The sequence below is a fragment of the Balaenoptera borealis genome, assembly GCF_965194805.1.
Source record: "Balaenoptera borealis genome assembly, chromosome: 8".
Taxonomy (NCBI): Eukaryota; Metazoa; Chordata; class Mammalia; order Artiodactyla; family Balaenopteridae; genus Balaenoptera; species Balaenoptera borealis.
This window is the reverse complement of record NC_138865.1, coordinates 6,859,856-7,004,034: the sequence shown is the minus strand read 5'-3', so window position 1 is coordinate 7,004,034 and position 144,179 is coordinate 6,859,856. Positions and strand designations below refer to the sequence as shown.

General features: G+C 38.3%; 1 protein-coding gene, 1 long non-coding RNA gene and 1 pseudogene across 4 annotated transcripts; 2 read left to right on the top strand and 1 right to left on the bottom strand.

The window, feature by feature from the left end:
* Window positions 1-49,910: 49,910 nt before the first annotated feature.
* HPGD (15-hydroxyprostaglandin dehydrogenase) lies at window positions 49,911-82,829 on the top strand. 2 transcript variants are annotated; one of them, XM_082403602.1, is made up of 7 exons: window positions 49,911-53,606; window positions 53,905-54,028; window positions 57,174-57,280; window positions 64,752-64,848; window positions 76,802-76,878; window positions 79,489-79,652; window positions 80,647-82,829. In XM_082403602.1, exons 1-7 carry the CDS (start codon window positions 53,514-53,516, stop codon window positions 80,783-80,785), a joined length of 801 nt encoding a protein of 266 aa, XP_082259728.1. In that variant the 5' UTR covers window positions 49,911-53,513; the 3' UTR covers window positions 80,786-82,829. The 2 variants fall into 2 exon arrangements, with proteins under 2 accessions (XP_082259728.1, XP_082259729.1); XM_082403603.1 differs by lacking the exons at window positions 76,802-76,878; window positions 79,489-79,652; window positions 80,647-82,829 and adding an exon at window positions 74,090-74,303 and having other exon boundaries at window positions 53,447-53,606.
* LOC309634069 lies at window positions 74,775-111,215 on the bottom strand. Its single transcript, XR_014247831.1, has 5 exons — window positions 104,251-111,215; window positions 89,041-89,151; window positions 87,533-88,466; window positions 83,291-83,877; window positions 74,775-76,395 (listed from the first exon to the last, which is right to left on the bottom strand). It is a non-coding gene; the product is annotated as an uncharacterized lncRNA (long non-coding RNA).
* Window positions 111,216-134,902: 23,687 nt separating this feature from the next.
* LOC309634055 (peptidyl-prolyl cis-trans isomerase FKBP4 pseudogene) lies at window positions 134,903-137,041 on the top strand (annotated as a pseudogene). The gene has a single exon. The product of its transcript is annotated as a peptidyl-prolyl cis-trans isomerase FKBP4 pseudogene (transcript).
* Window positions 137,042-144,179: the final 7,138 nt, after the last annotated feature.

Here is a 144,179-nt window from a genome sequence, read left to right as displayed (position 1 = left end):
ATTTTAATGCCTTCTACTTTAGAGGCACTAAAGTGAAGAAAAATACCTTAAATAACACAGTTTGTCTCATGAAAATCTGAACAACCAACCATAAAATACAACGCTGCTTAATATAAATGAGGAAATAATATAAAGGGCTAGACTTAGTAAGGAGGCAATATGATGTCAGCTGCAAACAGATGCTCAACATTTTGTAACTAAGAAAAAAGACCGACAATGCCACATGTCTGCTTGTCTCAAACTGCCCATGTTTTAGTACTCTGGAGAGTACCTCCCTTCTTTTTAATCCACACAGATGCTGAGCTTTGATTGGAAACTCATTCTGAAATCTCTTGGGACTCTCAAGCACTCTAATTTTGACTTTTGCAGGATGGAAAATTCTAGCAACAGAATGACCATCAGCTAATGACTCACCCAGCACAGCTTTGTGTCTCTAGTCATGTGCTGAAAATAAAAACTAGAAGCTGACCTGGTGGTAGGTGGTAGCTATAGTCCCTGGTCCAGGTTTATCCTAGAGAAACAGGCCCCTGGATTAGACCCCCAAACTGGGCAGGAAAGCCACTGTGTGCCAGGATTCCTTAAATAACTTACAATAAGATAACTGATTACTAGAAAAAAAAAAGTACTGCTCATTCTGATTCATTCGTAATACATGAACATGACAAATCCAAAAAATTGGAATAATAAAAAATATATTAATAATAAGCTTATCATCTTATCATTCTACTGGTAAGATTCCTTTGCATCCAGCTTTCAGCTAGGACTCTGTGTGTTCCTTCTCACTTCAATATATTAAGCTATGAAAGGACTTAATTACTGTGGAGTTCGAGGTATTAAAACAAGACTAAAGACATAAATGTCCTCTCTCCAACTTTAAGATCTAACCCAGATGCTTTTCTTTAATTTGATAACAAGAGAAGCTTTTTTTTTTCCCATTTAAATTACTGTGTGTGTTTCAACTCTTCCCCTCTATTTTCCTGTACATCTCTTCTCTAATTTCTTAATTCTACATAATTATGGATTAAATTGCAACAAAGTGCTTAATTTCTCTGTATCACAATTTCTTTTTGAAGCAAGGATAATCACAAAACTATGAACTGCTGTGCACCAACCACTGTAAATATTAATGAAGAAACAGCTAAATTCTTGAAAACAAATCCCAAAGTTCCTCACCGAAGATAAGATACCATTATTATTCTTATGAAAGTACACCAAAATGGCACTGGCTATATACCCTCTTATAACAGCTATGATGCTTTTTGGTTGCAAATAATAAAAACAAAAATCAATCCAGGTAGTTTATTAATTTATGAACCTGAGAGCCCAGGAGGACAAACTTTAGGCATGACTTGATCAAGGTTCACACTCTATTTCCTTGTGATTGATTCTCTAGGCTCTGTACTTCCTGGTGTGCCGGCTTCATCATGGAAGAATATGGCACTGCTGGGTATATTCTACCTCGTTTCCATCTCTTCTTTTCTTGCAGTCATCAAAAAAGTTCCAAGTTTGATTCTAATCAATTCCTTCTTCATGAGATGCTAACTTCCGAACCAAACCCTGGAGTCTGGAGCCATGTGTGGATTGGTTTCTGTCTGGATCACTCAGCCATCCAAGAAAGGATCACTATGGCAAAATAAACATAGGATTGCTCTGATTGCCTTGGAACAATCAGGGCTCACCCCTAGAGGTGGAGAGAGGATGACAAAACTCAAATTACATTGCAGCTACACAATAAAGAAAGGACAGGATGGGTGCTGGGGTGGCCAACACCATCTCCTCTATAACTCGGTTATAGCCATCGTTTCACGTAAGTCAGCTGAGTAAAAGGAGTACTTAAATATGGAAGCTGCTGTAACTGTAAGGTACCCTACTAATACTAACAGATGAGAGATTAAACAATAACGTCACCCACATTCTTGATCTACTGTCCTGTTAAGAAAAAAAATCAGTCAAGTTTCATTAACTGAAAGATACCCAACATATTTTCTATCATTCTTTTCATGCTATCTGTCAAATATTCAAAAATTTAGATCTCCTGTATCATAATAAACGGCTTGGATAAATTTCAACAAACTCTAAAATACTTGCTTTTCGGTAAGAAAACTCTCACTAATTTGCGAGAGGCTTGTTGAGAGCTTTAGTCCCTCCACGTGCTCCAACAGCCTTCCCAAAGCCACTGAAAGCAAACATAAAATGTCAGTAAAAGCCATATACTTTCTAGGCAAACACAGATCCAAGATAAATCCTCTAGTCCCTGCCTTCAAAAAGATTACTGCATGGACTCTTCTTACAAAAAAGTCTGGAATTGTGTAAAGCTGAGGGTCAGGGATTACACGAAATGCTTTCACATACATTATCACAAACGTAAGTTTTAAAAAAGAAGGCTGAGGAATTGGCCCAGATCAAGGGAAGACCACAGTCCCAGAGAATGAATGATAAGGATGGACGAATAGGAGTAGCCATGGACACTTAGCTAGGAAATTTGGCGAAGGGTGGGGAGGGAGGAGAGAGTCACCCAAAGAGGATAAATATCTTCTCAATTGGCTGGGAGTATTTGCAATTTTCTCATCTACAAAGGAAAGAAAGGAGATGGAGGGACTCAGTCTCCTACAAGATACAGACTTTAGATAAATATTATTTCTAAAGATAAAGATTATTTCTTTCTCTAGGGAGACAAATTTTATCTACCGTAGGATTTCTTATTGTGCTTAGGTATTCACTTACTTCGAGGCCCCCCAAAAAATCTCTGCTAATTTGTATTATGAAAGAGTACCTAATAACTCAAATGTCTTTAGACTACACAAGCATTTAGATACAAATGAAGCACAGAAACATTAATATGGAAATTTGATGAAGTGTTTGCAGTCATTTGCTATGAGATTTCAGTGTCATTCTTCCCCAGATTTGATGAGGATTTCACATATGCTCTCCTCCTTCCTAGATCACACTGGTATCTGTTACTGCAAAGCCACATAAGGATGGCGGCCAGCGTCCTCGTGGAAAATATCACAGGACATCCCAGAGCTTTTAAAGTGGCAAGGTCCACACGGGCCAAAGTGCACTGCGTTACACTCCGCCTCCCTTGAGCCAGATCTATATTGTGGAAAAGTTTGGTACAATTTTTTTAAAGTATAAGCTCTGGACCCAAACAGTCTGGGGTTTAAATCCTAACTTTGCCACTTGTTAGCTGTGTAAGAGTTGGCAAATTGCATCATCTCCTGAGCCTCCACTGTCTCATCTATAAATTGCAAATGATACCAATTAAATGATACCTTACTATCAAAGTGTTTAAATGCAATGCCCAGCACGTAGCAAGTTCTGATAAACGGTTACCATTCCACTAAGAAACCAGGGAAAATGTCCCTTTGACTGTGTAGGGCTAGGTCGCAGGTCAGACAGCACACTTGCCTTTTCATTTTCTCTTTTCAACTAGCTTCTTAAGTCACCCATGAGGTGATATGATGATATGATGATATGATATATGGTGATATGATAATCTCTTGAGAAGTGTACAGCTCCCAGACATCCTCAGGCATAACATGTTTTCTGTTTAAGAGGCTGAACCAGCCCTCATAAATAAAATCCATAGTTTTAAATTATTGAAAACCGCAGCTAGAAAAACTGAGGTTATTTTAAGATCTGTTTGTAACAGAGGGACACACTACAAGGGGTACTGATCATCATAGCACGTTCGGTTAGAGCCTGACTACCTGAGCTTGTATCTCAGCCCTGCTACTTACCTTCTGTGTGACCTTGAGCAGGTTATTTAAACGTCTTTGAGCTGAGCCTCCATTGTCTCATCTACAAAATGGGGTAATAATGCTCCCTACCTAGAGTCAGATGGGGTACTCAGCTGATGACACTTGGTGTACAATAAGTGTTACATAAGTGTTAGTTACTTATAATAGCTGTTATCATCTAAATCCTATACCTATAGGGTAAATAAGTGTCTATAGTAATACTACCTAAAAGGTCTAATGAGACAGTGAACTGATTATATCTGGGGAAATACAAGAAATTTTAAAGAAATCCCCTATCATTGCCTCCTCACGTCCCCTTAAAAAACACACTCTTGCTCATAATTTTATCCCACCATTGGAGGAAAAAGAAAGTGTATCACCCTGCCTCAGTGAATGGCTCCATCCTGGCTTTTGACTTGCCATAAGTGGATCAACACAGAGGGCAGGGGTCCAAATCAACGACCGCTCCATCCCTGTGCGCACCCTGAGCGCCAGAGCAAGGACAAGGTCTCATGCGGCATGGAGGAGGTCTGCTCTGTGCAGTTGCAGCAGAGATGGGGAAAATTAATACCAAGTCAAAGTGTATGTTACATCGACAGAGGCGCTCCCCTTTATGAATGGAATAAAAATTTACAGTAGTCCACTGAGTTGGCTTAAAATGCCCTTTTTGCGTCACTCGTTGAATAGAAAGATTCCCATTAGGCTTTTCTTAATAGAAAAATATTCTAGTCAAAACTACATTTAGGTAACAAAGTGGTATTCCTTAATATTATATTAAACAATACTAGTTGCAGTTTACTAACAATTGTATAAAAAAAAAAAATGTATATGCACTGCCAATTAGAGTAACAAACACCCTCTGAAGGATCAGGGTTTATCTGACGCTGATGCTGAGGATAGCACGTAACTCTGGAACGCCTCATTCAAAAATCAGTTTTCCGTGGCAGCTGTTTTAGTGAATGTTTTATTTGCGATGATAATTGGTTTTGGAATACATGGCAAACACCATGGTACAAGAGGTCAAACTAAGTTTCAATTTTTGTTTTGGAAAAGAGTCAAGGGAGGATCAGGAAGAATATCTTAATAATGTTCTATTTTTGTGGTCACAGTTAAGTTTATTTTCAAAAAATCCATGGAAACCCTTCTTGGAAAAGTCCAGTCAACAAATTCAACTTATTTAAAAAATGTATTCCGTAATTGGAAGATTTTTTTTAAATCTATGTGAGACATATGTATGTTGTAAGACCAAACTGAGGTTAAAGGGGTTTATATGTTTATATTTAACTTAGAGTTGAAGTTGACCCATAAAATAACATTTTGGCAGTTTGATTCAAATTGAGCTAATGAAAAATTGGGAAAAACAGATTTTTGTTGGTCCCAGGTCACTATGAAGTAGCCAAATGTCTGTTTTAAATAGTCCCCACTGAATCAAAATTAATTTTTCTTGGACTTAGACAAAATATACTACCTTTCCACACTCTGCATACTTCCATGGCAGTTGGAAACGCTAAAAGGCAGCCGATAATGTCTTCGTCCTTTTCTTCCTTTTGCTTCCTTTCACACCATTCTGGTCATGAAATCTAAGAGCCTCTGAAGAAAAATTTCACAGATTTTGTTTTGCTCACCTCAGGTTCTCTCTACCTTCACTGGAATTTCTTGGGCCTTTTAAATTTTTCTTTCCAACTCATGTTAAGCTTATACAATGAGCTTACCAGTATCCGGTCCAAACTATCCACCATTTCAAAGCCCACCTGTTTCCAATTTCCACGGAGGCCAGATCCCACCTTATGTAAGGGTCTCCACCAGGCAAAGGGGGAGCTATGCAGAGTCAGAAATTGAAGCCAGGAAGTAGAATCCCCCTGAAGTGTTTCATGCTCTTGTCGTGTAATTCTCTTAAGTCATACTTTAAAAAGCACCAGCTCAGCTAATGAAGAATAGATTAGAAACTCTAGCTAATGTATATTGGCTAATTCCATGACTACATTAATGAGTTCCAAGCCATAGCCTTCATTCCAATATAGGTCTTTTATCTTTGCTGTCTTTGATAACAATTAAAAACTACAAACCCCAAAAGTGAGAGAATAAAGGTATTCGTAGAACCATTGTTTCTAATAGGAAAAAAAAAAAAATGGAAACTTTGTTTTCTAACAAAGAATATTTATATTATAGCATATAATTATTATAGAATATATACTACATATACTATATTACATGTACAATATATGTTATATAGTTATGGTATATGTTATATTGTCATTAAATGGATATTTACATAAATTTTTATTCAATAATTTATAAACTATTAAACTAAAAATATTTTCACTAAGGTTACACTTATGTAAATATATATATGAAAGTAACCTGGAGGGAAACAACCAAATAATAGTAGGTTACATCCTGAGATTGCAGGTGATTTTCCCCTTCATTTTTATGTATCCTTCTGTGTTATTTTACTATAAATGAGCAAATAAAGAAATAAGAAGAAGCACAACTGACTTTATATATTTGTAGATCAGATATAAACAAATAGTCAATAATCTCATTTAAGAGGACTCATAAATCACAAAAGTTTTCAGTGAGTAGAAGGCATTTTGCTGACTTGTTTCAGATAACCAGCTGGTGGTCAGGCCTGACATTTACGTTCTTGTATTTATTTATACATTCCCTGATCCATGTAATCCTACCCTCCTACTTCAGGATTTCTAAAACCTGGGTAGGGTTTCCTGATAATTTCCAACCACAAAACAACTCTTGATTATTGACAGGTTAGCAATTAGAACATGCAAATGGAGAAGGAAGGCTTGGAGCCTTCCTAGTTACTCGTTCTCTTTTGACCCTGGGATTTGCTCCTTCCCTCACTCTGGTTTTGGGACAGTGGTGGGTTGTCTGGTCATGGAAGGTACAGGCACAACCCAAGTCTGCAGTTGTACAAGGCCTCGTGGTTTCATGTGTCGCACTGAGAACAAATGATGCCATAATTGTGAATCTGTTAGTAGTTTACAACTATAATTCACTCTGCCAATAACTGCTACGCAGTCGTTACAGAAACACCCGTTATCATGTGTGCTGATTTCCGACTTGCAAGATCGCAGATGAGGGAGCACTGAGAAAGATTTAATAAGACAGAGTAGAATGGATAAAGAAGATGTGTCACATATATACAATGGAATATTACCCAGCCATAAAAAGAAACGAAATGGAGTTATTTGTAGTGAGGTGGATGGAGTTAGAGTCTGTCATACAGAGTGAAGTAAGTCAGAAAAAGAAAAACAAATACAGTATGCTAACACATATATATGGAATCTAAGAAAAAAAAAAAAAAAAGGTCATAAAGAACCTAGTGGCAAGACTGGAATAAAGACGCAGACCTACTAGAGAATAGACTTGAGGACGTGGGGAGGGGGAGGGGTAAGCTGTGACAAAGTGAGAGAGTGGCATGGACATATATACACTACCAAACGTAAAATAGCTAGTGGGAAGCAGCCGCATAGCACAGGGAGATCAGCTTGGTGCTTTGTGACCACCTAGAGGGGTGGGATAGGGAGGGTGGGAGGGAGGGAGATGCAAGAGGGAAGAGATATGGGAACATATGTATATGTATAACTGATTCACTTTGTTATAAAGCAGAAACTAACACACCATTGTAAAGCAATTATACTCCAATAAAGATGTTTAAAAAAAAAAAAAAGACAGAGTAGTCTTACAAAATTCCAAGAAAAATATTTTAAGCTCTCATGAAGCAATTGTAGTACTATATATTTTTATTATTTTCGCATCATTTTATTTCCTGATTTCTCTATCTCTGGATTTGTGAATATCTCTTTCATTTCTTAGAAATGAAAAATAATGGGAAACCACCTGATTTAGCTCAGAGGCAAGAAAAAATATATAGCATTACAGGGTACACTTTATGTTTATTCTTAACATGGATTTAAATATAAAAATTGAATACCAAAGTGGAGACTCACAACTACAAATTCACATTCTGTGTCCCTGCTCTTTCCTTCCTGCCACTGAAGCCACAGAATGCCCCCAGAAGACCAGATGCTGCATTCATCAGCTCTTTCTCAGAGCTTAGAAAGTGCCACAAATCTCAGTGTGTACTGATAAGTGTTTCCTCATTTTTTAATGTCTATACCTCATTTACATTATTTTTCCTTAACCAAACATCTTACTTCAGGACTTACTCTCTTGTGTTTCTCCCCTCTGCAGGTTTGCATAGGTTTTGCAGCCTATTCCTATGTTGTTGACTTGGTAATAAACAGTTTCTGGGCAACAGTACCCACAGGATGCTTCTTTCGGCTTTCTGCTTGCTCTCTTTCCCCTTCTTTCCTTAATGCATAGTGGCCTATGTCAACTGTCAGAGAAAAGGTCATTTGAACCTGCCTTTCAGTGTTCTGTGACCTAAAATTCCTTCCCAGCATGGTAAGCATTATCAAACCCAAGAAATTTGATCTGGTCCTTCAAAACACTGAAATACTATAAATTAAGGCTAAGATTGGTGGGCCAAGTAGGGCATAGTGCTGAAGCAGCTGCAGCTTCGGTCTGGTACTGATCAAAATAACTCTTTTCCTTCTGTTCAATCATTTCTTACAGCATCTTGGTCACTGAGGTGGATCGTATGAGAGAGGAAGACTGGGTCTGGGAAAATTTAACACAATGCCTGGAAGACTGCGTCAGAAGGTCAGTGGTATTGTTTTATAAGTGAGTAAAATATCATTGTGATTTAAATTAATGACTGTCAGTTCTAAGAATCTCCTAGGTCTCTGACATCCCAAACCACAGAATTCCTCTGAGCCGATGAATGTAAAAACACTTCCTCCACTTTGGATTTCTCCCTAAAAATATTTTCATTCATTACTTCATTCCCAAACCATCAAATTTTAATCATTTCTTTCAAAGGAGATGGAAACTGTTCTGTCTTATTATAATAGTCTGCTCACGCTGCCACAGCAAAATACCCTGGACGGGGTGGCTTAAACAATCTAAATTTATTCCCTCACAATTCTGGAGTCTGGGAAGCCCAAGATCAGGATTATTATTATTATTATTATTATTATATTATTATTATTATTGAAATTATTAAAGTTTAAAAAGCAGTACTCAATCTTTAGGGTTTGGCATTAATGGGACTCATATATTGCTGGTGGAATCTAGAAAATAATTATATACATATATTTAAAGAAGCTCAAAAATGTTCAAACCCTTTGATCTTCAATTCAGTCAGTGTAGGTATACATTCTAAGGCAACAATAATAACTATATATATTGATTTATATGTAAAGAAATTTCTTGATGTGCTTATTATAATAAAACCTGGGAACTATATAAATGTTCAGTGATAAAGATGTGATAAAGTATATGGTGTTACAACTATATGATAGGTTGTCTTCCACCATTAAAATATACTTGTTATGTCATATTATTATACGGTAATGTATAGTATTAAACTTAAAAGTAGGATAAACTGCATACACATAGTATGATCTCATTAGTAAATCAAAATATACTCTTAAGAGTTTCTACTCTTAAAGTAGAAACTAGAAGAATAGACATCAAAATTCAAAAGAAACTAGTCTTGTTTTCTGAATTCTTGGTGATTTCAATCTCCTTGTTATTAATTTTATGTTTTTTGTTTTTCAACAATAAGCTTTTACTATCTTTATATCCTATCTATTTTGTGTTATTACAAATAACATTTGAAGTGACATTTTTATACTATTCAAGAATGGCTGTTTTGATTGATAATTAGAGCTTGTATAAAAGACTTGGCTTACTATTTTTCATCCTGTAACAAAGGAAAATGATGAGATAGTCACATAAATATGGTAACATTAACAGAAAGGAGGATTTTCAAACATTAAAAAAAAGAGAGGGACCAGTAGCTTACATTCAATTGATATACCATTACATTCGTTGTGTTAGTATCATAAGTGACAATATTTTCATTATTAAATTTCAAATATATTATGATGGGGCTTCCCTGGTGGCACAGTGGTTAAGAATCCGCCTGCCAATGCAGGCGACGTGGGTTTGAGCCCTGGTCCAGGAAGATCCCACATGCCGCGGAGCAACTAAGGCCCTGTGCCACAACTACTGAAGCCTGCGCGCCTAGAGCCTGTGCTCCGCAACAAGAGAAGCCACTGCAATGAGAAGCACGTGCACCATGACGAAGAGCAGCCCCCGCTCGCCGCAACCAGAGAAAAGCTCACGCGCAGCTACAAAGACTCAACACAGCAAAAAATAAAATAAATAAAATTAAAACAAAACAAAACTAATATATTATGATGAATATTTTACCTATCAGAAATTTGTTGTAAGACCTTTCTGCCATGCCTGGCATGTATTTTATTACATACGTACAACATATTTTTCTTGTCTTACTCTCAGCTGAGCCTCCACAGTGGAGAACAAAGAATTTCAAGGGTCCATACAGTCTAAAGAGAAAGGGGGAGGGGGGTGGGGGAGGGAGGGATGGGGAGTTTGGGGTTAGCAGATACAAACTATTGTATATAGGCTGGATAAACAACAAAGTCCTACTGTAGAGCACAGGGAACTGTATTCAATATCCTGTGACAAATCATAACGGAAAAGAATATGGAAAAGAACGTATACATGTGTGAATCACTTTATTGTACAGCAGAAATTAACACAACATTGTAAATCAACTATACTTCGATAAAAATAATAATAATAATAAAAGCGATACAACTGACATATAAAAATAAATAAAGAGAAGTTCCAGCATCTGTGCAAAACTTACTAATAAGATGCTAAGAAAGAAGTCCCATGACCCTTAATTTCTTAATTAAAAAGATGGGGAAACAGTGCAAAAAAAATTCAGTATCCTCCTTCTTACCACAGATTTTTCTGCAGCAGAACTGAACTGGAGGAGGAGAGAAAATTTAAATATGATGACATACTGATGGTTTGAGTTGGATTGTACTTTTTACCTGCTTAAAAAAAAAATGATACTATTCATTAATTCCTAAGAGTGGCTGGAAAAGCTGTGGAATCTTCCTCCAGGGATAGAAGGGAACGATTTGACAGGTTAAGTCAAAATGAGCATTTAGGGAACAAAGAACAAATTTGCTTTATGTTCATACCTAATCAAACCCTGCTGATGTCATAAACTGGTTACCTAAGCACTGTCAACAACAAAACATTTCAAATTATGGAAATGACAAAAAAGAGGGAAAAGAAGCCGGTACTACAAAATGTTAGAGTTTTCTCCAAAAAACCACTTTTTTGGACAAAAACAACAGGAAATGTTATCAAGGGAGCCCTATATTTTGAGAAAAGGTTGTACTCTGCTTTCAGAAATATTTGTTTACAATACTGCAATTTTTTTGGAATTTATCCTATAGAAATGTGATGGAAAATGAGGCTCAGCCATAAAAAAGCTAAGTTTCAGAGACAAATTACAACGTATTCACACAAAATGAACGACGTATACATCTGATTTAAATGGCCTAGGGAAATTTTGTGTTGGATGACTGAAGAGACCCACCAGTGTTTCTTATTTTCATCTGTGGTTTGAAGAGTACATAGATTATTTAATTGCAGGAAAATTTCTTAAGCCAGGAGTATGGAATATAAAGGAACTGAAGGTTTTCTCCAGTTCTTCAGCGAAGACTGAGGGGGTCTTGTAACTCCTGAAGGTTGAGAAGGAGGGAAGCTGGGACTCCAAGAACCCCAACTTTGGAAAAAGTCAGCAAACCAGGATTCTCAAAAGCAGCGAGGGAGCACGTGTCTCTGAAGGAATTCAAGCCTGGGGTCTCTGTCCCTTTAAATGGAAGGAGAATGGGGGAGGGGGTGGAGGAGGGGTGAAATAGGTGATGGGAATTCAGAGGTACAAAGGGCCCGTTTTAAAATAAGTAAGTCGTAAGGATGTAACATACAGCACAGGGAATATAGTCAGTGTTTTATAATAACTTTGCCTGCTGTGTAATCTATAAAAATATCAAATCTCTACGCTGTACACCTGAAACTAATAGAACATCGCATGTATGTCAACTATACTTGAATGAACGAATGAGGGAATAAATAAATAATAAATAAATAAATGGAAGAAGAAAAGGTCTGTACTTGACCGTGAGACGTGAAGTGGACCCATGAGATGAATGAACCCTAACCAGCGCGGTGGTAACAGTCACAGTGGGGTGGTCGGCGTGTCAGTCATCAACACTGTTAAGCCGTGCGCTAGAGACCGTGTAAACATCGTATCAGTCCTCACCCCAGTCCTACGAGATAGGTATTATTGCCTCTATTTGGCACGTTAGGAAACCAAGTCTTAGGCAAAGTAACTGAATTAAATTTTCCAACAGTAAGGGATGGATCTTGCATTTAAGCCTGTTTTTTTCTTGCACCGGAATCCAAACTCTTTATCCATCCTCAGTACTCATCATTACTGCATTTGTTTAACTCATTCAACAAGCACGTATTTATTATGTATCTAGAATTTTTTTGTTTGTTTCTGTCATAGTGAGGGAGCAAAAGGAGAATACTTGGGGGAAATGAAAGTTAAGCTTTGTCTGTTCTGCACGAGAAAGATTCACAAGAAGAACTGGGAAGGAACATGCTGCTTTCCGCTGACACCACCCTCCTCAAGGTTTGGGTTTTGCTCTCTCTTCTCTCTCTTCTGCCTCCACATCCCTAGTGTGCCCTTATCTGCCAGCTGATCGATCTTTCCACAACACCTCCCATCCTTTTATTCAGCTGCAGTTTGCTTATGGTTCATGCACGGGATTCAATAAATATATACCAAGATTACCATTAGAAGGTATTCCCCTAGGAAATGAATGTTTAAGCAGCTATGGATGTGCTGGTGTTGTTATGCACAGAATTGATACATTTTGGGGACTTTGATCAACTAACCTAGGGAGGACCGGCTAAGCGGTGAGTGTCAGGCTAAGAATGGAAGAAGAAGGATGAAAGGCAGGCACTAGCATTGTCTGAAAGTCTGCTGTATTCAAAGCAAAGTGATAAGTGCCTTATTCTTTATATAATCGAGCCATAATGCCATGCTCTATATCTGAATATCGTCTTTAACACCAGAGTCAAAGAGGCTCATAGGGCAACTTGCTTAAGTTCACACAGCTAGTAAGTCTGGGAACCTGGGTACAAAAGCAAATCTGCCTGATTCCGGATCCTTCTCTCCACTACATGAAAAAAACATGTGTTTCAAAGGACTTGTACTCAAGTTTATAGCAGGAAGGCCAAGAAAGAGTCGTGGAGAAGATATAAAGCTAAGCGTTGTTCTTAAGTTAAAAAATAATAGTAAAATCTGGGGAGTTTTAAGAAGAGCCAACAGAAGACTAGGAGTCTGTCTCCAACCAAACAAGAGGCCAAGACCACATCCCAGGAGCAGTGACACATTATACTCTTAGTATGATCATCAATATCATCATCATTATCATGATTATTAGAGTTTCTGATAATGATAAATGGCTGAGTCTCAGTGGTAACTTCTTTCTTTCCTGTTCTGAGATAAAGGGACCCCATAGTTAATAGCTTGGTAGTAATGTTCCTTCTCTCTACTATGATGCTTTTAGTTTTACTGCATCCTAGAAAGGTAGCATCCCAGGGCACAGGCTGGAGGAAGGGCGTGGGTATTGATTCAGATTATCCTAAGTGCTAACAAGCATGAAGCATAAGCCAAGGCAAACAAAGAGGAAACATTTAAACTTTAAAGCAAAGCCAAATCCCAGCCAACTGCTAAGAATTCAGACAAAGGACACGAGCTAGAGAGAGCACACCAGAGAGGGAACGTTTAAAATAGAGTGAAGGAGACAGATTTACAGTACGATGACCTGACCCTGCAGAACAGTAATTTTCCACAAGCTGACACGTGCAGCTGGGAGTGTTTGCCCGGAACAGCCACATTTGCTTCTCCTCCCGCAGCTGGGATGGAAGAATGCAGAGACCCCTGGCCCGAGCAGAGGCTGAGGAGCTTTCCAGTGGTTCAAAGACATCGTCACTATTCACCAGGTAAATCAGTTGTCACGTGTATCACAAATAATTTTCTATCACTAAAAACAAATGACTAACTTTGTGGATGATTTCGTTTAAAACAAACAAACAAACAAAACCCCAAAAACCTTTTTACTGACATAATAACCTGCACAAAGAAATATGCACAGCTCAAAAGGCTGTACACGGTGATTAAAATACTGCTTACTCAGTCAAAATGGAAGAGGGGGGCAAAGAAGTCAGTAATTAAGGCAATTATCATTTTAATGCAAAAAAATCCAGAATAAACAAAATATCCAAATGTAAAAAAAAGGCCGTACAGCATGGCGGTTTTCCAAAATCAACACACCCATGTAACCAACATTCAAATCAAGAAATGGAACGTTTTCAAGTCCGGTGCCTCCTCTTGGTCATTACTTTCCTCGTGATGACCTTGATTTCTCACCCTGAGACTCATTCTGCTTGTCTTTGAACTTGAATAAATGGAGCCATCTAAAATGTAGTAGATTGTCTGGCTCTTTTTTTATTCAATATTGTATCTCAGAGTGTTATCAAAGTGTGGAGTACAGCAGTCATTTGTTCTTCCTTATTTGATATTCCGTGTATCATTATACCATAATTTATTTGTCCATTACAGTATTAATAGACACCTATTTTGTTTTGCTTTTTGAAAATAGTTTTGATATAAAGAATGGCGTGGTGAACGTTTATGTACCTATCTTTTGTTGTATTCCTTAGGAATTGCTGAGTCCTAAGACTTACTATCTTTGGATTTAATAAATATTCCTAAAGAGCTCCCCCAAGAGGTTTTGTACCAACTGCCACTCCACACAGCAGTGTTTGAATGTTCCAGAGTTTCCACGTTGCCACCAACTCTTGATAATGCTAATCATTTCTCTTTTAGCCTTTATTCTAACTGTTACCAGATAAAATATAGGACTTCCACTTACATTTGAAATATTTGGGACATACTTATATCAAAAATATTATTCACTTTATCTGAAATTCACCTATATCTAGGAATTCTATTTTTTATTTGCTAAATTTGGCAACTCTATCCTGGCACGTGTGTAGTGGTATCTCACTGTGGTTTTCATCTGCATTCCCCTGATGGTTGATCAATTTTTTTATAAGTATTTTGGCTGTTTGGATAACCTCTTTTGTGATGCTCCCATTCGAGTCTTTTGCCCACTTTCTATTAGGGGTTCAGCTTTTTCTTATTGATTTCTAGGAGTTCTTTCAATATCCTCTCTTTGTATTCTTTGTCAGATAAATAAGTTTCACATCTTTTCTACCAGTCTGTCTGTAGTATATCCAACCTCATAAAGGTGTCCTGAAGTCTTTAATTTTAATATAGTTCCAATTTCTCAGTATTTTTCTTTACACACAGTGGATTTTATGTCTCGTTTAAGAAATCTTTTCCTCTTCCAAGGATATGAAGAAATTGTTTTATATTTTCTTCCAGAAGCTTTATTGTGTTGCCTTTTATATTTAGATCAACAATCCATCTGAAATTAGTTTTGTGTTTGATAGGAGGTAGGTAGTCATTTATTTTCCCCCAAACAGATAAATTATTTAGTTTAAGACACAAATTTTTTTTTTTACAGTTCAGAAACATTTTTTAATTTCTTTGATGAGAGGATGTTTTAAAGTAGAAAAGTTAAAACTCTTGATTATGTACACCAAGTTTTTTTTTTTCACACACACACACTGTATTTTATTTTTACAAGAGATAAATAGACTGACACCAAGCATTGTAAATGGATGACCACAACAAAAGCAACAATAATTGCAATTACCAAACACGAAACACACTCATACTGTGTCATAATATTGACATTCAGTCCAGTAATCCTCCACTGTAACAGCTCCTTTACTTTGTAGTGAAAATTGATTTGTATATTCTTTGCCTCTGAGTCCTTGTGTGATTTTTTTTTTAATTCAAACAGAAAGTCACAAAAATTATAATCATCCTCATCAGTTCACTCAGTCCCATGTAATTAATTTTTTTTTCATCTTGATCTTTTGTTAGCCCTTTTATGAGTTCATCAGTTTTTCATTAGAGTTCTGAAAATGCTTATTCATTCAGTTCAGCAGTACAGTCAGTTGCCAGAAACCTGTACTTGTCAGAGTCTTTTCCATGAATTCCTTGAAGATGAAACCCTTTTATAGGAACATATTTGCAAAAGCATCAGAGTACACCCAGAACTGTCTGTAAATGACAAAAGACTTAAAAATGACCACGGTTAAAGATTTGATGAAAGTTCATAATAATGCAATTGACAAGGAAATTTAGTTATTTCTGAGATATACATTTTAAAGTAATAACTAGAATTATGACTTATAACATTATACCAGAACATATAAGATTTTTAGAAATTTCATGTAATGTCTGAAACATTTATATTAACATATTTCCATACAAATAACCCAATGAAAGTTTAGTATTAGTTGTTTTGTTTGTTTTTTTATACTGCAGGTTCTTATTAGTCATCAATTTTATACACATCAGTGTATACATGTCAATCCCAATCGCCCAATTCAGCACACCACCATCCCCACCCCACCACAGTTTTCCCCCCTTGGTGTCCATATGTCTGTTCTCTACATCTGTGTCTCAACTTCTGCCCTGCAAACCGGCTCATCTGTACCATTTTAAGACACAAATTTTAATACAGTAAATTTATTAATAATGTTACTCACAATCATTTGCATTCAGATATGCTTTCTAGGGTGAGAGAGAAAGGGGCAAAGTTCCTGCTATTTGTAGGATAGTGCAAATAGCTCTAGGTTTGCACAATGGAGTGTTTTGTACACGTCTATTTTATTAATTATGTGTTGGGACAAATGGCGTTTAAATGGCACATGATTCTTCATTGTTGCATGCTAAGGGAACTTCAAACAAAAGTACTAGGGAAATTTTTCTCATATTCTCTTTAAACTTAATCAGATACTAGCTGTTTACAAAGACTTTTATGCCCAAAGCATCTTCATTTTATTAAGTCCTGAAAATTTTCAATGTTTAGAGATAACTCTCCATTCTAGAAGTTATATACAGAAGTCTTTTCAAGTTAGACAGTTATAGGATAAAGTTAAAAATGGTGTATTAAGCTCCTCTTATTCCAAAGACAAAACTAAAGTGACAGTAAAGTACCAAAGGGGGCATTAATCCACAAGGCTAAAGAAAAATGAAAGAAGAAATAATAGAGGATGAGATTTGAAAAAATATTTATAAAGTTAAAAGTAGACAGAGATTGGTCACTGACATGGGAAAAATGAGGAAGTTATGACATAAGAACTAATGAATTTGCCCCACAGACAAGCTAAAGATGAGTACTCATGGCAGCAGGTATTAGGGCAGGGGTGTGGCATGGATCTGAAGGTGGGAAAAAATATATATCGATTAAACAAAGGACAATCAGAGAAAAGAAAGGGCCCTTGGGAATTAAAAATATAATGAAATAAAAGTTTAATAGAAGAATAGAGGTACAGTTAGGGAAATTTTATGAAAGGCATAAAGACAGGCAAACAGAAGGAAAATAGAAGAGAGAAGATAAAAGTAGAGTATCAGTCTGAGAGGTACAGTATCTACCTAAAAGGAGCTCCAGAAACAGAGGGCAGCGAAGACAACAGGGGAAAATAATAAAATGATTAATATCAGAACATTCACCATCACGTGTCTCCAGATTGAAACCCACCAGTCGCAACACATCCACTCCAAGACTTTTCACTGGGAGAGTTTAAAACACCACAGATCAAAAGAGGACTCTAATAGCTTGAGGAAAGTACAGATTGAGAAACTACTCAAATAGAATAGAAGAAGTATTTGAATATCCACTGACTGTTCGACCATTAACAGTGGATGCTGGAAGACAGTAAAGCAGAATATTCAACATTCCAGGGGATAATGATTTTCGACTACAATTGTACACTCAGCTAAACTATAAATCAATGTGAGGATACAATAAAGATAATGTTAGATAAACAAAGCTTAAAAAATTAGAAACACTTAGACACTATATTTCAGCAAAATAAACGAGTAAATCAAGAACGAGGAAAACGTGAGATTAAAACAAAAGGAGATTCAAAACAGGAAAATGTTTGAACTTTTCGCAAATTTATTGATCGGTGTTTGATATATCAGGTGGAACATTTGGGAAAATATTAGAGATTGCTCTGTGGACAGCTAAGCACCAGGAAAAGTGAGGCAATTTAAGTCCAAGGCACACAAAGTGTTGTATGGAAATGAAAAATTAACGTGAAGGGTTATATAACGGATCTAAATCCCTAATATCATGAAGAAGTCAGTGTCTGTCTGTCTGTCTCTTTCTCCCTTAACAGTAGTAGTATAATATGTATGAATAAAGAAGAAAATGTTTCAAAAATAGCTAAATGATTTGACGACACATTCCTCTGAGGAATGGCCTTGAGCGCAGAGAATACCGGGGCAAGAAACCGTTTATAATTATTCAGTACTTTCTCGATTTTTAAATTTGTGCACGTGTCACTTTGACTAAAACAGATGACGTTAACATTTAAAAAAGAAAATCCTAGCAATTATCTAGACTTATAAAGCATTTCTTGCCAAAAATTTAAACCTAAACGTAATCTTACCTTTTACCGTCTCCTTACAGTCCATTGCACTATGCTAGATCTTATTCACCTGGATTAAACAGAATGTTTTTCTAGATTTTAAATGAAATATTTGGGGGAGGGTCTTGTCTATGCTCCTATATTATTGATAAAATAATATCTACCTTTAACAGTTCCTCAAAATGCATTTAGAATTGACTAGGAGTACAAGGGAAGATAGAAGAGAATTTGTGGAGATAGTCCCCATCTCAACAGCTTCCATCTGCGCCCCATCGTCTTGTTTTAAATGCACAGTGGCATGTGCGAATGCAAATGACTATATCTATTTTAAGAGGACCACGCTGAAAAGTAATAGTATCTGAGATGTTCAAGGGGATGGGGACTTTATTTATCATGAAATAGTTAAATCTTTTTTACCCAAATGCCTCAAAAAAGGAAAGATAAATGGTTTCTTGAGATCAAAACATGAAACAAAGGCAGAAAAAAAGCTTCTACCCTTTGCCTTGAAAAAGGTGGCAAAACACTTTCTCCAAGGTTTCCTCAGTTATTTTAAAGAGATTGTTAATTGTTCTTCAAAGTATATTTGAAAAAAAAATTTTTCTTCAAAAATGTTTTGATCTTGTAAAAACATAAAGGCAATATAAATCAAACAGTTGCTATTCAATGTCAAGTAGCAGTGGCCTGAGAAGCTATTTTCACTTATCATTGGCTCCCACTCACAGTGGTTGACTTGGCTTGGTTTCTAGAATTCCTTGGATTTATGTGGAGGCACCACAAATCTCTTTCCATTAATTGAGCCCTACCCTTGAACTCTGGAGCAAGATGTCACCTGTGGCCCATTCAGTTGGCTACAACTCAATAGGGCTGAGGCCGGTAAAAACTCTACCAGGAGAGAAAACGTTAAGATATGATCAAATTTATAACAGATCTCCAAAAGTACCGCAATCCCTGGTTCTACCCGAAGACAGGGACTCCGCAAATAGAAGTTAGAACACAGAGCTACCCATTTACTGCAGGGCGTTCTCCGCCTGACATATCTCAACCTTCGACCTGGCCTCCCTTTGACCTGAAATGCCCATTGCATTCTTAGTTTTAGGGACGTCGAATGTGTGGATGTCTGAACAAAAGCTGGCATCTCTTTCTTATTACAGAGGAATTTGACCATCTCAACCTCCCCTGGACTTATCTTTTGAGTCCCTCTCTTCTTTCCCCTCACCAAACCCCGCTGTCCCATCTGCCCTCCGCATACTAATCATCCAAAGTACCTGGGAACCCACATTGGCTCCAAACATTGTCTGTAGATGCATAAAAAGTAGCTTTTACACATTTTTATACATGCATATAACTACTCTGTGTATGAGGGTACTGTTATGATTCATAAAATATTGATTCATTTAAAATGGTTTTTGGATTCATAGTAAAAAAAAAAATTGTCAGATTTGGTTTTTTTTAGGCAGTTGACTCTGAAGTGTTTTGCATACGTCAAAAAGATTCTGAAACTTACATTACTGCTATGTTCAGACTGTCTCACCCTAACCATATTACATCTGTTTCAATACAGTGAGGGAAAGTTTGATGTAATATTTGAAGTATGCAATCAAGGGAGAAAGGCTGATTTATTATTTCCAATGGTTGTTTTAGTCTCAGGTAGAATTTTATTTGATCTGTGTTTTACTCTGTCTCACTTAGTTGAAAGTTTCTACCAATATCATATGACTCTGACTATGAACCCACACTAACCTTAGCAACTGAGTTTGACTTTCATCCAAAACACCATGAGAAAAAGAAACTTAACTGCTCATTACATTTACACACATTTCCTTATTACTCAATAAGGAGTAATTACTTATTACTCATGACAACTGTTCATAATATAAGCAGAAGAGTTCTTTAGACCCAGATCATTCCAGAGGTCATATCAGAAAATTAATTTCAAATGACTGGAGTTTTTGTCAAGTAGAGAGTGATTTATATGAACTATAGCTTAAATATAGGTAGCTATGCAAGTTAATAAAATGTAGCAAAACATTCCAATAATCAAAGGGCAGTTAAGTAATACAGTAAGTCAATCCAAATTTCTATACTTGAAAAAATATAGAGCAATACCTGATTAAGAAAAAGCAGGCATATACCAACTAGGCATGAAGATACAATCATATTCTGGAGTCAAATGTTTGAAAGATTAAAGAGGATAAGCAATATATTTGCAACGAAGATACGGAATCTGGCAAATTTACTCCCACTGCTTAGCCCAGGAACGTGTGTTCTAAGATCCCATAGTCACTTTAGGAATCATTGTATCTGAAAGTATCTGGGTCAACAGAAGAGTTAGGTCCCGTCAGAAATATTCTTTCACTTTCTTTAGGGGATACAAGCAAAGCGGATATGGTGGGGAAGAGAGTTTTGTTTGAAGGTCAACGGGGAACCTCCGCAGATAGGAAAATCAGATGTTCAGTTAGTGAAGACAAAACTAGCCAACAACCCAAATAAATGATGTAGGAAGAGAAAAAAATATTAAGGAGCAACATTTAACTGGAGAAAAAAACAGTGTTCTTTGAAAAAGTAGAAATTGACTTGGAAACATAAAAGTGAAAAGGAAACATGACGGGGAATTCAGAAGGCTGGATTTTACTGTCTCTAAGCCTTGGCTCAGCTGCTCATCCACAGCACCTGGGTTATCTAACTTGTTGGCCTTGTCTATAAAGCTGTCACTGTGTGTGATAAAATGGACTCACCTGCATTACAGAAGTTGAACAAAAAGTATGTTGCTAGCATGGGGCAACATGAATTTTTACAAAGTGTTTTTGCTTGTTTGTTTGTTTTTTACAAAGGGGCACAAGAACTCAAGGAAGCAGTGAGGCCACCTTCCCACGCTTGCTTAGATCATAGTGAAAGAGGGAGTAACCTGAACAGTGAGTGGATATTGCCCCCCTACAGAGAAAAGCCTGAGAAGGAAACGCAACTGAGTTATTCATACAAAGAGAGTTAACGGCCAGAGGTAATGTCATAGAAAACCATCAAAACTGTTTAATTGACATGATGGTGTGAAAAAGACAGCGTAGGTGGCAGTGTTGATCATGGGCGTACATTAGCGATAAGGAATAAATAAAGAGGTGATTAATTTAAGGTACTAAGTGTTTAAGGGAGTTTATACCCGAGCGTAATAAAAATAACAACAGTAACAGTAACAGCAAAAGAGAAACAAGGATCTCTTTTTGTATAGTTAAATGATGATACCAGAGAATATGCCAAAAAGAAATGAAACTGTAGAAAATACGATTAACATCAGAATCAGGTACAGGGTTAGGGTTAAACTTGTTCACCAGAGTCCAATGTCAACAAAGCTAACATGTCTTTTGTAATGCTAAAAAGAGATAAATTTAAGTCAAACAAAAATAAATAATATTTATACAGCGTGCATGATATTCCACAAATATGGAGACTTTCCCCCCAGGGGTTTATACAGGTTAAAATGTAAACATCTTTAAAAATATTTAAACAAGCCATTCAGCTTTCAGAGTGATTGTTTCAACATGCTTGTTGCTCCTCTGCTTAAAATCCTTCAATATCCCCCATTGCTCACAGGAAAAAGATAGATTATCTTCTAGAAGCCCCTACGACCAAGGTCTAGACACGTATCTCCCTTCTTAGTCCCCGTACCCAAACCATAATTTCGTATACATCTTTAAATGTTTAAACCTAACTCACACTCCAGTGCTTTTGTACTTCTTTTCTCTCTGAGCTCACTTGTTTACCTGATGTTCACATATTTACCATAAGAATCAGATGAAAGATTACCTTCTCTTCAAAAATTTCTCTGATACTGCAGGCAGAATTTAGTAGCCTCTCGGGTGTGGGCTTACAGTCCTATTATAATGATTGGTTTACGTGTTTGTGATCTGCATGTAAATTAAAGAAGTTGAAGAAGTCCTAAATAAATGGAGAGACATATCTCATTCATGGGTTGGAGTCTCAATATTGTTAAGATGTCAATTGTCCCCAAATTGCTATATAGATTTAAGGCAATCCCAATCAAAACCCTGACAGAAAGTTTTGTAGAAATTAGCAAGGTGTTTCCAAAATTCTTATGAAAATGCAGAAGGCAGCATAGCCAAAGCAACTTTGAAAAAAGCAGAACAAAGTTGAGAGTAAACACTATTGGGTTTCAAGACATATTAACTTACTACAATTAAAAAAATATACTTATGGAAGTAAATAGAGATAAATAGATCAATAGTACATAATAGAGAGTCCAGAAATAGACCCACACACTTATAGACAACTGAGCTTTGACAAAGGTACAAAGGCATTTCAGTAGACAAAGAATAGCTTTTTCAAAATGGTGCTGGAATAATTAGATATCCACATGCACAAACAAAAAACAAAAGCTAACAAAAAAAACCTACTTTGCTCAATATCTTGTACCATATGCAAAGAATTAACTCAAAGTGGATTTTAGGCCTAAATGTAAAAGTTAAAACTATACTACTTCAAGAAGAACACATTGGAGAAAATCTTTGTGACTTTGAGTTAGTGAAATTGTTCTTAGATATGACACTAAAAGTACAATCCATAAAAAGAACAAATCGATTTTTAAAAAGTCATCAAAATGATACATTTTTGCTCTTCAAAAGTAACTGGTAAGAGGATAAAAAGATAAGCCACAGGCTAGAATAAAACTTTTGCAAAACATATATCTGAGAAAGGATTTATATCAAAATATACAAAGGACTCTCAAAACTCAATAGTAAGAAAGCAAGTAACTAAATTAAAAGTAAAATTTGGACAAAAAATTTGAACAGACACTTCATCAAATATACGGATGGTGTAGGGGAGAAAAATCTTTTCCTTCATGCTCTTAGGCACTGCATCTATGGCATGAGTATCACACTGACAAAAGACAGATTAACAAGAGGAAAAGGCATATAAATTTTACTGATGGTTTTAATTTTATCTGCATGGAGAATTCACAGGAAAGAAGTGAAAATCCAGAGGCAGTTAAACTCAGAGCTTATATATCATTTAACAAAGGATGATACCTTGTAGAGAGGTGAATAGATAAAAGAAAAGAAGGTTTGGGCTCCTGGGGTTGGAAAAGCTGACTAGGAAACTCTGGTAGATAAGGATTGTTTAGTAAGGTGTGTTATGCAGATAAGAGTTGTTCTCCGCTTCCTGGTACAGGAGAGAGGAACGCCTTCACATATGGAAATTTATGTCACCTTTACAAAGGGAAATTTATGTCCTGCTTTTTAGGCAGAACAAGAGAGGGCAGAGAGTCCTTCCTGTGTCTGCTATTTCTCAATTACCTTCAGCTCAAAATAATCCTTATGCCAAAGTGGCAGAGTTTGGGGTGGCATATTCTAACGCACTTCAATGGCAAGTAAGCATATTATAACACGTTCAATATCATTATAATTAGGGAAATGCAAATTAAAACCACAATGAGATGCCACCACAAACCTATTAGATTGGCTAAAATTAAGGAAAATAAACAAAACTAAACATACTATCCTAAGTGTTGGAAACGGTGCCATACATTGCTAATGGGTATTTAAAGTAAAGCCACTCCAAAAAATGTTTAGCAGTTTATTAAAAAGTTAAGCTATGCCTACAATAGGAAAAGAGAAATAATTTTCCTAATTTTCCTCTATCCTTCTGAGTTCTTAGCTGACTCCTGTATTAAAAGACAAATTAAGAGGAAAACAAATAGAAGTTTACTAACATGTACACCTCAGGAATACATGGGAGATACTAAGGAAAAATGAGTAACTCCTCAAGGTGGCTTAGAACTCCAGCTTGAATATCATCTTTAGCTAAAAACAAAAGAAAAAAGGAGTGTGTTGGGAGGCAGGGGCAGTTATGGGGAGGTACCTGGAGAAGTATGATAAACAAGAAAGTTTGTTATGTAGATTTGTCAGTGCCTTCTCTAGTGATAAAACTCTCTTGGAGAGTTCTTTTATAAACGTAAATTTCTCTCACGAAAAAGTAACTTCTACTCTGTTTTCAGAGCTTCTCTTCTGTCTGCTCTTTCTGAAAACAATCAGCTCAAAATAATCCTAATCCTTTTAGGGTGGCATATTCATTCTGCTACTCTTCACCCTTCAGTCACAGTTCAGTCACTTCACTCCTAGGTATTTACCCAGGAAAAGAGATCATCTGTGTCTATCCAAAACTGGTCACATACTGTTCATTGCAGCTTTATCTGTAATAGCCAAAAACTGGAAACGAGTCAAATGTCCATTAATAGGTGAGTGCGTTCGCAAACTGTAGTATATACTAAAAAGAACGCTACTCGGCAATGAAAGGGAAGACCTACTGTAACCTGTGACAACATGCATGAGTCTCGAGGTAACTACCCTGAGTGAAAAGCCAGACCTAAAAATGTACCTACTGAATAATTCCATTTATATAGCACTCTAGAAAATGAAACTAATTTATAGTGACGGAAAGTAGAACAGTGTGTGCCTGCAGAGGGGAGGAGCAGGAGTGGCGGAGAGAAGGAATTACAAAGCAGGGGGAGAAAACATTCGTGCATGATGAATAGGTTCACTGTCTGGATTGTGGTTGAAGGGGATCAGAAGAAGCCTCCCCAAAACGTGTCACTTCGGCATGTGGATTATCTTGAGCTGAAGACAATCGAGGCTTAAAGACTCATGAGAAGCTTTTAACTTCCTCCTTAACTGCCTAAAAGAATTTGGATAGAGGGTCTAGTCTAGGAAGAGGGTGATCACCAGGGATAACTACAAAGAATGTGAACAGGTGTGGTGGCCTGAGGGGAGCTCAGAACAGCCTGTGTGTTCAGATTCCTCTCTGTTCCCCTTGTCTCCAGATGGCATGACCAACATTTGTTTACCAAACATTTGCTCCTCCCATCTTCCGGTAAATTGTCTTCTTCTCTCTTTGAAGTCCCAGACCCTTACCCCCTCTGCTGAACGCAGGATGGTGTATAAGCCTCAATTGCCTGACTACCTGTGGGTCTCCTATCCTCATGGGGCTCCCGTACGGACATAATTAAATTTGTTTTTCTCCTGTTAATCTGTCTTATGCCAATTTAATTATTCGAACAGCCAAAAGAACCCAGAAGGGTAGAGGAAAACTTTTTCCTCCCCTTTGTGGTCACGGTTTCACAGGTGTGTACATATGTCAAAATAATCAAATTTTACATTTTAAATATTGCAGTGTATTGTATGTCAATTATATCTCAATAAAGCTGTTTAAAAAAATAATTAGCACCTAAGGAAAGCTCTCCAGATGATGGAAAAAGGGGGAAGGGAATTATAATGGAATAATACTATTATCTCTATGTCTGTGGGTGGTATCAAGGCAAATATGAATTAAAAATAAGAAGATTAATTCTCCCTCCCTCTCCCTTTGGCTCCAGAATTTTTTCCTCTGTCCTTTTCAAATGTTTGTAAATCTTTATAATGACTAAATAAGTCTCTGCCAGCCTCACAACTAGGGAATGTTTCCTCAACATTCTGTGAGCCGTCTTTTTGAAATGCAAACGTTTAGGGAGATAGCAGCCCTACCTCCTCAGTCCTGTGGGCAAGAGTCTAATTTCCCTGCAGCCTCCTGGACTTAGTAGAAGTTTGTTTCTCCTCTGGACAAGGTCAACATAGGGGTTCTCCCCAGTTATCATGATAAAGTTAGGGTGAATCAGGTGTGACAAAAGGTGCTATCAAGTCCTCTTCCTTGAGCACTAGTGATGTTTATCGTGAGAACGTACATATAATGGGTTATATCTGCTTGGCGATATAGAGAGGTGAGGCTTCTTTCCGCCTTGGCAATCTCTTAAGCCCATTGCCTGTGATGTGTATCACATTCTGGTTTAAGATTTATTCACTAATAGAACTGATTTATTTTCTACTACCTTTGTAAAGAGGTTTTCTGGGTTAAAGATTTTAATTATATTTCAACAGTTGATACACTGACTCTTTTAAGTCTGAATTTTTAACTTTAATGTTTAATTAGAATTCAAGCAAACTTAGTCATTTATCTGGGGCTTTGTGTTCCAGGGTTAAAATTATAAAGCAAAAATAGAATTGTATTCTTTTCTCATAGAACATAATTGCCAAAGAAGAATCAGGTCTATTTTTAAAAGGGTGGTGATAGTCTTGAAGATGTGTAAACACATCCCCTTTATCAGTTAATTGCATCCCTTTAGAATCATGAGGTTCATAGAACACTGTTATCTGATTTCAGCAGTTTTCTCTAGTGTTTATTCTTGATATATAAATATTTTATAAAAGAAAATACCATAGAGAAGTTGAGTTTATTTTAGCTCGTTTAATCTTTCTACTTCATTTTCTCTAAAATAAATCAAGTTCTGCACAGAATGAGGCCTTTTGAACAATTGTTATTAGAATGATTAATGTTAAAAAGTTATACTTAATGGATTTGCTTGATTTCACACAATTGCTATATGTGTCTGACATATTTGACTTAAATTCCAATTGAATTTTGCCCTAAAGTGAAGACTAGGAGGTAACTAAATTCAGGTAGCTGAAGTTCAAAACTAATTTTTACAACCAACACAACCTCTAGTAAATACTTTTGAAATTACTTTTAAAGCAATTGTAAAAATAAAGTGGAAGGCTATTCTTTGTTTACATCTATTCAGAAATAATCTCTCACCATTGACAATAATCATGTACTCCGTTTTCTAGTGGTGACTTGTACCAAGTTCCTAGCTGATTAAATCCCTCGATAAGATTGGAGCAAAAATGAAGAACAGTTCAACTGATTTAGATTGAATAGCAAGCAGTTCTTCATAGGTAAGTATCAGAGCTAAAATCTGAGTCAAAACAACCAGATGAGAAGAACATTCAGTCAAAGAGTAGTTGATTATTTCCTCAAGTTTGATGGCATATTAAGTTCCTTTAAAATCTAAGAGTCTGAATATTACTATTAAAGAAACATGGGACATAAGAGTTAAAGCATAGACAGAAATATTATTTCCTATTGTGACTGATTTCACCATAGTTTTATTTATTTAACCATGAGCTTCCGATGACTGTCCTAATTCTCTATGTTGCATTTTAATTAAATTAGAATAAAAGTATTTTTTAAATCCATGCAAGTATAATTTGATTAAATTTAGAAAAAATATCAGTTAAACCTTTCTCTTCTCTTTGGAAACATACCGTTAGAGTTCATTCAACCCAATTCCGTAAGCGTACAGTTAGTTCTTACTTGCAACAAACAAGAGTTGATTAATAGTAAAAACTAGCTATATACTTAATAGTTCATGTTCTCCAATGAACCTTGGTCAGAATTTTAATGATCTCGTTTTCATTACGTTTTATATTATTTAACTTCCATAATAACTGACCTGTCATAGTTTGCATATCCTCCTGACCACACTCTACTGTTGAAGCAGGAGATATTCAAATAATGAATAAAATTTCTATTCAAAAAGTACATTTACATCTCTTCTCAGAGTGAAATAAAAATATTGTTATTAATGGCTCCTTTCAAAAGTGTGGTCATTCAACATTCAACAAGACATGGAGGAGACTTAAATGCATATTACTAAGTGAAATTAGCCATTCAGAAAAGGCTATGTGCTGTATGATTCTAATTATATGACATTCTGGAAAAGGCCAAACTATGGAGGCAGTAGAAAGATCACTAGTTGCCAGAGGTTAGTGGTTGAATGGATGGTACACAGGGATTTTTAGGGCAGGGAAAGTATTCTGTACGATACTATAATGGTGGATACATGTCATTAGACATTTGTCAAAATCCATAGAAAGTACAACAGGAAGAGTGAACCCTAATGTAAACTATGGACTTTGGGTGATAATGTTGTGTCAATGTGGGTTCATGGATTATAACAAACGTACCATCTTGTGGGAGATGTTGATAATGGGGGAGACTGGGGGTGGGAAGGGCATACAGGAACTCTCCTCACTTTCTGCTCAACTTGACTGTAAAACTAAAACTGCTCGAAAATAATTGTCTATGAAATTATAAAAGACCCAATAATGTCAATCAATTTTCCCTACCTTCCCTCACCACCGTCAAGGACACTTGTGTGTTCACTCAGCTTGTACTGGTTATGTAACCCTGGGTAAGCTGTTTAACTTCCAGGAGTCTTCATTTCCTCACCTATAAAATGGAGATAGGAATAATCATGACCTCAAGGGTAGAATCAAATAAGCATAGACTGAAAGCATTTTTAACAGCACCAGCAAGTGTTGGCAGTGGCGGCTTTTGTTACTGTGTCCATTCAGCCATCCATCTACAGATAGGCTGTAAAAGGTCTCTGGAATGATGTTCACAAATGGTAACAATGGGTGTTGAGTTTATTACTGTTTTCTTTTACTTGCTTTTCTGAATTGCTAAAATTTTTGTGAGCAGTTCAATTTTTTATAAAAACACCTTTTTATTTTAAAAGACATGAAACCTGTGAATTGGAGTGGAGTTGACTATAAGGAAAGTGTAAGAGGAAGGAAACAAGAAAGGTGGTGAGAAAGAGAAAGAGAAGGACGAGTGGAGGAAGGAAAGTGGAGGCTGCATGATGGATAGGATAAAAAATAGAAGTGATGAAAGGAAGAAAAAGAACCATGGTCTACGTGAATGGACATGCACTGGAATACAGAAGAATAAATTGGAAAGTTGGAGGTGAGAAGTTAATGCAGCTATTCAAGCACCTATTTTTTGTATTGAATCAAAAGTATATATATAAGACCTGGACACTACAGGACAGCTAATACAAATATAAAAGTAACTAGAGCTTCCCTGGTGGCGCAGTGGTTAAGAATCCACCTGCCAATGGAGGGGACATTGGTATGAGCCCTCGTGCGGGAAGATCCCACATGCCGCAGAGCAACTAAGCCCGTGTGCCACAACTAATGAGCCTGCTCTCTAGAGCCCGTGAGCCACAACTACTGAGCCCGTGAGCCACAACTACTGAGCCCGTGTGCCTAGAGCCCGTGCTCCACAACAAGAGAAGCCACTGCAATAAGAAGCCCGTACACTGCAACGAAGAGTAGCCCTGCTCACCACAACTAGAGAAAGCCCGTGCGCAGTAATGAAGACCCAATGCAGCTAAAAATAAAATTAATAAAAAATTTTAAAAACACTAATAACCGCAAGAGAGAATATGGTAATCCATAGAGGAGTTAGAGGTTAAAAGATATGACAGTTTAGAAGACAGTGAAGTTGTAATGTTATCCCATTAACCTACTCCCTGACTTTAGAACCTGGTCATCACCTCATCCACACGCATAGATGTGACTTCACTATATCTCTTGTCATCTTCATAACACTGCTGGCATGTATAGAGCTTACTGTGGAAACAGAAATGTAGTAAAATGTACCAGGAAACAGGACACGTTTTAGAGTCTTCCGTTCATCTCCAATTCACTGCTAAGAATTTTGTGCCTGTCTTAAAACAAGACTGGTTTGAATAGACAGACGTATGCGTTGTAGATCTTGCTTTAGATTTCTTTTTTAGTCAAGCTCAGTATTATAGTTTCCATGTTTTAGTATGTATGCAAATAGTAATATACTTGATATTTTTATGCACAAAACCATGTTCAGTGTGCTTCATGGGCTCTTTAAAATATTCTCAGTAATTTTCTGTGTGTGTGACTTTTGCTCTGTAGGCTAATTGCAGAACATACCACCTACTTAAGGTGTGAATCATTGAACTTACAGATGGAGGGGAACCAGTCAGTGAGGAATTCCCATGGTTACCTAAACCCATGGGTATAGGTTATAGCAGCAAGCATCACTCAAAGATCAACCAGGAGCAGAAAATCTAAACAAAATTTCCAAATCAGCCTTGGAACAAAATAGGTTAGATCTGAGAGTAGACTTTTGTGTGAAGCAGGTTCTGAGCTGACCTATACAGCAATGATTACATCACTCTGATATTACTGATACTCTAATTGTTAATAGCAGTCAGTTGGAAATATTTTGTTGAGTAGTTGTTTTCTGAGGTAATGAAAGTCCTGTGATTCAGGTCTCATATTCTGCAAATAAAGAATAGACTGTGTTTCCATTCCGACAGTAGAAAAGCTCAGTAGTGTATAAACCTTCTCTTTAAAAGCACTCAGCTTTATTCCACACTATTTCAATTCATCCACAGTTACTTTTTTGTCCTAATGTCTTAGAAAATGCAAAGGGAGACGTTATGAGGCCAGTAGGTGGAAAGAGCTCAAAGGTATCACAAGAAGAGAACTCTTGTCAAGAAAACCATAACTAGGAAGTCAAGGTGGTCATTCATGTCAGTGATAACTAGCCCTAGTTTCTAAAGCTGAGGGGGAGCAGAAACTAACACAACATTGTAAAGCAACTATATCCCGATAAAAAAAAATCTTCATGGTGATGAAAGGTTTGATTAAAAAATAATACAGTCATGGGCTCCAGCAATTATAATTAACACTACTATATGTAAAATAGATAACTAATAAGGACAGGGAACTCTACTCAATACTCTGTAAAGACCTATATGAGAAAAGAATCTATTGATAAAAAAGAGTGGATATATGTATATGTATAACTGATTCACTTTGCTGTACACCTGAAACAAACACAAGATTGTAAATCAACTATACTCCAATCAAAATTATTAAAAAAGAAGCACATTTGGAGGATAGAAAAAAAAAAAATTCTTCACCCAGAGGAGAAAGAGAAGAACCAGCCATCTTGGTCAGACAAACATCTGGCACACATTAGTGGTAGGCTGATGTAACCCAAACCTGGGGACAGAGCAGAAAGCAATAACTTATCATAACTTATAGTAAAAGGAAGACAACTGAAAAGGAAGGACGAATGATTGGGCAGTACAGTTGCACAGCTGAGCAACTGTTCTCCCTAAAGGAACCAAGAGGAAGCTTCCAGAGCCACGATTCTTTTATGACATTTATTACACCAGCTAATACAGTTTAATGAGCGTTCGATGCATGCTTGAGATGAACACAAAGAAAACTACTTAAGTCTCTCCAATATTTATTCAGAGTCTGTTTGCTTTTTACTTTGCTTTTATCGTAATATTTGACATAAAGCAACTTCCTTTACCTTTCTGAGTTCAAAGATTTTGAGGTACTTCAAACTATGACTCTTCTGGAAATAATGTCCAAAATTCTAAATTAAAAGAATAACAGAGTAATTAATGTACTTCACCGCAGAACAAAACCAGTGCAACTCCAAACAAGAAAATCATGTACCGTGCATGACAAATCTAAAGGTCATGTGTCAACTTCAAGAAGCTGTGATAACCTCTTATTATTATTTAAAGAAAACATGGTGTGTCCTTCACATAACATTAAATCCATGACATTTTTCTTTCTCTGCTGTTTCACGGTGATTTGAATACGTTTCTTTTCTCTTTAACAAGGCCATCTATATTTACAGGTATCATGATTTAGATAAAAATTATTTACTACTTTTGCCTTCTTTTCTTTAAGTAATTATGCTGAGTTAGTAAGTCAGTTTGGTGATTTTTACTTCACTCTTTTTATGTTTAATGTACTTTATGTTTAATGTACTTTAGAATGTTTAATGTACTTTAATGTACTTTAAACTTTTTTATGTTTAATGTACTTTAGAATGTTTAATGTACTTTAAAAGTGTTCTGGGGAAAAAAACACACCAGTAGCTAGCTGATATTCACCTTTACAGTGTAATTCACCCTATAAAATGAAAAAACCATAAGGTAATTCAAACCTCAACAGGATAAAATCCCAACACATCTAGGCTGCTCTCATAATGTGTTAGGCTCAAAAGACAAAACTGAGATAAAAGGATACAGGTCTTTATTCTCTTAGGAATTCCAATGTTCTGTGTAATTGTTCAATCTGAATAGAATATTACATTTATTTCCTCAGTAATAAAAAAGTAGAAGTTAGAGTTCGATCAGGTAACACAGATATTGTCTAAGTGGTATTTATAATCCAAATTAATAAGCATATTAACTGACTTAGAAACTAGATCTAATTTTGTAAGGACTGAATTACATACATCTCACGATTCAGCCTCCATTTTTACTCTGCTTACACAATGGGGCCTCAAAGTTATTTGTATGCTAATTTCTTGAAAGTAAATGTAGTCTGGTAATTAACTTTCGGGGATTTTACATAGTGGTTTCACATCTATCCTTTAATACAAGTTGATTATCAAAGGATTTTTTTTTTTTTTTGACCATGCTACACAGCATGTGGGATCCTGGTTCCCAGACCAGGGATCTAACCTGTGCCCCCTGCAGTGGAAGCGCGGAGTCCCAACCACTGGACCAACCAGGAAGTACCTATCAAAGGATTTTTGCCATCAGTGCCTGTACAGATTTTTCAATAAAGAAGAAAACATGGTATCTATGGATATCTATTGTACTAACATTGGTCATATTTTATAACTTTTGCTTGATTATTATTTTTATTTTCTTCTGGATTTTTTTTCTTGTTGATAATGATAGTAATAGACATTATAGTAAATATGAGCTACTCAGAACAAGTTTTTTTATTGTTATTAGGTCATTTCTTATAAAATCAAATATTCATTTTTTAAGAGGGATGGAGGTAGTCCTGTCTAAACAGTCTTTCAAAATATCCTCTCTCCCAGTTTTTAATGTGAGTCTTTGCCATCATCTACACAATTATTTACTTTGTAGTTTAGCCCTTGCAAGTTAAAAATCCCAGCCTGGTTAGTGCCATCACTCAGCAAATTCTCTGCTCTCGAATGACAAAATCAGTTTAATATTATTCTAAGCTAAATATAATTTTTAAGGTAAATCTAATTCAAAAATCAAGGTCTTGTGACAAAGTGCAAAGTCAGGATAACACTTCTCTGAACTGTTTGCTTTTTTACATAATAAAGTTAGGTACAAATGTGAGGGTCCAATAGAAGTAAGACTCTGTCCCACCCAGGCCTCTTATTATCTCTCTTGCTGTGAACATTAATACTTAACCTCTTTCCTCCTGGTTCCCCATGTAAAAAATGAAGATAAAGTAGGGCCTACCTCATAGAGAGGCATAAGCATTAAAGAGATAATATGTAAAGCCTATAACATGGGTCCTGAAACACATCAATCACAAAATACTATCATGTTATTTTATTATATTAAGTATATATGCTTATAAATAGTATCTATTATACATTATAAAAAGATGTATTAATATATAATATGTATTATAAATATTAAATGAGTGTATGTAATATATTTATAGGAATAGTATATATTAAATATTTATTACATTAAGTATTAACATTTATTATAAAATGTTATTTTTAGTATTATCTTAATCATTGCTGTTTGTCTTCTCTCTGTAGTACCGTATGTCCCATCTTAGTTACATATTTGAGAATTGTATTGGCAATCATGTAAAATATTTTAAGATTTATTAATAGTGTTATCTGAGTTCTATGTTTATTTTAAAACTTCTGTCACAAGATAATGTCCAAGGGAATGTGAAATAGTTTCTGATTGAAAATATTCTTCTATTATGATCCTTTTTAAAGAATTTTTTGACTTCAACTACAACTTGGTGAGCAAACTCTCTATGAAGAAGAATGTGAAATAAAGGGGAAAATAAAACTATAGAGAACAATTATTTATCAATTTCTTCTTCCATAATTTACATCCACATTCGGCTACTATTATAGCACTATATCTGCTGCTTTATAATGATAAACTGTTTTTGAGTGTATATATATGTGATAATCCTACATTTATAATACATATGGAGAGAAATTCAGAATTATTATTCCATCTTACCTTCCTGATTTCCAACGTCTCTGATATATTTGGTACAATTATAAAACTGTAACTCAAGCTGTCATCGTATAGTGACAAAAGGTGCATTTAAAACTCTCCCTGAACAGGAAGACTGAAGTGGGATACATGAGGAAATCCTCCTTTTTAAGCATATTTATATAACTCCAAACAAATAGAGTGGACCTCTCTTCTATCTTTTTCCTTAAATAAACAATCGGCCTGGGAAAGGCACACGTCTTATGGATGGTAGATCCAGCACCTTCACTGTGTAGAGCTCTGAAGGCAGCAGGAAATGAAAACAAACGAGAAGTAAGCACTGACGTATGGCAGTAAAATGATGTAGCCGGATCCAAAACTGCATGAAGGACAGAGATCGAAAGAAGATAGGGACGGAGAAGCATTGCACTGAGAACATTAGTTTACATTTTCACCAAACTACCCAGAAAAGACTCAACACTCCAAATAACACACATTGCTGAAAAGAGATGCACTTTAAAGAAAAAACATCAAATACATGTACTCCTGAAGGCTGGATAACATGTGACTTTTGTAACTATCATCTCTTCAAAAATAGATAAATTGACTAATTAACATTTTTTTTCCAACTCTTTACTTAATGTGGATGTTATAGACAATATAGCTTATAGTTTATAAGTTTATTTTCTCCGTCATGTCAGAGGAGAGCACATAGGGGTATTTTTCTGCTGTTTTATGTTAAATCTAGCTCTCAATCTATGTTCAATTCCTTTGATGTAGATCTAAAAGCAGGAGTGGGTGACATTCAAAATATTTAAGAACTGGTCTGGCATCAAGAAATCAGAACAGGCACCAGCCGCAAGCCTACAGTATAACTTTACAGACTGTGTGAAACGGTTGAAGCATAACCAATGCTTCTATCATTTTCAAATACAAAGGAAAACCAAATCGCTATAAGCTTGATCAAGATTGACAAGTTTTTGCATGAGAAATTTGGCATCCAAAGTATCCCTGGATGGTGACGTTATAACAACAGATTTCACAGAGTTAGTAAAATTCAAATATTGAGTAAAAAGAAATAGTTTTTTAAAAAAGTACAATACAGAGAAAGAGGTAAGATAATAATGTATCTGAAAAATAGTTGACACTTTCATTTAGCTGTAAGCATCATAGGAATCATACCATCTGATGGGACCACTCATTACTACACACAGCACACATATCATTAGAATTTCGTGTTCAGATCTGGGAAATGGTCTAATTCAAAATAATGGCCAGAGAAAAAATGGCGAGGACTGTAAAGAGACTTGAAACCTCATGATGAACAAGCTATAAATATCTGTGATGAAAACAAGAATATTTGGGCAAAATATCATGGTTGCTTCCAAGTATTTGAAAGAATAACAGGAGGAAGGGGGGAGCCGAGTGGGTCTCTGTCATCCCGGGGGATAGAATGAGAACAATAGACCTTTTTCTAGTTAGGAAATATTTTGCTGTTCAACATAACAAACAACTTCATAGCTGCACTCTTCAACAAAAGCGCAGACGCCTGGGGTAGGGAGTGAGTTTTTCATCGTTGAAAGTGTGAAAGGAAGCCTGGACGATAGTAATGAGGGTTGCAGCCCAAGGCATGCAAATATTGGATGAGGAATCTTACAAGATGATCGCATTAGGATGGTGATGGTTTATCACCGATTACTGCAGCACTGAGACTGATTAAATCCTGGAAGTAGAGAAGTGAGCTGGTTTGTTGCCACAGCTGGGTGACTGGTTGTGAGGTGCACCTCTCCTAATGAAGGCTTCTTACAATATTCAGGACTGCTTCTGAGAACCAGCGGGGCCAGTTAATTCTTTTCTCTGTCTACCTGTTTAGTCAGTAGCTACACCCATGAAACCATTTCTGAGCATCCTGCAAAGCCTGTTTGAGTTATTGCTAAACAAGAAACAAAGATTTCATAATAAAGCAGACAACACAAGAGGTTCGTCACAATTAGTCCTGATTCAGAAATAGGTTCTTACGTGGAAACCTACTTATACATTCCTCAGGAACCATCTTGGTAGATCGTAGAAGAAAAGACAGCATATTATTTTCGGAGTTTTTTATTTTAAAGTTTTGAGGCAGCTTAACTCTCAAGTTCTCTCGAGTCAGTTTTCGGTGGTAAATAAATGTTTGTTGCAGAAACCTTAGAAAACATTAAAGCATAAAGAAAATAAAAATCACTTCAAGCCGAAAAACATGTCATCCATCAACTGCTCTCACAGCACTTCGCGCAAATTGCTATTATATGAATTTTCATTTTACCTACAACAGTTGTAAATGATCTGTTTCCTCAACTAGATTCTAACCTTCTTAAGGACAGGAAGTCTCTCTTCTTGGTATCTCCGGATGTTGCCTTCTCAGATTTGCTGAATGAGTAGCACAGTTGTAAATGTAACTCCACTTTTCAGAACAAGTCAGGCAAAAAACACATATTAAGTGTTAACATGTTGTATTCTGTTTCTGCCCACCCCCTGCCTCCAGAAAGATATGCTGAGGTTCTGATTCTCAGTACTTCCAAATGTGACCTTATTTAGAAATAGGGTCATTGCAGATGAAATTAGTTATGTTTGGATGAGGTCGTACTGAACTAGGGGTGAGCTCCTAACCCAACATGACTGATGTCCTTTTAAGAAGATGGCCACGTGAAGACAGAGACACACTGGAATAATGCCATGTGACCCCGAAGGCAGAGATTGGATTTATGCAGCGGTCAACCAAGGAACACCAACAACTGGCAGCAATTCACCAGAAGCTAGGAAGAGGCGAGGGAAGATTCACCTCCAGGTTTCAGTGTGAGCATGGCCCTGCTGACCACCTGATTTCAGATTTCTAAACTGCAGAACAGTGAGACCATAAATTTTGGCTGTTTTTTTTTTTTAATTTATTTATTTTTGCTACTTCTTTTTTACAATTTTTTATTTTATATTGGAGTATAGTTGATTAACAATGTTGTGTTAATTTCAGGTGTACAGCAAAGTGATTCAGTTGTACATATACATGTATCTATTCGTTTTTCAAGTTCTTTTCCCATTTAGGTTATTACATAATATTGAGCAGAGTTCTCTGTGCTATACAGTAGGTCCTTGTTGGTTATCTGTTTTAAATACAGCAGTGTGTACATGTCAATCCCAAACTCCCAATCTATCCCTCCCCTGGTGGTCCAATGGTTAAGACTCCTTGCTTTCACTGCAGGGGCCTGGGTTCAGTCCCTGGTAGGGGAACTAAGATCCCACAAGCCTAGCAAACAAATACAATAAGCTGTTTTTATTAAACTCTCTTCCTTATAGCTTAGTTCCTTGGTCCAGCAGTTGCTGTATTTTATTGGTTTATTGGCATCAGAATAAGGGAAGAAATCAATTAGATGTGCGTTTTGGTTTTTTTGTTTTTTCCTTTCTTTCTATGGTTGGTTGAGCTTGAGAAACATAGCTGTTACTAATTGGGAGCTGCACAATGTTAGAGGGAGCTCCCGTCTCTGAGTTAGACAACACTTTCATTCTTTTAATCTCTGTAAGATAGTACTTTCATGATGTTGAAAGAAAGTGGTCTATGGGTTTCACGTGCTCATTCGTTTCTTACTACACATTTATAAATGCAATGCTCTGTGAATATTTATGTTTTATCCACAATGCTTCCAGCCTTCTGTTTGAAGGTGAAAAATTCAAGTGTCTGAATAGTCCTATACCCCAAACTGGCATTTCTTGCTCAGGTTAGAGAATAGATAATTTGGAGGGCTTTGGTGGAACATCCCACAGTGAAACTACTTTGAAGAATTTCCAAGCTCTCCACTCCAGAAAAATAGATGTTCTGAACTTTTACTACTTTCTTAAGAGACAGAGGGGCAAATGTGTAACTGATAAAAAGAAAACTACCGTCTCCTTAGGGCTTAATCCAATCTGCTCTTGTATGGAGCAAAGTCCTAGGTGAAACCTTAAAAAGAGGGACAAATTTCTCCCTAAATATATGAGGAAGAGTTAGAATGACCTAGCATGGTCCCTGAACAAAAGAAATTTAATCGCAGGAATCTACAAATATACATATCCTTCTTTAATGTGTAAATGCAGATATCTTATAATAAAAGATGGTAAATGCTTTAGTGAAACATACTAAGAGCTGAGCACATAAATGCATCAACATTCCCATTAGAAGGAAAAATATCATGTGAATGGTGGACAGAGGACTGGCACTTTCCCTTTCCATACACCCAATTCCAAAGAATGATTAATTTGTGACCTTATATTTAAGTGCCTAACCGATTAATAATGATTTTGTATCTCTACAGACACACTACAAAATAAGCAGGATTTAATTTGATTCATGCTACAAATGATGCCACGACGTTTTTAACTTAGAAAAACAAAAGACAAAACTATTGGGCTGTTGCAGAAATTACTTATTTTTAATTTTTAAATATTTCCAAAGTCAGGAGCTAATGTCTGCTTTATTTTATGTTGATGATGTATATTTAAGTTATATTATTTCCAAGGTACTTGCAAATAATTGGCCTTGGAGCACATGGTATTTTTTAAAGTTACCAAAAAACCACAAAAAATGGGAAATTTTCCTCTGTGCTTTCCATTCACTTAAGATACTCTCTTAATGAGTATGATATTTTGTAAGATGTTTTCGATATTTCTAATGTTAGACTGCAGTAATTTACTTTCATATCTATCAAAAGGCATGATAAAAAGTGAATAAATTTATTCTTAGAATTCACAAAATAAACATAAATGGCACGGTAAGAATAAAATTTTCTTAAAAACTTGTGTGCAGAGATACAGAACCCATTAATTTTGTCCTTTTTATTAGTGGACCGTATTTATTGATTACCTGGAATGCTAACAAGGGTGCAATCTACTTGCCAGAACTATGAAACTAAAAATATTCACTGACTTACAAAATTTTAAAAATTCTTGATTTATAAGACATTTGAAAAACAGATGATTTGGAAGTAAGAAAAAGAAAGAAGAAACCCCACATAGTGTGTAACCTTTGTTCCCAATTTAATGCTTTACATTTGTAATCATAAGGTCTTGCTTTCAGACATTTTAGGCTATAATCTGGGTACAAAGCTAACTTTCTGTAAAATTTGCATCTTTCACTTACAGTTTAAAAATATTTATTTCTGTCTTATTTGTTTATAAGGTAAAGTCATTTTCATTTGGTTTCTTTAAGCTTTGATCTTCAAGGGTTTCCTGGGAGACTCAGTCAGGGAAAAGAGAACAGGGAGGCGGGAGAATCAAGAGAATAAGACCTGACAATGGGGCTTCCCTGGTGGCGCAGTGGTTGAGAATCTGCCTGCCAATGCAGGGGACACGGGTTCGAGCCCTGGTCTGGGAACATCCCACATGCCGCGGAGCAACTAGGCCCGTGAGCCACAACTACTGAGCCTGCGCGTCTGGAGCCTGTGCTCCGCAACAAGAGAGGCCGCGACAGTGAGAGGTCCACGCACCGCGATGAAGAGTGGCCCCCGCTCGCCGCAACTAGAGAAAGCCCTCGCACAGAAACGAAGACCCAACACAGCCATAAATAAATAAATAAATAAATAAATAATAAAAATAAAGGAATTCCTTAAAAAAAAAAAAAACTACTAATGCCTAAGATGTTTAAAAAAAAAAAGAAAAGACTTGACAATGGCCCTCAGTGCAACCAGCCCAGTGTCTGGCATAGAACTGGGAATCAATGAATATTTGTTGAATGACCGAAAGTATTCTGCTGGAACACACACACACACACACACACACACACACACACACACACACACTACATTTCCTAGTACAGGTTACATAATGCAGTGTTTCCATCAGGTGAGAGCCCCAGGGCAGCTATGCTTTAGATTCAGAATAGCACCTGATAATACCTGAATGTTATCAACTGAAAAGCCCATAATTGCCTCAATAACCACTTAGATCATCACAGAAGTACCTTCACGGTTTACAAGGACATCTGCACAAAATGTATTTTAAAAAGAGGGCCCCAACAAATGCGAGGATATTGTTTCATACAGCAGGAATTCTGGAATAATATCTAGTCTTTTACACCAAAGAGGCTTCTTGCAAATGAGATCTGGCAATGGGGACATTCATTCCTTAACTTACACAAAGGGAAATTTACCCACTGGCCATGGCCAAAGTAATTTTTTAAGAGAGTGATTAATGAAAAAAAATATGCAAAAAACCCTGACCAGTATTCCTCAAGACTCCCAAGGTCATCAAAAACAAGGAAAGTTTGAGAAACTTAACAGCCAAGAGGAGGCTAAAGAGACATTGACAACCAAATGTAATGTAGTATCTTGGCTAGGATCCTGGAAACAAAACAAAAAAAGGACATTAGGTTAAAAACTAAGACAATCTGCATAACATACAGGCTTTATTAATAATAATAGGTAATACTGGTACATTAACTGTAACAAATGTACCCTACTAATGTAAGACGTTAATAATAGGGGAAACTGGGTGCAAAGTATAGGGAAACTCTCTGTACTGTCACAATCTTTCTTTAAATCTAAAACTGTTTTCAAAAATGAAATTTGTTTTAAAAACAACTGTTTAATATATATATGCATATATGACACTCTAGCAAACGATGCATCTGAAACCTTACTCATATGAAGTTTAATTCATATAACACACACACATCCATGTGTATATGACAATAAAATTTCTTTTTTTTTTTCATGCAAAGACCCTAATAAAATGAAGAAATACATTTCCTGAACTGCATTATTGAAGACAGTTTGTGATGACCTTGAAGGGTAGCAGAATATGCTACCCCAAAATATATCCCTTTGGCATAAGGATTGTTTTGATCTGAAGGCAACAGAAGAAGAAAAGCTCTCTGCTCTCCCATTATTTGTCCAAGAGCAGTACACAAATTTTTAAAGGTGCCTCCTTTCCCCTTTCTACCAGGAAGAACAGGAAATAATCATCGGAGACTACCCTAGACCCATATCAGCCCAGAGGCAGTACCAGAGGAATCTATATAACAAACTTTGCTAAAACTAGCTCTTATCTACCATCATCTTCCCATATATTTGCCTTCCCAGAATTTGCTGCCCTAAGAAGCTCAAAGTCTTTTTCTTCTGGTTTGCCATTTCTCTATAATATTATCGTTCTTTTGTTAAGATGCTACATAAACCCAAGTTCTAACCACCCCTTTGAGTTACTCATCACTGGGTGCTTCCGTGTATATGTGCAATAAAAATGTTCATAAACTTCTGCTGGCTTTTTTCTTGTTAATTAGTCTTTTGTCAGTCTAATTGACAGAGCCCTAGCCAGTGAACCTAAAATGGGTAGAGGGAAAAGATATTTTTTCTTCCCCTACAACCTTAACTCCCACTGATATACCTAGAGTACCAGTTCTTAAGAAATTTCTTCCCAGACCTGGACACTTCTTGTATCTCTAGCTAGGAAAGATAAGCCCGTGAGGCACAGGAGCCCTTGTGCAGCTGTTTCTGTGATTATAAAACAAACAGCTATTCTACTGTCAATGAGCTATATGTTGAAGAGAAATTACAAGCGACTCACTTGCTAACAAAAAGTCTTGGGTTTTAAAAAGCAGCTTCTCTCATGGTGTAGGGAACAAGGAGATGTTCTTTAACCCAAGCGTCCTACAGCCCTGGTGTGTGCATATACGTAGGTGTTCAATTCATATGTTTAGAATTTAAATGAAGAGAAAAAAATGTGTTTTTTCCCAAACTTGCCTGCAAACAGATAATTTTACCATATCATTCACCCTAAAAGGTTGATGTGAGTTTTATTTTTCCTATATAAAGATTGAAAAGAAACCACAATAATAAGACAAGGCCTCTAGTGATAAGCATACGCACTGCAGAATAGCAGATGTTACAGCGTATCCTAAGGACAAAAGAAGCTGCACAAATTGAATACGCCAGCTATAACAACCCTGGAACTCAGTTTTGCCAAATGTTTGAAGCACAGGAAATGACTTGAGCCACTCTGTATTTCTTTTTATTTAAAGCATGACTAAAGGTTGAGTCTTTCAGATCTGAGGCAAATAGCCCATTAAAGCTATGCCCATCATCTGCAAATTTCTCCATGAGATTGCTGTGCACATTAACCCAAAGAGTTATTACTTCAATTACCTAAAGTAATAGGTTGATGATAAGACCCCTATCTTATCATCAACTTATGACTGAGTTATTTGCAGTCATCCAGACTGTATGGTCTAAATTAGAGGGGCTGAATAAGGAATTAGAGGAAATATCAAAAATTTAAAACATCTCAGTGTGATATTGTTTCGCATTTTTTATTCTCTGGATTGTAAACCTTGTACTCCTGCTTTCATCCTACAAATATTTATGAGTGTTTTCATCCAATTCTCATTCATAATTACAGACACCCAAAACATACTAAGGGGGCATGGGAAATTCTTTTTAAAATTTCAAGTAATCTAAAATCATTTAGTGGATTAATTCTGTCAGAAATTGTAGAATTTTGTAATTCTGTAGAAATTTGCCTAAAGGAAAAATCAGGATTATTTTTGGACAGATATTGTACCTATATGTGCATATATTTATTTCTGAACAAACAACCATTAAGTCATTTGACAGTTTATTCTGGCATAGGACTGAAGGTCATATGTTTAGCCTCAGTGTGTGACAGATGACTTTCTTTTACAATCTCTGACAACACCATTAAAGGATTCCAGCTGTATTGGTCACAAATTTATCATCAGTGACAGAAAAACAAGTCAAAGTACAAGCAGATTGGGCCAATAGCATCATGATTTGCATATGCATGGCAAGTCTTTTAAATCCTGCTCCCTTGTTTCTATTTGTCATATGCCCAGATTACATTGCCACTATAATCCTAAATCGTATCAAGGATATACAGAAAGGGAGTGGTTTTCAAGTGGTTGTATGTAGGAAATGTATTTAGTGTAAACAGCTCCTGGAATTATCAAAATAAAGAAACTAGAGATGGATGACTCTTTTGTTCTGGCCAAACTTCATCCTCTCAGAACCCAGCTTAGAAATCATTTCCTCTGGGAAACAAATAAACTATCCTGCACTTACCCACCTCTTCAGATAATTCGCTTCTATTGTGCTACATGGGAACTCTGTACTTTCTGTTCGGTTTTTCTGTAAACCTGAAACTGCTCTAAAAATTAAATCTGCTTGGGACTTCCCTGGTGGTGCAGTGGTTGGGAATCTGCCTGCCAATGCAGGGGACACGGGTTCGAGCCCTGGTCTGGGAGGATCTCACATGCCACGGAGCAGCTAGGCCCGTGAGCCACAACTGCTGAGCCTGCACTCTGGAGCCCGCAAGCCACAACTGCTGAGGCCCGTGTGCCTGGAGACCGTGCTCTGCAACAAGAGAAGCCACCGCAAAGAGAAGACCCGCACCGCAACAAAGAGTAGCCCCCGCTCGCCTCAACTAGAGAAAGCCTGCGCGCAGCAACGAAGACCCAGCGCAGCCAAAAATAATTAATTAATTAATTAATTAATTTTAAAAAACGAAATCTGTTCACTTTAAAAATGTATTGCAGAATAAAATGTTTAGGGGTCAAGATTTTGTTTCATGTGACCGAGCCATATTAAATTTTTTCTCAAACTTTACAACTGCCATTAGAGTACTTAAAAACTCTAATGTCAGCATATTAAGATTAATTTGGCCAAGCTGTAGTTTCAATGTCTCAGATTCTTTACATTTCTGACACGCTGCCAGTAATCATTACTTGGCAAAGCAAGTCTCTCCTCAGGGAATCTTCCCTACTTCTTCTTCTTCTTTTTTTTTTTTTTTATACAGCAGGTTCTTATTAGTCATCTATTTTATACATATTAATGTACATACGTCAACCCCAATCTCCCAATTCATCCCACCACCACTCCCCACCACACTTTCCCCCCTTGGTGTCCATACGTTTGTTCTCTACATCTGTGTCTCTATTTCTGCCTTGCAAACTGGTTCACCTGTACCATTTTTCTAGAAGGAATCTTCCCTACTTCTAAACATATTTTTCTGTCTGTCAGCAGCCTGCTAATGTTTAAAGTATATTAGGTAGAGTTCCCTGTGCTATACAGTGCAGGCTAACACAATATTATAAAGCAAACATACTCCAATAAAAATTAATAAAAAAATAAAAATACAAAGTATATGTGCACACAAGGGAAGAGTTTCACATTTAGTCATAGCAGTATTTATTTGAGGATTCTATGTGAACTTTTTATAACTTGTATAATAAATTTATTACACTAATAGATTATATTCAAATAGTATATTTTTGACTCAAATCTATAGCACCTAGATTATTTCCTCCATCATGATAAATCTTTAAAAGACTGCCACAATATATACTTTCAGCTATTGTGTACTCAATACTATTAAACTCAAAAATACTGAAATAATTAAATTAATTAAAATTATAATTTATCTAGAATCTCTTATCCTTCCAAAAATATTTTAAATTACACAACTTCCAGACCAGCTGTGAGAAGCTGAGAAGATAACAGAGAACATTCCTACCATTAAGGAATTTACACTTTCTTGAGTGAAAGGGACCAATGAACAGACAATTATAATACAGTACAATTATTTCTACAGTAATGGATAAGTTTAAGATTTTTAGTGAGTAAAAATTGTTCACATATCTATTGCTTTTATGCCAGTCTGAAAGATATTGCAGACTTAAAATAGACAGGATAAGAAAAATGATTAGGAAAGGAAAGAAAAGGTGGAGGAATAGTAAGGATATGATGATGGTCTCTGACTTGGGCAAGTGGGGAGATGAAGACATGGTGCCTGGGGGCAGGACCTGATTCTGGGGCCTGTTGGAGGTGAGAAGGAGAGACTGATCAATGCAGATGGAATTTCAGATGCAAGAACTGGGCTTTAGATTTGAGAATGGTCTGCATTTAGATAAAACTGACGCCAGGAAATGAATGTGCATAACCAGCAAGTCTGTGTAATGTGTGAAAACAAGAGAAGGCGTTAACATTTAGAAGTTGACATCAACAGGTTAACAGAAGAAGACCTTGCAAAGAATCCTGAAAAGACTCAAAAATTAGAGAGAAAAAAGCATAGAGTGCAAGGTCAGGAAACTCAAGGCAAGAAAATATTTCAAGAGGTAAGTGATAAAGAGGGTTAGGTGGGGAAGAGAAGTAAATGTGATCAAGACCGAAACGTGCTCGGGCCTTGCGGTGTGGGTACTGTCATCATCTTAATGGAAATTTAAGATGGTTCTGTTTCATCTGCCCACTCTCAGTGCCCAGCTCACTAACCACCATCCATTCACTTATTCAGAAAATATTTATTAAGGGCCTATTATGTCCCAAGAAATGGAGTTCTTTCAAAAGAAAAGGTGAGCTTTTTCAGGTTTGGGATATATCAAAGACAAAACAGACCCAACTCCTTGCCCTTGTGGTGTACCCATTCCAGAGGTAGGGAAGACAGACAATAAAAAATATATATATTTTTTAATGGATTGAAGAATGAACGGAAAGTGATGGATTTAAGACAATGAATATATACCAATATGAAAATACGTTAACTAAATATGACAGCAAGAGATTTTTTTCTAATTCAACAGAAAAGAAACTGGAAAATTTTCACATAGCATTGATGCTAACAGAGAAAGAAGAACTGAAAATAAGGGGAAAAGAAAGCAGATAAATGGTGAATTAGCATTGCCATGAAGAGGGAAAGGACTAGATTTCAAAGTACAGATGGAGAGATTGGACTCACACCAAAGTGACTTTGCTAGCATGATCTGGATACAAGGAGAAAGGAAGTAAAGTCACAGGTAGGTTGATAATAATAGAGGAAATTCCATTTTATACTTTCAGGGGAAGTAAAAGGTTTCCTCCTGACAGTGAAAGGAAAAGAATAGCGATACAGGGGTTAGAAGAGAATTCGAACGCTTGAATTATATAATTACCATCGGGCATGAGAGAGAGGACAGCAGAGACAGCCACTCCCATTGTTAGAGTTTATGATTTGCCCTCATAGCACCCTAGCTCCCTGAATTTGAAAACAGAGAAGCTGGATAGTTGTGTTGTTATAGGTCCAGTAGATGGACAATGGCGCAAAGGTTTCTGGCAAGAAGGTAATGCACTAATGGGTTGTGGGTTCTAGAAAAGATGAGGAACGGGGAAAAGCAAGAGAGGCCTGATAGGCAAGAAGGAGAATGCCCAAAGATCTAGAAGTGCAAGTTCGAAAGCCTCATGAAGTCCAGCTTATCGATTCTTTCTTTCATGGATCATGCCTTTGGTGTTGGACGTACAAAGTCACTGCCAAACCCAAGGTCAACCTAGATGTGCACCTATGTTATCTTCCAGGAATTTTATATTTTTGCATTTTATATTTAGGTCTGTGGTCCATTTTGAGTTAATTTTTGTGAAGGGGTACTGTGAAGGTCTGTGACCGTTCATTATTTTTGCATGTGGATGTTCAGCTGTTCCAGCACTATTTGGTGAAAAGACTATCTTTGCGCCATTATATTGCCTTTGTTCCTTTGTCAAAGACTGGCTAAATATAAAGATTTTCCTCGACCTATGATGTTGTTACGTCCTGATAAACCCATCGTAAGTTGAATATATCATAAGTCAATAATGCATTTAATACACCTAACCTACCCCTTAGGGGGACATTGTTCCCTCCTCTCTGACCCCATTTTGGCCAAGAAGACCCAGTCTGAACCTGCTGTATAAAAAAATAAATTAAATAAAATTTAAAAATTAAAAAAAAAAAAATAGACCCAGTCTGGATATTGCTGGCAACTTGCAAAGAATCTTTTCTTCTCCCAGTTTTGATCTACTTTGCTGACAAAGGCCACCTAGGAGAGACTTCAGCACTTGTGGTTCTCTTCTGTGGCCTGGATGCCAGGGTGTTTTGAGGATCCAGAAGTCACCCTGAGGAGGGGGAAGTTGTCATGACAACCTCTAGTGGTTTGGGGAGAAGGATGAATTGCCTCCCTTTTTCCCAAGAGATGTCACATAACACCCAGCATATAGAGGGGAGGCCATTCCCAGGTACTACAAAGGAACGTGCACCCTGATGTCCAGAATTTGGTTTGCTAGAGTCACTTGTGGTAAGACTACAGGGGCCAAGCTGAAACCATAACTGGTACAGAGACGCTGTGTGTGATATGAATCACACAGGGTCTGGAGGAGACTCTACCAAACTAGGGAGACGGTGCCTTTTCTGAAAGTGCATCCACAGATGTCTTGGTGACTACGGTTATAAGACATGAGTGTGTACGTATCATACCGGGGCTTTTCCTGGAGTTGAGGTCATTGTCAGAGCGAATAAGGGTTTGTTTACGCCTATAGCCTATGAACTGTTCACCTCAAGGTTATTACTGCACAGACAAGAAAATGATAAGAGAAGAAAGGGAAACCCTATAGTCTTTTATCATCCAGCCAGAGTTCTGTCGACTCAGATAGAAATGATCTTTATTGCTTACCAATGTTGCCGGCCACTAAGGAGGGCTACCCTTCCCAAGGCATGGAGAGACAGAAGGTCAAGTCAATATAAGCTTGAGAAATCTTCCGGTTTCTGGAAAAAAAAAAAAAAGAAGTAGATCCAAACTTTTACTGAACCATTTTTTTAAAAGTTCTACTGACATCTGACATGCTACAGACTGCACGTAATTAAAGTGTACAATTGGATTTGTATGATGTACATATAAACCCATGAAACCGTTGTAACCATTCTAATGAGCACTTCCATCACCCCTATATTCACCCTGTGCCCTTTAGTAATCTCTCCCTGCCCTCAATGACCCTCCGGGAAACCACTGATTTACTTTCTTTGACAGTAAATTAGTTTGTATTTTCTAGAATTTCACATGACTGGAATCATAACATGTTTGCTTTTTAAAAAAACCCTGGTTTCCTTCATGCTTCAAAATTATTTTAAGATTCATAAACACTATTTTTGTGAATAGTTCATTATCTTTATTGCTGAGTAGTATCCCACTGTATGATACACCAGTACTTGTTTATCTATTCAGCTATTAATGGACATTGGGGCTGTTTCCATTTTGGGGCTATTACAAATAAAGCTGCAAATTTTAAACGTACAATTTGACGTTTTGATACATGCTTAAACCTTTGACACCAAAGGTGTCCTTTGGCCTTTTTAATCCATCCTTTGTGACTCATAAAATTATTGGTACAAGGACATATCCTACCTTTTGGAGGATATTCACATGGAGTGGATATCCACACGTCCATACAAATAGCCAGGAATGTGCTATGAAGCCCTAGTCCTCATTGTATCTCACGGCCATTCTTGCTTCACTGGTGTCCACCACGTTATGGGGTTATTTTACTTACAATTCCAAACACCCTGTCACTTAATGCATAACCTCTTCAGAGTGCATTTCTAAAATATAATTTTATAATCTTCGTAACTATCACACAAAATAAAAATATTTCAACTATGACCAGAAATGGATAAGGTGAAGGAGCTGACAATTCACAGAATAAAAAAAAAAGTGACCAATAAACATATGAAAAATATCCAACTACACTAGCAATAAAGATATACAAACTCAAATACAACCACCTATTTAAATTTATTGCCCACATTTGGCAAGCCAAGGAGAGAGGCCTCAGAACAAACCAAACCCGCCAACACCTTGATCTTAGACCTCCAGCTTCCAGAGCTGAGTGAAATAAATATCTGATGTTTAAGCCACAGAGCCTATGCTATTTTGTTATGGCAGCTGGAGCAGACTAGTACGCTATGAAAGGTTAGAAATATCTCACCTGTATTCTGGGGCTGAAAGTTTACCCTCATCGGCATTGTTTTTCCATTTTTACCTGTCTTTTATCTCTAAATCCAGAAATAAATATGAACATTAAGGAAGAATCTAATAACAAGGATTCATTGGTCAAAGTATACGTGGCAGGTCCTGTAATGGGTGCTTCGCAGAACGTCAGTTTACTCTGCACCTAACAGTCCAAGGCACTCTGGGCCATAGACATTGAGTAACCAGCCCAAGATCATACCGTCAGCACAAAGGTGGCGACGGCATTTGAACGCACATCTGTCAAAGAGCTGAGTTTGCTGGAAGGAGCAGAGGCTTGGGTTTGAACCCAGGTGTGTTGCTACATCTCAAAGTCTGACCTTGGGAGAGATTACTTGTCTTCCACGAGCCTCAGTTTCTTCATCTGTAAAACGAGGGGAGTAATATTTACTTTGCAGGATTGGAAAAAGGATTCAATGAGATAACATGCAGAAGAAGGAGAACATAGTAGATATCCAAAAGTGGTCAGCTCCTCTGCTGTAGCTTGCAGAGGCAAAGCCAAGACAAGAATCCTTGACCCTGGTGTTAGCAGAAACTGCCTTATTTCAGCAGGGCTTTTTGGTCTCAGTAAGGAAAAAGCCTATTTCTGTGTTGCTTTATATGTGATCATTTAAAAATTACACAAGCTTTTATCTATCAGGTGACTGATCTGTCACAGGTAGATCAGTCACCTGACAGACTGGGGCCCTCACAAGCTGAGGCCTGTGCCTAGGTACATTTTGGGATGTCTGTGCTTGCCCCTGGGCACAGGACAAAGGAAAATCAAGCAGAGACTGGCCTGTCTTAACAAGTCAGGGCTGAGCTACAAGCCCTAGTGTGTGTGTGAAAATATAATGTGATCAAGGAATTCTGATTTGAATTTAAGTCTGTTTTTAACTTGTGTTTCTTAAAGACATCACTGTTCAATCATGGCGCAAAGTACTGCTCAGCTACAATTATCTCAAAAAATAAAAAGTTTAATTTAAGAAAGAGAAGAAGAAGGAGTACCACTCAGGAGTCAGCCACACTTGGAGTCAAAGCCAGGTCCTTCTATTTTCTAGATAAGTGACCTTGGCCAAATTCCCTAACCTCCCCAAACCTGTTTTCCTCATCTGTAAAATGACCACAATAATAACCACCTCACAGTTTGGTAGTGAATAACAAATTCAATTACATAGGTAGTACTTATTTAACTCGGTATAGTCTTCGCAACAACTTTATGAAATAGGTACTATCATCATCCTCATTTTCCTGATGAGGAAGCTGAGATTCAGAGAAGTTATGTCACTTGCCCAAGGTCACACAGCCAGTAGGCGGTAAAGCTGGATTCCAGAGGCTGTGCTTTTAGCCTTTATGGGATGACTGCCCCTGAGTAAATATCAAACACCTGCAATTGCATCAAAGGAAAAATAATTCCTTTTTTTTTTTAACATCTTTATTGGAGTATAATTGCTTTACAATGGTGTGTTAGTTTCTGCTGTATAACAAAGTGAATCAGCTATACATAAACATATATCCCCATATCTCCTCCCTCTTGCATCTCCCTCTCACCCTCCCTATCCCACCCCTCTAGGGGTGGGATAAAAATAATAAAAATAATCCCTTTTAATTCAACTGTTAATTAATTTTTGTTTTTATTTTAAGAGAACTTTGTACAACAAACTAAATAAAACATAACCTATAAATAGGAATGCTTTCACAAAATTATATGAATGATGGTTTGTTTCAGATTTAACCTAGTTTTAGCTAAGAATTATGTTTTTAATTACACAAATTACATTGACGATAGAATTACAGAGTTAATGTAAATGAAATTAAATAATGTTATGAGCACGAAAGATGAGAAATGTTTATCAAAAAACCAGAGGAATGGGGAATTTGTTTACTGGGTAAAGAGTGCTTTTTTTGGTTTTCAAATATACTATACCTAATGTCCTTTAGATATTTTAAAATCAAAATGTACATTTAATATAAAATATCAAAACATTCTTCTTCCAAACCGCCACACCCACGTATTTTTTCGTCTTACTTTTAAGTTATATAAAAGGGTAGTCACAGTATATGGGAATTTTCACCATTTTCCATCTTCTCTCAAACACATATCTTATATTTATCTGTTCTTTTCCTTATTCAACATGTATTAAGCACAGACCCTGCCCTGGATGCTCAGGACACAGCTTGAAGACCCTCAGAGACAGGAAGGTAATTACAATAATGTGAGGGAGAAGTGTTTCCACTGCAAAGTTCTCCAGCTCAGTGGGAAGACAGGTGAAGAAAGCAGGAGGGGACCATACTCAGGTGAGCAGATATTGTATGGCAAAGGCCTGAGCCTGGACTGTGGGGTAGGTTTTAACTGATGTGGCTTCCCAGGCTGTAAAGAGGGGTTACAAGAAAGATATGGGAAGTGGAATGCCCCCTATGCCATGCCCTGGGGTTGAGAGAGTTTAAGGGTTTTAAACATCAGAATGTCTAAACATGATCAGATCTGTGTTTTAGAACTTTTATTGGGAGGAGTGTGGAAACCGAATTGGATCTAAGAAATTTGGGGGCAAGGAAATCATTCAGGAGTCTAACTGCTGCTGCTGTCACAGGAAAAAGTATAAGGGTCTGGACAAAGGCAGTGGCCATGGAAACCAACGGGAAGGAAAGGGGTTGGGGGTAGATCCCAGTCCTTCGTTTGTGTTAATAAACCTGTTTCTCACATTTTTCTCCATCTCATGTGTATTATTTGTTAATGACCCAGCAGTAATTAGGTGAACTAATATTGTTATTATTTTGTGCCAGACGTAATTTCATTGTTGCACGAAATCTGAGGCACAGAGTTGAAGCGACTTGCCCAAGATCACACAGCTGGGCAGGAGCAGAGAGACAAGATCCAAACCCGCTTTGTGTGAATCCGCAGCCTTTGCTCTTCCAGCTCACCCACCCACCCCCTTACTGCTTCCTGTTTCCGGTTTTTCTCTCAGTGACTGGCAGCCTTTTAACCTGAATCCGTCCCCTTCCTTTCTTAAAAGAATAACTTATTGGCTTACTAATCTTTCCAACTACTGTCCAATCTGTTGCTTTCCATATCATGTTGGTCTGGAGCCTCTGCAATATTCATCCTCTCATCAGACATTTTTTTCCTTAAATTTCAGCCATTTGGCTTCTGTGCCATCTAAATTTACTGACGTTGATTACTGTCTAGAAAAATTCAAAGTATTTCTTCATCCTTCCTTCCCTGCGCTTATCAGAGTACTTTGTGTTAGTAACAACTGCTTTATTCTTGAAACTCTTTTCCCCATATGTGCTGCAACACTTTGCTTTCCCAACATGTCCCTGGGTCACTGCAGAGGCTCCTTCTCTGGCTCTTAAGGTGTTCTTTCTTGATAAAGAAAAACAGTTCCTTTTCTCCTTCTATGTTCTGTGTGTGCCCCTAGAGGTGTTGGGTTTTCTTTTGTTTCCTATGTTTGTTTAAATCCTCTGCTGTTCTCTTTCAACGTGAAGACTTCTGTTTCAGTGATTTACTGACAACATACGTTTCACACAACTTCCCCAAACATGCCTGCCCTGCCAGTCACCTCATCTGCCGGTGACGAAGAAGTACACAAAGGATTCATTCTGCTGTGTAAGCTTTCTGCCTGACCCCCACCTCCCCAGGTGCTTAAATTTCTTTGATCATGAAAATAAATGCCAAGCAGGTATTAAGCTTACAGAATTAGAATTGAAGCCTGCAGGTGAGAGAGAGAGAGAAGGGCAGACAGACAGACCGACTAGGTCAGCTGAATATTCCCGGCTGAAGGCATCTCAGTTCACAGCTCAAGCCCAAGTTCCTGGAGGACCGGGAACCTCTGTCCCACACTTGACTCAGAGCCTCCGGTGGTGGTATGACTCAACCAGCAAGGATACCATGGAACCAGCGCTTCAGCAGGCTGACAGCGAGCCTGGGGTCCTGTGCAGTCGGTGATGACAGTTCCTGCTGGGTACTCTCAGCATGACGCAGGATTGATACTGATCTGAAACATAAGTGCCAATAAGACTCCCATTTCCAAGATTCAAGAGTTCCAGCCTTGAAATGATAGGATCCAGGGGTTTCTGTTCCGAGCTCAGTGCACCTTTCCTCTCCAATATCTATACAGGTTTGTCCAAAACACAATTAAGAAAAACAAAAAACCCACAACGGTGTTCGTGACCTCTGCTCCCTCCATCCCCACCCCCACGTCCAGGAGATGGGAGTTCAGACAAAAACTTAGACAAAAAAGCAACATCCCTAAAATTGTGCATTACTGGTTGCTGGGTTTGTTTGTTTGTTTGTTTCCCGTTTTAATTTTCTTTGGGATGGGGGGTGGGGGAGGAGAGGAGAGGACCTGGGCGCAGAGGAGGAACCCAGGCTCTCAAGCCTCTCCGCCACCCTTCTTCTGCGGGGTGGTCTTCAGCGCACTGAAGGGAACACTTGTTGGGGAGTTCCCTTTCTGCTTGCTGCCTTCCACCGCCAGTCAGGCGGCCGCAGGCAGAGGGGAGGCTGTGATCTGGGCTTGGCTGCGAGTCAGGAAGGCAAAGATCGCGGAGCCGGAGCGCTCAGGGCCAGGTGACACAGTCGTGGGTGCCCGGCGCCGCTTGACAGCTTCATCCCCGCCCACTGGCAGGAGAGCGCGGCCGGGCAGCACGCGCGCGCGCAGGGTCCTTAAAAGCCGCGGCCGCGCGGAGACGCCGAGCTCGCCCACCGCGCGCAGGCGGCGACATGCACGTGAACGGCAAAGTGGCGCTGGTGACCGGCGCGGCCCAGGGCATCGGCCGAGCCTCCGCCGAGGCGCTGCTGCTCAAGGGCGCCAAGGTAAGCGAGGCGGGGCGCACGGCGCGAACCTCGCCGGCCCACCCGAGACCCGCCCCCCAAGCCGGGGCCCCGGGGGACGGGGGCAGCGACCGAGGCTGAGCCCCCGGTGCCCGCCGTGCAGTCTCCAGAGCTGCCCAGGCTGGCGCGCTCGAGCGGACCTCGAACGCGCCGGGAGAGAACCCGAACTGTAAACTGCCCCATCTCCGGTCCAAAAGAGGAGCGTCCTGTGGTCTCTTTATTGTTGGTCTATTTCAAGAGCCGCGCAGGATCCTCTCGATTCCTCCCCTCTTGTCTGTAGGTAGCGCTGGTCGATTGGAATCGTGAAGCAGGTTTAAAGTGTAAAGCTGCCCTGGATGAGCAGTTTGAACCTCAGAAGACTCTCTTCATCCAGTGCGATGTGGCCGATCAGGAACAACTAAGAGGTAAGGGCGGGGAATCCATCCGTCCACGCGGAGCGTGCCTTGAGCAAGCAGTAACCTGAAGGCAACCCCCGGCCAGAGATCCAGCCTGGGGCGGGCGGCCGGCTATCTCCTGGAGAGCAGCTACCTCTGAGCTGCAAGAGATAGCTGGGACTGTTACGTTTCCTCTGACGTCCCAGTAGCCCTAAAAGCTAAGGGGGAAGACAAGCCAAGCGTGCTTGAGAAATCCTTTTATTTTAGTCATTTGGCCGCCCATAATGTAATCAAGATTCCTTGGTGTATTCCAAGACGGTGCTGCTACAGTAATTATTAAATGATTGAACTTGCAGATGGAACTGGGAAAGACAAAGTAGGCTAGGCGAGTATGGCAAACAACTTCTCCCAGAAAGCTGGAAGACACAGAGTCCAATGACAATCAAATGTGGCAGTGTTTCTCTTTGGAACACACTAGAATGGAAAGGTCAAGGGTTGTCATCACAGAAGTGCTGGATGCTTTTAACCACATGCTCTCTCTGGTGTTTCCCCTATGAAATGATACTTTAAAAACAATAATAGCTGTACTGTAGTCTTAGAATTGGAGAAGAAAAGTTTCTACCAGACTTTCCTCAATGCTTTCCTGTTTCCGTCTACTCACTTAAAATAGACCAATCTAGTTGTGAAATATCAGGGACCGTATTGGTGTAGACAATGAACAGATTTGGTCATATAGAAACCCAATAGATCTGTATGAAAAACATACATATTTTTCTGGGGAAAAATGGGAAAATAAAATATTTGTATTTCACAAAGTTTTTTTGAAAGACTTAAGTAAATTATTAGACACCTCTTTAGTCAAGGGACCAAAAATATCTTCATAAAAGTCACTCTGGTACTTCTGTTCTTAACGTGGATGTGTGTTTTTTCGAAAATGTTGGGCTGTTCCGTGAGAGAGTGAAAATGGAGCTATATGTTAGAAGGAAACCAACTGCTGTTCAGGGAAATTGTTTTAAAGGAAATTATATAATTAAAATCTGAAAATGTTACAAAGACCTATAACGTGGATTACAAGCATGAGAAGAAGAGACCTGTAAACATAGTGCTAGTTGCTGGACGATAAAGTTTTGCTGATTGCACGGGATAGTTTTCATCAGGGATAAAGTCATGTCAAATCCCAACAGCCGTGCTGATGGAACAGGGAACAGATTCCCTATAGATCATCTGAAAGCTATTTCTGTCTGAATTTATGTAGTTTCACATGTGACATTTAACCTTAATTGTTTTGCTTCCCAGTATTTAAAATTAGTACCTTGACTGTAAACACATTCCTTAAGGATAAGTGATTGTGAAGGAGGAAACCAGACACATAATGAGTGACCAGCAGAAGGCATGTTGGTCGTGAGAAATCCACATGTCGTCTGGACATCAGCGTTTACTTGCATTTTAGGAAAACATGGCACTGGCTCTTCCAGTGTCAGGATTTAATGCTGCCTACAACTTTTAAAACTGCTTAGACATGTGGCCAAAGAGACTTCACTGAAATCATAAAAATACAGAGGTGAAAAAGTTCTTGGAGATGACTTACAGATGAAAAATGCAACCTGAAGAGTTTAGGCAAATTACAAAGAGTACCACAGCATATAAATGTCAGCAAGAGTTATCAATAGATTGTAAGTTGCTTGAGCCCAAAATTCAGTGGTGTGTTATAAAGAGGAATACACCAATGTATAATTTGGTGTGTTATACATCGGTAAGGGCAGAGTATAAGGAATACAGTGGACACCGAAAGAGGAAAGAAAAGTAAAGAAGCAATTAGACGTCCATATTTGACAACCTAATTTCCTGTAAGGTGGATGTGGAGTTCTGAAGAGTAGAATATATTTAAGATGAAATGCAAAAATTAACAATAATAGTATTCCTTAGATCTTTTCTACTGGAGGACCTTTTCTGGAATCAATTTGAGATCTTAAGAAGCATTTTAAAGATTCTTTGAAAAAGTGAATAGTTTTTATATATTTTGTTGTTTTCCATTCCAGTACAGTAAAAGGTACTGTAAAGGGTACATATTAGAAAGTCTTGGCAATATTTTTGGCAGTTAACTTGCATAGTAATTTATCCATTTGGCAAATTAGTCCATGCCGTCTTCAATGTATCTGGTGGTTGTTAATAATTCTTTAATTTTATTTCAATCAATATAAAGTTTGTGCGGATCTATTTTTTTCAAGGAACTCATATGTTGGACCCAAGACCCGAGAACACATTTCTATCATTTGGAAGAATAACCACAATTGTTATCTATAGTTTCAAGTAACAGAACTAGAACCAGTGGTAAAAGGCCCAGGGAAACAATAAAACTATGTAAAAGGCTACTTTGAGAAATAATGTTTCTCAATACCAAGGGGTAAAGCCTAATTTTAACCAGTCACGGAGGGTTTGCAAGGACTGGAAGTGTGGTTGGACAACGCAATGAGGGACCTTCAAACCTCAGAATCTATGCAGACTTGACCTTAGTTGAACATAGTTGTTATACAAACTTGCAATACAAAGCTGTCAAAATAGAAGAAGAAAAGGCAAACATCGAAGTTACAATAATTAAATAAAATCAACTGAATGAAAAATAGACTTACTAGGATATCCAGATGCACTGAAATGATCATAATGGATCTGGATACAGAACTGTTTAATATGACACTTTATGAAGAAAATATGGCTTATTTTGAAAGGGATGCTTGTCATAGTCTGAGCCACAGAGCTTCAGTAACTTCTTAGGGACAGAGATGCTGGTTGCTCAGACTGACTTCTAAGAGCTCTTAGCATAGGATGCTCAGTTCTCTAGAATTTACACCACTGAGTCACTGCTTACAGAACTTTAATGTGCATACAAATCATCTGCGGATCTTATTAAGGTTAAGATTCTGATTCCATGATTCCATAGGTCTGTGGTGGCCACAGATTCTGCATTTCTAGCAGGTTCCCAGGTAATACTGATTGCTGCTGCTGGCTCACAAACCACACTTGAGAAGCAAGGCAGGAAGTCACAGTCTAAGAGTAGAACTTTCACGAGAAGGGTGGATGAATTAAAACCTCATTTCAGGGCATAGACTGTGATAAATGTGTCTGTGCAAAATAAGAACGTTATCTATGATGTCTTTTTTCTTTTTTTTTAAATTAGATACTTTTAGGAAAGTTGTAGACCACTTTGGAAAACTGGACATTTTGGTGAATAATGCTGGAGTGAATAATGAGAAAAACTGGGAAAAAACTCTGCAAATTAATTTGGTAAGCTGTCTTAGCCATGTTCATGGTCTACAATTACTTAATAAAATGTTTTAAAAGGAAAAAAGGGTTTTTTTCATGGAAACAATACAATGACCTACAATATAGAAAAAGGGAAGTTATAAAAAGCTGGGGAAAAAAGCATTTCCTTTTACAAATAGGAAAACATTTGAGGTTTTCAATTATGAAAATAAATCTGTCTTAAAGTATTAAAAGGAAATATGAGAAAAAAAAAACATCGTTTACTGTATAACTTAGGAGTTGGCAAACTATGGCCCTCAGGCCAAATGAGCCTGCCACCTGTTTTTGTGATCTGCAAGCTAAAAATGGGCTTTACATGTTTTAACAGTTGAAAAAATAAGAAAAAGAAGAAAAAAAAGAAATACATGAATATACAAAATTCAAATTTCAGTGTCTATAAAGTTTCATTGGAACACAGCCAAAGTCGTTTATTTACATGTTGTCTCTGGCTACTTTCATGCTACCGTGGTAGAATCGAATAATTGTGACAGAGGCCCTATGATGTGCAATGCCTGAAATGTTTACCATCTGACTCTTTATAGAAAAAAAAATTTCCAACCCCTGGATTAACTTATGTACTTAAAAAATAAATCTTAATTCCAGGACTGTAACAGAAAACAAGGCTAAAGTGACCGTTGGACTCTGTAATTATTAAGATTTTTATCCTGAAGGCTGGTGTGTGTGTGCATGCGTGTGTATGGGCATGCATGTGTGTAATTCCCACAATGTTTGTGATTATTTAGCTCTTCCTTGAATTGTAAACATGTAGAATAAGGAAATAAAATTTGTTTTATTCATTGTATCATAAGCTTGCTGATTATCTTATTTTATAAACAGACTTGACATAAGATATTGGGGTTTAGTAACAAACTTTAGCTAAAGCCAAATGTCAGAGCTGGGCGGGGCATGGGGTCACCCTGTTTTTGGTAAGGTCTTTCTTACTAGTCTTGCAAAGGAGGCACATGTAAAGTACAGAGGGGCAGCTGTGTGTGTATAAATGCACAGGGAGTGGTCCCTACTTCACCACATCCAACTCCTTAAAAACAGGAACCATGTGACGTTTTTCTTTGTTCTTCTCTCAGTAATCAACACAGTATCTTGAAGATAGTGCTTATTCAATAAATGTTTGACTTGAATTGACATTCTCATGAGTAATGACATAACTGTAATAACTTGATAGGAGTAATGAGAATTACCCTAACTCACAAGAAAGCTGAATCTGTGAGTACCACTTTGATAAGGTACAAGCTTGACAGATGCCTAAAATCCTTTGACCCAGAACAAAAGGTACTATTTTAAAGTACAAACACTCTCCTTCCAGTTCTTTCTAAAATTTGTCTCAAGTGCTCCTGGATATCATTATAGTTAAAAATAACTTTAAAACCTATTTGTCAAGTGTCCCTCAAAATCTTTCTGTGTGTGTGTGTGTGTGTGTGTGTGTGTGTGTGTGTGTGTGTGTGTTTAGAGACATGACAACTGCTGTTCCTGAGTTGAGATAATTCTATGATTTTCTTCTACTTTAGGCTAATAATGTAGTGAAATAAAATGAAACATTTTCATACTGTGAACCATACTTACATCTCTTGGCTAAATCTTACTTTATCATGGTATATCCATGTCTAAGATACTATTGAATTTGCTTAGTTAATACCTAATTTAATTTTATATTTGTGTCTCTCTGTTATAAATGATAAGAGCTTATAATTTTCTTTTCTTAAAATATTTCTATTTGGTTTGGCTGTCAGCTATTCCTTTGCTTACTTCTATCTCCTTGATCTGTCCGTTTCTGAATAGCATGTAGTCATATCTCAAATGACAAATGTCAACTTGCCTTCCTCTTTCAGTCATTCTGTCAGTGTGAATTCTACATAATGGCTGGTGATTATAATTTACTGATCTTTGATTTTTTAAAGTTGTAGCCCCATTTGCAACCTGTCATTTTTGATTTGTTTTATATTTCCAGAAATAATATTGGTACCCTATGTTTTCTTTTGATTCACATTTACCTAGGCATATCTTTTTCTATTTCTTTATTTTGAAAATGAAAGTAACCTTTTATGTGAATTTTGTCTCTTGCTAACAGTATAATGTGAGATCTTATTTTTCAAATCACATCTCGAAACAAATGCTTTTTATATTAGTGAATTTAAGCCACTCATATTTATTTTTACTCTTCTGTTAGGACTTATTCCTTCCACTTTAGTTCATACTTTATGTTCACTAAATTTTCTTTCTGTTTATGTTCTTTTTCCATTCTTGTCTTAAATTCCATTGGATCACTTTAATTTTCTTCAGCTGGTAAGAAAACCGTACATTTTATATGCAGACTTTGGTGGTTATCCCTGACTTATTATGAACCATACTTCATTACATCCTTTGGTTGCCAGATTTAAAATAATTTTTTTTTTGGAATATGCAACCAATTGGAAACTGCAGGAATTTTTAAAAACATGTTTTTATAAACTTATGCCCCTCTCCAAAACCACATAAAGTGACAAGACTTTTTTTTGAATCAAGCTATGCTAATGAAAAAGCACAAATCACACAGCAGCTCTCTCCTTAGAACATCACTACTATTTTTAGTTTCATCAGTAAAACTACAGATATTTTATAGATAGAGGTCCCTAGGGTATAAAGTTCCTATATTCAGTGCATTCATAATGGGCACCTACTGTGCCTTTCTTCTGAGAAATCAGCTGTCAGAAAACGTGTGCAATGATTAGAGTTAACATAAAGAAACATGAAAATAGTGAAGAGATTGTCTCAGAGGTAATAGGATTCGAATTATCTATCTTCATCCAGCAGAGAGGGCATGTTTGCTTTAATATAATAAATATACAGGTGAATAAACACCTGCTCCAATCTGGAAAGTTCCTGCATTATCTGCAAATAGAAAATTCTGCAAGACGGGAATTTTATTTGCCCTGTTTGGTTACAACTCACTCTCCTGGAGCTGGCCTTTATTTTTCTTTGAACTCTGCTGACAAAGGCCACTCCTTAGCTTAACTCCAGGGACTGATGACATTTATTTAATATTACATAAAAAGAACAAGGTATAACCTTTGTTACCCATATATAACTTAAAAACAAGTTACTTCCCCTCCTACTTACAACACCCATTGCAAAAGTAGATTAGGGTCTGACCAATCATTATCCTTAGAACTTGATTATCTCTGTTAGTATAATACAAATATTTGTGTGTGGTTTGTATAATAATTTTTTTCAACTCTGCTCTGGATGTAATTTACCTCCTTGTACAATTCCCTGTGTGGTCTTTTGCATATTTTTCCATGTTCTTGTCTATGTCAGAGAGTAACGGCTTAAAGGACCTCACCATGTATCTTTCCCTCTTCTGAAATTTTATACAATAGTTTATACCATCCTTATAAGGCATGTCAGTTTTTAAATTTTATTAGAATTATTTCTATACATGTATAACTTATGCTAGTCTACTGTAAGTTCTTTGAAGGCAGAAAATTTTTGTTTTGCATACATAGATGTTCAATTAAAGTGTATTAGAAAAATAAACTGCTATTCTATGATATTTTGCATACATGGATATTCATTTTTGTGTTTCAGTACAATGTTTGGATGGTTTCCTAACACATCAGTGTTGCAAACAGTGTATGACAAACAGTATATATGTCCTTCCACTTTTACTCCTTAGCAAATTTGCCCTTTCTTTATTCTTCAGACAGCAGCTCTCACCTCTCTTCCCACACAAGAGATACAGTAAACCTCTTCCCAGTCTTTTGTTTCCACTAGGCTCCTCTGTGCTTCCTCACTCTGAAACCAGCCACAGCTGCCTTATTTATAGCTGCTCAGGCTCACAGGGGACGTTCAGGAAAGAATGAGTCTTTGTATAACTCTCAAAGGTTGATCTGGCCATTGGGCAGAGGTAGACTTAACTCTGAATATTGATAAGGCCATTTGGTAATGTATTTATTTTACTTTTTGAAGCTTTAATAAACCTAAATAATTCATTCCCACTCAGATGGGACTTACAACCTAATTTGGACATATGACTAACTTACATTGACTCCTTTAGTATAGTCAAATAAAAATTAAACAAAATAGATGGCTATTGTTGGGGATTTTAAAAAAGATTTGTTTCAGACCTGAATTTAAAATTCAGGAACTTTTATTTCATGTCTCTGATCTTGAATTTCCCAGTCTGTGAAAGGATGAAGGTAATCCTCTTACCTCTAAGGTTGGTTAAGCGTCAATAAACCATAATTTGTATGAAGCATCCAGCACGGTGCTACTACATGGCGGTCACTCAATAAATTGCATTTCTCGTCCAGAGACTAAAAACCTACATTTTCTTCATTTGCACTATCTCATTTCTAACGAGGTGGGTCCCTCTGCTCTGTACTGCCTCTAATGAAGAGTTGAGGAAATGGATAGAAACAGTGTTGTCAAGTGTACTCCTTTTTCTTGGCTCCCAAGGGTGTTGATTACACCTTAAATTAGTAACTACTTTCTGTTATTGCTACTCTGCCATATCTAAAGATCCCATTGAAATGTTATAGTTAGGGAGAGCTTGCTAAATTGTATAAGTAGCTTCTGCAAGGGGGAAGACAATCATATCTACCCCCTAAATAAGCAGAAATTTTAAAAGATTGAACATGGGAGAATAAAAGACGAGAAAAGGTTTCAGGAAAAAAATGATCATCTATACTAGTATCCCTTGAGAACTGGCTGGAGAAAAAACAAGAAACCTGAAAGGCAGAGTTTCATGATTTAGATGACAGAATCTTTTAAAAAATTGCTTTAATTACAGTGTAGCACAAGAACCATAAATAAACTAAAAGCAACTGCAGACTGGAGGGAAATTAAATAAAGGAAATGACAGATTAGGAAAATTCCGTAGTAAATACATACACACACACACACACATACACACAAATGTTATAGGAGCATATATACATATATGTGTGTATAATAGGAAGACATTATGCCTAATAAGAGAAGTTAAACAAGTTCATTTATCATTTATCTGTATTACTAGAGAATTATTTCCAGGATAGGGGAATTTATGAGAGTGGTTTTAAGTTATAGAATGCTTTAACTTGTTAAAAAAAAAAAAGTATGTTAACATTTGGAATACTATACAATTTCAGTATTACATGTAAAAGTTGTCTCTTCGTAACTAAAAATGTTGAGTAAGCATGTGTTAACTATATCACTTTGTCAATAATTGAATTTTCATTTTTCCTCACTAAGTAAAAGTAGACATTGGATTTTCCTCTTTTTTTAAGAGTCAAAAACAAAATTTTAACTACCTTTACAAAATGGACTAAAATAATACTATAGATTCCAGCTTTTTTGTATTTGTAGCGAGAACATATCTGTAATTTTTGTTTTCTTTTTTCCCCTGGATGCTTGATATTACAATGATCCAATCTATACAATGTATAAACATTGCCAAAAGGCCACAGATATATTTAGGAAACATTTTTATTCTATGTTTTTCTAACAATTCCATTAATATATGATCTGGGATATGGAAGAGGTTGTCAAAGTAAAGGAAAAGAGGTGAAAATTTCTTATATGTACAGCTAAAACCTTAGGCTTTGTCTTGCAGGTTTATCCTAAGAAGCCTTTCATTTGAGAAGTTACTCAGTTCTTAACCTGATAATGGACAGCAAGATAATCCTTTGCCTTCTCCATCAAAAACCAGGAAATAAATCTGGCTTTTAAAAAAAGTTAAAAACATTCCCAAATTTTCTATCTGGCTGCATCTTGTAGATGTTGAAAACACAAAAGCAGGTGTCAGCAAAGCTGTAAATACCTAAGAATAAAAGCGTAGCGCCAATACACATAAACAGAAATTCTGTTCAGACATGCTGGAGACTTGGGCAGAAACACAGAATCTAACTGACTTCAGTAATTTCAGCCATCTACATTCTTTTCCTTCTTATATAAACCATTAATGTTTTGTTTTTCCTTTTTAAAGGGAATCATGTGCAGGTTTTACTCATTCTCCCTAAGCCTACTTAATATCAAACTGATGCATGGCTTAAGTGAATAGAATCTTCAGCTTACATTTTTTGTGCTAGAACTACTGTTAGGTAGAGAGGCAACTCTGGATCCTTGTCAAAAAAACTCCAAAAGGACTTTTTAAAATAAAAAGAAGGTAACCACCAATATATATCCTCAGGTTCAGACTCGTTATCTCATTATCTGTTGTATCATTTTCTTTGCAGTGTTGTAAAGAATGAGAGACGTAGGAATTAAGATGTGGAAAGCAAATTTTCACCTTTCAAAAGTCTGAGTTGGAAGGGAGAGGAGTTCTTAAATCTAAAAGGGAATGTAAGGTTCCAAATATGTTTCATGTCACAAGTTGATTTTGATAGTGATTAATTCTTAAATGTTAGAATAAAACCGAAAAGGTGCCTATACATGGATGTGAGTAGCAAAGCAGAGTAAGCTTTCAAAAGGACAGCTGCAGGAGTGATGAACAAAATGAAGTGATTTCATTACTGAAGACCATATGTCCAAGGAACAGAAATCCCTTGCTCAAACTGGGTACAACAGCTATGTGATCTCATACGACACAGAGTTCAGGATTGCTTGACGCCGCAGCTCCCAGATCTCATTCCCATCTGCCAGCCGTCATGGTGGTTTCCTCTTAAAGATGCTATCAATAGAACTTCATTCCAGCCATCGCCCCCATACAAAGCAATGAAAAAGGAGTAACGCAATCATTTCTTTCTGGTTTTCTTAAGAGCAATGACAATTTTCTCCGCAGAGTCCTCTTCCGTCACCCTCCCCAACCCAGACCCCACCTCCAGCTGACTGCTTCTCAGGTCTCGCCAGAAATGGTCCCATTTGGCTCCTAAACCAGTCACGGGCAAGGGGAATGGGATTTCTGTGATTGAAATAGATGAATCACTGTTTGCAGTAAAACAGGGGAGATCACCTTCCTCTGTATTACATGCAGAAGAAGTAGATACAAATGCAAAATAGAAGGAGGAAATGAAAACTGTGTAGGAAATCAAGGGCATCCACTATTACATATTCCAAGATCCAAGAGAATAAAACAGAGCAGGTGGATGCGGAACAGTTGGACAAGAGAACCGTGTGCTAAGAAGGGTGAATGCGTTTTGTATCCAGTATTTAGAAAAGAAAAAGAATATACAGAATTCTTGAAGATGCTGAGGATTAGTGGAAGTAACAAGACACTTGGAATAGAACCTTTATCATAAAATCTCAGAGCAGGCAACTAAGTGAAGTTTTGCAGAGATGTGATGAGCTCTACAAGTTTAGGCAAATAAAAGAGAATCCAGTCAATGCGTTTTAAAGAAACACAGCCACTTCAAAACCTTTCATTGATAACATGTGCAGGAATCTCCTTCGGTGTCTGGGATAGCAATAAAAATGTTGGTGTGTGACCGTATGATGAAGTATAATAGCTCTGTTGCTTTTCCCATTTCTGCCCTTGGACTAGGTTTCTGTCATCAGTGGAACCTACCTGGGTTTGGACTACATGAGCAAGCAAAATGGAGGTGAAGGTGGCATCATTATTAATATGTCCTCTTTAGCAGGTAAGGACAATTATCATGTTACTAATGATTTCTTACTGGTAATTGGGACCACAAAAGTAACTCTTCAAAGTGTATTTATTATCAACTCAGGTTTGAAATTGAAACTTGGTTTACTTTTTTTTTTTTTTTACTGGTTCTATGGAATTTTCTGTTGTATACTATCAGAAGTTCAAACTCTAAGTTTATTCCTATTATCTTAAATTGTGACTTTTTAAAGTTATCGTTCTGCAGTACTATTTAAAAAAAATGTATATATATTTTCCCAGAGTTGCTATTTGTCAAAGGTTATTGTGAGATTCCTAAGCAGTAAAACATGTAAAAGCACCTCTGATAGACTAAAAAGGACTAAAATAAAGTTAAGGTATCTCTACTCCTGTGTGATTTTAGTAAGCGTGTCTAATTTTAAAATATGGCATATATAGTTAGTTGGGATATACTGTCGGGGAAGCCAGACTTGATCTCTACTTTCTCAGCCTCTGTGGCCCAGCCTGAGAATGAAATTGACATAAGATAGATCAAACAGGAGCAAAGCATACAGGTTTTCGCACGTCCACGAGAGCCCCCACAGGAAAACGAAGACACAAAGAAATGGCAAGGCCTCGGTGTTTACAAACTAGGTTGAACAAAGCAATGCAATTGTGGGAAAGTAACTAAAATATATGGGGAGACTAAAGAAAGATAAAGTTATTTTAACGTCTGTACAGATGTCTCTTGGCCTTGACTCCAATCTCCAGCGATAAGGTTTCTTTTCTCCTGGTACCGGGACAGCATCTTTTACATGGGATTCTGTGTCCCGCTTTCAGGAAGAAAAGGGAGATTAAAGTGCTCCCTTGCACCTGCTGTTTTACAAGTGCCTTTAGCTCAAATTCACCCTTATGCCCATGTGACATATTTTGGGGTGGCATATTCCACCTCCTTTCAGTGCTAAACTGCAATAATAAATAGACCCAAAGGTGTAATGGCTTAAACATAGCGTAAGCTTATTCCTCACTCATATATCAGCCCAGGGCAAGATCCTTGCCGCAGGGAACCTCTTCTGTACGCAGTCTTTTGGGAAACCAGGCTGGCAGAAGCTCTTCAGCGTGGAGCTTCCAGGGTTACACTGGCACTGGGGGACTCCTTTCTCTCCTACAGAAAGAGCGAGAGAACCCTGAGGAGGTGTGGCTCCTCTTCTAAACCCCAGCCCTGCAATGGCAAACCTCGCTCCGCTCACATTCCTACAGGCTTTGACCTCATGGCTCACCTAACGACAGGGAGTCTGGGAAATGTAGTCTAGCTGTGTGTCTAAGGGTGGATGTCAGAGGAGAGCTGATCATCCTTGCCACAAAGGGCAATCCAAACTGTGTTTTATTCGGGGCAGTGTCATTTACGATCAGCTGATGTCATCTTACTCAGTATTAGCTATAAACCTTTGGCAGGAACTTTTGGAGCAGAAAGACTTTACTTCGAAAATTCTAGGAAAAAAAATCATTAATGGGTCTTGAATAGTTAAAGTGAAATCATGAAATTTTAGAACACTGACCAATATTGACAGCACATCTAAACTATTCGTGCCCAAAAAACAGTGAGACTTTCTTCAGTCATTTGGTTGGTTTCAGTTACTGTGGTAATTGCAGAATCGGTGTTCCTCGCCAACCGCCCCCCATCCTGTCCTCCACCTCCCAGCTGCAGTGGCACTGGGGGAGTCAGGTTTGGAGGTACCTGTGACCACACTAGTGTCTGAGGCTCAGCGTTTTTCTCATTCCTCCAGGAATCATCGTCAGATGGTCTTTAAACCACTGTGAACTTAGCACGAGTGGAAACTTAGACATCTCCCTCTTCAGAAGTTCTCAAAAGTAAATCCGCATCTCATTTTCTGAGTTGCTTCAAGACAAAAATGCCATCCCTAGAGTTATTATAGACCTAGTTCTATAAATTGTTCAGGGTAATCTGGTTATTTTTCCTAACATGTCATCTACTTATAAATTATAACATTTCAAGTCCAAGAGTACATTAAAAGGTGAAAGCATGGGCAATACTTAAAAGAGATATTCAGCCCCAGAGAGGGCTGAAGTTTAGATTCTCAGAGGCTGGAACCCAAAAGGCAAATTGTCACGGCTAAATCTACACTATTTTGAAATGAAATCGTAAGAAAAATATATAAATGATTGGAGAATTAAGAAGAAATATTTAATAGTTTAATACAAATATAAATGTACAAAAGAACCTAGGGTGGTGATTAAGACATAATTCCATGAATTCTCTCTTAAAGTTAAGGGGGCTGGTAACACTTGGAGAACCACAAACACCATACTAGGAGACTCTTGACCTTGTATCACTGGAGGCACTGATTTCAATCTCAGGAAAGAGAGAAGGCCTCAGGGGTGAATCAATATAGGACTCTCTGGGAGAGCCTCTGTACCGGAAGAGGCTTACTTGCCCCAAAGAGCATGAATAGAGAAATGCAGGGTAGTACTGCCTTTTATCCAATAAAAATATTTAAACATATAGCAACAATTAACTTTCACTGAGCACTCACCATTTGCATGATGCTCTTTTAAACACTGCTTATGTGTTCTCTCATTTAATACTCTCAACAGCACAGTGAAGTAGATTCTATAATCTTCATCTTGCAGATAAGGGAACCTAGCCTGGGGAGTTTAGGTTTTTGCACAAGCTTACATGCAAGGAAGCGGGGGAGCTGCAGTTCTCATGCTAGCTGCCTGATACGAGATCCCCTACTCTTAACCACTTGATTTTCTCTCTCTTCTGTGTATGAGTCTGTCAGTCTGTCTCTCTTTCTATCTTAGCCTAATTATAAAGAAAGAGAAACTGAATTCCTGTAACTTGATTAAGCCAGTGCGATTTGCTAGTATCTTCAGGCCTCCTGGGCACTACTTTAATCTCAGGACTATTTATTAAACCTTCAGCGAAAGCTTAAGCTTTTGCCCCATTTGACACACACAGAGTAAAGCCCTGGAACCATCTGGGGAGCTTACCAACATCACAAGTCAAACCATGCCATAGAGAAGAGTAATTTCGGGATTACAATTAGATGTCCACTTGGCTTTCTTGGCTAAGAGCTTGCTTTGTCACAATACCCATCCTGGGTGTGAATTTTCTTCTTACCTATCTCAGAGCCAGTACTGGGAACCCTGTGTGGATCCTTCTCTAATCGTGCAGATAAAACAATGAATGGATATAAATTCAACGAGGAGACCACTTTGGCTTTGGATTACCTTTCTGACACTCTTACAGTCTAGTGAATAGCAGAACAGTCTAAAGTGGAGTAGCACTGACATATATACACTACCAAATGTAAAGTAGATAGCTAGTGGGAAGCAGCCACATAGCACAGGGAGATCAGCTCATGCTCTGTGACCACCTAGAGGGGTGGGATAGGGAGGGTGGGAGGGAGACGCAAGAGGGAGGAGATATGGGGATATATGTATACATGTAGCTGATTCACTTTGTTATACAGCAGAAACTAACACAACATTGTAAAGCAATTATACTCCAATAGCTATTCTAAAAACAAACAAACAAAAAAAGCAAATTGGTTCTCCATCTGATATTCCTCCCAATAGGCAGGGTAACTCTGTTGATCATGGTTCACAAGTTCGTCTCTGTCCGTTATACTTGATTGGGTACCTTCATAATGCCCGTCCTCCATACCTGTGGCATCTACACCATTTCCTTGTTGCCTCTGGCCAATCCAGACAGCCCCTGCTACCCCTCCTCTGACCCTGGGCTTTGTCACTGAGGTGTCCTCATCTCACAAAGAGTATTAAAATGTATTGTCTTGAATTTTATCCACTCACCAAGAGTTTCTGTTCTTCCCATAATGAGATCAGTTTGATAAAAATACAGGATTTTGTAATAGTAGCAGAAGATAAATGTAGACGTCTCACATCCTCACACTTTCCTCAGAAATAATATCAACAATTTTGTTCCCTTGAAGTCGGAGCATGTTGGCAGAGGTCAGATGACCAAAAAAGTCTTTGAAGGGTTACTGGAGTCAAAGTAATTCTTTTTTTTTTTTTTTGACTCCTCAGCTTATATGAGGTATAATGGACAAATAAATTTGTGGGAAGAGTAGTTCTAATGCTTGCTTCCTCTTTGTTTTCCAAATATTCCTTCCTCACAGGCTTTCCCTCTTTTCCCCCTACTGCTCACTCTGTTGAAGGAATGTTGGGTAATATTCAACCCAACCAGAGTCCATCCCATGATCTCTTGCACAGATCCAGTGGAATCATTTAGTGTCATAATGAAACCTCAAGTTGACACACTGGTTTCGGTAGAGAAGTTAATGAGTAATGACCGCTGACGCAGACCGAGTATCAGATGCAATTAATAAGTTTAACAAACAGAGGAGTAGTTACAGTGGAGAGTGATTCCTCGGTGTATTGAGGGGAGGGTGTGCTTGTCCCTGGAAGCCCTGGAAGTTGTTCCAACCTCTGTTAACCACACAGATTCTTCTGTACGAGTTTTTGTCTATAAACATAATATATGAACCTGCGCTCATTTTACCACATCCATCCTTAACTATCAAACAAGAAAAAGTTGAACCAGAGAGAAGAGTGAAGTCTGGTTTAAAGCAGATAAACAGCTCTGCTCCCATGAGACATCCCATAGGAGTCGATTATGCTTCTTCTATACTTAGTGGGGAGGGAAGAGTAGTCGTCACAGGAAAAGGATTCTGCCCACCAACCCTGCTCCCACCTGCTCAGCTACTGAGGTCTTGGGGTTTGCTATGCCTCAAAAATAAGTCACTCGGTAGCATTTTGTGAGTGACACCACGAAGGTCGTATCTGCTCTGAATTGAAAACATTAGAGTCTCAAGAAAATACTTGAAAATCTTAGAATTTGTTTAGCATGTCTTAAAAACCAGCCCAGCGACATACTCACTTGAACTCTAAGTTGTATCTACAACAATGTAATTAGTTTGTGTTACAGTAGAAGTGCTAAAGTTACCACTTTAAATAACACATTCAAGTTAACCAAACATGTTAAACATGGACAGAAGGGAAATGGGGCTATGAAAGTAACTGGCAGAGTTTCCACCCCAAGAGCTATACGCCAGAGTCTCGTCAACATGGCAGCACTTGTTAGCGTGGCATAGGTGAAACAGAAGCCCAATGAGAGGTACCAGGCTGTAGAACTCACGTGGCCTCAAGAGCAGCCGGACTGGAATGTCACAGCAGACCAGAAATTTCAGGGAATCACGAGGTACAACCCTCTGCAACTATCTTTGCTTTAAAGAAGAGGGACTAACATATTTAGCAAGTGCCAAGTTCCAGGCGCTGTGATGAACGGTTGGCTCTATGGTATCACATTTAACTTTTACAAATCCCTGCAATAGAAGTCCGTTTAATTACCTCCAATTTATAGTGGAACAACTCGTCTCAAACAAGCTGCAGAACATGGGAAAGGTGGTGAGGATTAGCAGGAGGAATAAAAGCAACTTTATGTTGCTCTATTTTAGTGTATATCGTACAACGGCTGAATGTGCATTATCTGGATCTTAACTGGTCAGATGTCAACGGCTATGAGTACGTGGGCCACCTCCCTCGCTTAGTACCAGCGAAAGTCTTCATGGTGTCCGTTTTGCTGTCTTATGGCTTAAAATTATTAAGAAGACACACACGAAAAGGAATCAGTAGGAAAGACTAAATATTTATAAATAGGCCTTTTGAGGAATGGATAAAAGATTTAGGGTTTCCTAGCCATAAAGACTATTAAGAAAATGACTAGTCTTCTAGAATTCAACATGAGAGACATTACCTACGGGCTTTGTTTAGAGGCAGATTCTGACTCAGTAAGTCTGGGGTGGATCCCACAATTCTGATGCTGGTCCTTGGCCCACACTTTGAGGAGCCAGCCTCTAGTTTGCACAGGGACATTCTTTGAGTGGCTGAGAAAGCTCATCTTGGTTTCCTCTGATCACAGCGTAGGGGATCACTGAACTTTTAGGAAGGGGGATTGTGATGGGACCTTAGGGACAACTTTCTGAGAATTAACAATCCCTGGAGAGTGCTGCTGGGGTTACCTTTCTGGAAAGATTTTTATCACAGAAGATGCAGTCGTTCTGTGGAAGTTTATGCCACTTTTTATGTCAGATCATACTTTAAGACATAATTTGTTAACGGCAAGCATGTGACTGAGGGGAAAAAAAGCAGCATCAGATAAGGTGTTCTGTTGTGTGGAAACGCATCTAATAAGGAAGTCCACTAGTTACTTTGGTCCACTTTCTGCACAAACACAGATAAATGGATTCTCACCAGTTCTCTTGTCTTTCCTTATTAAAGAAGTGCTGGTTAACCACAGAAAGATGGGTAGACCGTTTCTTTTCTGATTGTAAAGAAAATGTGAGGAATTTCGATCCCTGCTTTTTAGCACAGCTGCTGAACTCAAGTTTATCATGCAAAGATCAGTATCCTTAGATTCTCAATTTCCTTTCCTAAGCTGAATTTCTTTAGCACTTCTGTATAGTCTATCTTACATAACTTCTATCCATTTAAAAGAAAATATGTTCAAGGATTCAGTACAACTGCCGTCTGAGCAGATTTCAGTTTTTTGCACAAAAACTTTTTGAGCGATTTACCTTCTGTGAAACGTAGATATTAAAGTTATCTTTTGTAAATACAGGTAGAAAGAATATTAAAGATAGAGGAACTAATGTGGAAAGGGAAATGATATTTTACTTTTCCAAATGACTTCTTTATTTGTTCTATAATTACATGTGTCATTTTCAGGTATTTAAAATTTTTTTTCATAATTATCCCATCAGTCGGTGCCATTTGGTGTTATTATCCTGAGTGGCTGTAGAAAATATTTCTCTGTTTCGTGGGTAGAATTTCTCCCTCTGTTGAGATTATTTTTCTTAATCTACAGTTAGGACGGACATAAACCTGCAACTAATTACGTGTTGTATTTTGGAGAGAGAGCCATTTCACAATTCTTTAAGTAAACTTGCAGAGTGCTGGGCCCAGAATAAATAAGTATTGAAAATCTATTCTTAACTTTTTAAATATAAGGCATCCATTTTTAAGCACAATTAAGGATTCCTCACAACATCAAACAAAATAACATTCTTTTAGAGACTGTTCTCTCATGGTCTCAGTCCTTTGTTGCGTTATTCTTAAATCCTTTAACATGAAGACGAAATAATTTTGCTGTGCATATGGGAATTAATTTGCAAGATTTTAAAAAATCCAAATTCATTCTAGCAACTGGGCCTGTAGCCACTATCCTGACAGAAGTCCCTGTGAAGTCAGATGGGGTGATCTGGATGGTCAGATATCAAAGTTCTACCCTACCCCTGCGCCAGGGGCTCTCAATAGAGCAGATTTAAAATACTACGTCAATATCCTTTGTATTTAAAGTTACTAAATACATAGTTCTTAAATGAATGCACTTCTGTAATACTTTTGAATTAGGATTAGCAAGAGTCCATGGTTTGCCAAGGTTCAGAAACCAAACCCAGTTAGGATGCTGTACCAGATTTGTGGCATTTTAGTGCAAAAGATACATTTTCATAAAAAGGTACAATGTGGATAAACAGGTAAATAAAACAATAAACAAGACTTGAGATGTTTCATCTTTAGGAAAAATGATTACATTTATATAAAGATAATAGCAAATGGTAATGCTTATTATGTGTCAGGCACAGTTTTAAGTATTTTATGTAAATTAGCTCATTCAGGACTCACAATAGCTACTATTACTACTCTATTTCACAGAGGAAAAACACCATGGTACGCAGCAGTAACCCCTCCAAAGGTAACAGAGCTCACTGTGGTGGATTCAGGATTTGAGATCAGCCAGTCTGGCACCCCAAATCCAAACTACTGTGCTATAATCTGTCTCGACCAATTCAATTAAAAGGACATTTTTAAATGGTTAAGTAGTATAGGAAATAACATTCTGGTCAAATGGTGATCCTCCCCTTGGTTTTATACATTTCAACTAACTATTTAAAACATGCTTTCATTATATTTGGCGCTTACTTGGTACCAAACACATATTTCTAAAATGAATTCACTCCTATAAAACCTTTTGAATTAGCACACACTGTATTTTAAGGGAAGAAGACTAAATTTCCCATCTCAAGACAGAGTAAAAGATCTTGGCTGGACATCTGGAATTTAAATTTGAAAATTATGTGTGTTTGTGTGTGTGTGTGTGTATGTGTGTGTTTGTGTGTGTGTGTGAGAGAGAGAGAGAGAATGAGAATGAAAGAGACATGGAGGGAATGAATTTCATCCACAGGAGTGGATAAGGTCACCTAAGGAAAGAGTGTGCATAGAAAAGCAGAGAGGACCAGGACCAGCTCTCGGGTCCCCCAGCCTATTTCTGGGTCTGGTCAAGGAGGAGCAGCCCGCAGAGGACGTGGAGGAGGACCTGCTGGTGAGTGTGAGGTGGAAGGACACCAGCGTACGGAGGGAAGTGCTGCAAGGAGAGCGTAATTCACTGTGTTGGTTGCTACTGAGCAAGGTATCAAGCACGATGAAGACCTGGCCTTAGCAGACGTCCGTCACTGGCAACCGCCACAACATCTGTTGGACTGGACTGGTCAGAGGAAAGCCTGGTTAGGGTGAGCTGTGCAGCAGTGGAGAGGCAGCTGGAGAAGGAGGTGAAACCAAGAGGGCTACTATTTTTAGATGAGTGATTTTGAGACGTTCATATCTCAAAGAAAAGCCATTTCTCTTTTGATTCTGCACGTGATACAAGTAACCACTCTAGGCTTCTTAAAATATTCCTGTCTTTAATTTCTGTGACACGATGCTTAGCTTGTTTTCTTCCTACCTCCACTGGTTCAGCCTTCTCAGTCTCTTGCTCCGCCATCCTCCTCTACCATGGAGGGCTGCCAGGTATAGTTGTGCAGGTTGTAAACTGCAGGAACTCTGTGGGGCACAATCTCCACAAACTACCATGTGAGTGGTGTCCCCAGAGTCATGTCAGACACACCCTGAACAATTCTCTGAGCTGACCCTTATTACTAGCCTCAGAACAGGTTTTTATTTGAAGCACATGGAAACATTGTATGTTGGTGCTGCAGGTCTAAGGTTGGTAACAGAGGTATGGCTAAACAATGCGATACTGAAGTTGACCACAACAGCAGTAATGTTATACTTGGAAGGGAGAAAAGGATCGTGAGACCCAATAGAAAATGTTGGATTTCTGAAACATTTCCACCCCAACTAAAATCACTGTCAAAAAGAAAAGCCTTAAAAAAAACACCTTTTCTCTCTCCCTTCAGCCTCCCTTTTCAAAGCAGCAAACTGAGGGAGAGAGAGCAAACTTCTACATTGAAAGTCAGTTGGCAAGTTAGGGACAAAGCCCCACACATCTTTACCTGTTTGAACCGTAAGGAGCCACAGTTAAAATCTACATGTACTGGGGAGATAAAGAAAAACTCTCTACTTAACTAAACTAACTACAACTTGCCTAAATAAAATAATTGAAAAATAGAATTCTCTTTTTTTTATAAGACCTCAAAACTGAATATATCTATCAAAAGAGCAATGTATATGCAATTGATAGGTATATCCTTATGGTGTAATACCATTCACTCAGAAAAAAAAAAAAAAGGAAGAAAGAGGAAAAAAAAAAAGGAAGAAAGAGAAATGAGCTATTGATACACATTACAACATGGATGAATCCCATAAGAATTATCCTGAGTGAAAGAAGTCAGACAGAAAAGTTTACACTGTATGATTACATGTATATAAACTTCTAGAAGTGGCAAACTAATCTATAGTGACACAAAACAGATCAGTGGTTGCTTAGGGGGAGGGGAAAGGCAGAATGACAGGATGACAGGGCACCAGGAAACTTTCAGGGGATGGCTGTGTTCATATCTTGATTGTGGTCGTGGTTTTGTGGGTGTAGACCTATGTCAAAACCTATCAAACCACACACTTTAAATATAAGCAGTTTATTGTATGCCAGTTATACCAAAAAGCTGTAAAAATATCTTAAAAGGATGCTTGATTTCTGAATGTCTGACATGGATCTATGCCGCCTTTGATCTAATGCCAGAGAGTGAAAGCAATGCAAGAGGAAACATTCTGCAGGATTGCAGTGAAAATGTCATTGGAGTGCCACGAGAGGCATAAAACCAAGTGCCACTTTAAAAATGCAAACAAATTCTAATTGCATCTGCAATTCTACCTTTAAAGGAAAGTATGTGTTTTGCAGCTGGCTTCTTAGACAGAACCAACACAACAGTATTTGCTCTCTTTTGCTGCTGTGACACTTTGAACCAGCTTGGGTTCGGAAGCTCAGTGCCTGCACATACATAACAGAAATTCATTCTCATTCATCTTTGACATCCTTGCGTTTTTTGTGGCTGTCAACAGTTCATCTCTGACTCAGGTTCAGTCTGCATTTCCTGCTGCCCGTGAATGCCACCTACAGCCACTACCTTGGTCTCATAAACATTGAAGGAGCGGATAGAACAGTGACCTACTTACAAGAACAAGAAGCAGCAACGCCTGGCTGTACCTGTTTATTCTGTTTATCTCGATCTCCTAATACACCTGTTCACCCTGTGGAGGCATCATGAGTTCTTGTTGACTGACACTGACAAACTTAATTAACTTACACATGTTACTGAACCGAAAAAAACAAAACAAAACAAAAAGAGAACCACGTTACATACTTTGAGATCATTGGGAGGACGCACTCTGTGTGATCTACCATCTCCAGGGATTTAAACTGCTCTTGAGCAAACGTACTTCATAAATTGAGACCTGGCAGGCACCCAGGGAGTGGTTAAGGTCCGCCTTTATTACTGCACTTTGGTACAACACGCTTTCCAGCGGTGGGGTTCTGGGACTAGTTAGCTGAGTGGAGATGACCACGTCTCAGCAGAATCATTTAGTAGTATCATGACATTTGACATTAATAACATTAAAGTAATCAGGGATCGCTCTTCCTTGGAGAAATCACAAATTTTAAAAATGGTAGAACACGTTAACTCAAGAAATCAGTTAAAAGCCAAGACGTACAAATGGCTCTAGTTAAAAGTTTCACTGTTGATTGAGATAAGAGAATTGACCATTATGAGAAATAAGCTTGACAGTGATAATAACTACAGCAAAATCAGTTTTTCTTGTTTTGTTTCTTCTGGTAGCGGGGAGGGGGTAACGTCGGGCTGGGAGATAGGGGAGAAAAGATGCCATACCTGCTGCAGTACCACTTTTTCGCCACACCATGGATTTAATCATATTTTTGAGCAGTTACTATTGTGTGTAAATGGAAAATTAAGCCAATTCTAAAGCTGCTTGAATTCTGTTGCTGAGTACATAATTATGAAAGGAAATAAAATAGGATCAAACATTTTTATTTCTGGTTTTCTTTTCCTAAGTCATGGGATGAGAAGATCTAGGCATCTGCTACAGATCAGAATCAAAAGAAGTTAACTTTTAATTTTCTTAAACACTTAGCGGCATTGTTCAGTGCAATTCGTGACAGGGGAATGCTTACCAACTTATAATGAAGACAAATAATGCTCTCCAGATCCCGCTTAAGCAGTTTAAACTCCTTCAGCCATTTGGAAGCCTTAAAAAATAAAGAATATACACTTTTTAAAAATCCAGACATAAAAACTGAAAATTAGGTAGTAACCTACTGGATTTCAAGATGATTCTTTCGGTGTTTTAGATAACAGTGACTTCTCTTGACTTCATCAGGGAAGCAGAAAAACTTATGTACCACTCTTGGCTACATCCCTAGGCGGTAGCTTACTGACCATAAATTTTGGACAGTATAGTAGAGGTTATAGGAGGAATAAACTATGCCTGGACTAGTGAGTTTTACAAAGTTGTCCAGTGATTACCTTAGTGTATTTTCTAGATTAATCTTAAAATGGAACAGGCACAAATTATTCATTTTCATAGCAAGTATTGGGGTTTGTCTGCTTATTTTTTTAATAAAAGTGTTTTTGTTTTTTATTTGTTTGTCTCAGGGCTGATGCCTGTTGCACAACAGCCTGTGTATTGTGCTTCCAAACATGGCATAATTGGATTTACACGCTCGGCAGCGGTAAGGATACAGTGACTGCAGTGTCTCTTTTTCTCTTTTCTGTGCATGTGTGATGCATGAGTTCTATGAAGTAGAGGGCACCAGAGTCAGAATTCAATACATCTGGATTAAAGATAGAAAAATAAGTTCTACTTCAGTATTTATTATTAAAAATAATTTTCAGATCATGTAAAGGACCAAATATAGAATAGATAATTTTATTTTAACACGAAATTAGCCATTTTATTTATTTATTTATTTATTTATTTATTTATTGGCCTCACCACACGGCATGTGGGATCCTAGTTCCCGACCAGGGATCCAACCCGTGCCCTCTGCACTGCAAGCACAGATCTTAACCACTGGACCGCCAGGGAAGTCCCTAGAATAGATAATTTTAAAATGAAGTAGATTCTAAACACAGGTTACTGAAAAATATCCTTAAGGGTAAAAAATGGGAAGATATTCCTTATTTTTTGAAATTGACTCCCAATTTAAAAATCATTGACTTAAGACTTTCTTAAACGGAACATGCAGTATGCCCCAGGTGTTACTTGTCCCTGAAGATATGGTAAAAACGAGTGAGAGCGTGGAGAATGGAAGGAGGGGTGCGGCCAGCGTTTACCTGATAGGGTTGTCAAGGATGCTGTCTCCATGGAGACCTAGGGTGAAAGTGTACAGAGCTTAGAAGACTATTTTAGAACTAATTGACCACATGCATTGATAGCATGAAGTGCCTTTTAATAATAACTGAAAAACAAAAAAAGGCAGCTTGAATGGAGCCTGATGAGCAAGGGGAAAGTAGCATGGTGATTGACTGGAGATGTAAGCAGAAGCCAGACGAAAGGCGGCTTATGAGTCAGGGTCATGAGCTTGGATTTTATTCTAAATGCAGCCGTCAATGGGTCTTTTCTGCACAGGAGTGACAAGATTATATTTCCATTTGAAGAAGACCATTCTAGCTGCTCTTTAGAGAATGTATGGGAATTCCCTGGCAGTCCGGTGGTTAGGACTCTCACTGTCAAGGGCCTGGGTTCAATCCCTGGTTGGGGAACTAAGATCCTGCAAGCTGCGTGGCATGGCCAAAAAAAACACAAAATAAGACAAAAAAAGAGAGATTCAGAAAGAATGTATGAGAGAGGACAAGTGCAGAAAAGGAAAGAGCAGTTGGGAGACCTCTACAGGGGTTAGTCTAGGTGAAATGGAGAGAGGGGCCAGACGAACAGGAAATCATTGATAACAAGAAACGCTAGGGATAGAGAAAGCAGATGGTGAACGGTAAATGTTCAGTCAAAAAGGAAGATTGGCAGCTCTCACACTCTTAATTGAAATTGCTTGGAAATTTTAATTTAATTTGCAAAGACTTAATCTTTAATTCAACTTTTAATGAACACATAACACCACTACAAAGCAAAGTAAATCAAAGCGAAGACCAGACCTGTTGCATTTACAGTTATAAGACTGGACACCTGTACAGTTGATGCTCATTATTTGTTAGTTACGTTCTATAAATTCACTTGCAAACACTGAATTAGAGGGTACTAAACTGTTGCTCATAGGGGAAATTCAGGGTTAAGTTCCTGTGAACCTCTGGCTACAACATTTTGAATAACTAATCAACACATAGCCTAGTTTTATGTATATTTCTGTTTAAAGACACCTTATTTAATATGCATTGTGTTTAATATGTATTGTATTAGCATGGCCAACAGCATTTATACCTCATGCCTGAAGGAAGCTCCTCTAACGTGTATTTTATCCATAGGCACATTGCAGCCTTCTTGCACTTAGAAATACTAGACAGCACTTCAGCACTATGCCTTGAAGACATTTCAGATAGCAAAATCACCAACACAAGCACAAAGATGAGAAAAACATGGGCAAGTACCGCGAAAAGGACACTTGTTCATGGTGTAAGAGCTGAAACAAGAAAGCAGAGCATTGTTTTATTTGACCTTAGTCCACATCGGGCAACTCAAATTTCTTATTACTCTGTGCTTGTCCACAGAGAACCTTGAAAGCACCACAAATATTGATTAGGGGGGTTATGAATAAATTTTAGCAAGAAAGCAAATGGAATCCACAAATAATTGACTTACATTTTGTTTTATAAATAGTTCAAATAAAAGCCAAAGAAGGTTAGTCTAAAAATAATTAAAATTGTCTTCCAGATAGTACAAATTACTGAGTGTCTTTAGAATCAATCAAAGTCCTAAAATTTTCCACTAACAGTATTCTTTAAGTAAGTATTCTCTTTAATACAACCCCAATTTCAAAGAAAACTTGGGATATCATTTCTAAGCCTCAGCTTATTACCTTTAGCTGCCTGCAGTGTTCAGTAGATAAGAGTGCTTTAGATAATCAAGTATTTTCAGGAGTTGCCCAGTAATATTGATTTTTTAAAAAAAGTAATTAGGTGAGGCTTGCAAGAATTAGTTCAGCACTTTAGTTATGTATTCTTTTACTTTCTGCCACCAGTCAGCCTTACCATTGTCATCGTTATATAGCTAGAAGGATAGCTGCCTAGTACTTTTCACATCCGTCTTTTAACTAGCTTTAATTATCAGTTTATCCTATGTTATACATTTACAAAACTCCTGAAATCTGCAACCTTCTACTTCCCATTGGCAGATGGCTGCTAATCTCATGGACAGTGGTGTGAGGCTGAATGCCATTTGCCCAGGCTTTGTTAACACACCCATCCTCAAATCCATCGAGAAAGAAGAGAACATGGGACAATATATAGAATACACAGATCATATCAAGGATATGATGAAATACTATGGAATTTTGGAGTAAGTAAAACTATACCTATCTATCTTCCTTTATACAATGGAGCAAAGTGCTATCTAGACATAAGCAATCAAAAGGAAAAAAATTAGCTTTTAAATTTGAGAAACTCATGCAAGCTTCAAAGTTTTGGTTTGACAAAATCTCTGAAAAAAAATTCTTCTTCTGGGTTTCTGAATAGAATATGTTGACACATCATGAATTTTGCTTTTAGGTATAAAGAATGCATCATTAATACCTTCAACCATAATCAGATACTTTTTTTAAAAGGTGATGTTTAGTTGTCTTTGGAAGCAATGATACCTTATCTGCCTAAATTCCAAGCAATATTCATACATACCCTTTGTGAAATTAAATATGCCCCCCGACTTCAACCACTTTCCTAAGAAACAACTGATCAACACACATGTTTGGGGAACCCTGTCTGAGTTAGAGCAGTTGGCGTCTCACAGGACGGAGTCATCTGGACCTAATCCTGACTCCACCACACCCACCATGAACTTATCCATCAACCTCTACTTACCTTGATTTTCTTGCATGTAAAATGGGGATAATACTAAAACAAACTTAGGGGACTTTGGAAAGTCCACAAATAAGTTGATATATGTAAGGTACTTAAAACAGTAGCAGATAAATAATAGACGTTCAATAAATGTTAGCTACAATTCTTCAAATTTCTACTCTAATAAACATTTCTATCTGATAAGTCTAAATTCTACTGATAGGTTAAAGATGGAAAAATAATCATTTACTCAGTGTAAATAATAAATATAAATTTATGAATCCTTGCTATAAAATAACAGAAGGGTGGGTGTGGAAATCTACCACTAAATTTATAATTTAGTTACCTAATCGAATAAAAAACAAAGGTAGCAATAGCTGCACGATATACATTTCCCTATTACATGTTAAAGGTGATAGATACTTCAAAAATAAGACGATGTGATAATTATGCCTCATTCTTTAATTTTAAAACCCTGATGTTTCCTTTATTTTTAGCCCATCAATGATTGCCAATGGATTAATAACACTCATTGAAGACGACACTTTGAATGGGGCTATAATGAAGATCACAACTTCTAAGGGAATTCATTTTCAAGATTATGATACAACCCCATTTCACACGAAAGCTCAGTGAACATCTTATATGTCAGCTTTAACTGAAAATAAGCACAAATGACTTAGACCACATCTTCATTTGAAGACAGCTTTTTAAATGAAATGTTATCATTTGAAGCTTTCCTTTCATGCATGTGATGTTCATTTTTTCTAAATGATTAGCTAAGTATATAGATTTAAAAAATGAGGAACTATCAAAAATATGACATGGACCAAAGCTAGGTTTTGATCTTTATAGTCTAAGTAATGATTAAAACAAAGGATATTCCAGGAATATTCTGCCTTGCAGAGAATATATTTAAATTTGTGATTCATAAATGTTAATGTTTTTCAGAACGTCATTTTAAAGGAGATACTTGAATTGTTATTTATATCAAACCAGATGTGAAAAACTCATTTTGTTTCCATGTTCGCACTTTAAAAGAAGGAAGCTACCTACAATGGCAAATATTTAGTAACGATAACTTTTACTTATATACCATCTTTCAGCTGAATATTTCAGCTCTTTGAGGATGTGGCACCTTTGGGGGCCCGTAGGTAAGGAATAAATTACAGTGTGAATATATCCTAAATGAAAAATCTAATGTATGGAAAAGTGACAGAAATTAACTGGCTGAGATGTTAATCCACAGTTCAGCCTCCCATCTGGGGAAAACATTTCTTTCCTCTTTGCTTACTTTAAGAATTTTGACTACAAAAATCTCAGGAATGAAACTTTTAATAGTTATAGCAAAAAGGATAGTTAGTGCTCCTAAAACATGCTTATTAAGAATAAAATACAAATGTAATATTTTTCAGATTACTTCTTTGTTTATTTGTACCAATTTCAAAAATGCCTACTTTTCAATAAAACTTTTTTTTTCTAATCTTCAGAAGTTACTTAGTGTTCTATGTATAGCTACTGAGAGGAAGAAACCAATTTTGTCAACACCTCAACTGAAGATGCTTTTGTGTTTTCAAAGCAGTAATAACAAGAGGTAAAAATAGGTGTGATTTTTTGCCGTTTTCCCTGTCAGGTATTTTAAGATAGGATCATTAAATGCACCTGCTTTGGGTAACACTATTTGCAAGCAATAATTAATGCTAATAATAGTGAAAGCACAAAATTTCCAAATCAATCATTTCTTCATAGAAATATTGTGGAAGTAACACATTCTGCCTGCTAACTCCAAAGCTCCCAGGTGGGAGCAAAATCCATCCATGCGAGATTAATAAGGATTTCCTAGAGATATTGGCAGGTTGTCAGATCTTGCTCTGTTTTAATTCTGCCACAGAGAACTGTTGCCTTCACTTTTAAGGAGTGCGTTGAATATGAGTAACTGTTGTCTAGATGTCCACATAACGTCTTTGAAAAACACCAAGTAGTGAACATCAGTGAACATCTAAGAGAAGTTGTATAATTAGGCACAAACTTGTTCATACCTTGTGGCAGTAACTAACCAGTCGATGATATAGGTATGAGGAATATCATTTATCTCAACTCTTTTTTCCACGGTAATGTTCAAAGCTATAGCTTAAACTTTTCATTTGCGGATAAGTCTTTGCACTGGCGGCCTTCAATATACTTTGTGCTTTGAATTATTGTTTTTAAATCAATAAACTATGCAGACATTTAAAACCACATACTGAGTAGAACTGAAAAAAAATATGCATTATATTTTTAAACGTTATTTTTACCTTAAAATGTATCTTATATAAATAGCTTTAAATAAATCTATAATGTTATAGGTGTGGAGCCCTATATCAAGGGCACAGGACAAAAATCTCTGGAATTAACTTAGCCCCCATAGCAACTGTTGCCATGGGCTTTCCTGACCTAAATGGGACAGCCCTCGAGTCCATATTAGGTAAAATATTCACCATGTAGCAACCACATAGCATCCTGACCAATCACCTAATGCCATCCTGCCAGCAGGAATTTTGTCTTGAGGCTATAAAAGTTGGCTACTAGCCTACAAAGGGGGTCGACTCTTCCTAGTCTATCAGGAAGTCGGACCCTGTGTTTGCACCGCCCCTCACTAACTCTCTCTTTGTTCTCAATAAACTCACCCTCTTCTAAAGTACTTTGTGTCTGGAAACTCTTCTTCCAACCCACGCACGGACCACAACAATAGGGTACCTCTATTTAGTGGTTGAGGAAAAAAAAAATATTAAATTTGCAGGGTGGAGGGGGAGTCTTAATTTCCTTAATTGAATTTTTCAGTGAAAACCCTAATGTAGATCATTTTTTTCAAACCTATTTTTCTTAATAAATGAAGTAGGGCTCCCAGTGCAGCAAAACTAAAAATATGTTGGCACTGAAAAAAGATTAAGAGACTGGATAATGCCATTGAAATATTCAACCCAATTTTATAAAATTATAAACATAATTTAAAATATTTGCAGTACCATTTAAAATACAAGTGATTATGTGATGATTTCAGTCTAATTTTGCCCTATCTGTTTATAAATTTGGGATACTGAAGCGGTCTGTTTAAGTCATTTCACAAATTAAGTATCATTTGTAAATAGCTTTTTACTTAACATTAGAATTTCAGAACTCAGTTTACCAGTGCTCAGGAAAAATGACCGGATCCAGGATCACAAATGTCATCGTCCCTCCATCCCTTCCCTCTTGGTAGCGTCTCTATTAGGCAGCTCTCTCCATCTGATGGCTCCCAGGATCCATCCCTGATTCTCACCAGCTTCCAGTCTGGCCAAACAAGAAACTGCTTTTGGTGAGAGTTCATTGGCCTATCTTAGCTTATGTGCCACCTATTGAGACATTCCTTGTGGTCAGAGAGATGGCTTCTCTGCTTGACCGAAACCAGATGACATGCTTCCCCCAGAGCTGGTCAAGTTGGAGAGTCGGGGGGACAGGAGAGGTGGGCAGGAAGTTGACCTGAACCCTATGGACTAAGAAAAGGAGAGGGATAGTTTCCAAGAGGAAAGGGGGTGAACACACACGAGGTAACCAAAACAATAGGTGGCCACTCTGGAGGAAGACAAAGAAAGAGTGAGCAAAGGATGAGTTATGCCTTAATCCTTTGGATACATTTTCAAAGATGATCACGGTTCCTGTAATATGCTGAGACCCATGTTTTCAAACTGTGTCACACTGGGTAGGATATGCTAGAAGAAAAGAGAAGAAAATGAAAAGAAAATATAGCAGGCATCTCATGCATATATGATTGTACTTATCCTCAATATAAAATATATTTCTTATTGTGAATCAAAGTGGAAAAGGGTTGAAAAGCTACTTGCTTTAATAATGGCTGTAATCTTTCCCTCTAGATTTCCTTTTTTGAATTTCTGACTGTATTATCATTTTAATTCTAGGGCTCCATTCAAATTTATTAGCACCATTTCTAACACCTCTTACTAAAAGTTCCTCCTCAGCATATAGTTATGTAACAGAGAAGAGCAAACCTGACTCCTTATTAAGTCTTTCTGTTTAGTTCTAACATTTGTGTTCTATTGCCTGTGCTTAGTCATGCTGGCTCTGTACCTTTTAGAAAATACACAGGATAGCCCATTCTCAAGGCTCTGACCTTTGAAGGTGTAACACTTTTCCATTCATTTAGAGATAAAAAGTTGCACAACAGAGAATAACATTTGTCTTGTTGGAGGTTTATTGAAACATTGTAACCAGACCTAACAGGACAGCTGCAAGAACAAAGGATTCCGGCACCAAGAAGTCTGCAACAACCAGCCACACCCCCCTTCCCTTTTAGTAAAAGAAGCCTGAAATCTAACTCGGGTAAGATGGTTCTTTGGGACACTAGTCCAGCATCATCGCGGTCTGCTGGCTTTCCAAATAAAGTCGTATTCCTTGCCCCAACAAGTCGTCTCTCGATTTATTGGCCTGTCCTGTGGTGAGCAGTACAAGCTTGGACTTGGTAACAGTTACACAAAATATTAATAGGGATTTCTAGGTTTAACTTTGAAACGTTAAAATATCTCCCCCTCCCCCCAGTTTTCAAGTAACCCTTCCAATACATATATTCACTCATTCAACAAATAATCCCTGAGAAGTTATTTTGTTGGGAAGTTTATATATGCAAGTTGTGTTATATATTGTGTTCTAGGTAGCCATTAGTGCACACATATATTGATTAGGGTCCTATCTGGAAAACAGCATTCAAGTCTGAAGGACTCTAATATGAGGAACCAGTTACAATGGTACTGGAAGAACCGAGGAACCAAGCATGGGATGATGAAGTAATCCAGCACCAGCAGGAAGGCACCACCACCTCTAGAACTGGTGGGGTGCAGGGTATCAGCTGCACCAGGAACCACCAGGGAGGCTGCCAGGCAAAGTTGGGACTACAGAGCAGGGGCTGTCCCGTGGGCGTTAGGGATGCCACCTGCCCTGCCAGGGATGCCACCTTAAATGAAAGTAAGAGGAAATCTCCCATCTGCCTGCCCTTCAGTATCCTGTCAGTGTCTCCCAGCTGAGAAGGGGGTCAGGAAAATGTAGTTCGCAGGGTCAGCCCCTTGTGATACAGAGCCCAGCAGTGTAGTGGAAAGGAATGGATTTGAGAATAAATAGGCAAATGACAGGCATGACATACATTGGACATTTTCCCTGCTACAGTCATAGATTTGAGCTTTAGCACCAACTTGCTTTTAAAAGTCATGAGTGAAGGGCTTCCCTGGTGGCGCAGTGGTTGAGAATCTGCCTGCCAATGCAGGGGACCCGGGTTCGAGCCCTGGTCTGGGAAGATCCCACATGCCGCAGAGCAACTAGGCCCGTGAGCCACAACTACTGAGCCTGCGTGTCTGGAGCCTGTGCTCCACAACAAGAGAGGCCGCGATAGTGAGAGGCCCGCGCACCGCGATGAAGAGTGGCCCCCGCTTGCCGCAACTAGAGAAAGCCCTCGCACAGAAATGAAGACCGAACACAGCCAAAAATAAATAAATAAATAAATAAATTTTAAAAGTCATGAGTGAAGATATCACTCTAACTCCATAATAATATAATGGTGCAATATTCTGGGGTCTGATTCCACAATAGCTAGTGACCTTACAGTCATCGTGCATGTATGTAACAGCCTATGCATTTAGGCATACAGATGCAAGAATTTATTATTAATTCCTATCATTCATCCTTATGATCATTTGTCTTCTTTGTCTTATACTCAAGAAATACTGTCTCTCCATCACTGTATAGATGCTGTGAAGGATACAATGACATTAAAACACGTTGACTGTCATTAAATCCTATCACATTTTTGGGTTCAACCTCCTGAGTTTAAATTGTAAGAGGATAAACTGGTAAATTCCTAGATTTAGGTTGCCCTAAAGCAAATGAATGCTAATCAGACACCATTATCTAAAATCTAAATGTATAAGCTTAAGTAAATTTTTATTTCTTTGCCCTTAAATTTATATATGTGTGATATATAGAGAGAAACATATAGATATAGATATAAATTTGCTCCTGGACCCACAAAGTAATTTATAGAACTTTGTGTACTTTGTAATCATTGAGTATGAGTAGCAGAGGATTCAGATAAACCTTGAAATTCATGACTTCACACAATAGAGCTGTTTTTCTTTGCTCACACAGAGTCCAATGCTGGTATTCAGTGAGCATATTTCCACGAGGTGGTTTAGGCTGCTTCGCCTTGTGGCTCCACCGTCTAGAGCTTTGCAGTCATTCAATTCCAGCCAGTGGACTGGAGAAGAAAAAATGGAGAACGTATACCTGCTTCTTAAACATTTCAGCCCGAAAATAACATTCATTATTTTACTCATAGCCCACTGGTGAGAACTAGTCTAAAAGTCCTATCTAGATGCTGAGAAATGCAGACACATACATGCCTCCCAGAAACAACTCTACACAATAAAAAGGGCGCATGAATTTTCAAGGGACAAACACATCTTTTGTCTTTGCCACATCTACTGTCTCTATAAATCCCGTGTTCCTCACACTGAATACATTCACTCCCACTCCAGGGAAACATCCTAAAATCCCATGCAGTTACTATACCCAACTCAAATCCAGATCTCCGATAGCGGCCCTGCCCTCTCCTTTAGGACACTGTGGCTTCTCATGATCAAGGGACGATTTATCCGACCTGAGCACACACTCTATAGTCATGAGCACAGAGAGAATCTACAATCAAATCTCTCATTTAGAAAAGGGAAGAATGGGATCACTGGTCAATAGCCCTGGTACAAGCCTACAAGTAGGCATTGTGAGGTCTCTGCCCTGAAGTGGGGACTTTCTTGACTTTCCTACAGTCTTCAATTTGGGATTAATGATTTCACCATTGTGCCGGAAGGGGGAGGTGGAGGGGGACTCTGGCTTTTTTGCTGTATTATCCTCTGTGGTTTGTTTGTTTTTTGGGGTTTTTGGGGTTTTTTTGGTACCAGATCTTCTGGGAAGTGATGTAGTTTTCACACACGCTATCCTGTCAATGCAAGTTTCAAAACCCAAGGTTTACTTTAAGTCTTAAACAGTTAAAGGCTTTTTCAGTCTGGCGTGTGATTTCCTTAGCTGAGCAATTCAAAAAAAACGAGTAGGCTTCTGATCTATTTGCTTCCAGTTGATTTCATTTGCCTGAAAAACACCCAGATATCTTGAATAGTCATAATTACTAATCATAATCCTTCAGGCTGATGTATTTCTTTGAATCTCCTCCCCCCATTCCTTCTCTTCTTTCAACATAAGGGTAGTTACACTGAGGTAAGCCAGCTTAGAGGGAACTCTACACTAGTAGTTTGTGGCAGAACTCTGCTTTAATGGATCTTTAATGCAGAAAACATTTCTGAATCTTACCTTTTCATATTTGGAGTCTAAAACCATTTGAGTTTTCAATCCAAAAGGCTCCAGATTTCTGGATTCTCTCTTCTCCTTTTCTTTCCATTTTTACTGCAAACTAACCTATATCAGCCTGAGCTTAACTCCTAGTTCTATTCCTTGCTAAATGTAACCAGAAAACACCAAAAGATACCACTAGCATTCCGTCTTCCAACCTCTTCATCTAGAAATCAGCCTGAGTAGGCGGGGAGACAATATACTTGTCAAATGTTTCATCTTTGCTTAACAAGGTCCTCCAGTTTTGTAGCCTCACTAAGTACCCACCTACTAAGCCAATGACACTGCTGGGAAGTGTAACAAAATGGCTATCCAAAATGTGTTGAATATCTTGTGTTTGCCCTCCCAGGTTGCTGATATATAAAGACTAACTACTCCTTTGCCTGTCAGCACCTGATTTGGTTCAGTCAACAGGAGGCTCTCAAAAGAGGTTGGAGGACCAGAGGAAAGTGAGGTCAGGGTATTTTTCCTTGGCTTCATTCCTGAGTTGTTGGTATCAGCATCTGTCTGGGAGTCCTTCCCCTATAGCTACTCACAATACAGCCTGGGAACCATTCTCTTCTCCAGGTCCTTGGTGGTAATAATCTCCTGCAGTTACTACCCCAGGGTCCTACACTCCCCCTTGCTATTTCCTTGAACACCACAGATAACTTTAAAAATAATTGTTTTACTCAGCTCTCTGCAGATTGCCCAGTTTGAGAGTGCCATTTCTCTCCTGCCAGAACTATAATAAACTCAAACTTATCAAATGACTATTAGCTAGAGCTGTTACTCTTTCACTCAGTAGCACCCTGTCGATGGAGCTTAAATTAGGTGAAACTGGGGTAAAAAACCTCACACTACTGGTAGTAAAAGGAGAATTCATGAATAACAACTTCAGGAATAAAAACAGGTTCTGTAGAAAATGAAAAGATAGTACAAGGATATTATTAACAAATTGCAATAGTAAATTTGCATATTTACATTAAATGGGAAAATACCTAGAAATATACAACTTACTAAAATGGACACAAGTAGAGAAAGAAAATTGGATTAGTCAGATAACTACTAAAGAGATTGCAAACTAGCCTATTTATTTGATCTATAATTGGATACTTCCCATAAAGAAAGTCTTTACCCAGATGGCTTCACTGGTTAATTCTCTCAAATATTTAAGGAGGAAGCAATTCCAATGTTACGCTGACTCTCCCAGAAAACAGAAGAAGCCAATTCCCAATTTATAACCTTGATTTCAAATACTGACCTTAAAAATAAAACAGTTATTTTACCGGCAAAAATGGGTTTATTCGGGAATAGCAGAGGAATAGCAATTCAGGAAAAGCAAGCTATGGAAAAAGCCACAGGCAAGTCCAATACACAACAAAGAGGAATGTTATTTTATAGAGAGAAAAGGAGCAAGTTGGAAGGGGTTATTTTGAAAAAAGTCCATCAGAGAAAAGTGAGAGTTCAGGGTGATGACGGTTTCTCACGGGCTGAGTTGCTGGGGTAGTCAATTTCTTGTAGGAGACACCATGTACATCTTTTCCTGTTGGGACCTGTGATGGATGATTCTTTCCTGTTGATGATTCTTCTGGTGGGGTCTGTAATTGACAATGCTTCCTGTAATTGACATCAGGTGGTACTGCCTGAGAGCTCCCCCTTCTGGCTTCCTGACTTCATCTTAGTGAGGTTTTCCTTTATTAATTTTCACCAAAACTTGCCAAAAGACATTATTTTAAAAAGTGTAGATCAATAACACTTGTGCCACAATAAACATAAATACAAAAATTCTAAATAAGTCAGCAAAAAACTCTTCCACATCAAAAAATAACAGAAATCAACAAGTTGGTTAATATAGTAATTAAATTTGGTCTAATATTCAAATTGAATCAGTGAAATTATCATATTAACAAAATAACTTTAAAAATCATATGATCATTTTAATATATGCAGAAAAAATACAAGTATCCACAAAGTACAGCATATTAATATTGCAAAGTTTTTCAAAATCTTTTCTTCTGCAATTGGGAACAAATCAAGGATGCCCACTCTCTCTCCTTTTATTTTAAATTGTACTGACTGGTCAATCCAGTGCAATCAGGCAATGAAGGGAAATGGCATTGTAAAAAATTGGAAAGGAAAAGATAAAACTATCATTGTTTGCAATGGATGTGACTATCAATGAGCAAAAGTCTAAGAAATTTAAATTATTAGAATTAACGATGACTTCAGCGTTGTAGACTACCAAAAAATGGCCACAATTCTTTGCAGCTTCTGCCAATGAGAGGTGGAGTCTATTTCTCCAACCCTGAATGTGGGTTGGCCTTGTGACCTCCTTTGTCACAACAGTGCAGGAGAATCGATATTGTGTGATTTCTGGAGAGGTCTCTTCATGTTTCTGCTTTTGTGCATGGAATCCTGCCACCTCATGAACAAGCCTGAAGCTAACCTGCTGGTGGATGAGACCTCACACAGGGAAGAACCAAAACCCTCCTACTCGCCAGTTCCCAGCCATCCCCGCAGCCGGCAGCAGATACATGAGTGAGCCCCACTGAAAGGTTAGCCAAGCCTGACTCAAAGCAGCTGAGCCCAGCCCAAATCACCAACCTCCAGAATTGCAAGATAAATAAATTGTTGTTTTAATCCATGAATGTATGGGTTCTTTGTTATGCAATAAATGCTAACTAATGCAGGAAGGCTCTGAAAACAAAGAGAGTGTAGAAAAATATGAGAAATTCCTAAAAACAGAAAAAAAATATATATAGTATGTTCAACAGCATAAAAATTACCAAGTAGCCTCTGGCTTTGATGGGCTTCAAGAAAGAAAGAAAGAAGGAGAAGAAGAAGAAGAAGAAAAGAGGAGAGGGGGAAATGGAAGGAAGAAAGAAAGAAAACTAAAAAAAGCTTGATTGAATGCAAAAAAAAAAAGAAAAAAAATCGTCTCACTGATGGCATAGGAAAGCTATCCAGGCAATCGGAATTTAAGGGACCAAGATGCTGGAGAGAAGATAAACCCACTGAAATGAGCACGGTGTTTTTGCTATTTTCTGTTGAGACACCACCAATTTATAAAAGCACAGAGATGCTTTTACTGAGCAGAGCATGGTTGCTAAACTGCAGAGAAGCAGAATAGAACAGACTTAAAGAGTTACATGGCGCGGAGAAATGGAGCTTAGGACTACCAAACAGCCAGGACGTAAGAGAAAAAGATCGTGGAAAGAAAGGATATACAGAAACGAAAGCCCAACGATCTGAGCCAGTTTCCCCCCCGAAGCCATTCGCAGCTTGGTTTGAGAGACAGGCAAGCTCGGTGAAAAGGTAAGCATAGCTCTCATCAGTATCACTACGTGAGGGAGAAAAAAGTAAGAGCCAGTTCCCACTATGGTGGTGAGGTAATAAAAAATAGCCCAGGCTTTCATCTGAGGCCCCCAAAAGGTTATACTTTATAAGTAAGGGCAAACCAGAAATAGAGACCAGGCCTTATGAAGACTAAAACCCAGACTCAAATCAGCTTAATATCGTATTAGATTTAACTGATATACTATTATTCTCCTTGTCTGCCATACGCTATTAAAAACCTTCTCTGGAGAAAAATTATCAGCCAAAGCTTCCATAACTTTTCATATACAATTTCTAGCATTCCAATACAAATTAATACACATAAAAACAGACAGTGATAAAATAATATGTATTTTTAAAGACAGTCCCTAAGGGCCAGATATTGCAGTCATCAGAAATGGACTTTAAAATAATTATGATTAGTATATTTAAAAATTAGATGACTAGATTGGGAATTTTGCTAAAGAACTAGAAACAATAAAAGAAGAGTTCTAGAACTGAAAATACAATAACGGAAATTTAGAAAACGATAGATGAAATTAAAGATTAGACATAGCTGAAGAGAGGATTTGTGAGTCTGATCTGTGAATAAGAAAATAGGTCAGCAGAAAGTGTCTAGACTGAAACAAAAAGAGGAAGGGGGATGAGAAATACGGAAAACAGTATAAAGGAAATATAGACCTTAAAACAGTCTAACATAGGTGCAATTAGAGTCCTAGAAAAGAAGGAAACAGAAATTGAGGTAGGAGCAATATTTGAAGCCAATGTTCAAGAATTTTCCAAAAGTAATTCAAGCTTCTGATTCAAGAATCAATACAAATGACAAGAAGAAAAGCACGCCTTGCCAAATAGATAGCAAAACCCACTGAAAACCAATGACCAGACGAAATCTTAAAACCAACCAGAGGGAAGCAAAGGAGCAAAAATAAAATTGGCAACTGACTTCTTACCAGTAACTGCCTAAGTCAGAAGACAATGAAATAATGTTTCAAAGTTTCAAAACAAACAAAAAACCTAGAGTTCTACGTGCAGAAAAAAAAAAAAAAATCTTTCAAAATTGAAGGTGCAATAAAGATATTTCCAGAAAAAAAAAAAAAAAAAAAAACTGGGAGAACTTATCACAACAGATCCACATTCAAAGAAATACAAGCAAAGAGTTTTTCAGGCAGCAGAAAGGATCCCCAGATGGAGGAAGAGAAATGCAGGGAGATATGAAGGATATTGGAAAAGGAAAGGGAAGTGAGGAAATAGAAATAAGTATTTATTTTATTAAGCAATGAAACTACTGACTTCCAGGATTTAACATATATGAAAGCACAAAAGTTAAGAGTAAATAGAGCTAAGGTGCTCTAAGGTATCTGTATTTTCTAAAATTTGGTTAAAAACCACTAATATTAGATATCAATAAATCAAGCACGCCTAGGGTAATATATAAGATAAATCATGTATAACTAGTAAGCTAATTGAGAAGAGATCTTAATAATAATAATTAGCTGATGAGTCCAAAGGAAAGAAGAAAAAACAGCCCATATAATGGTGGACCCAACAGAACACAAATAGGTCTCTGAGTGAGCAAGTCGTAATTCGTCATCCCACACTTCTCTTTACAGCCCCCTTGGTTTCCCCTGCACTCAGGACAAAAATTCTCATTTGAGTTATTGTAAGGGAGACAGAATAGACATAGTTTTCTCCAAGGAACAGAACTGTGAATAAGTGGAGGTCCAAGTGATGTGGTATACGGTACCATCAGAATTAGGATACTTCAAATGAAATACATTTGCGGTGGAAGCAGACAATTCATTGCTCATTGAGATGATGGAGGCTGATACCAGTTAGCCACCTACTAGGGATATTGTGCACAGCATTTCTGCCTAAGTGGGAAATTGGAACAAAAGAGCTTTAAATCTCTTTTAACTTTGTTTCTATTCTATGCCCTATATAATGGTCTTTGCAGTTTAGTTTATACAAAGTAAACACCATCCATGGTAATGTTGATACTTTCCTTAGTCACAAAAGGTCATTATGGTATTCCTGCACTATTTTGCTTCCTTTCTAACTTTTTTAATGTCTGGTTTCCCCTATTTAATAGATGAAGTATTTGGTAGGAGGCTTTCCAGAACTGTGTACCTCCTTTGCTGCTTCCCCATCCTATAGCCGGGTGCCTACTTCCAGCCTATGGCAGGGACCTTTTCAAATGAATCACAGCGGCTGCCTAATTTTGGATAAATCCAAAGACTACTTTATTCTGATTGTGCGGCACAAGGCTCACAAAATGTTAGTTGATAAATGGCCTGCTCCATTCTTCCTGCCCATGGGGATGGGAGGGGGGAGGTTCTCTTGGCAAGGTGGATGTTTTGAGCACCGTTTTCTTAAGTAAACTTTATCACCCTTATCTGATGGCTGCTCAAGTATTATGGTAAAAATGATTTTTTTGGTCACTTCCTATGTCTTACCAGGGAGGGGATGTTGAAAGTTTACAGGAACAACACAAGCAGACACCTAGGGTTTTATGGGGATGGACATGCTGCCTTGTATGAAACTGAGTCAGGAAGTTGGATCTTTCTAGTCTTTGATCTTTTGTTTTCCTCATCCCTCTGACCCACTTCCACTGCCCCAAATCAAGTTCTCATAACATCCTACATGTGCTAATGTATTTTTACTTTTCTCATTAACTGCTCTTAAGTCCCCAGTGTCTGTCCTAGTCTATTAACCCGAAATACTGATTTGGTGTAACCTAACACACGCTCTAACTGGGTCACTCCCCGGCTCAGAACCTTCTGTTTCCAGAGGCATGAAGTCCAGACCTCCAGCCGAACATTCCAGACCTTTCCCAATCTGACCACCACTCACCAGTCCTGCCTTATCTGAGCTCATCCTTATCAAATTATAGGCTTCCCCAAATCCAGCCCCACCCCATCCCAGCTTTTGCTTATTCTCTTTCCTTTTTATCCTCATCTGTAAATCTTCCCTATATTGAAAGGAGAAGGAGAAGAAGAATGTGCCAGGGGATGCTTTGGATAGAATTCCTGCACGTGGAAGAAAATTAAAATTGGGGGTGGGGGAAGGGATGATGGAAGTTTTAGGGTAAAGATGCTAGGAAGAAAATTTGGATACATTTCAGAGAAACATGGTTTTCATATTTAGCCTAGTATAAAAGCATAAGGAATCGATTTCTGAATTATCTGCATACAGATGTTTGTAATCACTGTTGATTCAGATGCAACTGAACAATGAATAAGCTTTTCTTATTATAATCACAGCACCTAAGACAGAAAAGCAGGCCTTTCCATGGTGCCCAATACCTCGCTGGTTAAGTGCTTATCACATAGTTAAGTGCTTTTTTACTTGCTGGTTCACCTGAACTGTTTAGTGGTGAGGGGTGATCAGTCATAACCCGAAACGGCCCATCCACCGTAGGGCTTTATCCCTGACAATTCTTTCTTTGTGTTCTAAAACGTCTAAAACAAGTCAGGCACCAGGGTTGCTGGGTTGCTTTGTCTCAGCATCATTTCACACACAGGATGACAGAGTCCTGCTTAGTCCCTGCTTCCCATTATCTTTTTCATCTAATTACCAGTTGTGGTGAGTGACTAATGAGGATTGCTGAACTCCAAGCAAGCCTATTTTTCTTGTCATTGCTGTAAAATATTCAAAACTTAAAAAAAAAACAAAAACTAAGCAGAATAGCACTATTTGGAGAGCCCTACACACACAGACACGCAAATGCACAACTTGATTGGGTAGGAAGCCAGAAAGAAGAGAAATGGCAGATTTCCAATAAAACTTTCTCATTTTTTAAATAATTCTTATTGGAGTCTAGTTGATTTACAATGTTGTATTAGTTTCTGCTGTATAGCAAAGTGAATTAGTTATACGTATACATATATCCACTCTTTTTTAGATTCTTTTCCCATATAGGTTATCACAGAGTATCGAGTAGAGTTCCCCGTGCTATACAGTAGGTCCTTATTATCTATTTTATATATAGTCGTGTGTATATGTCAGTCCCAGTCTTCCAATTTATCCTTCCCTCCCCCTATCTCCCCTTGGGAACCGTAAGTTTGTTTTCTACATCTGTGACTCTATTTCTAAGACTTTCTCTTTTAATAGGCTCCTCATTTTTAGAGGTTTCTAAGGCAAATGCTAGTATCTTGTTTCATGGACCTCTTCTTGGCTCCTTAAGCATTTTATAGAAAAGGGAAGAGGCTGAGTCAGCCCGAGTAATTCTCAGTCATAAGCTTCCCTGAGTCCACCCCTGCTTGTGTTCTCCCCCTTTACACTGAAACAAAATGTAAATAAAGGGGAAAACTAGCCCTTCTTTAAACTCTCCCTTGTTTAACTTACAGTCAGTCAACCCTGTTGTGTTTCAGCTTATTTGTGACAAATCTTACTTTAATGACATTTCAACCTGCATGTAAAAAACTAAAGCAATAAAGTACTTTTCTATTCTTTCCTGTCCCTCTATCTCAAGAAAGAGACAATCTTGCTTTACTTTAATTTAGTGCTCTGTTACAGTCTAAACCAGTCCTTTCTACCCATAGAAGAGAAATTTGTAAGGAAAGTTAAATAATTTTCTTAGGGCTCTGAAGTAGGATATTTCCTGAGTGAATTTTTAAATTTAAGTTACATTTAATGTTGTAAATTCCAAGAATATTAATAGATCTACCTTCAGTTCACATACGTTTATTGAATAACCTCCTTGTTTCAAGCACAGCCCTAGAAACCAAGCAGCCAAGGATGAATAAGTTATGTGTCTGCCTTCAAGGAGCTCACAATCATGTTTGGGAAGCAAACATGTAGAGGAAAAAATTACAATTCCATGCTATAAAGATTGTAACAGATTTCTGTACAAGGTGGATGGGAATATTGTAAGGGAAACTCTGCTTGGGTGTGTCAGGGAAGGAGAGACTTCATAAAAAGGAGACACTTGAGCCCAGCCTTGACAGATTTTTAAGAATTTGGAGGAAGATGTTCCAAGGAGAGGGAAAGTGCATAATTGGTTCAGCAAACTAAAATCAGTTCCTTATGATTTCAGCATAAAACTTAGGGTTGAAAGCTGGTGTAAAGCATCCTGTGTGTCATTCTAAGAGGTCTGCACTTTATTTTGGCAGTTGGGGACCTTTCCTGGACGTTGAGAAGAGGGAATGTGGACTTATTTGTGTTTGAGAAGATGAGCTTGGGGTGGGTTCAGAATGGAATAGATAAAAGCTGACCTGAAAATCTGCGTAACTAAGTGGGAAAATATCACAAAATTCCATAGAAGAGATGATAGAGGCTTCAGTACACGCAGTAACCATAGAGATGAAGAGGTAAACACAGACAGGGGCACAGTTAGGAATCAGAATCAGCAGTGCCACGTGAGAAATGAGCAGTGACAAGGAAGACAACTCAAAGTTTAAAAAACTCACAAAGTTTATAAAAGCATCATCAGTCACTGAAATGCAACGGTAATATCAGCAACTTTGAACCAGAATCATTCTTTTCAGCACAGTTTGAAATTGATTATTTCCTCCATAGCCACATGAGGCAGGGCTCAACTATCAAATCTACTTATTTTTTTTTAAAATAAATTTATTTATTTATTTATATTTATTTTTGGCTGTGTTGGGTCTTCGTTTCTGTGAGAGGGCTTTCTCCAGTTGCTGCGAGCGGGGGCCACTCTTCATCGCGGTGCGCGGGCCTCTCACTATCGTGGCCTCTCTTGTTGCGGAGCACAGGCTCCAGACGCGCAGGCTCAGTAGTTGTGGCTCACGGGCTCTAGAGTGCAGGCTCAGTAGTTGTGGCACACGGGCTTAGTTGCTCCGTGGCATGTGGGATCTTCCCAGACCAGGGCTCGAACCCGTGTCCCCTGCATTGGCAGGCAGATTCTCAACCACTGCGCCACCAGGGAAGCCCCCTACTTATTTTTAATAAATAGGGAAATGGACAGATCTGGGAAAAAAGGATGGCAGGTCAAGAGTGAAACAGTGTCTCATCACTCCCATCCTGGAGAGGTTTTCTGATTCTCATAGTTACTATTATTAGAGATGATAGTGTCTCCAGTTTGTGTTTCACAAATTACATTTCTGCAGAAGAGATTCTAGGGAAAAACATGAGTTTGGGCTCTTGGTTTCAAGAGAAAAAAATTATAAGGACACCAAGGTGTCTTCCAGAACTCAAGGGCAGGAATGCAGCTGACGGCGGGCAGGAACACCTGGGATCAAGATCTCCAAAATATCAGCACTGCCCACTTCTTCTCATCTATTTGAATCTTCTCTCTGTTCCTCTCTCTGAAGACTTGCTTTTATCAATGTCAGATTTCATTTTCTCTGAGGGCATTAATTATTTTTCAAAGAAAGGACAAATTATAGATACTGGGATTCTCTTAAATTGATATTCAATTTACTAAAGTAAAAAATTCTAAAACTTAGTTTCCCTTAAGCCCTTAATCATATATATATCTATATACATCATATACTTGTATTTATAAATTTAGTAGAATTTAACAATAACTTTCAAATTGGTCTTTGACTGCTCTTTGAGTCACTCAAGTTACAGAACTCACTAAACACGCAGGCTTCTCACAAATTAGTTAATTTAATTGCCTTCAACATTTTAGATGCATTCGTAAGATTAATACATTTGTTGCCTGATCTGACAAGTGAAGTTTCCCCCAAGTACTTTCTCAAGTATTTATACTACTGTAGTAAACCTAATATATTAAATTCATAAATATGATAAATCTGAAGTCCCCTCAAGCATCTCAGCAGTCTTTACAATCTTAGGAAAAAAGTCTCTCCTGTTTTGCAACATACATCCCAAGTTCAAATCAGTTCTTTAATTATGATTTTAAATTAGAATTAAAAAACCTCAACTGTCAGATTCTCCAACAAGCTAAATGTGGTAGCAACCTTTAAGCTGGCCCCCCGTGACCCTCCCCTCCTGGTGGTATTCACATTCTTGTGCAATACCCTCCCCTTGGAGGGCTGGCATTTAGTGACTTCTAGTGGATAGAATGCAAGAGAAGTGATGCTATGTTACTTCCAAAATGAGTTTATGAAAAAACTGCCTTCTGTCTTTGGTGACCTCCTACCTCTCTTGATCGCTCACTCTGAGGTAGCCAGCTGCTGTGTTGTGAGCTTCCCTATGGAAGACCCATGTGGCAGGGAACAGAGGGAAGCCCTCAGGCAACAGCCAGTGAGGAGCTGGGACAATCAGATCAACAAACCACGAGGAACTGAATCTCGTGAGCAACCAGCTGAATGAACTTCGAAGCAGAACCGCCCTCTCCCTGCCCTCAGTTGAGCCTTCAAATGAGACTGCAGCCCCAGCTGACACCTCGATTGCAGCCTTGAAGAGACTTTGAGGCAGAGGTATTCAGCAGAGCTGCACCTTGATTCCTGATCTACAGAAACTGTGAGATAATAAATATTTGTGCCTTTAAGCCACTAAGTTTTGGAGTCATTTGTTATAAACATGTATTAGTCAGGGTTCTCCAAAAAAGCAGAACCAATAGCTTGTGTGTGCACGTGTGTGTGTGCAATGTGTACACAGAGAGAAAGAGAGACAGAGAGAACTGGCTAATCCAAAGGGCAGACTGATCAGACGGTAGTTCCAAAGAGTTCACGCTGCAGCCTTGAGTCCAAAAGCAGTCTGGCAGGGAGCATGTTGAGGGTGGGGTGGTTGGCAGAATTCCACCCTCTTTAGAGGACCTCAGTCTTTTCTCCTAAGGCCTTCAACGGAGGCCCATCCACTCTATGGAGGGTCCTCTGCTTTGCTCAAAGTCTACTGATTTAAATGTTAATCATATCTAAGAAATGCCTTCACAGCAACATCTAGACTGGTGTTTGACCAGACAGCTGGGCACCATAGCCAAGTCTCAAGCTGACATATGAAATCAACCATCATAGCATCAACAAATAATTTACATATATTAAAACTATAAATAATTTATTACCAAATATGAGCATATTTTTCCTACCTTAATACCAAAGTATGTACTTAACCATGTCTATATTTAACTTTAAACCTCTTCAAGGAGATTGTTTTGTTATTCAGAGAAGAACTGGTATTGTCATCTCAGTGTGTCAAGGTTGCTACTGACCTGTGTGATTTGGGGTCAGGATGAAAGGCCTGGGGCAGCAGACATACAGACTGATACCGTTCCTGCCTCTGAAAGCAGGCTTCAGACATTCCTTTAGCTTATATTTCCATCTGATTTGGATAAATGGAATTTTGCCACCTGAGGCTTTAGCTACATTTTTTTCACCACTTAATCAGATTTTGTATTTTTTTGTTTGTTTCCTTTTAGATTTAGGTATATCTGTTGGAGCTTGCATATCCTTCATGATTTTGTTTGACTCAAATACCACAGTAGTAACTGCATCCTGGCTTGTCCTGTCCACAGAGTAGAAAATATAGCCACTAATAGCTCCCATGCTTCTACCTTTATACCTACATGTCTGGCATTCTGAAAGATATTAACTTCATTTCTATTTCTAAAACTCTTTTAAGGATTCCAGTTGATCTGGTTCAGGTATGTCCTATCCAATGAAAAAAGACACACAGCCAGGGCCAGATAGGCAAGGGCCAAACATATTACATTCTAAGCTTGGCACGTGATTTAAGTTTCATCTGAACAGCATGTTTTACTCTGTAGTCTGTATTAAGAATTCGAAAAAGTAACTTGCTGGGATAAGGTCTAAAAGCAAACAAGGAATGATCCTACAGATAAGAATTCTAGGCACTAGAGGAAGATAAAGAGGTACTTTTAGATGTAGAGACTCTGGTAGCCATAAAGTTGGGGAGTGGAGCATGGCTGCTCTAGGTCTACCTGTCAATACCAAGCAGAAAAATACTTATTTGCTGCTTTCTGCTACCTGGATTGTCTTAAATATTTGAACATGATGATCTGAAAGTTGAAGACAGGTTTTCTTCTTCCTTTTCCCTTCACTGTAATAAAGTAAGAGCTATCGTAAGGACATCACATTAAAATTTCTAACGATTGATTTTTAGAAGACATAGTAGCAATAGAATCAAGAAGAGAAATGAGAATAAAGGAAATAGATTCCTAGGCAACTCTTTAAGCACTGAATGGGTTCTTTCCTCAGAATTACCTTTGTATAAATAGGAGACACATACATGCCCTGCATTCAGTCTCAGGATGGGCACATAAATCTTACAGCAGTTATGTGGAATTCATAACTTTGGCTGGCTACCATCTTTTCCTCTTAAATTAATCATATGCGGCATCTCAGAACTTACCCACACGGCTGGGGGCTAGAAGTGTCATTTAACCATGTGCTCCTTGGAATCTCTCACATGATTAAGTATGTATATCCAGTTCTAAGAAGGAGTAAAGATTTGGTTACTAGAGTAGAATGGAGCTTTCTTCAATCTTGAGAAATAAAAACGAAGCTGGAAGAATCAGCCTCCCTGACTTCAGACTATACTACAAAGCTACAGTAATCAAGACAGTATGGTACTGGCACAAAAATAGACATACAGATCAATGGGACAGGATAGAAAGCCGAGAGATAAACCCATGCACATATGGTCACCTTATCTTTGATAAAGGAGGCAAGAATATACAATGGAGAAAAGACAGCCTCTTCAATAAGTGGTGCTGGGAAAACTGGACAGCTACATGTAAAAGAATGAAATTAGAACACTCCTTAACAGCATACACAAAAATAAACTCAAAATGGATTCGAGACCTAAATGTAAGGCACACACTATAAAACTCTTAGAGGAAAACATAGGCAGAACACTCTATGACATAAATCACAGCAAGATCCTTTTTGACCCACCTCCTAGAGAAATGGAAATAAAAACAAAAATAAACAAATGGGACCTAATGAAACTTAAAAGCTTTTGCACAACAAAGGAAACCATAAACAAGACAAAAAGACAACCCTCAGAGTGGGAGAAAATATTTGCAAACGAAGCAACTGACAAACGAAGCAACTCCAAAATATACAAGCAGCTCATGCAGCTCAATATCAAAAAACAAACAACCCAATCCAAAAATGGGCAGAAGACCTAAACAGAAATTTCTCCAAAGAAGATATACAGATGGCCAACAAACACATGAAAGGATGCTCAACATCACTAATCATTAGGGAAATGCAAATCAAAATTACAATGAGGTATCACCGCACACCAGTCAGAATGGCCATCATCAAAAAATCTACAAACAATAAATGCTGGAGAGGGTGTGGAGAAAAGGGAACCCTCTTGCACTGTTGGTGGGAATGTAAATTGATACAGCCACTATGGAAAACAGTAGAGAGGTTCCTTAAAAAACTAAAAATAGAACTACCATATGACCCAGCAATCCCACTACTGGGCATATACCCTGAGAAAACCATAATTCAAAAAGAGTCATGTACCACAATGTTCACTGCAGCACTATTTATAATAGCCAGGACATGGAAGCAATCTAAGTGTCCATCAACAGATGAATGGATAAAGAAGATGTGGCACATATATACAATGGAATATTACTCAGCCATAAAGAGAAACGAAATTGAGTTATTTGTAGTGAGCTGGATGGACCTAGAGTCTGTCATACAGAGTGAAGTAAGTTGGAAAGAGAAAAACAAATACTGTATGTTAACACATACATATGGCATCTAAAAAAAAAAAAAGGTTCTGAAGAACCTAGGGGCAGGACAGGAATAAAGACGCAGATGTAGAGAATGGACTTGAGGACACGGGGACAGGGAAGGGTAAGCTGGGACGACGTGAGAGAGTGGCACGGACATATATACACTACCAACTGTAAAACAGATAGCTAGTGGGAAGCAGCTGAATAGCACAGGGAGATCAGCTCGGTGCTTTGTGACCACCTAGAGGGGTGGGATAGGGAGGGTGGGAGGGAGACACAAGAGGGAGGGGATATGGGGATATATGTATACGTATAAATGATTCACTTTGTTATACAGCAGAAACTAACACAACATTGTAAAGCAATTATACTCCAATAAAGATGTTAAAAAAAAAAAAGAAAGGAGCTTTCTTTGCTGAACTAGATATGAGTCACATACAATTTTCCTGTTTGACAAGCAATTAACTCAATACCTCTGTTTTCCTGTTCATTTGTCAAAAAGTTGAAAGAACGCACTCCACATAAAGGAACTTGGTGAATAATATTTGGTTACATACTTAGAATTGATTCCACTTTGGCAAATTGCCCTCAGATTCTCTCTGGAAATGTCCCTCACTCAGTACTCCATCCGCCACGCGCTTTGGACGGATGGACTCCATCCCAGCTCCAAGCTATATTATTTCTTCCCCACTTAAAACAAAGGTTGGTTCAATAGAGGCTTTCACCCAAACCCAGATCAATCAGCATTTGGTTTCTTCCTGGCCACAGTGATTGGCCCAACCAGAGTAAATCTCAAGACTTTTATTAAATGGTTATAGGAGTGACCATCTCTCTCCCCTTGGATGTGAATCAAGTAACATGTTGCCCTGGTTGTTACTGGCAGCCATTCTGAGAATGTGATGGGAACCAGAGTGAGAATGGGATGAAGCCAGCATGCAGAGGAGAGCACAGCCAAGGGAATCACAGAAAACTGGGAGACCGCCTTAATCAAAACACACCCGGACTTTTCAGACATGGGAGCCAGTAAATCTGTTTTGTTATTTATGCTAATTTGTGTTGGAGGTCTGTTACTTACAACCAAAAACATCCCAACTAATACATAAATCATCTGGGAAGGTGGACTTATCCAGAGAGCAAATACTAGAATACAGCAAAGGTTAAATTAATCACTACTGTTTATTTTCACTCACTGCAGCATTTCATGAATTCAAGAATATTAGATGGAAAGAAACTAAGTTTATCAGGACCAAGCACTCCTTTGATAGTATATATATGTGGTCATCAATTCAAGTGCTTTTTAATAAATGTTGGATGCCAACTTTGAAAGTCTTGTTTGAAAAATATGGCCAGAAAGGGGAGTGCACCATTGGGAAGTTGCTTCATCTAATATGTTCTCTCTACTAACCAGCTTCTCTATTCTATAAAATACCCAACATTAGTCATGCTTTCAAAGATAAAGCTTTGAAAGATCTTACTATTCAAAATTATAATCTTAGATGGGCAAAGTAGGGGCAATTATTTATTACTTAACAACTCAGCAGGCATTACCTTATCAGATTAGCTCCAGCAGAGAAATAACCCTCAGGAAATGGAATACAAACGTTATTAGGTGGAGGAATGGGGTGGAAGAGAGTTTTGGATCTTGCGAGCCTACAGGGGAAAGGCAGGTCTCAGGGGAGACCAGATCATAAGGAAGGGGTGAGGAAAGAGTAGTAAAGTGACAAAGAGTATTCAAAAACCTAACCTCACTTTCTGTAATTTTCTCCAGAGCCAGTCTATGTAGAGAACGTTGATAAATGATATCTTAATATTTGGACTATGTATGTCTATATTTGAGTATGAGCCCTGACACCAACAATTGGCAAAGTCCTAAGAACATGTCCTTGAAGTAGAAGAGGGTTCAAGCCACAAACCTGCTACAAACAAACTGAACCAATGCCACATTTTTAAACCTGAGGCTCCGCCTCCCTACCCCCTTTCCCCACCCCCTCACTTCACCTGATGCTGCCAGTCAATGACTTTCTTGGCAATCTGTCCTTACAAGATATTGACATGATTTCTCTGCACTTTCCATCCAAACTGGAAAGGAACCAGCTTTGCGAAAAACTTCTACTTGTCTCACCGGACAAAAAGCAATGATTAACTACTAGAATTGCAACCAGACATAGTTAAAAGCTAGTTCAGCTTTCATTGAATAAACTTTGCTTTTCCAAAAGAAATGGGGTCCTTCTTTTTCCTTCCATTCTGTTATCTATCCACTACATCTTTAACTGCCTTTTTGTAACATATCAAATAAACGGTCATTTGATTTAAGGGAGGTTTCCAAATATTTATGGAGTAGCTTGAAAGAAGAATGTCTATAAAATCAGTTTGGGAAAACCATTTTTTTCCCTACAGATAAAAGACCTTAAAAAAAAATGTTTTAATTTCTTTCTAACCAAAAGAGAGAGAGAGATTATATTAAGGTATAAAACTACAACCTGACCACTTGGTATTGAGTTAATATTTTATAGAGAAAAATGATAACAGTAACAAAACTCTCTGGTGTGTAAAATTAGAATATTAAGAAAAACTAATGCCATGTACAATTTTTTGGAAGTGAAAACTCCTGTCCTATATAATCTGGTTTATGGTTTGCTTTCAGGAAGAAAGGTATACCATTCAAGCCTCATTTGAACCATGGTACCAATTTACCAGTAGATTAATGTCATATCGTCTTATTTTTGAGATTCTGACCTTTTATTTTGTTTAATCGGGAAATATTTAAACTTACACTGTTTAGGCTTCTAGGTTTCACATCAGCTGGTTTGCCAGTAGCCTGTTCTCCTCCATAGGCGTTCTGGTAGAAGCCTGGTAGGATATCAAAGTTTATCAAGCCACAAGATCCACAGAGTCTAAATTTTCCCTCATTTCTCCCCAACCCACCCACTCCCACCCTAGAAATTAGTAATGCAATCCAGAGGGGAACCTTGAAGTTACTAAATCAGATAGAGGGCAGCAGAGAATCCTAGACTCAGCAGAAAGATCTATTTAAATTGGTTTATAAATCTCTAAAAAAAATTTCTAAGAATGATGCTGAAAAATTAATATTTAGAAAGTTCGTTAGTACACCATTCTCATGATGGCCCCTGTGATCAGTTGATAATTATACTTTATTCTTATAGCCAAAGAATCTGAATCCAACTTCTAGAAAATACATGAAGTAGTTATCAGAAAGAACTTGAAATAATGGTATAAGGCAAACTGAGGAACTTATTTTTTATTTCCCTCTGAAAATGTCTACCTCAAAGATAGAAGCTTTGATTGTGTAAATGACAGCCTTAAAATATGACATTTGCTAAAATCTTAGAGAAGTAATTCCTCAGTATGACTTCTAACCTTCAGTATAGTCATATTTCCAAGAGAAAAAAAAACAAAAACAAAATACAACTACAGAAGTCATGAGATTTTATACGGAAAAAATACTGAATACATTTAAATTAAAAAAAATAATTTATTACTCTTACCTTTCTAGCTACCCAAACATCGGTAGACAACTTCTAAATCCTAAAAAACAGATAAATAATAAATGTAGCTCAACGGCAACCTTTAGGTTTTGAATATCTAAATACTCCTGTATTTTCCTACCGTGCTGTTCTTGGATAACCCAGGTACCTACCTTCTTGTACTTCTCCTCTGGCTTTCTCACACATTTGCAAGGAAATGGACCAAAACATTCATTAAACACTGGGAAAATTAAGCTCCAGAGGAAATATTTTAGGACTATAGCAATGGGTTTTATTTTCTTATTCTAAAAACAATAATGATAATATCTTGTGTTTAAAATGTCTTTCTTTGAAAGCATTTGAGCATGTTGTTTTTGTTTGTCCTGTTAATAGATTACCCACTGTTCCCATGACATTCTTCAAGCTACTTGACTCACTGGTAGAGCTAAGTCTAGAACCTCAGCCTCCCACATGGATGTCTAAAGTTCACTCCACTAGGTTATATATTGGCCAATTCATAAGGTAGCCACCTCAGACACAGAGTCCAAAGGCCTCTGAGTAACAGCAGAAGGTCACAGCAATTAAGGTTACTTTCCTTCCCTCTGGGTGTGAGCTCTGTTCCTTCATGACAGAGCTAATTTTGATTTTTAAAATCAGCTCCTTGCTTTTCCCTGCATAATTATTATCTAAAGAAAGAACTGTCTTAGCTGTTGCCTTGGGGTCTAACTTCAAGTCCATCACTTGCTTAATATGGCCTGAGTCTGCCAAATACGTTTTAGTACCTTTCTTCCTACACAGATAAGCAAGAGGACCTTAGCACAATCCAGGCCAGGAAGCCAGGTCTGGGTTAGTAATGAACGGGAGAATTTCCATTTACTATAAGTAACTAATTTCTTTCTACCTTAATTTTTTTTAATATAGAAAATTGGGTTAATCAAATTAATAATAACTATCTCACAGGATTCCTGTGAATTTTAAAGAGAAATTATATATATGCCATATATCATATATATATATATATATAACATAGTATATGTAGTATATTACCTATATGTATGTGTAAGTTTCATGAGTGCTCAAGTAATTTTATTTCATTCTTATTTTTTAATTTGTATCATTTATTTTTATCTTTATTAGCATTTATCCCAACAGGTCCAATACTGAGCTCAGAAACACCAGCTGGCCAGGTCAGGGGCTGTCAGGGCCCCAGTGCAGCCTGCGTAGACCTTTACTCCTACCCTGCCCCGCCCCTCCCAAAACATGATTAGGAAATTTCGGCAGAATGACTGTGGTCATCCTAGCACATTTACTCAAAGCTGAAATTATTTGTGAATAGCCTGGCTGTTCCTGAATCTAAATATATATAAACTGTTGTAAAACTCATTCATGAATTTTTCTATTGAATTCTCAGAATATTTTCAAAATATGGGTGTTTGAAGATTATGTGAATATATATTCATATATTACATGTATATATGTATTATATATATATGTGTGTAATATATATTCAATAAAAATGTGAAAGAAATCTCCATGTATTAAATTGTCAAGAATTAAGAATGTTCAGCAATAATGAAATGAGTATGTTTAAATTACTGCATGCAGAAGATGATTATAAAAGAAAAGAAGCATTTGTTTTAAAGGTTAAATGGATTTCCTTTCAATATTTCAGTGTTAAATATGGCTTCATATACTATGCATAGTGTATGATACTGAACTTTTTAGTTCTCCATTCAAAATACATATATCTAACATTTTCCACTCCATTTTTTCTCTGGAAACACTAGTTTGTTATTTTTAAATTGTTGATATAGCCAAGATGGAACTGCAAAATCTTTAACTAAGGGCTTTTTCAGTCTTCCTTGTTTAAAGTGGATATTGTAAAACAAAAGAGCAAGTCTATGAAATTCATATACATGCTTTTGCTAAAAGATAAAGTCAAGAGGCTTCAAAAATACTAAACTTTATATTGAAAAGGAAAGTTTGAATTTTTAGGAGTTCGAAGTTCTACGTTTATACATTTATTCCACATAGTATGTATCTGGATTGGTGCATGTCTGCCTTAGGTAAGCCGTCACAGTCTTAACTTGCTTATTCATACTGTTTCTTTCCTCTTTTTTTTTTTTTTTTTTAGTTTTAACTTTAAACATAGTTTTATTGAATTGTATAGCAAAGACTCTAGGACACTAGCTGTTTGCAAATATATTGGATTTGAGATGACCTCAGAGGCTAGAGCTACATATAATTCAGACTGTGCTAAATCATATAAACATTTCAGTCTTTGTTTAAAAAAAGGTCATTTTTGTTATATGCCTTTTTTTTTCTGGGCAGAGTGCCTTCACCTGCCCTGTTTTCTCCTATCAGTCTTCTTTATTTACATAACAGTTTCCTTCAACTTGTAACTTACAAGTTGACTTGACACGAAGCCGTTTCTTTCTGGATCAGAAAAAGAAAATACGTCATGTATTCTTCTTCTTTTTTTATTAAACCATCTGGACATCTGGAAGCAGAGTCCAAACCTGTCAGCCTCGCATGTTATAAAGCAAATATGCGCTATTCTATGGAGGAAACGAAAACAGAGGTGTTCTTTCCTCATCTCCCCACCTCATGGAAAGAAGTTTAATTTCTGGGAATTTCTGTGACAGACAGTCTGTACCAGAGAGGAAGGGCACAGCAATTATCTAAAGAAAACCAAAAAAACACAGAGTTTCATCAAACACCTCCCAGATCTTCGAGAGTTTGCTCAAACTCCATTTAATTTCTGACAGAGTGTTTAGCTATATAGAAAGGGAAGGACAAGCTTCCAAGCCAAATGTTCTTAATGGATGCCAACTGAGGGAGAAACAATGGTGTGTTGTTTCCTCGGCCATTCGGTCACGTTTGTACTATAAGACTTAATAAATAAGGTGTGTTTACAGCACACAGTGGCTGTGAGACGTGCCAGGTGGCATGTTAAATACACTCATACTTAGCTAAGGTGTTCCATTTCCTAATCTATGTGTCTCAAAGTAACAGGGTCACACCCTGGCATGGTGCTCTGAACAATTAAAAGCAACAGACAGACACTGGAGGTAACACAAATCAACCTATTTCAGTGTTTTCAGACAGCTGCTATTACACAACTGAAAAAAAATGCGTTCTTGGGTCCTCTGAGACTTAAAGGGACATAATATACATGAATCGTTTAGCCCACTAAATCCAAGGCTCAGTTATCAAGGTTTCAAAGAATCAGTCATAGGAGCTGAAATAGCCAATGCCCTTCCTTCTCTATGCTAACATAGAATTATTCTCTATGAGAGAATCACATCCAATCTTAAAAACGCAGCATTGTTTTTATATAAAGCTAATGCTTCCCACTCACCAACACTATTTTCATAAACAGAATAGTTTTACTTTGTACGAAGCAATGGGTCTGTAAAGCATTCATGTCCACAACTGTAGCATACATAGACAATGATCTGGTACTTAACAGGCTTCTAAAAATGCCATTCAACCTTATTTATCTGGACAATTCTATGATTCTCAGAGTTGACCCAGGATGATTATTCTAGTCTACCACCTGTCACTCATACAAAATAATAGTGCATACCAAAACCAAACTTGAAGATGCTTCTCTTGATCTCTGTGGACTGACAGGCTGTCTTTTCCCACCTTTCACCTTGGTCAAGAGACTAGTTTCTTCTCCCCACTACTCCCACCGCCATTTCTAAGATCAAAGAAGCATTTGGGATTCTCTGTGACCCATTCTGCAGATTTGTCTGTTTTATGTCACCTTTTACTTGTGAGAAGCCTTGTGGCTGCAGTTCATGCTATAAAAACAAGACTCAGGTTTAGGAGAGCCTAGTCACACGCTAAACGCTCTTGCCAATATTTAAAAAATCCCCTCATTGTCTATAGCTTCCCTTGATAGCTGGACCCACACCTGAGTGGCAGGTTAAGTCTTGTAGATCTCTGAGATTTTAGGCTCCCTCAGGCTAGATTTCTAGAACTTGGAGGCAATTTTGAGAAAGCAATTTCAAACCTTTGCTCTAAGAAAGAACTAACAGAATTTCCCATTATAACTATTCCAACATGCATCTTTAAAGAACCAAAGCCAATGGATTTTCATCAGGCTCAAAGAAAATATTGGTGCTTTTCAAAATCCATCAGAGTTCCTTTACAACCCAACTCTTTTCCTAGGCAAAAGTCTCTGGCTTATATTCAGAACTTCCATAGACTGATTTTTAAATCACAGGTTGATGTGTTTTCATTTAAATGAAAACTTCCCACATTTGCTATAGAACAAGATTTACCATTATCGCTGGATGTCTGCACCTGAAAATAAACTTTATTTTAAGCCACACCTTTCTGTGAAGTTTGACAAAAGAAGGCAGCAGATTTGGAAGGTTATGAATTCTGTCATGGAACTTGATTCATGGCTTCTAATAAAGATATTTTAATGCTCCTGCCAAGTTCAGCAACAAGGCTTGCCAGAACGTAGACTCTCAAGTAAGCCTACCCCTTAATCTTGTGTGAGAAGAGAAAACAAGCCCAACAGCAACAAGGGTTGGATATAAGGTTCGTCTCTATTACCTTCCCCAGTAAAGGTCAGCTGTGCCCCCCCCAAAAAAAACCATATCAGTAATACCTGGCAGTGTTCAGAGTCAGCAAGAAGAGGGGGGGCTCTGATCAGTTGAGTATCTATCTACACAGGAAAGTCCCATATATTAACCCTCTTAATATATGTGCTTTCCCCATTAAACAGAGACAGCTTTTGGTTACCCAAGTTAGTTGGGGTGAGAAGCATGGGGGAGGGAACAAGACCAATCAAAGTGACAGGCAATAAACTCAACTGTGGTTGGCTTTCGATTTTGTTTTTGTGCTTGTGTTGGAATACGGGTGTGTCTGGCATTCTGGGAATTTGCATTTCAGACAAAGTAATAAAAAGACCATAGAAACCTAACTCAGAAAAGCTGGAAAGTCATTTTCGCTCTCCATCTGCTCAGCTTCTGGTTACCCCATTCCCTGCTGGGCAGACAGTCATCTCCACTTCTCCAGTTATTATCTGACTTAATTAAGTGAAGTGGCGTATTTCTTGTTTCTCAACTACAAAATGAAAGCACAATTTTCCAGGGAATGATGATGTAAAACTTGAGCAATCAAGATATGACGGTTTCCTAAGAAAATCAGTGGAATAAAATCAATTTGATTCTTGGGAAATTGTAACTTGCCACACATTTCAGAGATATGTAGCCTAATGCACTTGATAATTGCATACATTTTGCAAAACAAGATTGCTTCTGGAACTTTTACCTACCTCCTCACACACATCCCCCATCTCTGAGACTGAGACTGGGACAAACATCCAGGTAGTGACGCAGAAGAATAAAAATCCAGGAAAAGCCAGTGGGAGATCTGTTGCCGAGCAATGAAACAGGGAGCGACGACTCAAGAACATCTTTCACCTGGAAGTAAAAACCCTCCCCAATGCTGGGTCAATGACATTACAAGATAAAAATATTTTACAATTTATTTAACCTACACATTTTTCTCTTTTCCAAGAGGTAAACACATATATTTGGCAGGTGGAATAAACCAAATGTTCCCTTGCACAGATACTGCCATTTTTGTGGCCGCTTAAAAAATTTTTTTTAATGTATGATTTTGATGTTTTACAATCATTTCCCTAACGCCAAGTCCTTTGAATTACTGTTTGGGATGAACTGAACAGAGTGCACAGATTCCTGAAGCCTGGAAAATTGTTCACCAGAAAGCGTTTTATTTTAGTCAGAGTTGTCTCAGGAGGACAGATATCTCTAAACAATGCGAATTCGGGGACTTGGCTGATATACCGGATATGGAAAATCATGCTCTATCGCCAAGTTTCAGAGATCTTCGCACAATATCTAGATGATTGGATTATATACATGGCAAATCAAAGTGACAAATATCAGTTATACAAATTAATTTCTTAAAGGTATCTAATGATGGTACATTCTAAGTTAAAAATTAGAAATTCATCCCTTTTCTAAAATGAAAGCAAAAAGTTAACATTTCTTGTTTTATCAATCCATGCAAAAGTAAACAATATAAAATACTGTTAAATTGTTAGACCCTACTAATATTATAATTGATGCTTTCAACTAACATCTTTGTTGTAGAAAGTGATAGTGTATGTTAGATAAGCACTCACAAGGTTATCAGTAAGATCCAGCTTGACTGGCATTTTTACTCAATGAAAAAAATTTGTTCTGAAAAAACAGGTTAAGAAAAACAACAGGGGCTTCCCTGGTGGCGTAGTGGTTGAGAATCTGCCTGCCAATGCAGGGGACACAGGTTCGAGCCCTGGTCTGGGAAGATCCCACATGCCGCGGAGCAGCTGGGCCCGTGAGCCACAACTACTGAGCCTGCGCGTCTGGAGCCTGTGCTCCGCAACAAGAGAGGCCGCGATAGTGAGAGGCCCGCGCACCGCGATGAAGAGTGGCCCCCGCTTGCTGCAGCTAGAGAAAACCCTCGCACAGAAACGAAGACCCAACACAGCCAAAAATAAATAAATTTAAAAAAAAAAGAAAAAAGAAAAACAACAGAAATGGGGAAATATAATTGCATATTCATAAGCCAACACTAGACAGAAAATAATCAAAAAGAAATGCAAGTGCTCTCTGACATAGATGGCATAAATAATTACTGAAAGTATGAGTCATAAACACAAAGTCAAAATAGATGAAACAGTGTGTATAAAAAAGATAGATACTTCTTCTATGATGCATCTAGAACTTACTGTGACAGACATTAGAAAAACACATTATATAACAAAAAGGAAAAGATGGTCATTATTTTTCAAAGGATTTGAATTTAGTCATCCAAAGGGTTATGTACAAACTACAGATTGTATACTATTTTTTTTAGAAAATACCAGTTTAGATGATTCTTTCTTATATCCTTCAGTATCATTACATTGGAATAGCTGCACTTAAACTACAAATTTACACAGTAATAGGGCAATCAAAGCTGTATGTAATTTCAAATGACTTACTCTGGACTTTGGAATGTATTATAGGGCTTTCAGCAGGTTCACAATCCCCATTATACTTTGTATTTACAAAAAGAAGGTTGTGGGCAGAAGAAATCAGAGATTAGAAGCAGGAGAAGATTCCAATGCTCCCTTTCTGGCTTGAAGATGGCGGGTGGTGTGTCAAGGAATGCAAACAGCTTGTAGATGCACAGAGCAATCCTTGACTGGCAGCCAGCAAGGAATCAGGGACCTCAGTCCTACAATCACGGGAACTGAACTCTGCCAACAATAAGAATGAAGTTAGGAGGTGGATTTTTCCCCCAGAAAAATCCAGATGACAACTCAACTCAGTCTACACCTTGATTTCAGCCTTGTGATACTCTGAACAGAGAACCCAGCCATGCCACACTGGATGTTGATTTACAGAACTGTGCTAGCTGTGGTCCTTTTGTTCCATTATTGCCCAGGGAGCCAAACTGTTCATTTAAGCATCTTGTCAATTCACAACCCTGGGAAACAGAGAGTCCTCATCATGTCAATGTTAGAGGAAGCAAACAAGAGATTAGGGTCTGCCTCTGAGGCTATACAATTTTTTATCTATTTGAATAATGAAATACTGACACATTTTCATTAAGTTTGTGAGCTGATTTGGTGCTTTAAGTATAAAATTGAAGTTGATGGGGAAGAAATAAAATGGAATAGGAGTTGCATAAGAGAACCAAGGAGAAAAACAACAACAACAACAATAGAAACGAAACACAGGGTTTGAGTGTGACTGAAAGGCTCTGAAGATGAACCATGTTTTTGTTGTCTTAAGAAACTATTGGTGCTACTTCCTTTGAAAGTCAGTGGTGCTATTATTGTACTATTATTGGAAGTTTAATATTTAAAATAGTTTGTGGCATAAGCAAACTGTAATTCTTTACTCACTAACAACCAGACTCTACGTCTAATTCTAATATTTTCAAAGTTAGAGAAAAGAAATTTGAAATAGTAGGTTGAACCATTGAAACTGTGAATACATGACAAGTTACGACCTACAAAAATGAGTCTCATATGGTTCAATCTAATAGATTGTTAGGAGAATATTAAAAACGTGACATGACTATAGCCACATAATCTTGGTGAAAAGAAGGCTGAATAGTGATTGAACAACTGGTAGGTCTCGCCATTGAGGACATTAAAGGAAAAATTGGGCTTAGCCTTTAAAGAAAGGACCTTTACAATTTACATTTACAATAAAGAATACTGGAGAGAGGGATGCTATTTACTGTAATTGGCTACCTTTCTTGCAGCTTTTGAGCAAGATAGAATATTTCTGTGTGGCAACAGAATATTTTAAAGTAAAAAATATTAATTTTTAGTTAAAGAAATAAGATTATATGGTTTGCACATACATTAAATGACAGCATAACAAGATAAACCAGAACATTTTGCCCCATAGGAAGAAGGTACTATATCTCAGAGAACTCCCTCTAAGCTCTTCCTATGTCCTGTTGACCAAAAAAATAATGCAGGAGGCTGCAAATAAGAAGAGTTTATTTGGGGTATAAATAATTGCAATTCAGAAGGCACAGATTCAGGTAACCCTGAAAGAGTGTTCCGGGGAAGAGAAATAATCAGGGGCTTATAAAGACAAAAAGCCACGAGGTTGTTAAAAGTTGACTGGTGAGAATTGTGTTTGTCTCCGATGTGAGTCAGGAAATATTTATCCTTAGGAATCACAAGTTACTTTAGGGTAGGGGTCTGATAAGTACATAGGCTGTTCCAACGTATTTTAGAGTAAGGGTCCAATAACTATCTTGAGTTTCTGGCAGATGTTTTGGATGACATCATCAGGACAGTAAGTGGTCAAAAGGTCAGATCCATCCAGGCTGAGACATACATAAGTCACACATCATTAATGGCCTCCTGGCTCCATTTTAGAGATTCTTTTAGCAACACCAACTCCATTTTTATTTCCCTTCCACAGTCCTTTTGTATCTCTGCCCCATTTTTTATTGTCCCAGGCTAGCCTTCACGGTAAGTCATTTCAGAGATGTCCAAAAATCAACGTAGAATACTTTTTTCCCCTGGCATTTTGTTATGCCAGCAATGATAATCCCCTATCTTGGATTAATCCTATGGTTTCCATCGTTCTCATACCCATGACGGTTGATTGTACTCACTTAATATCATGCTAACTAAATTCAACCAGGCTTAAATTAGTTAGCAATCTTTTCTTCATTATTTCCCCTAGAGTCTATTTTAAATAATTTTCACATTCCTCAAATTCCTAGTATGTCTTCTACACCCAAACCCAGAGGCTATTTCACTGAAAAGGTTTAAGTCATTAATAAGCTTGACTGACTTCCTCTTTTCTAATCTGAAAAGTTTACCTTATTTCCTCCTATTCACTTCTTCAATTTTGTCACAAAGAAAGAAATACCCTGCTCCCATTTTCAAAACTAATCCCTTCACCTGTCCTAACAACCCCATTTTCACCTGCCTCTCCTCCCTCCTTATTTATAAGGTATCTGTTGAATCTCAAGTAAATTCTTCCCTGATGGCTTGATTCCAAGCTACTTCACTGCCCTAGTTTTACTCTGTCTGAATGGTATTCCTAGGTCTCCCTCACAGGCTTTACTCAGTCATTTATTCTTCAATGAGGGATTTCTTAGGAGATTTCTTTTGTATTATCATCTCTCCAAATTCCCCACCTTGGTGTCTTCACGTCTAGACACTCTATTTTATGTACTTCTTCTGCATAAACTGCCATGGCCTTTACAATGAGCTTTGTTAAGGAAAGCAACTCTGCTACTGTCACCAAACCAGCCTGAACTAGGAGAAATGGAGAGCCTAAAGTACCATCAACATGAGGTAGCTTCATATCTCTCAAACTGTTGGCTGGCCCCGCTTTCTGCATAGCTTTAGAAAGCCTGGTTTCAGACCAATACTTTTACAACCAGAGCATCATACTTGATAAAAATCCTCAAGTTCTTACTGGTTTATGGTTAACCACAGGGAAAGTCCCATCATGCAGTTAGTTGGAAAAATATTTTACAATAATTATCTAGAGAAGTTTGTTTGAAATGATAATGGCCTAGGTTAGACAATCTTGGAGTATTTTATTGAAAATTCTTGTGGCTAAGATGGTCCTTTAGCTATTCATGCTTGAAGTTTGTTCCCAAGTGAAAATGCCTTGGGTCACTTCCCAAGAGACCTTGATTGTCCACTTGAGCTGACCAACAATGAGAAGACATCTCATTCTAAAGCTAGTTCCTCAGGAGTCTTCTCTTTCTGTGGAACAAGCCAGGTTTCTATCCTTCCCCAGTCACCCCGGAGGTCCTCTCAACTTCTTGTCTTCCAGGAAGCCATTCAGAACCAAGGAAGGTTTTCTTCCTCTTTGGAGAAAATTTCTTAAAAATGAAAGAATGTGAAGTAAAGGAATAGAGCTCCAAAAGTCAAGTGAAAGAATCACAGGACTCTCTTAGGGAATAAGGAATGAATATTCCATAAAAACACTAAATTATATTACAAAAAAAGTGCCATGGCTCTAAGGAAAGAATAGAACTACTTTCTACCTCTTACCTTCAGCAAGCCTGTTATGTGCCTTTAAGTTTTTCTTCCTTGTAATATTGTAGATGCAGTTAAACAACATGGTTTCTCGGATTTCCTCTAGAGCTAATATAATACATAAATTTACTCAGTAGTAAAATATTCTAATATTATAATGCAATATATATTTTGAAAATCTATTTAGTTATTTATTATTTTTGGCTGCATTGGGTCTTCGTTGCCCTGCGCAGGCTTTCTCTAGTTGCGGCGAGCGGGGCCTACTCTTTGTTGCGGTGCGCAGGCTTCTCATTGTGGTGGCTTCTCCTATTGTGGAGCAAGGGCTCTAGGCGAGCGGGCTTCAGTAGTTCTGACAGGCGGACTCAGTAGTTGTGGCTCGTGGGCTCTAGAGCGCAGTCTCAGTAGTTGTGGCACACGGGCTTAGCTGCTCCACGGCATGTGGGATCTTCCTGGATCAGGGCTCGAACCCATGTCCCCTGCATTGGCAGGCGGATTCTTAATCACTGAGCTACCAGGGAAGTCCTATAATGCAATATTAAAATGAAAAGTTCTTAAGTGTATTCTACATATATGGACATGTTCAACATGAAAGTATACTAACATAAACAGGCTGGATTATTTCTCAGTAGCATTATTAAGCACAAGAGCATTATAGAAGATTGTCTGCTCTTCTAAGAGTTTAGGTAAGACTGGGAGCTATAGAGCTACCTGCCATGCTTCTCACATTTCTAGGGAAATAAAAAGTCTGATGGTAAGAAAAACAGCGGCCAAAGCAAAAAATATGACAATAATTCAGTTTTATTTTTTAAGTCTTTCCACTTTACATTTCTAAAGTTGACAGGTCTATTTCTGTAATTCCCAGAGTATGACTAGAATTGCAAAATTATTTAGTGTAACCCTGAAATTAATGAAGAAAAAGAAGGGGGTGGCAGTAATAATAGCAGGAGTAGGACGGAGAGGGGGAGGGGAAAAAAGAGAATGGGGAGCAGAAGAGAGGGTGGGGGAGGAGGAAGAGATTACAAAGTAAATGGGAAAGTGAAGGTTCTTTTGTTTGTTCTTCTGGCACACTTCCAGAGGTAGGTTCAGACGACAAATAAGAGGGTGACAGCCAGCCCTCTGCTCTAGCTAACCATTATATAGAGTCAGAATTGTTTTCCAGGTGCTACCAATTGGCTTCCAGCTCTAGTTAACAACCTTGTGTATGCTGGGAACAAAACTTGAGCATTCTGAAGGTGTCTGTTACTGCTTCTCTATAATCACTTGTTTTGGAGGTTAGAAATATTATTATGGGCAAACACGCTTGATGGAATTCTGCACCAAGCATTGTTAGAATTATACAAATATGGAAGGTACAGAGTCCATTCTATGAGATTGTGATCTACTACCAGAGGTGAGAAAAGCATGAACACAAATCCATGTTATAAATACATTATGTTGACAGCTACATATATCCAATAGAAATGGTACAATAGGAAAAAAATAATTAACCATTGGACAAAAGTAGAAATTATAAAGGTAGGAAGCAGAAAAGACCAAAATTAAAAATCAGGGTAACGGGCAAAACTACAACTAGCAGACAGTTATCTGGAAACAAACCGAAAAACTTCTTGGAAGAAATGTGGCTCAAGCAGAAATTTGAGAAAGTAGAATATGATTTGGAGTAGGCATTCCAATGAGGATACATTACATTTATAAGGAATTAGGAAAAAAGGGAAAAGGAAAATGGGAAACAGTAAATTCTATCACTATTTCTAGTAACAGAGATAAGCAGATTGGACAATGAGTAAGCATGCCCCCGAGATACACGACACCGTCACTCTTGTTCTGAGACTTGTTAGTACCTATTACTCTAAAAATAAGTTTATTGCCCAATCGGTAAACTAAGAGAGATATGTGTTTTTGATTCAAAGCTTCTCAGAATTCAAATATTTTTTATAACAAATATTCATGGTGAATCTCTTAAAGGAAACTATGGTATATTAAGAATACTTAACCAGGATATTGCATTTAGCTATTAGCTTATAAAAGCCATCTGTTAACATAGAAAACAAACTTATGGTAAACAAAGGGGAAGGAGGGGAGGATAAATTAGGAGTTTGGGATTAACAGATACACACTACTATATATAAAATAGATAATCAACAAGGACCTACTGTGTAGCACAGGGAACTAAATTCAATATCTTGTAATAACCTATAATGGAAAAGAATCTGAAAAAGAATATATATATGTATGTATGTATGTGTGTATATATATATATATATATATATATATATTATATATATATACCTGAATCACTGTGCTATACACCTGAAACTAACACAACACGGTAAATCAACCATACTTCAATTTTTTTAAAAAAGCTTACTGTTAAAAGTTTCATGAATTGTGAAGGTCAGTTATTATACACAACCAGTATAAAAATTAAATCATATAAAATTACAAGTAAATAAATTATATTAAAAACTAAGGCAATGAATACTCAAAATTCATCACTTTCTAATTATCTTATGAAGAGTGGGAGAATATGTACCTCAAAATACGCCTCTTTGGTGTGCTGATTATTTTGAGCTGTAGGCTCTCAAAAAAACGGCAAATGCAGGGAGAGGCTTTCTCTGAACTCTCATTTGCCAAAAGACAGGGCCTCCAAAAGGGACTCAGTTGTCACAGACCACCCTCCCCGGGAGCTTCATCAACTAGGAAGGAGGGACTCTTCTCACAGGAGAGAACAGAGGTCAACACCGCACCGAGTCAAACTTTGTCACAAACTCTCATACCTCCCACCCATTCTTTTAAGGGCCCATTCATCTTTCCTAACAATCATTTCCTCTCCCCTAAGAGGCCTACATCCCCTCTCCCCTTTCCCTACTGAGATGGCATTTAAACCTAAATGCTAAGCCATTTCGGGGAGTGACTCATTTTTCCCTGAGTATCTCCCATGTATTCCTGAGGTATCCATGTTCATAAACTTCTGTGTGTTTTCCTCTCGTTAATCTGTGTGGTAAAGCTCATAAGGTAGAGGGAAATGTGTTTTTCCTCCCATACAGTTCTGGTCTTGAAGTTACTGATGTCTGTTATCTATGTGGTAGAAATACTATACAATGGGGTGCTACACTGCATCTCTTCCCAACAAGTGCTATGAATCAGACTTTTAATTTTTCCAAGAAAGCCACCTGTTAACCATTTACCAGCTCACTACTGCCCATGGAAAAACGATGTTCTCTGAACAACAGGCAGGACCAGCGTCCTCAGAACACACTTTCAGAAATGCTGACTTACAGAAAAAAGCCCATTCCAGTTCTCTCTCCTAACAGCTCCTATATTTATCCTTTGCCACAGCACTAGCCAACTTGCCTGTTTTCTTCAACTCCTACTGATATAGATTCTATAAATCTCAGCTCAGACACTGTCCTTTTTGTGGAACATTCTCTGATCTCTCTCTGCAGAAGAAAATAGACCCTAGCTGTCTTCACTGAAGCTTGAATGTGCCACATTGTCCTAGCTATGATTCAGTAGTTAATTCAACAAATATGTGTTCTCCCCCTATTATGTGTCAGGCATCGTGCTAGGTGGTGGGAATAAGATTGAACTGACAGCCATCGTCCATTCTCCAGTGAGGGAGATAAAATTGAACACTAAATCAATTACTTATCATTTTGACAAGTGCTAAGAAGAAAAGTATAATTGTCTAATGTCTATTTAATCTACAAGTCTGTGATTCCTTGCAATGTTAAAGGCCCATTTCTATCATCCTTCTCTTTTTACTATCAAGCGCCTCATAGAACATAAATGTTGGATAAATGTCCTGTGATACAGAAAAAAATAAGGCTTACTTACAGGTTGTTTGTATTTACTGATAAATATTAAAGGATCGTGAAATAGGTAAGTAGATAGATAGATAGACAGGTGGGTAATAGATCAAGAATGCATGAGGAAGATAATACTTACTGCTCAGTGTAACTGAACTCACAGGAGGAAAGATGATGGGAAAAAATGGGAGGGCATTTAGAGAAGTAAGAGTAGTAGAGATGAAATGGAATTAAGACTAGATTGTGATTGTGGAAAGAAAAAGAGAAATCTAGAAAATATCTGCATGAAGAATGAGTTGGACATGATGATGGAGGAGAAGGTAAGAACAGTGATATGAGATGGAGCTGCCTCTAATAGACCAGAATATCATGACCTTGGAGCAATGGTTTCAGCCTTTGCAGTGATGCAGTCACAGTCACTGCTGTTGTTGCCTACAAAGAGAGTTTTGAGGGCATTTGCACTGCAATGTGCATGTAAGACATCTTGGGGCTGAAAGAAAAATTGACTTGGGAATCATTCAACCTGTCCCTGACCACCAACCAGCTAGACCACCATTCATTTCCTTGCATCCTCTAAATAACAAGTTGTTATATTTTCCCATGTACATAATGATAAGAATTCCCTAGCTTTCCAAAAACAGAGAAGTTCCAAGTGTCCTGCTGGCAAATTCCCACTGAGAATAATAGAAGCATTCAGAAACTTTAAGGAAACTCCCTTATTTGCTGCCAGAATCTTTTTTTTTTTTCCAAAAAAGTGATAAAGAGCTCCTGAAATGATTTTATGATTTCAACATGATGCACTTAATTGAGTTTGCAACCAAAAACACAAGCTTTACACACTGGGATCCCAAGCAAATCTGTCTTCTCAGGAACATTTTTTAAAAAAGCATTAACATATTGTGAGAAGTGAGAGCACCCACATGTCTGCAAAACAAATGATTCAACCATTCCTCAGGAGTTCTCACAGAGGACATGTAGGCTTATCACATGAAATAAGAACAAATGAAGAGACTTAAATGTATTAGAATTCCAGACACATTCAGATATAGTGATATCATGGGCTGCCCTCTCATATTTATTCACAGATTGGCTTTGAGGCTATTTGTCTTGAAATCCTATAACTATTAGTGCTTGGAAATTACACTGGGAAAAGGCTTTTCTTAATACATGTGACATTTAATCCTAGAATACTAGGATTATATACATAGGTATTCAACTCAGTTACGGCCTTTGAAATTATGTATTCTAATTTTGTTGACTTGTTTGTTGTCAGTCATTTTTGATCACAGACTTCTTTCGAAATCTGATACTATCTCTCAACTCTCTGCTTAGAAAACTGCACATATTCCACATGTCTGTCATACAGAAGTTTAGATTTGTCAACTCCCTGAAAGCTATTCATAAATGATGCAACTGCTAGGGTGGGAAGGGAGGGATCCATGGACCTCAGGTGAGCCATCTCTGATTTGGCCCAAGCATCTTACCTGCAAAGGAAGAAATGAAACCCAGAGAGCCTGAAAGAGAAGTCACCCAGCAAATGGGCAGCAGAGACACCATGGAAATGGCACTTCCTCACTAACTCATGACCTCACACATTCCTACTACCTACTGGGAATTAATTAATTTATTTATTTAGTGGGCAGAGTAGCAAAGAATAGCTTTATTTCTCCACCAGGAAAAGGGAGACACAGCAGGCTCATGAACCTCAAAACTGTGTGTCTCAACCTGGAGGAATCTGGTGAGAAGCTTTATAGCAATGGTTCAAGGATGGGGTGTTGGTAAGGATCAGGATGTGTGCAGAGGCTGCACTCCTTTAATCTGCCCTCAGGCGGTCTGATGAGTTTCTGTGCTTCCTTTAATCTGCTTGAAGAATGCTAACATCTTCCATGTGTTGGGGGTTTTAGTTCTGTAAAGAGCTCAAGGACATTGTTCCCTATACCCCTCGAGGCGGAACCAGGACCCGCCCCAGGGCTGCGATATTGTTTCTTGGCTCCTCCCTTGTCTCTGCATCCCTTCCCTTCCCTGATTAGCAACTGTCCGAATCTGCCCTGTGGGCCCTACTGGGAATTTAAATAACCACAAACAATCACGATATTGGATGTCTGTCCATACCTCTCCCCTCCAAGGCTGGAGAGTCATGGTCAAGAGAAAGTAAGGTCAGAAGTTGGAGAGACTTGGCTTTGTTCCTGGATTGACTGACTGATTATTGCAGGACTGGATATAAAGATTTTGTCTGCATCAGTTTATCTGCGAAGTAAAAACAATTATTTCTGGCCAATTCCAACCACTTTGGACTACTGCAAGAATCAGTAAGATAATATCTATAGCATATTTCTGTACACCTGACACTAATGGAACATTGTAAATCAACAATATTTCAATAAAAATAAGTTAGAGGCGGAGTCAAGATGGCAGTGTGGGAAGACACGGAGTTAGCGTCTCCCCACAACTAGGGCACCTGCTGGCCGCTGGTGGGGAACTCTAACACCCAAGGAGATGGGAGGAACCCCAAAGTGAACCAGTAGGATGTAGGAGGACTGAGCGGGGAGGAGAAGTGGAGGCCAGACAGGATCAGAGCCCCTGAGGCCAGGGAGATCAGGAGAGGCAGGCAGGAGGGGCCCTCCAGACCCCAGACCAGAGGAGCAGGAGAGGAGGGTGTTTGCCCACCCACTCGAGCCCAGGAAGCCTGCTAGGCTCCCAGGTGAGGTGCCCTGCCCTCTGAGACCAGAAGTGGGGGGCACACCTGGGCCTCTTCTGTCCCTTGAGCCTAATCCTCACCCCCCACAGCCACCAGGGCCTTTTCCAGCCCTGTGGGTCCTGAGCATTGGCCCCGCCCACCACCCAAAACTTGCTCTTGCTTAGGCCCTGCCCTCCACAGTCAAGGCATTGCCCCCACCCTTTTTTTTCTTTCTCTTCCTTCCTCCTCTTTTGTACTATTGTGGTACTGATGTACTTTCCAGTTGTTCATTCATCTATATTTTTAGTTTTATATTCCTTTTAACATATCTGTTAGTTTCCTAGTCTAATTTTATTTTTTATTTTTTTTAATTAAAAATAATTTTTTTTTGGCCGCCCCACATGGCTTGCGGGATCTTGGTTCAGGAGCCCAGGGTCAGGCCGAAGCTCCTGCGGTGGGAGCTCCGAGTCCAAATCACTGGCCTAACAGAGAACCTCAGTCCCCAGGGAATAGTCATTGGAGTGAGGTCTCATGGAGTTCCTCATCTCAGCACCAAGACCCAGTTCTACCCAATAGCCTACAAACTCCAGTGTTGGAAGCCTCAGGCCAAATAACCAGTAAGACAGGAACACAACCCCACTCACAAAAAAAAAAAAAAAATGAGACGGCAAAAAAATATGTCACAGATGAAGGAGCAAGGTAAAAACCTACAACACCAAATAAATGAAGAGGAAATAGGCAATCTACCTGAAAAAGAATTCAGAGTAATGATAGTAGAGATGATCCAGAATCTCGGAAATAGAATGGAGGCACTGATTGAGAAAATACAAGAAATGTTCAACAAAGAACTAGAAGAACTAGAGAATAAACAGAGAAGAACAACACAATAACTGAAATCAAAAATACACTAGAAGGAATCAATAACAGAATAACTGAAGCAGAAGAACGAATAAGTGAGCTGGAAGACAAAATGGTGGAAATAACTGCCAAGGAGCAGAATAAAGAAAAAACAATGAAAAGAATTGAAGACAGTCTCAGAGACCTCTGGGACAACATGAAATGCACCAACATTCGAATTATAGGGGTCCCACAAGAAGAAGAGAAAAAAAAGGGTCTGTGAAACCATTTGAAGAGATTATAGTTGAAAATTTCCCTAACATGGGAGAGGAAATAGTCACCCAAGTCCAGGAAGCACAGAGAGTCCTATGCAGGATAAACCCTAGGAAAAACACACCAAGACACATATTAATCAAACTAACAAAAATTAAATTCAAAGAAAAAATATTAAAAGCAGCAAAGGAAAAAAAAAAAAAACATACAAAGGAATCCCCATAAGGTTATGAGCTGATTTTTCAGCAGAAACTCTGCAGGCCAGAAGGGAGTGGAAGGATATACTTAAAGTGATGAAAGAGAAAAACCTACAACCAAGATTAGTCTACCCAGCAAGGATCTCATTCAGATTCGATGGAGAAGTCAAAAGCTTTTCAGACAAGCAAAAGCTAAGAGAATTCAGCACCAACAAAACAGCTTTACAACAAATGCTAAAGAAACTTCTCTAACAGGGAAACACAAGAGGAGAAAAAGACCCACAAAAACAAACCTAAAACAATTAAGAAAATGGTAATAGGAACATACATATGATAATAACCTTGAATGTAAATGGATTAAATGCCCCAAACGAAAGACACAGACTGGCTGAATGGATACAAAAACAAGACACGTATATATGCTGTCTACAAGAGACTCACTTCAGACCTAGGGACACATACAGACTGAAAGTGAAGGGATGGAAAAAGATATTCCATTCAAATGGAAATCAAAACAAAGCTGGAGTAGCAATACTCGTTATCAGATAAAATAGACTTTAAAGACTGTTACAAGGGATAAGGAGGGACACTACATAATGATCAAAGGATCAATCCAAGAAGAAGATATAACAATTATAAATTTTTATGGACCCAACATAGGAGCACCTCAATACATAAGGCAAATGCTAACAACCATGAAAGGAGAAATTGACTGTAATACAATAATAGTAGAGAACTTTTAACATCCCACTGACATCAATGGACAGATCATCCAAACAGAAAATAAATAAGGAAACACAAGCTTTAAATGTGTCTAAACACAATAGACCCGATAGATCTAACTGATATTTATAGAACATTCCACCCAAAAGTGGCAGAATACACTTTCTTCTCAAGTGCACACTGAACATTCTCCAGGATAGATCACATCTTGGGTCAGAAATCAAGCCTCGGAAAATTTAAGAAAATTGAAATCGTATCAAGCATCTTTTCTGACCACAACGCTATAAGACTGGAAATCAATTACAGGAAAAAAACTGTAAAAAAACATATACAGGGAGGCTAAACAGTGTGCTATAAATAACCAGGAGATCACTGAAAAAATCAAAGAAGAAATAAAAAAACACATAGAAACAAATGACGATGAAAACATGACAACCCAAAACTTATGGGACGCAGCAAAAGCAGTTCTAAGAGGGAAGTTTACAGCAATTCAATCTCACCTCAAGAAACAAGAAGTATCTCAAATAAACAATCTAACCCTACACTTAAAACAACTAGAGAAAGAAGAACAAAGAAAACCCATAGTCAGTAGAAGGAAAGAAATCATAAAGATCAGAGCAGAAATAAATGAAATAGAAACGAAGAAAACAACAGCAAAGATCAATAAAACTAAAAGCTGGTTCTTTGAGAAGATAAACAAAGTTGATAAATCCTTAGCCAGATTCATCAAGAAAAAAAAGGAGAGGATGCAAATCAATAAACTTAGAAATGAAAAACCAGAAATCACAACTGACACTGCAGAAATACAAAGGATTATAAGAGACTACTACAAACAACTATATGCCAATAAAATTGACAACCACGAAGAAATGGACAAATTCTTAGAAAGGTACAATTTTCCAAGACTGAACCAGGAAGAATTAGAAAATATAAACAGACCTATCACAAGTAATGAAATTGAAACCGCAATTAAAAATCTTCCAACAAACAAAAGTCCAGGGCCAGACGGCTTCACAGGCAAATTCTATGAAACATTTAGAGAAGAGCTAACACCAATCCTTCTCAAACTATTCCAAAAAATTGCACAGGGAGAAACACTCCCAAATTCATTCTATGAAGCCACCATCACCCTGATACCAAAACCAGAAAAAGATAACACAAAAAAAGATAATTATAGACCAATATCACTGATGAACACAGATGCAAAAATCCTGAACAAAATACTAGCAAACAGAATCCAACAGCACATTGAAAGGATCATACACCATGATCAAGTGGGAATTATCCCAGGGATGCAAGGATTCTTCAATATACGCAAGTCAATCAATGTGATACACCATATTAACAAATTAAGTAACAAAAACCACATGATCATCTCAATAGATGAAGAAAAAGCTTTTGACAAAGTTCAACACCAATTTATGATAAAAACTCTCCAGAAAATGGGCATAGAGGGAAACTACCTCAACATAATAAAGGCCATATATGACAAACCCACAGCAAGCATCATACTCAATGGTGAAAAACTGAAAGCATTTCCACTAAGATCAGGAACAAGACAAGGATGTCCACTCTCGCCACTCTGATTCAACATAGTTACTTGTAAGTCCTAGCCACGGCAATCAGGGAAGAAAAAAGAAATAAAAGGAATGTAAATTGGAAAAAAACAAGTAAAACTGTCACTGTTTTCTGATGACATGATACTATACATAGAAAATCCTAAAGATGTCACCAGAAAACTACTAGAACTAATCAATGAATTTGGTAAGGTTGCAGGATACAAAATTAATGCACAGAAATCTCTGGCATTCCTATACATTAATGATGAAAAATCAGAAAGAGAAATTAAGGAAACACTCCCACTTACCACTGCAACAAAAAGAATAAAATACCTAGGAATAAACCTGCCTAAGGAGGTGAAAGACTTGTACACAGAAAACTATAAAACACTGATGAAAGAAATCAAAGATGACATAAACGGTTGGAGAAATGTACCATGTTCTTGGATTGGAAGAATCAATATTGTGAAAATGACTATACCACCCAAAACAATCTACAGATTCAATGCGATCCCTATCAAACTACCAATGGCATTCTTCACAGAATTAGAACAAAAAATTTTACAATTCGTATGGAAACATAAAAGACCCTGAATAGCCAAAGCAATCTTGAGAAAGAAAAACAGAGTTGGAGGAATCAGGCTTCCTGACTTCAAACTATACCACAAAGCTACAGTAATCATGACAGTATGGTACTGGCACAAAAACAGAAACATAGATCAATGGTACAGGATAGAATGCCCAGTGATAAACCCATGCACATATGGGCACCTAATTTATGACAGAGGAGGCAAGAATATACAATGGAGAAAAGACAGCCTCTTCAATAAGTGCTGCTGGGAAAACTGAACAGCTAAATGTAAAAGAATGAAATTAGAACACTCCCTAACACCATACACAAAAATAAACTCACAATGGATTAAAGACCTAAATGTAAGGTCAGACACTATAAAACTCTCAGAGGAAAACATAGGCAGAACACTCTATGACATAAATCACAGCAAGATCCTTTTTGACCCACCTCCTAGAGAAATGGAAATAAAAAAAAACAAAAACAAATGGGACCCAATGAAACTTAAAAGCTTTTGCACAGCAAAGGAAACCATAAATAAGACAAAAAGACAACCCTCAGAATGGGAGAAAATATTTGCTAATGAAACAACAGACAAAGGATTAATCTCCAAAATATATAAACAGCTCATGCGGCTCAATATCAAAAAAAACAAACAATCCACTTAAAAAATGGGTGGAAGACCTAAACAGACATTTCACATAGGAAGACATACAGATGGCCAAGAGGCACATGACAAGATGCTCAACATCACTAATTATTAGAGAAATGCAAATCAAAACTACAGTGAGGTATCACCTCACACCGGTCAGAATGGCCATCAGCAAAAAATCTACAAGCAATAAATACTGGAGAGGGTGTGGAGAAAAGGGAACCCTCTTGCACTGTTGGTGGGAATGTAAATTGATACAACCATTATGGAAAACAGTACGGAGGTTCCTTAAAAAACTAAAAATAGAACAACCATATGAGTCAGCAATCCCACTACTGGGCGTATACCCTGAGAAAACCATAATTCAGAAAGAGACATGTACCACAATGTTCATTGCAGCTCTATTTACAATAGCCAGGACATGGAAGCAACCTAAGTGTCCATCAACAGATGAATGGATAAAGAAGATGTGGCACATATATACAATGGAATATTACTCAGCCATAAAAAGATAACGAAATTGAGTTATTTGTAGTAAGATGGATGGACCTAGAGTCTGTCAGACAGAGTGAAGTAAGTCAGAACGAGAAAAACTAATACCATATGCTAATGCATATATATGGAATCTTAAAAAAAAAAAAAATGGTACTGATGAACCTAGTGGCAGGGCAGGAATAAAGAGGCAGACATAGAGTATGGACTTGAGGACATGGGGTGGGAGGTCAAAGGTGGGGCAAAGTGAGAGTAGCACCGACATATATACAGTATGGAATGTAAAAAATAGTTGGCTGGTGGGAAGCAGCACCATAGCACAGGGAGATCGGCTCGGTGCTTTGCAATGACCTAGAGGGGTGCGATAGGGAGGGTGGGAGGGAGACGCAAGAGGGAGGGGATATGGGGACACGTGTATGCGTATGGCTGATTCACTTTGTTGTGCAACAGAAATTAACACAGTAATGTGAAGCAATTATACTCCAATAAAGATCTATTAAAAAAATTTAAAAATAATAAATAAATAAAATCACAGAATTAAAAAATATCTATGGCATATAATCGAAAGCATATAACTTCAGGGGGGAATGTCCTCAGAAAACAACAATAATAACTTGTGTTTTGCAGAGCCTTACAACCTAGTGTTTCAACTGTGAAGTAACAAGTTTGGTACAAATAAGTTCGCCCTTATTCTCATGTTCACTGCAGATGTGAATAAGACACTACACTTACTTAAAGTCTCAAGCTGTGCCCCGATGTTCTCCTATGAAAGCCATCCATCTCTGCTGCTGGAGCCTCCCCTCCTCCTTTGGCGCCAGTCTCTCATGGGGAGGCATCTGAAACTGAGATGCCTTATCCCTGCTGCTGCTGCTTCTGCTTCCTACTCATACCATCTCCCCACCAAAGCGGTCATCAACGTCCCATGCTGGGGTGTAACTGGCACCATTTTTACTGAGATCCCAAAAGATGACCCAGTGTCACATTACCCCACTCTAGATTCACCCCATTGAAGGGCAGACCACACCCTATTTTATTCATCCCAAAGCAAGGCTACTTAGCATTCCTAATGTCCCAGAGATTTTTCTATTTCTAGTAGCTGGTGCATACGTGGTGTCAAATAAATGCTGATGGCAATGCATTATGAAGAGCACTGGCGTTGCAATATGATTATTGTTTCAATGTGGGAGTATAATCCCTGGACTATGTTGCCAGTAAACACACTGAGTCTGGATCATACTGGTGAAATAAATACAAAAATATCAGACTCCAAAATAGATTTATCTAAAATGATAATTAAATGTGTCAGCTTATAAAAATATTTTTCATTTCTTCAATTGCAATTTCTGAGAAAGTTCTTTGAGAAACTCTGTTGAATACGTATAATTATTTAAATCGTGAACTTGGCTTCATGCTAGTAATACAATAATAGATATTTTTGCTCTGCATTGGGGATCTTTTGGACCAAAAGATATTAAACTGGAAAAACGGGATATTTCACAATGAAAATCCGTGTATGAGCTTAAGAAAGACATGGGGAAAGTCAGCTGCAAATGAATTTAGAGACGATATTCACAGTTAGGGTTTCCTTTCTTTACAAGTTTCATAACTGAGGTAATCACACTTAATCCAGAGAAAGAACTGGAAGTTTTTACTATTCCAATTTATTTCTCCAAGGTCTTAACAAACGTTTTACTCATGTATGGAACAAATATAAACAGAAGTATGTGTTAGACACTGCTGTTCACAGAGAATACAGTGCTGGACAAGCAAAAATGCAAACCACACTTCCGGGCAACCTGCAGTCACGTGAGAAATACAAATAGACAATTACCTGGTGACAAATGCTAAGACTGGGGCCTTATTCTTCCAGAAGGACGTGCCAACTAAGGTTGAAAAATAACAGACTTTAGGCAAAGGAAGAAGATGCTTAAAGTGGATAGTGTAGTGTGTGTACAAAGACCCAGAATTGAGAGTGAAGATTTGAAGAAGTAAAATCTCTTCTCTTTCAGGAGGAGCCCCCATGGGTACAATAGTGAAAAGAGGTGGTACCCAACCTCCCACTACAGAATCCAAAGGGAGAAGACATTTCACACACTGATGATTGGGACCCAGGCACAAGGGTCCCAATCAGTGGACTCTCTTACCTATTATTTTTAATTTGGACCAAATGAGACAATGAGTAAGGGATGATTAGGATTAATGGTGCAAAAATTAAACCCAATGGCACCAGCCACAGCCAAGCAGTGGCCGTGGTCCCAGCAGCTGTGGTCTGTAATTCCAAAACAGACTCACCTGCAGCTTTGATTCCATCTGTCAGGCTCTCTTCAATTCTCTGAACCCCTTACATTATTCCAGAAAGTCCCAGTTTTGCCATAACACGGAGATTTGATTTCTCTTATGAGCAAAAATCCTGATTAATACAGATATGAATAATAGGAAGAGGGGTTCAAGAAATGAAAACGTGGGGAATCTAGGATTTACTATCCAATTGAGGGGAGAATACAGAGAGGCAGTCTCCTTAATATTCCTGAATGGGAATCTGGCAGCCCATGGGAAACAGTGGTGAAACAGCTAAATGAATGCATCTATACCTTTCTTGATAGCTTCAATTTATTCCTGAAAACTTTGCCGCTAAATATAAAGCCATTAAGTTTTTTTAATTGTTATGAATTTCAATGGAACAAATTATGATTTATTTCATCCCAAACTAAGACACCCAAACAATTTTCACTTGATAGAAAGATGTATCAACTGCACACTGAAAACAAGTTTTATATAATGATAAAAATTGAAAATAAATATTTATTCATAAAATTAGCGCAATGAAGGTTTAATATCCTCACCACAAAAGGAAGAGTAGACTAGGACGTGGATGGCAAGGAGTGGACGGAGGGTTTGAAGCAGCCATTCTTTGGAAGGTACACTCTTCTTTTGCGCCATTTTATTCACTAGTTTTCAATGTCAAACTGCACTGCAAAATTATGTTATACCATAGAAACCACTTTTAGAACAACAAAATTTTATGCATGAGAGTTCTTTAAAGAACAGAAACAGTACCTGCACAGAACTGACTCGTGAGTCACCCCCTTTCCCTTGGTGTACGTTCACAAAGAACAATTCTGAATTCATCTAAATGTTGTTCTATATAATATTCTATACAATATTCTCAGACACTCAACTGTTGTGTCAGTCTATGGTTGAGTATATCTTTGAAACTATAATGTGGAAATATTCCTTCTCGTAGTATATATCTTTAGCACATTTGGGGGGAAAAATAGTCATTGCACTAAAAAAGAAATGAGTCATTCACAAAGAGGTAAACTTTTTAAGAGACGGTATAAAAAAAATTTATAAACAAACAGTTGTTAGGAGGAAAATGTGTAAGCCTGTGGTGTTCTAGGATGAAGTACTTTCTGGGGTAAGGCTTTGGGGGATCGAATTGCTCAGCCCATAGAATCCGTGAAGTGCATGCAGACTACAAAGACCGAGGGTGAGAAGGGTTAATCTATTGTCACTAGACAGTTTATTGAAGAGAAGAGGATTCTGAAACAGGACTTGGATCCTGTTGTTCCAGAGAAGCTGAGACTTGAAGATGAGAGAACCGGGCATGGAGTTTTTGGGGGCCCCAGCAAGAGGTAGACCCACAAAGCTTCATGGATATACACAGAGATGCATGATAGGGTATTCACCAATGTCAGTGTTAGCTCAGGGTAAAGAGCTTTTGTATTATTTTTCCTTTCTACTTACATGTATCTGTAGTGATAATTTTTTTTACAATAAACTCTATCACTCTTATAACAAAAAAAATCATAACCCTTTTCAATTCTGAAATAGAATGTAAACAGAAAAATATCCATTCACCGAAGAGTTTAAAAGTCTAAATTCTTGGCTCACCTCAAAGACATTCAGAAACCCAGGGACTTTCTAAAACCATTCAAAATGATTCTTTAGCTCAGGCAGCTGCAGGGCTGTAGTGGCCAAAGATTTATCCTGTGGGCTGTCAGATTGTAATATCAGTTGAATTCCCTCAGCCAAGTCTCATAAAGATCGTCATGGCTGGGCTTCCCTGGTACACAGTGGTTAAGAATCCGCCTGCCAATGCAGGGGACATGGATTCGAGTCCTGGTCCGGGAAGATCCCACATGCAGCAGAGCAACTAAGCCCGTGTGCCACAACTACTGAAGCCCATGTGCCTTAGAGACCGTGATCCTCAACAAGAGAAGCCACCACAATGAGAAGCCCGCGCACCACAATGCAGAGTAGCCCCCATTCTCTGCAATTAGAGAAAGCCCGCGCGCAGCAACGAAGACCCAACGCAGCCAAAAATAAATAAATAAGCTAATGAAAAAAAAAAAAAAAGATCGTCATGGCTGACACTTAGAAAATCCTATGTTTAGGGCACTGTGCTAAGTGCTATATTTGTATCATCATATTTAATATTCAGTAGAATCCTTTTAAGTATTATTGTCTTCTCTGTTTCACAGATTAGGAAACAAAGGCACAGAGAACTTAAGTAAATTGCCATAGGTCAAATAGCTGGTAATGGTGGAGCTACGGTTAAAGCAATCAGACTGATTCCATAGTCCATATTCCTAACCATACATAATACAACACATGGGTCAGGATTAACTGAGCACTAGAGAATTGAAATGGGGTTATACAGAATTTGGAGTTCTGTGTGCTCCCTGAAACTCCAACCACCCAATGAGCCTCCTTTTGTCCATGGAATCGAAATTTAGACCTTTGTGTTATAAAGATGTTCTTCTCACAGGACTTCCCTGGTGGTCCAGTGGTTAGGACTCCCTGCTCCCAATACAGGTGGCCCGGGTTTGATCCCTGGGCAGGGAACTAGATCCCGCATGCCGCAACTAAAGATCCCACACGAGACAAAGAAGATCCCACGTGCCGCAACTAAGACCCAGCACAGCCAAATAAATAAATAAATAAATAAAATTTTAAAAAGATGTTCTTCTCTTGCTTGAAAATGGTGCTGCACCCTGATCTGAAGCAGTCTTCATGGTGAAAAAGCCAGTCCTCATGGTGAATCCCTCCTTGCCCCACTGGATTCTGTAACTAGAGTCAGCTGAAACAAACCCCTCTTGACTTTAAAGATACCATGATGCCATTTTGGTTCTCTCTTATTTCCTCAAACTTTAAATATTAGAGTGTCTCACAGCCCTCTTTAGCCCTCTTCCCTTTCCTATCCACGTTCTCTCCCTAAGTGGTCCTAACCAGTTCCCTGCCTAAAAATACCATCTACATGCTGAACCGCAAACCCACGTACCCAAACCCACACCTAACTTCCTGACACTTCCTTTACAAGGTCCAGCAGGCATCTCAAACCACACTTGTGCAAACCTGAGTTCCTGATAATCGCTCCCCAAAAAGCTCCTCATACAGTCTCCTCATTTCAGTAAAGGAATTCGTCATTTTTTCGCTTACTCGGCCAAAATTCCTGAGGTCCTCTTGGACACCTCTCTTTCTGTTACACCTCCCATGTGAAGCCTGTTAGCTCCTTTTTCAATATATGTCTAGAATCTGAGACTCCTAACTACCCCCACTGCCACGACACTGGTCCGGGCCACCATAATCTCTTTACTGAATTACTGCAATAACCTCCTGATGGTCTCCCTAGTCCTGCACTTGGTGAACTTTACCGCCCCTCTCCCCAGCTCCAAAACACACTCTAGTCTCACAAGAGCAGCAAGGACAATCCTGACAGATGTAAATCATATCATGTCACTCCTTTGCTCAAAACCTTCCCTATGGCTTCCTGTCTCAAGCAGATCATAAGCCGAAGTCCTTACTAGGACTTATAAGGCCCTACATGATCTGGTCCCCGTTACCTTTCAGACTTCGTGTCCTAATTCTTTCCTCTAATTCATTCTGTTTAAGGCACACTGGCCTATTTAACATTCCCCTAATTTATAGGCACACTCCCACCCCAGGGCCTTTGCACTTGACATTCCCTCTACCATATATACCTCAGATACACATGTGGCTAACTATCTCATGTCTTTCTTTTTTCACTCAAAACTCACATTCTCTCAATGTGAGCTTTCCTGGGGGCCACCCTGCTTAAAATGTCACATTTATCCCTTACATTTCCTTCCATGCATTATTTCTCTCCTTAGCTCTTAGAGCCATCAAATATAACATGATACACATTTTATTTGTTTGTCTTGTTTATTGTATGTCTCCTCCACTATAACAAAAGTTTCATGAGGACAGGGATTTGTACTCACTCTGTTTCTTTTCGTATTTCCACTTCTGAGAATGTACCTGGCATGGGGTTGGCACGTCAAAGATAGGTGTTGACTTCATAAAGAGATGCTCCACAATGTCGATTACAGAACCAAACCTCACAGTGTGATAAATATATTTATTGAGGACATCTCAACCTTTGAAAGTCAGGCAAAATTGTGTCAAGTCGTGTATCCCGCGTTCTACGAGAATCTAGCGCCCTCAGCAAGATTTCCGAGAACTCCCCGGTGTTAATACCTTCACGGTTACTCTGGATTTGCCTACCTGCCTCCCTGGACTGTTGATGTCATTGCCATTTGATCCCCTATAACTATTCTCTGTCCCCTGCTCTGTGACAAACCGAGACACAGAAAGCAACAACTTTCGCTTCACACCCCTACAAACGCTGACCCATTGTGTGTGCGTCTGTAATATGTTTAACTTATAATTTGCAATGACAGAAGTGTGTTTACGTGGCTTCAAAAAAAGTTAACATTTAATATTAGACATCCTCAATCTTTATACTTCTTCGACCTGCCTTCAACACTGTCTCACTGTCCGTTTTCCTCCATGGCCGTCTGTCATGCTACTGGGCCATTTCTCCGTTCCTTTCTCCTCAATTCTCTCACTCTTTTCACCATTCTTTTCCTAACATCTGTTCTTTGTTTTTCGAGAGAATATTGCCTCTCCCTCTTTGTATTTTCTTATGATCCATGCCATTAAGTTTTCACATTATACTAAAAAATAGCTTCTCAAGTTTTATCATTTTACGCAAAAGACAATTCCTCTTCATCACGGGAAATTCAATGCCAGCTTTTAAAAGTCTTTGCATCCAAGAGTCCTGGGCAGTAGAGGCAATGGCAGCTGCCTAAGCAAAATCTCTTCAACCAACCTCCAAACGACCAGAAGAATAAATGACACCACACAAAACTCACACCTTTGGCGTAACTAGAAGACAGACAATCTTACACGCTGCAGATTACCTGTAAGTAGGAAAACAAGCACCAACTTCCAGCAGAGTCAACTTCACAGAGAGCAAAGGGGTTCTGAAAAAAATGCACAAGAAAGATAAGAGAGGAGTGAGATAAAACCACTCCCGGGGGGACGGGCGGGGAGGCGTTGGCGGGGGCGAGGGCTGGCCCGGGGTTCCCAGGGTCCCAGGACCGGGGCGGGGCCAGGCGGAGGGCGGGAGGAACGAACCAGAAACCGCCTTTCGCAGAAAGGAGCGCCAGAGCCCGAACCGGCCGCCGTCTCTAGAAAGTTCTCCGCCCGAGTCCCTCGCGGCGGGCCGGCTCCTCCCAGCCTCCTCCCCCCGCCCCCCTCCGCGGCGGTGGGACCAATCGCTCCCCGGGCCGCCCAAGACCCGCCTCCTGCGCCCGCTGCCCGGGAAACGGCGCGATGACCGCCGAGGGGCCGAAGGCTGCCGAGAGCCGGGCGCAGTCGGCGCCGCTGCCCCTCGAGGGCGTGGACCTCAGCCCCAAGCAGGATGAGGGCGTGCTTCAGGTCCTCGAGCGAGAGGGCACAGGCACAGAGATGCCCATGATCGGGGACCGAGTCTCTGTCCACTACACGGGCTGGCTGTTCGATGGCACCAAGTTCGACTCCAGCCTGGACCGCAAGGACAGAGTCTCCTTCGACCTGGGGAAAGGGGAGGTCATCAAGGCTTGGGCTATTGCTGGAGCGACCATGAAGGAGGGGGAAGTGTGCCACATCCCCTGCAAGCCAGAATACGCCTACGGTTCTGCGGGCAGCGCTCCCGAGATCCCTCCCCAGGCCACGCTTGTGTTCCAGGTGGAGTGGCGCCGTCGTGGAGGTTGCACTGGAAGGTACTCCAGAGGCCAGATCTTTGACCGCCGGGAGGTCGGCGAGGCCGAGAGTGTGGATCTGCCTTGTGGGCTGGAGAAAGCCATTCAGCGCAAGGAAAAAGGAGAACATTCCATTGTGTGTCTCAAGCCCAGCTATGCTTTTGGCAGTGTTGGGAAGGAAAAGTTCCAGATCCCCCCAAATGCTGAGCTGAAGTATATAACTCAAGAGTTTTGGGAAGGCCAAGGAGTCCCAGGAGATGAGTTCAGAGAAGCTGGAGCAGAGCACCATAGTGAAGGAGCGGGGCACCGTGGGCTTCCGGGAAGGCAAGTACAAGCGAGCTCTGCTGCGGTACAAGACGACTGTGTCGTGGCTGGAATTCGAGTCGACTTCCTCTAATGAGGACGCACAGGAGGCGCAGGCCCTTCGGCTGGCCTCGCACCTCAGCCTGGCATGTGTCATGTGAAGCGGCAAGCCTTGTCTGCTGCCGCTGAAAATTGTAACAAGGCCCTGGAACCGCACAGCAACCATGAGAAGGGCCTTTTCCGCCAGGGAGAGGCCCACCTGGCGGTGAACGGCTTTGACTTGGCACGGGCTGACTTCCAGAAGGTCCTGCAGCTCTACCCCAGCCGCAAAGCTGCCAAGGCCCAGCAGCGGATCCGCAAGGAGCTTGAATGGCAGAAGAAGCTCTATGACAACATATTTGAGAGACTAGCTGGGGAGGAGAGCAAGGCCAAGGCCACGGTTGCTGCAGGAGACCAGCCCGCTGACACGGAGGTGAAGGACGGGCCGAAGAACCGTGTGGCAGGAGGCCAGCCTCAGGTGGAGGCAGAACTGTGGCCTTGCCCAGCCCTGCTCCCGGCTGCCTGCCCCCCAGCTCCCTACCCCACAGCTCCCTACCCTACTCCCCCCTGTTGGTTCTGTAAAAACTGAAGAATTTTGAGTGAATTAGACCTTTATTTTTCTAAAAAACAAAAAACGAAAAAAGCATCCCCAAAGAAAGAACGTGTATCCTTAAGTGTGAAAATATTGAAGAAAGAATCCTGATGTTGATGGTAACAGATTCAATGTGTACATTGAATTCAGTAAGAGTCCATGAATCCATATATATATTAATTAATCAATTAAAACTAAACAAATGGGAGGTGGAGGAGGAAGTCTTACTCCTTTAACTAGAATATCAACTGATAAATGTGGGAGGAACGATAGAAAAATGACCATTTTGCAACCATTATAATAAAAATTGATTTAAGCAGAAGCTATCAACGAATGCTTAGAGTAGGTGAAAGTTTGGGGAATAAAGGATATTTACATTGCCTTAAAATATTTATTTTCAAATCATGTATTAATTAACCGAGGAGGAAATAGTGACTTGACGGTGGAGAAACCTGGCAGAGCCATCACAGCCATGTGATTACAGCCAACACCACCAATAATGGAACAAATGACATCGAGTGCCTCTTGATGTGATGCCCTGAGAAGGACACAATGTCACATCTGTTTGCTTATACAACGTGTATAACCTGAATCTCATCAGAGGAAACCTCAGGGAAACTCAAATTGATGGCCGTTCTACAAGTAATAGGTGCTCTTTGAAACTGCCAACATTACGAGAGAAAAAGGAAGACTGATGGGTGTTATTCCAGATAAAAGGACACGTAAGACACATGACAACTAAGGGTAATTCATAACTCTGGGTAAAAAACAGTTAGCTCTTATACGACATTACTGGGATAGTGGATAAGATTCAAATACGGGCTCTGGACAAACAAGCACTCCTGTGTATCCTGGCAATAGGACAGGTGCTGCTCCAGTGATTAAAAAAGAAAATAGACTTTTAATATCCTAGAGGAATCTACAATGTAGGAAATCCAGAAATAGATAAGAGTAATTAACTTTGAAAAATTTAAAGGATGGACTGGGGCAGAGGAATAAAAACCCCAAATGCTGTATATTTGATTTTGAAGTTTAGGTCTTTTTTCTATTTCAAGGAAAAAATCTCATAACGAGATTCAAAGATCGAGAAATCAAATCCTTGTTAATAGTCTTTGTTTTGAAAGTCTTCAAGTTGGTTTTCGTATTGAACTGTCAGGAAGTTAACTAGCTACCCATCACTTTCAGACACAGTAGCTCTGTTTACACAGCCACTGCCAACACATGAGTCACAGGATCAAACCATAACATGCCCACAGCTTGTCTTATTATTTAACTCATCGCTTCAGGGAACACATGGGGAAAAATACACTCTCTACAGGCCAACCATTTTAGCACAAACGTAAAATTGCACAGAACAGAAAAAGTTGCATTTCTTAAGTGGTCTGACTAGCAAATTCAACGGTTCTATGCAAGTCTGGACCATGTTTTTGAAAGAAACGCTTTTGCAGAAATTTTGTTTCTCCTGCACGCGGAGCCTGAAAAAGCTGGCAAACTGCCAAACCAGAAATTCTGAAGACTCGAAATGCAACCTGCGTCATTTGTATTGATTGTAATCCATAGCGTGTGTGCATGTGGTCATGCCGGTGATTCACAGATAACACTGTGAATCATAATTAAAACTGCACACGTAGGCTTTGATAAAATATGATTTAATGAAATGCAAAAATCACATTTAAGCAAGCTGGTATTGTCCTCTACTTAATGTGTTTCCTTCCTTCCCCCCCCACCCCCACTCCTTTCCCTCTTCCTCTCTCTCCTTTTTTTCCTATCAAAGCTCACACTGGGGACTTCCCTGGTGGCGCAGTGGCTAAGAACCCGCCTGCCAGTGCAGGGGACACAGGATCGATCCCTGGTCCGGGAAGATCCCACGTGCCACAGAGCAACTAAGCTTGCATGCCACAACTACGGAACCCACGCACCTAGAGCCCGTGCTCTGCAACAAGAGAAGCCACCGCAGTGAGAAGCCCACGCACCGCAATGAAGTGTAGTCCCCACTCGCCGCAACTAGAGAAAAGCCCACGCGCAGCAACGAAGACCCAACGCAGCCATAAATAAATAAATAAATAAATAAATAAATTTATTTAAAAAAAAAAAAGCAACTCGCATTGGTTTCAGGTTTCAGCCAAAGTTTGAGGGTTAAATGTTACATACCTTGAGAAAAGCTTTTGCCATGTTACCAGTTATTTCAAGGCAATTTTAGATAAGAATCCAAAATTAAATATGACCTATGGGTATTGTGACCTATGGGTATTTTACCTGGAAAAAAATGCAAACTTAGAAGTGTTTTGACAGGGCTCCCCACTTTATGAAAATCTAGACCCTTCTAATTTGTCAAGGAGGTGGAGGACTATTAAAAGTGTTTGTGTAAATTATGGAAAGGACCAATTTAGTGGACTTGCTAAAAAAGAAATGAAAATGTTATAATCAAGTCAAAACCTTTAATCATTCATTTTTTAAAAAATTAACTTCTCTCCTAAAATTAAAGTTGTTTTCCTTTCTTTTCTTCTCCAAAGATTGGGTTTAGTTGAGGTTCTGGAAAGAACTTTGTGGTTTACTTTAGGTTAAATAAGCTGAAAATTCACTAGATATCAGCATAAAATCTTTTAACGAAACATTTTGCATAGGAACATATTTTTAATTTCCATAAATCTAATCTACTAAAGTCTAAAAGCCAGCTCAGAGTTTTTCTTGGCAGATTCGTACAGAGAAAAAGGAAAGCAACGAGTTTGTTTTCTTGCGCCTGTATAAATGCACCACCCCTGCACAGCACATCGTAAAGCCTGTTACATCTGAGGAACACAATTAGTAATTGTAATGACATTTATGTCTGATGAATGAAAATATGTTCATGCTACTGCAAAATAATTTAAGCGAACTCATGTGTGTATGTGAAGCAAATCAAACGCAAGAAACATGGTCTTCTTGTTCTGGAAGAATAAACAGAAAATAAATAAACATAGAACAAAATAAAAAGTAATTAAATACTTTCTCATTAGAAATGAATATATAACAATAAATATAAAAGAAAACACTATGCAAGAAAAATACTTCTTTACTCAACCACATCCTCCGGGCAATATTGTGAGAAACGTCCCCACTAAATCCAAGAAAGAGACTGAAGTAAATGAAGTATTACTGCCCATTTCCTGTGTGTTGAATCAGTAAAGGTGTATTAAATTCCACATAAAGTTTAAAGTGACACCGTCCCTGCATTCCTGGAGCTCTCATGGTACAGGAGAGAGACATGCACACTCATAACACACCTACATAAGTGTGTAAGTACAACCACTGAGGTGTGGTCCAGGTCCAATGGGATCACCGAAGTGGAAATCTTATCTTGCCTGGAGATACCACATAATATTTCATGAAGGAGGTACATTTTAGCTGAGTAACAAATGACTACAAGGAACTCCCTGGACAGTTGCAAGGAGAACACTTGCAAAGGTGTGGAAGAGAAAAAGAGCATACAATATTTTGGAAAGCTAAATGTTTCAGCAGAGCTGGAGTATGAAAGGGAGAAGTTAACAATTTACCCATTATATTAAGGGTATTTAGGAGTCACTGAAATACTTTCATTGATTTTTTTTTTTGCTATCAAATTAATTCACATTCATCAATAAATGTTTTTAAACGGGGAAAACAAAGAAGAAAATTAAGTCTACTTTACATCCTATTGGTAAATAATCATGTGACTTGACACATATTTTATGCCACAGCCCTGCTTCTAAATATCTTGTCCACTTATTTTCCACAACAATGAATTCTCCTCTCAGTTTTGGTTCCTTCAGGTTGATTCAATTTTCCCTAGACTTTGCAGAGATTTCTTTGATTTTGTGGTACGTAGTTGCCGTTTTCTTCTCTTGGCACTAATAAACATAGTTTTCTTTTTCCGTTACTGTTTCCTCCTCTTGTTTTCCTTCTACCAGATTGATCAGTTGTTGAGAAGGGTTTTTAGAGGTTTGCTCATAGAAGCAGCGGTGTTGGAAACCCAGAGCAAATTTTCCAGTTTTCATTCAGAGTAAGTACATGTTAAGTGGCACTGCCGGGCCAACAGGTACTGTTTAAAGGTGTCTGGTTCACAGGGCGAATTGCTTTCTGGAGAAATAACAATTTTCATTCCCATTAGTAATGGATGAATGCTACTTTCTGGCATTCTTACTAACACTGAGTGTCATCTTTCATCTTTGCAAACAGCTGAGGGATTTAAAAGAGCCATGCGATAAAATCAGGATTGCCCTTTATTCCTATCGCATTTCCTGCAGTGTGTGAGACAGATGGGAGTGCGGTGCCTTTGTAGTCAGGAAGACAAGGAGGTTAGTGAAATAATCTAGATGAGAAATTAACCAAGGAAGTGACAAGAAGAAGAAGAAATAAGGAAACGGGTATGAGAGATAATAAGAAAGTACAAATACTGTAACCAAGAACATGTTGCTAAGGGAGAGATGAAAAATCATTCTGAAAATGACCATTATCTATAAGACACGTTACACACATGGGCACATATAAATCTCACAACAAATTTAGGAAATAAGTGTTATTATTCTGATCGTTCGGATTTGTAAAATAGGTTGAAGTACACATTTAGAAGGTTGCTTTGTAAGGATCCCACTCGTGACTAATCCACACTCCCCCCACAGCACACTCTACTACACTAGCTTCTGAAATGCTGCCTACTTTGCTAATGTGAACATCTTGGTATTGAAAGAAATTTCTAGCTCCATCTCCACTTCCCTGGAAGTGCCTTCCTTTCCTTAGATTTCAGGCCAGTTTGTCACCCTGCTGTCTCAGTTTTGTGATGCGCTCAAAAACCACGTATCACTTGTACAGTTTTGTCTTTCTTGTTGTTAGGGTAGGAGTGACGCTCTTTCCAGCTTTCTACATCCTGAGCAGAAGCTAACGTCTCTCCATTCATTTTCAGCCTCTGTGACCCTTCAAGACTCTTAACATGTCTACTTCCACCCCCCTATCACTTACCTCTCCTTATATACTTTCCACCTCTTTATCTATGTGGGATGCCTCCTGGGAGAGTTCCTTGGACTAATTTTCCTCGTCACGAATTCATTTCTTATTAATTTGGCCCACTCCCGTATCCCAATTCCTGCTCTTTTCCAAAGATTCCACAATTTTCTTCTTTTTATTTATTTTTGTGGTTGTTTTTCCATTGGACAATTTTCCTCTTTAATTGTAATCTCACCCGTGGAGTATGGCAGATGTGAGAAGGAATGATAAGGACCTGCTTGGAGTCCCACTGGCCTGCCTAGAGTTCCCTAGCCCAGCGGGCTCTGGCTTTCCTGCCTTGTAAGCAGTTAGACAGGCAACCATCCACCTCCAGATCGATGGTAGGACATAAAAGACCTGGACTCTCAATCTTATCCTATTATCCATGGTGCCAGGTCCTCTGCTGTCCCCGGCTTCGATTTCACTCACACACGGGGCATATATGCCTTCCCAGATGAATACTCTTCGATTTTATATTACATTTTCACCCTCTTACTTTTGTGGCATCTTGAGAGTTGGGTTCAGGAAAGGAGATGATTGCCCTTGTTTTTTCACCATCTAATGTGAAATACTTTTATAATTTTTTTCATGGGAAAGCATTTTATTTTAAATAGAGCAGTGTGTACATGTCAGTCCCAAACTCCCAATCTATCCCTCCTCCCCACTCATCCCCCCTGGTAACCATAAGTTTCTTCTCTAAGTCTATGAATCTGTTTCTGTTTTGTAAATAAGTTCAGCTGCATCATTTTTTTTTTAGATTCCCCATATAAGCGATATCATATATTTGTCTTTCTCTGTCTGACTTACTTCACTTAATATGATAATCTCCAGGTCCATCCATGTTGCTGAAAATGGCATTATTTCATTTATTTTAATGGCTGAGTAATATTACATTATATATATATATATATATATATATATATATATATACACACACACACACACACACATATATCACATCTTCTTTATCTATTCATCTGTCGATGGACACTTAGGTTGCTTCCATGTCCTGACTATTGTAAATAGAGCTGCAATGAACATTGGGGTGCATGTGTCTTTTTGAATTATGGTTTTCTCTGGATATATGCCCAGTAGTGGGATTGCTGGATCATCTGGTAGCTCTATTTTTAGTTTTTTAAGGAACCTCCATACTGTTCTCCATAGTGGCTGCACCAATTTACATTCCCACCAACAGTGTAGGAGGGTTCCCTTTTCTCCACACCCTCTCCAGCATTTATTGTTTGCAGATTTTTTGATGATGGCCTTTCTGACTGGTGTGATATCTCATTGTAGTTTTGATTTGCATTTCTCTAATAATTAGCGATGTTGAGCATCTTTTCATGTGCCTCTTGGCCATCTGTATGTCTTCTTTGGAAAAATATCTCTTTAGGTTTTCTGCCCATTCTTGGATTGGGTTGTTTGTTTTTTTGATATTGAGCTGCATGAGCTGTTTGTAAATTTTGGAGACTAATCCCTTGTTTGTCGCATCGTTTGCAAATATTTTCTCCCATTCTGTGGGTTGTCCTTTTGTTTTTTTTGTTTTTTTTGTTTTTTTAAAGCACTTTTCTTTTTTTTTTTTTATAGCTACTTTATTTATTTATTTTATTTTATTTTTGGCTGTGTTGGGTCTTCGGTTCATGCGAGGGCTTTCTCTAGTTGAGGCAAGTGGGGGCCACTCTTCATCGCGGTGCGGGGACCGCTCTTCATCGCGGTGCGCGGGCCTTTCACTATCGCGGCCCCTCCTGTCGCGGGGCACAGGCTCCAGACGCGCAGGCTCAGTAGTTGTGGCTCACGGGCCCAGCTGCTCCGTGGCATGTGGGATCTTCCCAGACCAGGGCTCGAACCCGTGTCCCCTGCATTAGCAGGCAGATTCTCAACCACTGCGCCACCAGGGAAGCCCTGTCCTTTTGTTTTGTTTATGGTTTCCTTTGCTGTGCAAAAGCTTTTGAGTTTAATTAGGTTTAATACTAATTAATTTAATACTAAGTTAAATTACAATTGAGGTAATTGAGGTTAATACTTTCAAGTAACAATGAACAAGCCACTTTTGTTGAACACCAAAAAAAATCTTTCAGAATATAGCTTTTTACATTTCAAAAATATACATAGTGGCTCAGTTTAGCACCCAAATGTCAGAGGAAAATGGATCAGAAATGTAGCTTTAAAATCCAGTCCCAGCAGTAAATAAGTGATTTTGATAAAGCAACATAAAAATTCTGGCAGCCTACCCAGGAAGACAATTTCTATCACATCAGTACGTAGCAAAAGACCAGAGCAGCAAGCAAAATACCTAGTCATGCGCATCTTTGCCTTGGCTTTAAGGCTAATAATGAAAGGCTTTATGAACAACAACAAAAAATTGGTAGTGATTTGGAATTTCGATGTTGATTAAATTTGGTAATCGAATGAGTGAATACCAGTATATTGTTAGGAACCAATCTGACACTTTATTCCACATTAAAATTTTACCTTCTTATTCCTTCTTTCCAAGTTTTTCAAATATAACTAGCAAGTCAGACATTTGACTTACTTTTTGTTAAAACAAAAAAACTCATTTCATATACGAGAATATCTAAAATCAAGCCAGTATAAGTCAATGCTCCCTTTATTGACAATTTATTTGGAGTCAAATCAGCTCTATCAGAAGTACCAGCAGGAAAACATGTTCCAATGCATCCAAAACTCAAAATGGTAGCTGGGTTTACCCTCTATCCTTTGGGAAATATTAATTTCCTACAAAATGTAAAAACTCATTGCAGATAATTATATTCCCAGAGAAACTAAAATATTGTATTACAAGACTTTCCAAGGTAAACTGTGATGTATACTTTCAGGGAAAATAAGATGTTTTTGAGTTTAGGTTTAAGTGGAAAGGATGAAATTGAGATCTTTCCCCAC

What these genes read in the sequence shown, in the direction of transcription:
- HPGD (XM_082403602.1), top strand. Translation starts at nt 53,514, where the DNA reads ATGCACGTGAACGGCAAAGTGGCGCTGGTGACCGGCGCGGCCCAGGGC. An exon ending in TAATATGTCCTCTTTAGCAG is followed by an intron (nt 64,849 to 76,801) that starts GTAAGGACAATT and finishes TGTTTGTCTCAG; the next exon opens with GGCTGATGCCTGTTGCACAA. An exon ending in GATTTACACGCTCGGCAGCG is followed by an intron (nt 76,879 to 79,488) that starts GTAAGGATACAG and finishes TCCCATTGGCAG; the next exon opens with ATGGCTGCTAATCTCATGGA.